This window comes from Ylistrum balloti, unplaced genomic scaffold (genome assembly GCF_031769215.1).
Source record: "Ylistrum balloti isolate Yb309-2 unplaced genomic scaffold, AGI_CSIRO_Ybal_v1 Utg369672, whole genome shotgun sequence".
NCBI lineage: Eukaryota > Metazoa > Mollusca > Bivalvia > Pectinida > Pectinidae > Ylistrum > Ylistrum balloti.
Window position 1 is genome coordinate 408,579 of NW_026781917.1, and position 144,179 is coordinate 552,757.

The 144,179-nt window shown below is 35.7% G+C and overlaps 9 protein-coding genes across 11 annotated transcripts in view; 5 read left to right on the plus strand and 4 right to left on the minus strand.

The window, feature by feature from the left end:
- Positions 1 to 4,502: 4,502 nt before the first annotated feature.
- LOC132562290 (GATA zinc finger domain-containing protein 14-like) lies at positions 4,503 to 7,807 on the minus strand. The gene is made up of 2 exons (XM_060227034.1): positions 7,707 to 7,807; positions 4,503 to 6,399 (listed from the first exon to the last, which is right to left on the minus strand). The coding sequence occupies exons 1-2, from the start codon at positions 7,805 to 7,807 to the stop codon at positions 4,503 to 4,505; spliced, it is 1,998 nt and encodes a 665-aa protein (XP_060083017.1).
- A 10,988-nt stretch (positions 7,808 to 18,795) lies between these two features.
- LOC132562997 (glycine receptor subunit alpha-2-like) lies at positions 18,796 to 33,554 on the plus strand. Its single transcript, XM_060227765.1, has 8 exons — positions 18,796 to 18,899; positions 27,346 to 27,416; positions 28,463 to 28,530; positions 28,936 to 29,165; positions 29,616 to 29,698; positions 30,296 to 30,436; positions 31,266 to 31,723; positions 32,099 to 33,554. The coding sequence occupies exons 1-8, from the start codon at positions 18,796 to 18,798 to the stop codon at positions 32,318 to 32,320; spliced, it is 1,377 nt and encodes a 458-aa protein (XP_060083748.1). The 3' UTR covers positions 32,321 to 33,554.
- A 10,314-nt stretch (positions 33,555 to 43,868) lies between these two features.
- LOC132562299 (uncharacterized) lies at positions 43,869 to 52,409 on the minus strand. Its single transcript, XM_060227044.1, has 7 exons — positions 52,294 to 52,409; positions 51,223 to 51,409; positions 50,113 to 50,396; positions 48,944 to 49,151; positions 48,525 to 48,605; positions 47,069 to 47,188; positions 43,869 to 44,906 (listed from the first exon to the last, which is right to left on the minus strand). Exons 1-7 carry the CDS (start codon positions 52,407 to 52,409, stop codon positions 44,118 to 44,120), a joined length of 1,785 nt encoding a protein of 594 aa, XP_060083027.1. The 3' UTR covers positions 43,869 to 44,117.
- Positions 52,410 to 54,881: 2,472 nt separating this feature from the next.
- LOC132562906 (heat shock 70 kDa protein 12A-like) lies at positions 54,882 to 64,424 on the plus strand. The gene is made up of 5 exons (XM_060227688.1): positions 54,882 to 54,895; positions 57,289 to 57,629; positions 57,897 to 58,118; positions 58,862 to 59,006; positions 63,291 to 64,424. The coding sequence occupies exons 2-5, from the start codon at positions 57,306 to 57,308 to the stop codon at positions 64,349 to 64,351; spliced, it is 1,752 nt and encodes a 583-aa protein (XP_060083671.1). The 5' UTR covers positions 54,882 to 54,895; positions 57,289 to 57,305; the 3' UTR covers positions 64,352 to 64,424.
- Positions 64,425 to 75,790: 11,366 nt separating this feature from the next.
- LOC132563050 (heat shock 70 kDa protein 12B-like) lies at positions 75,791 to 83,942 on the plus strand. The gene is made up of 5 exons (XM_060227813.1): positions 75,791 to 75,835; positions 80,814 to 81,157; positions 81,539 to 81,760; positions 81,952 to 82,108; positions 82,590 to 83,942. Exons 1-5 carry the CDS (start codon positions 75,826 to 75,828, stop codon positions 83,642 to 83,644), a joined length of 1,788 nt encoding a protein of 595 aa, XP_060083796.1. The 5' UTR covers positions 75,791 to 75,825; the 3' UTR covers positions 83,645 to 83,942.
- Positions 83,943 to 87,662: 3,720 nt separating this feature from the next.
- Positions 87,663 to 93,432, minus strand: LOC132562623 (heat shock 70 kDa protein 12A-like). Of its 3 annotated transcripts, none has more exons than XM_060227378.1 (5): positions 93,378 to 93,432; positions 91,093 to 91,419; positions 89,990 to 90,214; positions 89,510 to 89,666; positions 87,663 to 89,179 (listed from the first exon to the last, which is right to left on the minus strand). In XM_060227378.1, exons 2-5 carry the CDS (start codon positions 91,414 to 91,416, stop codon positions 88,125 to 88,127), a joined length of 1,761 nt encoding a protein of 586 aa, XP_060083361.1. In that variant the 5' UTR covers positions 91,417 to 91,419; positions 93,378 to 93,432; the 3' UTR covers positions 87,663 to 88,124. The 3 variants fall into 3 exon arrangements, with proteins under 3 accessions (XP_060083361.1, XP_060083373.1, XP_060083366.1); XM_060227390.1 differs by lacking the exon at positions 93,378 to 93,432 and adding an exon at positions 92,371 to 92,389; XM_060227383.1 differs by lacking the exon at positions 93,378 to 93,432 and adding an exon at positions 92,120 to 92,174.
- Positions 92,699 to 101,717, plus strand: LOC132562644 (uncharacterized). The gene is made up of 10 exons (XM_060227401.1): positions 92,699 to 92,896; positions 93,605 to 93,665; positions 94,770 to 94,964; positions 96,404 to 96,598; positions 97,459 to 97,583; positions 98,377 to 98,529; positions 99,258 to 99,471; positions 99,681 to 99,788; positions 100,270 to 100,383; positions 101,019 to 101,717. The coding sequence occupies exons 2-10, from the start codon at positions 93,651 to 93,653 to the stop codon at positions 101,301 to 101,303; spliced, it is 1,404 nt and encodes a 467-aa protein (XP_060083384.1). The 5' UTR covers positions 92,699 to 92,896; positions 93,605 to 93,650; the 3' UTR covers positions 101,304 to 101,717.
- A 13,520-nt stretch (positions 101,718 to 115,237) lies between these two features.
- Positions 115,238 to 123,071, plus strand: LOC132562320 (uncharacterized). The gene is made up of 8 exons (XM_060227062.1): positions 115,238 to 115,285; positions 117,568 to 118,217; positions 118,431 to 118,610; positions 119,413 to 119,693; positions 119,976 to 120,195; positions 120,335 to 121,357; positions 121,790 to 121,912; positions 122,650 to 123,071. The coding sequence occupies exons 2-8, from the start codon at positions 117,570 to 117,572 to the stop codon at positions 122,965 to 122,967; spliced, it is 2,793 nt and encodes a 930-aa protein (XP_060083045.1). The 5' UTR covers positions 115,238 to 115,285; positions 117,568 to 117,569; the 3' UTR covers positions 122,968 to 123,071.
- A 16,245-nt stretch (positions 123,072 to 139,316) lies between these two features.
- Positions 139,317 to 144,179, minus strand: part of LOC132562897 (uncharacterized) — a 12,526-nt gene continuing 7,663 nt past the window's right edge. The window contains exons 8-13 of the mRNA XM_060227676.1: positions 143,948 to 144,073; positions 143,582 to 143,758; positions 143,142 to 143,199; positions 142,619 to 142,879; positions 141,719 to 142,438; positions 139,317 to 141,063 (exon numbers count right to left, since the gene is read on the minus strand). Of these exons, the coding sequence (XP_060083659.1) occupies positions 140,795 to 141,063; positions 141,719 to 142,438; positions 142,619 to 142,879; positions 143,142 to 143,199; positions 143,582 to 143,758; positions 143,948 to 144,073 (1,611 nt within the window). The 3' untranslated portion in view covers positions 139,317 to 140,794. The remainder of the gene's footprint in view (positions 141,064 to 141,718; positions 142,439 to 142,618; positions 142,880 to 143,141; positions 143,200 to 143,581; positions 143,759 to 143,947; positions 144,074 to 144,179) is intronic.

Consider the following 144,179-nt stretch of genomic DNA (forward strand, 5'->3'; position numbering starts at 1 on the left):
ACATTTGATCTTCTGCTAGGGCTAACATTAGATCTACTACTAGGGCTAACATTGGATCTACTACTAGGGCTAACATTGGATCTTCTACTAGGGCAAACATTAGATCTACTATTAGGGCTAACATTGGATTTACTACTAGGGCTAACATTGGATCTACTACAAGGGCTAACATTGGATCTTCTACTAGGGCTAACATTGGATCTTCTACTAGGGCTAACATTAGATCTACTACTAGGGCTAACATTGGATCTTCTACTAGGGCTAACATTAAATCTACTACTAGGGCTAACATTAGGGCAAACATTAGATCTACTATTAGGGCTAACATTGGATTTACTACTAGGGCTAACATCTACTACTAGGGCTAACATTAGATCTACTACTAGGGCTAACATTGGATCTTCTACTAGGGCTAACATTAAATCTACTACTAGGGCTAACATTAAATCTACTACTAGGGCTAACATTAGATCTACTACTAGGGCTAACATTGGATCTTCTACTAGGGCTAACATTAGATCTACTATTAGGGCTAACATTGGATCTTCTACTAGGGCTAGCATTAGATCTACTACTAGGGCTAACATTGGATCTTCTACTGGGGCTAACATTAGATCTACTACTATGGCTTACATTGGATCTTCTACTAGGGCTAACATTGGATCTTCTACTAGGTCTAACATTGGATTCTCTACTAGAGCTTACATTGGATCTACTATTAGGGCTAACACTGGATCTACTACAAGGGCTAACATTGGATCTAGGCTGACATTGGATCTGCTACTAGGACTTACATTAGATCTACTATTAGGGCTAACATTGGATCTACTACTAGGGCTTACATTGGATCTACTACTAGGGATAACATTGGATCTTCTACTGGGGCTAACATTGGATCTACTACTAGGGGCTAACATTGGATTTACTACTAGGGGCTAACATTGGATCTACTACCAGGGCTAACATTGGATCTTCTACTATCATTAGAACTTGGAACGTTGTTCTAAACATAGTTATTTCAATAGACTCTTGAAACAGGAATCCAACTGAATTATAAAATTCGAAATATTTTCATTGGCCATAAATGCGCACATAAAAGAAACTACTGTTATAATAATTATCTACTGCAAATCAAATCCGTGGCTTACGTTGTATCGTGTCTGTCGACTTCTCAAATTAGGCAGCAATTTGCGGCAGTGCATTGAAACTCTGGTGATGATATGATGTCATGTTCCGCGCGTGCATGGTCTTCAAATTTTCAGAAATTTAAGTCAGATATTTATTTTTACCTTTGACCTTAATTGCCTATCAGTCAGCAAGGGGTAAACAAAACTTACAGAGAAAGAGATGTACATTATATGATCAAATTTCTGTATTAATTCTTACTTAATTACCTTGTGATAAATATTAATTCGGAACATTAAATTCAAGTAAAGATGATTTATCCAATAATTATATTTGATGTTTCTCTTAATCAATTAAAAAAAAACGGTTTTCATCTTCGATGAATATTTTCGCAGATTCGTTCAGACCATTTAAGCTGATCAACGCTTTACTGGTATAGACATGTACTAACATAGTATATATAGTTCATACGAATGTAGACGGCAGTAAGTGGTTCTTATTTTCTCTCCAAAAATCTTAGATGAAAAGCTTTCCCAAATAATAATCATATTTTTCGTGTGACTGAATTTTCATGGTTTAAAAAACACTATTTCGTGGATAGACATAGCTAATCAGATCTACCTATTCTTATTTCAATAGTTTAGTTTGTGGACATATGTGACAACTACTACTGGCTGATTCTGCATGCTAATTCGCTAGTTGAAAACGATAGTGATAGTAAAAGTCTCGTCATCTTCAAATGAGTCACAATGCAATATTTTTTTTTCATTTTTAAGAAATATTGAAAAAAAAAGATTGATATATGTTCCTTACTTTATGTAAACATTTCGCCTCTTACTTGTTCTGTGTTTTTTCTTTTACTTTCACCTGTCGCCTCCTTGCTTTCTTTCTTAGGTTTCATAAATTAAGCCCGTAGTATCAATGACGAATCATCCTAGAAGGACGACATAGTTGTATGTTACATCGTCAAACAACTGAATGATCCTAGATGGACGAAACAGCTGTATGATGTAGCATCACTGACGGATCCTAGATGGACGAAACAGCTGTATGATACAGCATCACTGACGGATCCTAGATGGACGAAACAGCTGCATGATACAGCATCGCTGACGAATTATAGATGTACAAAACAGCTGTATGATACAGCATCACTGACGAATTATAGATGTACAAAACAGCTGTATGATACAGCATCACTGACGAATTATAGAAGGATAAAACAGCTGTACGATACAGCATCACTGACGGATCCTAGATGGACGAAACAGCTCTATGATACAGCATCACTGACGGACCCTAGATGGACGAAACAGCTGTATGATACAGCATCACTGACGAATTATAGAAGGACGAAACAGCTGTATGATACAGCATCACTGACGGATCCTAGATGGACGAAACAGCTGTATGATACAGCATCACTGACGGACCGTATATGGACGAAACAGCTGTATAATGTAGCATCACTGACGGACCCTAGATGGACGAAACAGCTGTATGATGTAGCATCACTGACGGACCCTAGATGGACGAAACAGCTGTATGATGTAGCATCACTGACGGATCCTAGATGGACGAAACAGCTGTATGATACAGCATCACTGACGGGTCCTAGATGGACGAAACAGCTGCATGATACAGTATCACTGACGGACCCTAGATGGACGAAACAGCTGTATGATACAGCATCACTGACGGACCCTAGAAGGACGAAACAGCTGTATGATAATTTATTTCATATCTTGTTCTACTGTCTGTTATAATTCTATTTTTTATCAAAGGCGTGTCCTTTGTACAGTATTTACATGAAACCAAGGTAACGTAGAGTTTTATTCATTCTATGAACTTCTAAACTGAATTATAGCACTAAGCTATATCCTCAAACATATATCTTACTGTTTATAATCACCAAGAGCAGGCAGGAACAGAGATGCCCACACTCCATATACAAGGATAAGATAGCTCAGGAAATTGGAAGGAAATCGTAAACTACGACTCAAACAACTGTTTCACAACTGTAATTGCTACTAAAGTTTATTTCAAGGGTAAAGTCTGACCAGATTTAACAACCTGTGGGAGCCGATATGCTTTTTGGAAACTAATGTATTTCAGGGTAGACTTTTCACCATTCCAATTAATCGCACCCAATTACCACCGCTACGGTTTGGCTTAAGGTGTATGGCTGGGATAGGGTAAAACAGCACTCGCTCAACTGATGTTATAGACATTATCTTGTATTTAACATACATGCTGCATGCTGGTCTGTTCTCTATAGCAGCGACCGACCTGGGGAGAAACCACGATGTTCCCTTTGAACGAAGTAATAACACAAGACAGATGCTATATCTACATAATATTAGTTGAAAGTCTAACTAATTGTTCATAATACACTACCCCATATAAATCCACTGCAGCCATTTTCTCTTATCCCAGGAAAATTCATTCCAAACGTCTTTTTTATAGGTATATCATACGTTCCTTGGTGGCTTTTATTAAGTCCTATGAAAGAGAGGTAAAGACTCGGTGATACAAACGGCGATAGTCTTTATCATGTGCTCAAGTGCAAGGGCCAAAACATATCCATTTACTAAAAAATAAGATGTGAATTTTTCTTTATATCATATGCCAGAGGAGGTGTCCCAGCTAATAGAGTGTGGCCTGTGAAATCTAGCTAATGACGAGTGATTGACAATATGTTACAATTAAGCAACGCTAAATGTCGAAGGTCAAAGTATTTGTGACCGGAACAAAGACATCACAAGTAGCTGATCAGAGACGGAATTTCGTTTCATGGACAAATTATATGGTAGGGTTGTGGAACATTTCGCTGTAACCTTGTGCACTCAGCACAACACACTGTTACTTGGATTTATTATAGTCCAGAGAAATAACGGTGTTTATATACTTTAAGGTTTATTCAATATAGCTAACTGTTAAATCAAACGTTTCCTTTTCTTCTAAGTCGCTTGTCGTTTCACGATCAAACAATTATTGTCTCATCATTAAGACATGCATTGCCTTCTTTTACTGCCTCGTGCTGCACCTGTTTCGTCCTGTAAAGTAATTGTCACGAATATAATTGCCCACATCACGTCCAACTTTGCCCTTGCCGCTGTCACGCCTCACTTTGTCCTTGTCGCGCACAGTGCGGTCCTTATCAGGTCCAATGTTGTTAATGTCACATCTGAAATTGTCCGTGTCATGTACGTCACGTACAGTGTACATGTAGCCACTGCCACGGTCTGTGTTGCCTTTATGACGTCTAGTTTTGCTACTATCACGCCTGTTTTGCTACGCCATGGTCTGTATAGCATTTGTGAGGTCTTGTTTAGCCACTGTCACGTTCTGTGTTGCCGTTGTGATGTCCTGTTTTGTTAAATGTCACGGTCTGTGTTGCCGTTGTGATGTCCTGTTTTGTTACTGTCAAGGTATGTGTTGCCGTTGTGATGTCCTGTTTTGTTACTGTCACGGTATGTGTTGCCATTGTGATGTCCTGTTTTGCCACTGTCACGGTCTGTGTTGCCGTTGTGATGTCCTGTTTTGTTACTGTCGCGGTATGTGTTGCTGTTGTAATGTCCTGTTTTGCCACTGTCACGGTCTGTGTTGCCGTTGTGATGTCCTGTTTTGTTACTGTCACGGTATGTGTTGCCGTTGTGATATCCTGTTTTGTTACTGTCACGGTCGGTGTTGCCGTTGTGATGTCCTGTTTTGCCACTGTCACGGTCTGTGTTGCCGTTGTGATGTCCTGTTTTGTTACTGTCACGGTATGTGTTGCCGTTGTGATGTCCTGTTTTGTTACTGTCACGGTCGGTGTTGCCGTTGTGATGTCCTGTTTTGTTACTGTCACGGTATGTGTTGCCGTTTTGATGTCCTGTTTTGTTACTGATACGGTCGGTGTTGCCGTTGTGATGTCCTGTTTTGTTACTGTCACGGTCGGTGTTGCCGTTGTGATGTCCTGTTTTGTTACTGTCACGGTCGGTGTTGCCGTTGTGATGTCCTGTTTTGTTACTGTCACGGTATGTGTTGCCGTTGTGATGTCCTGTTTTGTTACTGTCACGGTATGTGTTGCCGTTGTGATGTCCTGTTTTGTTACTGTCACGGTCGGTGTTGCCGTTGTGATGTCCTGTTTTGTTACTGTCACGGTCGGTGTTGCCGTTGTGATGTCCTGTTTTGCCACTGTCACGGTCTGTGTTGCCGTTGTGATGTCCTGTTTTGTTACTGTCACGGTATGTGTTGCCGTTGTGATGTCCTGTTTTGTTACTGTCACGGTATGTGTTGCCATTGTGATGTCCTGTTTTGTTACTGTCGCGGTATGTGTTGCTGTTGTAATGTCCTGTTTTGCCACTGTCACGGTCTGTGTTGCCGTTGTGATGTCCTGTTTTGTTACTGTCACGGTATGTGTTGCCGTTGTGATATCCTGTTTTGTTACTGTCACGGTCGGTGTTGCCGTTGTGATGTCCTGTTTTGCCACTGTCACGGTATGTGTTGCCTTTCTGACGTCTTATTTTGCCACTGTCGTGATGATCTGTGTTGCCGTTGTGATGTCCTGTTTTGTTACTGTCACGGTCGGTGTTGCCGTTGTGATGTCCTGTTTTGTTACTGTCACGGTCGGTGTTGCCGTTGTGATGTCCTGTTTTGTTACTGTCACGGTCTGTGTTGCCGTTTTGATGTCCTGTTTTGTTACTGTCACGGTCGGTGTTGCCGTTGTGATGTCCTGTTTTGTTACTGTCACGGTCGGTGTTGCCGTTGTGATGTCCTGTTTTGTTACTGTCACGGTCTGTGTTGCCGTTTTGATGTCCTGTTTTGTTACTGACACGGTCGGTGTTGCCGTTGTGATGTCCTGTTTTGTTACTGTCACGGTCGGTGTTGCCGTTGTGATGTCCTGTTTTGTTACTTTCACGGTCGGTGTTGCCGTTGTGATTTCCTGTTTTGTTACTGTCACGGTATGTGTTGCCGTTGTGATGTCCTGTTTTGTTACTGTCACGGTATGTGTTGCCGTTGTGATGTCCTGTTTTGTTACTGTCACGGTCGGTGTTGCCGTTGTGATGTCCTGTTTTGTTACTGTCACGGTCGGTGTTGCCGTTGTGATGTCCTGTTTTGCCACTGTCACGGTCTGTGTTGCCGTTGTGATGTCCTGTTTTGTTACTGTCACGGTATGTGTTGCCGTTGTGATGTCCTGTTTTGTTACTGTCACGGTCGGTGTTGCCGTTGTGATGTCCTGTTTTGTTACTGTCACGGTATGTGTTGCCGTTGTGATGTCCTGTTTTGTTACTGTCACAGTATGTGTTGCCGTTGTGATGTCCTGTTTTGTTACTGTCACGGTCTGTGTTGCCGTTGTGATGTCCTGTTTTGTTACTGTCACGGTCGGTGTTGCCGTTGTGATGTCCTGTTTTGCCACTGTCACGGTCTGTGTTGCCGTTGTGATGTCCTGTTTTGTTACTGTCACGGTATGTGTTGCCGTTGTGATGTCCTGTTTTGTTACTGTCACGGTATGTGTTGCCATTGTGATGTCCTGTTTTGTTACTGTCACGGTCTGTGTTGCCGTTGTGATGTTCTGTTTTGTTACTGTCACGGTCGTGTTGCCGTTGTGATGTCCTGTTTTGTTACTGTCACGGTCTGTGTTGCCGTTGTGATGTCCTGTTTTGTTACTGTCACGGTCTGTGTTGCCGTTGAGACGTCTTAGTTTGCCACTGTCGCGATGATCTGTGTTGGATTTCGCGAATGGAGATCTACACGTGGGAGACTATATGGCTCCTCAGCAAGGAGAGAGATGTTGTCAGGAGAAATGCAGACCGTCGTTGACATTGCAAAGACGTTTTCTGGTTTTATCGTCTGATGAAAATTCAGAAGTTATTTTTCAAGCGGAGTTCGCTTGTATTTACTGAACTTCATGCGGGAGGTCCGTCGTATTTCATCTAGATCTATTGGAGGGGTACACATGATGCATCTTGGTCTAAGCTTAAAAATCAAAACAAACAAACAATCAAAACAAAACACTAACTGAACGGAGAAAGATTGAACCATACATCTCGATCTTTCACACAGGCTTGTCCGATGTTCTACTAACTGAGCTACCGTAGAATTTCCAAGACGTGTTTACTAATACGGGTATCTGTGAGCACGAACCTTCGTTGTATGTAGAATAATCATTATTTCTGTATTACATGCACCATGGCCTTTAAAATGGCGTTACATAAGCATTGCAATGTCTGTTTACTTCAAACATGATGCGAAAAACAAACCCCGGACTAACTGTTGTTGTTACGTTTTCTTTGATTTTTTTCAACATACATTATCTTCATATCTAATAGATTTTACGATATTTTAAAACGCTTTCCATTTGAATTTTATTTCTCATAAAATTGCCGAGGAAAAAGCAAAGCTCAAGGCGATCAAGGTGTGTGGTGTTCGGCCGCTGAGAAAAGGCACGGTCTACAAGCCGGTAGTGCATATAGCCCCTGCATCGGCTATTAGCAAATACCTAATTTACAAACATAAGTCACAGATAAAAGAGGAGAAGAAATAAGTGAATAGATCATTTGTCTTATTAGATAAAGAAACGAAGCGTTTCTTCTTACCAAAGGGATGAGAGACGCTCCCACCAGGTGGCATAGTGATCGACTACGCAAGTTACTTCAGCCGTTAAACATTGTGTACGTCTGATCCAGTTCGTACGCATCTGCGCATGTGCTTTTGGAAGAGTACAAAGCTATTTTTGTAGTTTCGTAGTTTTTGATGTTCAAAAACGAACTTGCTAACCCGTTCTTATATGATTTAGAACAATAGTTTTCAACATCATGTGATGAAAGGATTTCGTTTACATTTACTGAGAGCAGGTAACGATACAATAATGAATGATTTATATTACTTAGGAAGAATTTTATGACATACGAATAGCAAATAGATTACTGGTATAATCAATTTTATTTTCGTAAAATGTTTCATCTTTTCGATGTAATAACTTACGCTAAAGTAATTTGTAATGTATTCTTAACAGGATATATGTACCATGTATCATTATTTTTTTCCGAGTCTTTCAGTACATGACATCCTACAAATACGAAGAACAAATATGTCGCGGATTTTAAACATCATGGTATTGTTTTCACACTGTTTGGACTTTTAATACCAGACAAATTTTCTTTTTAAATCGGAATTATGCCTGTAAGTAAAACTCAAATCATTACTATAGAATATCTTTGAAGTCATAGGATTTTAACGTATTATCAAATTTTTGATAAAAATTTCGCAATGGTGAATTTGCCAATAAATTGTTATTGCTACACAAACAATATTCAGAAACAGCGATTGGCGCTATTCTAATTAAACACATTATTTTCAACTGGAAAATCTCTAAAATAATTTTATCGCCAAATGAAGAAGTTTTATGTAAAAGGGTAATATTTCATATATTGGTAGTGATTCCTGTAGTATCTATATTTTGTATTGTAGTTTATATATATACATATGTACTGGTTATGTACATGTGTGTATTATTTATCATCGCGAACACATCGTTAGTGTCACGTTTTACCTGTGCGCGTAACGTTTATACATATTGGCGAGCGCGTCCCTTTGTGTTGTGTATATGTATGTACTGGTGTACGTGATTAGTGTTCACTGACCGACTGGACAAAAGACATTTGACGGACTTTGACGGAGTTGTTTGCTTGGTTGAAAGTTTCTCCTGGGTATGCGTCTTTTGTCTTTTACTATATCGGGGTACATTTGAATCCGAGCTTGCGGGTTAGACGGATGTTCAAATGTCAGGTTCCTCGGGTTTTGCCTTTATGGTAAGTTTTCTCTAACTTTATTTCTTTCTAGTTAAAGTATTTCTTCTAATATATTCTCCCTGTGAGTGATGAGTGTTTGTATGAACAATATAATTGTTGCAATATTGTTTTAACGTTAACTGAACGTTCAGGGTAATATTTGGAATCAACGATGTATATGTATTATAATTTTCGTAAATCCTATACTTTATGCATGTATAAGCGTAATGCATCTCTTGCTTGAAATATTCTGTAAATTGAATAAGAGGTTATCTTTTATTTGTAGTTCTGCTATAACTGACGATGAGGTGATATTTTGGAGTGTTTGATTATATTTTATTGTATGTTTCAGAATGTCTATGTTACATCGATCAATCGATTAAACATTGAACGAACCCAGCGGTTTTGTTTATTTGGCACAACAAAACCCGCTATATTTACAGTAACCCCACTTTTTTCAGTGCCTTCACGAATTGTTTTATTAAAAAACCATCTCATTGGGTGGAAAAAGGTAAACGTTTTAAAACTACATGTGCGAACTTTTGTTGAATGGTTCCATGCACGTAGTTTCCATCAAACAAAGGCCTGCGATGAGAAGGGCAACTCTTCCGTATTGGACTGCCTTATAAACCCAATTTTAACTTACAAATCTTCAATTGAGACTCTTTTCCTATCAGTACATACAAGCTTTTTTATACATGTTTTCAAAATCAGAAATACACTGCCAGATGTCAGGTACTTAAGCTCACCCCTGTTGTTCGTTATGTACAGAATATCCGGCACATTTTGAAATTTAAATGAATACAGAATATAGAAATGGTATGAACATTGGTCATTATGAGTTGGCTCAATCAATGAAGAATATCAATTATTGACAAATCGATAGCCGGGCAGTCACCTAATGTGTAATGGTGATCCTGGTGCTGAATGTTCATTGCCTTCTGGGAAAGTTATGGTCCTTCATCAATAAAGTTAAAGAAATTTTATATGATCCCCGCGACAACATCAGGATACTTATACCACCCTGAATCTTGCCAGAGATACTGTTGAATACCAACTTGACAGCTCATGCCTCGGGCTATCGTCGTAAGAGCGGGTTTTATGGTAACTGTGGGACCTCTGCTAGTTCTATTTGGAGAACACAAAGGAAATCGTTAGGGCGACAAGGGACCACTTAGCACCAGGGAGGAAGAAGGTTCAAACAGGCGTTAGATCACAAAAAAGATGGTCAGCGGAGAGGTCAAACATAATTGAATATATAGTTGTTCGACAAAAGGATGAACTCAGCAGCAAGGGTCAAACAAAGGGAGATAACAGGAACAGGGGGTAGGGAAAACGAATGCAGACGCTACAGAATCAGGTCAGGGGTTAAAAAGGAGAGATATTGAAGATAGTGACGGGAACAAAAAGAGAGATAACAGGTACAAAATAGGGATCAATCAAATGGTAGATAGAAGAAGCAGGAGAGATATTAAGCATACGGATGTAACAGGAATGTGAGAAAGGCCAAAGAGATATAAAAAGAAACAAGACAATGGTAAAACAATAAGATGTTAACCGGTACTGGAGCGAAGGCAAACAAAATGGACTCCGGAAACAGAAGGTGGGTCAATAAAAAAGGGACATATTATCAGAGAAAAGTCATGAATCAAACAAAATGAAGGTAACAGAATATGGGAGAGAGATAAAAAGGGGAGATATTTACAGAGAAATAACAGTTATCAAACAAATGGTAGAAAGAAGGATCGAGATACAGGAAGGGGGCCAAGAGAGAGAGAGAGAGGGGGGTTATCAAAGAGGGAATGTAACAACAGAGGTGTGGTCAATATTTACACAGAAGGGAGATAACAACAGGAGAAGGAGAGAGGTTAACAAAATGGGAGATAACAACAAGAGCAATAAATAGGTTAACAAAAAAGGGAGATAACAACAGGAGTAGTAAAGAGGTTAACATAACAGAGAGATAACAACAGGAGTAGTAAAGAGGTTAACAAAAAAGAGAGATAACAACAGGAGTAGTAAAGAGGTTAACAAAAAAGAGAGATAACAACAGGAGTAGTAAAGAGGTTAACAAAAAAGAGAGATAACAACAGGAGTAGTAAAGAGGTTAACAAAAAAGAGAGATAACAACAGGAGTAGTAAAGAGGTTAACAAAAAAGAGAGATAACAACAGGAGTAGTAAAGAGGTTAACAAAAAAGGGAGATAACAACAGGAGTAGTAAAGAGGTTAACAAAAAAGAGAGATAACAACAGGAGTAGTAAAGAGGTTAACAAAAAAGAGAGATAACAACAGGAGTAGTAAAGAGGTTAACAAAAAAGGGAGATAACAACAGGAGTAGTAAAGAGGTTAACAAAAAAGGGAGATAACAACAGGAGTAGTAAAGAGGTTAACAAAAAAGGGAGATAACAACAGGAGTAGTAAAGAGGTTAACAAAAAAGAGTGATAACAACAGGAGTAGTAAAGAGGTTAACAAAAAAAGGAGATAACAACAGGAGTAGTAAAGAGGTTAACAAAAAAGGGAGATAACAAGAGCAGTAAAGAGGTTAACAAAAAGGGAGATAACAACAGGAGTAGTAAAGAGTTTAACAAAAGGGAGATAACAACAGGAGTAGTATAGAGGTTAACAAAAAAGGGAGATAACAACAGGAGTAGTAGAGAGGTTAACAAGAAAGAGAGATAACAACAAGAGTAGTAGAGAGGTTAACAAGAAAGGGAGATAACAACAAGAGAAGGAGAGAGGCTAACAAAAAAGGATGATAACAACAGGAGTTGTAGAGAGGTTAACAAGAAAGGGAGATAACAACAAAAGTAGGATATATCCGAAAAAAGAGAGAGATAATATATAAAATGGCAGAGGGAAAATATGAAAAGGAAAAGATAACAAAATAACATAAATCTCGTTTATCAAGGGTAGAAATGTGCTCGTAACCACCATAAACGATGTAGATGTGATATATACTGTAATATGATGTAGTTATTCCTTAGGATCAGGCCTCCACAAAAGAACATGCGGTTTTGAGAGGGTAATTACCGTTTCGATATATAGGAAGTCGAGCATTCGTTTAATACCTCAATACAAGAAAGATAGGTTTGTACTTTGGTATTATACACACACACAAAGTGAAGGTCCTAAGGATTAAAGAAAAAGGAAAAGGGAAGAAACCAACTTTTCTTGATTCAATAAGAATGCGGAAATTGTATATTTTGATTAGTGAAATTCTCTCCAGGTGGGAACAAAAAACATACTGTTTTCATGTATATGAACCTAGTACGTTTCATTATACTTTATCAGGATGTCTGTTTCTTTGTATAAATATTTCCAGGTCTTAATGCGGAAAACTGTGAATTTACTACCATTGGTTGATAGAAATATTAAGGTATCTCCGAATGTATTGATACCTAATACATCTTACATTGTATACCAACACACATGTTCAATTGGTGTTATCTATCCTTATTTTCACCTGCTATATCACAAGGAATACGATAAATTAGACTTAACAACAAGGAAAAAACCAGACTATGATACTATTGTCCTTTTTCGTCTTAAATCTTAAGATTTGATGTCAAACATCTACACTGTAGGCTAAAGAATAAAATATCGGCAAAGATTCGTGTGAATAAGATGTTTATCAACCAAAGAAACTTATAAGTCATTGACCATGTTCTGTGTCATTGATACGTGAAATCGTGCTTGTGTGAGACGATGTGTTGTTATTGATGTGAGACGATGTGTTATTGATGTGAGACGATGTGTTGTTATTGATATGAGACGATTTGTGTTATCGATGTGAGACGATGTGTTGTTATTGATGTGAGACGATGTGTTGCCATTGATATGAAACGATTTGTGTTATCGATGTGAGACGATGTGTTGTTATTGATGTGAGACGATGTGTTGTTATTGATGTGAGCCGATGTGTTGTTATTGATGTGAGACTATGTGTTGATATTGGTGTGAGACGATGTGTTGTTATTTATGTGAGATTATGTGTTGTCATCGATGTGAGACGATGTGTTGATATTGTTGTGAGACGATGTGTTGTTATTATTGTGAGGCTATATGTTTTTGAGGTCAGACGATGTGTTGTTATTGATGTGAGACTATGTGTTGCTATTGATGTGAGACGATGTGTTGTTATTGATGTGAGACGATGTGTTGTTCTTGGCGTGAGACGATGTGCTGTTATTGATGTGAGACGATGTGTTGTCTATGATGTGAGACGATGTGTTGTTATTGATGTGAGACGATGTGTTGTTCTTGGCGTGAGACGATGTGCTGTTATTGATGTGAGACGATGTGTTGTCTATGATGTGAGACGATGTGTTGTTATTGATGTGAAACGACGTGTTGTCTATGATGTGAGACGATGTGTTGTTATTGATGTGAGATGATGTGTTGTTATTGATGTGAAACGATGTGTTGTCTATGAGGTGACACTATGTGTTGTTCTTGGTATGAGACGATGTGCTGTCATTGATTTTATATGATGTGTTGTTATTGATGTGAGAGGATGTGTAGTTACTAAGTTGAGACGATGTGTTGTTATTGATGTAAGACGATGTGTTGTTCTTGGCGTGAGACGATGTGTTATTGATGTGAGACGATGTGTTGTTATTGGTGTGAGAGATTTGTGTTATTGAAGTGAGAAGATGTGTTGTTATTGATGTGAGACGATGTGTTGTCTATGGTGTGAGACGATGTAATGTTATTGATGTGAGACGATATGTTGTCTATGATGTGAGACGATGTGTTCTTATTGATGTGAGAAGATGTGTTGTTATTGATGTGAGACGATGTGTTGTCTATGATATGAGACGATGTGTTGTTATTGATGTGAGACGATGTGTTGTCTATGATGTGAGACGATGTGTTGTTATTGATGTGAGATGATGTGTTGTTATTGATGTGAAACGACGTGTTGTCTATGATGTGAAACACTTTGTTGTTATTGATGTGAGACTAAGTGTTGCTATTGGCGTGAGACGGTTGGTTGTTATTGATGTGAGACGATGTGTTGTTATTGAGGTGAGATTATGTGTTGTTATTGGTGTGAGACTGTGTGTTGTTATTGATGTGAGACGATGTGTTGTTATTGGTGTGAGACTGTGTTGTCATTGATGTGAGACTATGTGTTGTTATTGGTGTGAGACGATGTGTTGTTATTGAGGTGGGACTATGTGTTGTTATTGATGTGAGGCACTGTGCTGTTATTGATATGAGACGATGTGTTGTTATTGAGGTGAGACTATGTGTTGTTATTGGTGTGAGACAGTGTTGTCATTGATGTGAGACTATGTGTTGTTATTGGTGTTAGACGATGTGTTGTTATTGATGTGAGACTATATGTTGTCTATCATGTGAGACGATGTGTTGTTATTGATGTGAGACGATGTGTTGTCTATAATGTGAGACGATGTGTTGTTATTGATGTGAGATGATGTGTTGTTATTGATGTGAAACGACGTGTTGTCTATGATGTGACACACTTTGTTGTTATTGATGTGAGACTAAGTGTTGTTATTGGCGTGAGACGGTTGGTTGTTATTGATGTGAGACGATGTGTTGTTATTGAGGTGAGATTATGTGTTGTTATTGGTGTGAGACTGTGTGTTGTTATTGATGTGAGACGATGTGTTGTTATTGAGGTGAGACTATGTGTTGTTATTGGTGTGAGACTGTGTTGTCATTGATGTGAGACTATGTGTTGTTATTGGTGTGAGACGATGTGTTGTTATTGAGGTGGGACTATGTGTTGTTATTGATGTGAGGCACTGTGCTGTTATTGATATGAGACGATGTGTTGTTATTGGTGTGAGACTGTGTTGTCATTGATGTGAGACTATGTGTTGTTATTGGTGTTAGACGATGTGTTGTTATTGATGTGAGACGATGTGTTGTTATTGATGTGAGACGATGTGTTATTTATGTGAGACGATGTGTTATTGGTGTGAGACGATGTGGTATTGATGTTTGATGATGTGTTGTTATTGATGTGAGATGATGTTTTGATATTTATGTGAGACGATGTGTTATTGGTGTTTGATGATGTGTTGTTGTTGATGTGAGACGATGTGTTGTTATTGATGTGAGACGATGTGTTGTTATTGATGTGAGACGATGTGTTATTTATGTGAGACGATGTGTTATTGGTGTTTGATGATGTGTTGTTGTTGATGTGAGACGATGTGTTGTTATTGATGTGAGACGATGTGTTGTTATTGATGTGAGACGATGTGTTGTTATTGATGTGAGACGATGTGTTGTTATTAATATGAGAAGGCGTGTTGTTATTGATTTGAAACTATGTGCAGTTATCGATGTGATACTATGTGTTGCTATTAATGTGAGACGATGTGTTGGCAATGATGTAAGACGATGTGCTATATTGGTTTGAGACGATGTGTTGTTATTGATGTGAGACGATGTGTTGGCAATGATGTAAGACGATGTGCTATATTGGTTTGAGACGATGTGTTGTTATTGATGTGAGACGATGTGTTGGCAATGATGTAAGACGATGTGCTGTATTGGTTTGAGACGATGTGTTGTTATTGATGTGAGACGATGTGTTGGCAATGATGTAAGACGATGTGCTGTATTGGTTTGAGACGATGTGTTGTTATTGATGTGAAACGATGTGTTGTCTATGATGTGAGACGATGTGTTGTCTATGATGTGAGACGATGTGTTGTTATTGATGTGATATAAAGCGTTGTTTTATTTATATAATACAAAATGTTTTGCTATCGGTATGAGATAACAGACTATGCTGTTTATTCTAAACGTCATAGAAACAATACAGATATTTCCCAGGCAGAATATCAGCTGTGTTTTTCTTTCGGCGTGAATCTCCGATAAAGATGACAAAGAACAAATAAATCCAGCGATTAATGTTTCTGGTGACGTAATCTAAGCCAAACACTTCAATCTTTTTATCATTTGAAATCACTGAAATATCTTTCTTTCAGCACGCGTGCTCCCTAAGCAACTGCAAAACCGCAACGGCGTGAACTAAATACACATTATACAAATGTTTTTTTTATCCTATCAAACGTTCTTGAAAAGCATAAATATACATGTGAGTAGGATTTAATACGTGTTAGACCTTACCCAGCCCAAATGTATATGGGAGTCACGTCATTACATAGCTGGTATATGTATATACTACCTTAGTACACACCCTGGAGTCTTTTGATGTACATTTTTAATACGAAACTGGGGCTAACCTTCATTTTCTGGGTTTTTTTAACTAAATATATCCTATATTGAAATCAATAGATCTGGAAATTGACCGTGCGTCCCGTCTTTGTATTTCATTTTTTTATCACAATATTGAAACTATATAAGCTCATATTCCGGATGAATGGAAGTTAATTAGGATGCGAATGCCTGTTAATCTGTAAACCAGATTTAACTTCAAAATTGTCTTGATTCCAAAATATTTTCTCTAAAAAACATGTTTATCTATTTTTGTCTCTTATTGAGCTTTGTGAGTAAGCCACACCACCTGTTAAAACATTAAAAAGTATTTTCGCAGTCGTGTGTTGATAAATAAAAATTTAGTGGTTTTTTTTACAACTTTAAATTGTTTCTTTTTAATTTTCTGGCATCTATCATGTGTGATTCTTTGGTGATTAATCTGCCTCTCTCTGAAACAGCCCAAACATTAAGCGTGTCTTCACTGTAGATATATATGCATGTACATGTACATCCATGTAAAACAGGGCCTGGACATGTGCTCATTTTATAATTGGATAGGAGTGCAATATAACAAAATAACTCCGTTCTGTTTGAAATGATCCTGGCAATAATTCTTATTTTGCCTGGAGTGAAAAAAAAATTTTTTTTGAACAGACAAAATGCCTTTCTGATTGCTAGTATTTTATACTCATGTCTAGTCACGTGATTAATCGAAATTTCATTATTTTTGGGTGGTATGTAGAGATCAAAGGAAAGTGTCCGACATTATAACCACCAAAAATTGCGTGTTTCAATCACATCTTTCGCTTTTATTTGTTCACAATTATTTTCCTATGTTTAAGCGATAACAAGATAAAAGTGGTGTTTTGTATTAATAAATTTCAGTGTTGTTTAATTTATAACCATTCTGATATTAAAAAAAATACATCCAATAGCTACACTGAGTTTAAAATATACTCAAGTAAATTAATTCCAACACCTCGAAAAAGTCTTCCGAATGCTAAGAGTTAAAAAAACAACAACTGCTGCAATCGTGATTACATCATCAACAAAATTACTGCAGCAGTAAAGATATAAATTTTACAATTTTAATGTTTGAGATCGCAAATACCTCGAAATTCGTCAATATTTTCACACTTGTTTTAATTCTTGTCCATGTTTTTGCCAGCATTCATCCATATATTTAGCGTTTGTCTATGAATTCTTCCTGGTGTTTAGGTATAATATACAATACGTATCGTTACTTATGCTAATGATGGATAGATATCAATATGGCCGTCTCGGATCCGATCGAACAGTATGAATAATATCCTTTTTCCTTTGACGGATTGCCCGCCAGGAAAAAAACAAATTAAACTCGGCAAGAGCAATGATTAGGTGGTAAATGTCTAAAGCTATGAGCAACAAAACACCCGGACTACAGGCTACATCTTCAGACGGTGTCTTCTTTATTTCTAGAGTAAACTGTGCACAACATCCATCATCGCCGACATTATCGAACCCGCCTTTGTGTGCGGACGGGTCACCGTGATCGGTTTGATTTGCTGGACGGCGTTCTGACCAGTATGCTACCTAATAGGTCGTAAGGGCTAAGCTTGCTGTCGATAATAAGTCATTGCGCTATATCCGAAAGCAACAAAGTCATATTAACATAAGAAAACGACCTTTGGGTTTTACGGATTCCAATAAAAATTCTACCTGCTTTTCTGATAGACAGTCAGTTTCGAATTTATGACAAATATATAACAAAATGATCGATGAAGCTTGTTTTCGACGCAATTTTGTGTTTTAATTTCAAAGTATATGTTCTTTAAGTGTTTATAATTTTATTTTAAATGAACACTGGTCCATACTTTCATTAACTAAGTACAATATTTTAAACAGCCAATATCGATCACGTTTAACAAAATGTGGAGTAGATGTACAAGCGTAACAGTCCCCGTGAATCAGAGATTCATTGAAAATGAGATGAATTGTCAATTTTGTTAGATTTTGGTCTAAATTAAATTTTCCCTGTAATTATTATTACTATAGATAGAACAGTAAACTCTGTGTATACAATTATTACTAGACATGTCCATACAGAAAGGTTTATCGTTTATTGAATACATAAATTCAATTTGCATTATGAGAAAATAAGTTTAAGAAAATATATATATTAAAAAAGTGCTTTCAGAAATTTGGTTTTATCAATACTACAAACATGTACATGTTTGTGAAATAACTTGGATGTAAATTTATTACAGTGCTGCCTATGGGAAGTCGACCGGAATCCTATGTTAACATACCGATGCATTAACAAGATTTGACACTAGCAAACAGTAGCTCTATCACGAATTGAATAAAATGGTATATGATATTTTCCATGCTTGCCTCTCCAAACCCGCTGGCAAGTGTATTTACTGCAAACTATTGTATATATAAACGGCCGAAATCGATCCATCTGGAGCCTCGGTGATGACGTGCTATGGAAAACCGATCAAACGTTTGCAGTTCTCTCCCTTGTTTCAACATCCCGGCTACAGAAAGCCTAAAACACGGTACAAGTTTACGAACAGTGGTTCTATTTTAAGGAGCATGACTATTAGTAGGGTATAGTGCCGGCGCCTTCCACAAGTGACTGTAGCTTCTTTTAAAATTCTTGACAGTATATTTTGAAGAATGTGACTATTTGGTTTTCTTGCAAGAAAATGGAGGTGTTGACCACTATACGTTGGTTGTGGGTCTTGACTCAACTGTTTTTGACCACTGAAGTGTTAGCGACGGAAGGACGCACCAAACGATCAAACAGCATGTGAGTATTAATATCTTAAATGAAACGTTTATATAAATGTATATAACTGGTCAGTCACAGTTTGTTCATTAAGTGTGTGATATATAATATAGTGGGTTTAAAATGTGTAGCAGTGGATTGAAATCTCTTCATATGTTATCAATAGAGGAGGTACAGTAACGATGTGAGTGCTTGTGTGGAGAAACATTTGTCAAATTTCTCGACAGCTGAGTGAGATCTATGAAAAGTTGAACTTCAGTGGTATTACGCTGGGGCTACCTGATGGATAGGCTCCCGCTATGCACGCCTACATACATATCGTCTTTACACCTGTCTTATGTTTAAGTACGGAACTCCATGTTCTAAGATAAGTTAAATATGTCATTTTCGTCAACACACGTCACTTCCGGTCCAGTTGACATTTTCAACAAAGTTATTTGTTTGATCAACATTAAAAGCAAAAAGTCACCATACAATAAAAATGCCTTTGTACCGTTTGTTGGTAACAGTGCACGCTCAGACGCCTTCAAATTAGGCATAAGAATATGCAAATTTACCTGGACACCTGCCAGTACTTAAAGGGTTCCGAGTAGCATTGATACCCAAGAGTACAGTTCATTTGTCTTTAAAAACAAAATAACTTTTGTTTATATTAACTCATTAACCAACGTTTCAGTTTAAATTGTATCAGATTTTTTCTTCATGTCACCGATATTTGGCCTTGATATCGCTTTTGTGTTTGCGGTCACGGGCTTGTTACCATACCTACGCCCACTATAAATAAATACATTTCTTAGTTTACTTTTGTTTGAAGCTGTTGTATTTTTGTAAGCTTAGCTCCACGTGGTGTAGTCAAGTGTAAGGTACCAGAGATATGTCTCTTAAGGTACTGATGTTTATAAAGCATAGCTCCGTTTGATAACTGATACTGATGTTGGTGAGCTAAGCTCGATTTTGCATAGTCTGTATTAGGTGACTTCTGATATAAGGGAGTTCAGTACCGTTTGTATCAGGTAATGATGTGTATGAGTTTAGGTCAGTGTTATGCAGTCTTGTATCAGGTACTGATGATTATGAATTTAGCTCCGTGTGATGTTGTCTTGTATCAGGTACTGATGTTGGTGAGCTTAGCTCACCGAGATGCTGTCTTGTATCAGGTACTGATGTTGGTGAGCTTAGCTCAGTATGATGCTGTCTTGTACCAGGTACTGATGTAAGTGAGCTTAGCTCAGTGTGATGTTGTCTTCTATCAGGTACTGATGTTGGTGAGCTTAGCTCAGTGTGATGCTGTCTTGTATCAGGTACTGATGTTGGTGAGCTTAGCTCAGTATGATGCTGTCTTGTACCAGGTACTGATGTAAGTGAGCTTAGCTCAGTGTGATGTTGTCTTGTATCAGGTACTGATGTTGGTGAGCTTAGCTCACTGTGATGCTGTCTTGTATCAGGTACTGATGTTGGTGAGCTTAGCTCAGTATGATGCTGTCTTGTACCAGGTACTGATGTAAGTGAGCTTAGCTCAGTGTGATGTTGTCTTCTATCAGGTACTGATGTTGGTGAGCTTAGCTCAGTGTGATGCTGTCTTGTACCAGGTACTGATGTTGGTGAGCTTAGCTCAGTGTGATGCTGTCTTGTATCAGGTACTGATGTTGGTGAGCTTAGCTCAGTGTGTTGTAGTCTTGTATCAGGTACTAATGATTATGAATTTAGCTCAGTGTGATGTAATCTTGTATCAGGTACTGATGTTGGTGAGCTTAGCTCACTGTGATGTTGACTTGTATCAGGTACTGATGTTGGTGAGCTTAGCTAGGTGTGATGTTGTCTTGTATCAGGTACTGATGTTGGTGAGCTTAGCTCAGTGTGATGTTGTCTTGTATCAGGTACTGATGTTGGTGTGCTTAGCTCACTGTGATGCTGTCTTGTACCAGGTACTGATGTAAGTGAGCTTAGCTCAGTGTGATGTTGTCTTGTATCAGGTACTGATGTTGGTGAGCTTAGCTCAGTGTGATGTTGTCTTGAGTTAGGTAGCGATGTTGGTGAGTTTAGCTCAGTTTGATGAGTCTTGTATCAGGTACTGATGTTGGTGAGCTTAGCTCAGTGTGATGTTGTCTTATATTAGGTACTGGATGTTGTTGAGTTTAGCTCAGTGTGATGTTGTCTTATATTAGGTACTGATGTTGTTGAGTTTAGCTCAGTGTGATGTTGTCTTATATTAGGTACTGGATGTTGTTGAGTTTAGTTCAGTGTGATGTTGTCTTGTATCAGGTACTGATGTTGGTGAGCTTAGCTCAGTGTGATGTTGTCTTGTATCAGGTACTGATGTTGGTGAGCTTAGCTCAGTGTGATGCTGTCTTGTATCAGGTACTGATGTTGGTGAGCTTAGCTCAGTGTGTTGTTGTCTTATATTAGGTACTGATGTTGGTGAGCTTAGCTCAGTGTGTTGTAGTCTTGTATTAGGTACTGATGTTGGTGAGCTTAGCTCAGTGTGATGCTGTCTTGTATCAGGTACTGATGTTGGTGAGCTTAGCTCAGTGTGTTGTAGTCTTGTATCAGGTACTAATGATTATGAATTTAGCTCAGTGTGATGTAATCTTGTATCAGGTACTGTTGTTGGTGAGCTTAGCTCACTGTGATGCTGTCTTGTATCAGGTACTGATGTTGGTGAGCTTAGCTCCGTGTGATGCTGTCTTGTATCAGGTACTGATGTTGGTGAGCTTAGCTAGGTGTGATGTTGTCTTGTATCAGGTACTGATGTTGGTGAGCTTAGCTCAGTGTGATGTTGTCTTGTATCAGGTACTGATGTTGGTGTGCTTAGCTCACTGTGATGCTGTCTTGTACCAGGTACTGATGTTGGTGAGCTTAGCTCAGTGTGATGCTGTCTAGTATCAGGTACTGATGTTGGTGAGCTTAGCTCCGTGTGATGCTGTCTTGTATCAGGTACTGAGGTACTGATGTTGGTGAGCTTAGCTCAGTGTGATGTTGTCTTGTATCAGGTACTGATGTTGGTGAGCTTAGCTCAGTGTGATGTTGTCTTATATTAGGTACTGATGTTGGTGAGCTTAGCTCACTGTGATGCTGTCTTGTATCAGGTACTGATGTTGGTGAGTTTAGCTCAGTGTGATGTTGTTTTGTATTAGGTACTGATGTTGGTGAGTTTAGCTCAGTGTGTTGTAGTCTTGTATTAGGTACTGATGTTGGTGAGCTTAGCTCAGTATGATGCTGTCTTGTATCAGGTACTGATGTTGGTGAGCTTAGCTCAGTGTGATGTTGTCTTGTATCAGGTACTGATGTTGGTGAGCTTAGCTCAGTGTGATGCTGTCTTGTATCAGGTACTGATGTTGGTGAGCTTAGCTCAGTGTGTTGTAGTCTTGTATCAGGTACTAATGATTATGAATTTAGCTCAGTGTGATGTAATCTTGTATCAGGTACTGATGTTGGTGAGCTTAGCTCAATGTGATGCTGTCTTGTATCAGGTACTGATGTTGGTGAGCTTAGCTCCGTGTAATGCTGTCTTGTATCAGGTACTGATGTTGGTGAGCTTAGCTAGGTGTGATGTTGTCTTGTATCAGGTACTAATGATTATGAATTTAGCTCAGTGTGATGTAATCTTGTATCAGGTTCTGATGTTGGTGAGCTTAGCTCAGTGTGATGTTGTCTTGTATCAGGTACTGATGTTGGTTAGCAGTGTGATGCTGTCTTGTACCAGGTACTGATGTTGGTGAGCTTAGCTCAGTGTGATGCTGTCTAGTATCAGGTACTGATGTTGGTGAGCTTAGCTCCGTGTGATGCTGTCTTGTATCAGGTACTGATGTTGGTGAGCTTAGCTCAGTGTGATGTTGTCTTGTATCAGGTACTGATGTTGGTGAGCTTAGCTCAGTGTGATGCTGTCTTGTATCAGGTACTGATGTTGGTGAGCTTAGCTCAGTATGATGCTGTCTTGTATCAGGTACTGATGTTGGTGAGCTTAGCTCAGTTTGATGATGTCTTGTATCAGGTACTGATGTTGGTGAGCTTAGCTCAGTGTGATGTTGTCTTATATTAGGTACTGATGTTGTTGAGTTTAGCTCAGTGTGATGTTGTCTTATATTAGGTACTGATGTTGTTGAGTTTAGCTCAGTGTGATGTTGTCTTGTATCAGGTACTGATGTTGGTGAGCTTAGCTAGGTGTGATGTTGTCTTGTATCAGGTACTGATAATGGTGAGCTTAGCTCAGTATGATGCTGTCTTGTACCAGGTACTGATGTAAGTGAGCTTAGCTCAGTGTGATGTTGTCTTGTATCAGGTACTGATGTTGGTGAGCTTAGCTCAGTGTGATGCTGTCTTGTATCAGGTACTGATGTTGGTGAGCTTAGCTCAGTGTGTTGTAGTCTTGTATCAGGTACTGTGATTTAGCTCAGTGTGATGTCTTGTATCAGGTACTGATGTTGGTGAGCTTAGCTCAATGTGATGCTGTCTTGTATCAGGTACTGATGTTGGTGAGCTTAGCTCCATGTGATGCTGTCTTGTATCAGGTACTGATGTTGGTGAGCTTAGCTAGGTGTGATGTTGTCTTGTATCAGGTACTGATGTTGGTGAGCTTAGCTCAGTGTGATGTTGTCTTGTATCAGGTACTGATGTTGGTGTGCTTAGCTCACTGTGATGCTGTCTTGTACCAGGTTCTGATGTTGGTGAGCTTAGCTCAGTGTGATGCTGTCTTGTACCAGGTACTGATGTAAGTGAGCTTAGCTCAGTGTGATGTTGTCTTGTATCAGGTACTGATGTTGGTGAGCTTAGCTCCGTGTGATGCTGTCTTGTATCAGGTACTGATGTTGGTGAGCTTAGCTAGGTGTGATGTTGTCTTGTATCAGGTACTGATGTTGGTGAGCTTAGCTCCGTGTGATGCTGTCTTGTACCAGGTACTGATGTAAGTGAGCTTAGCTCAGTGTGTTGTAGTCTTGTATTAGGTACTGATGTTGGTGAGCTTAGCTCAGTGTGATGTTGTCTTGTATTAGGTACTGATGTTGGTGAGTTTAGCTCAATGTGATGCTGTCTTGAATCAGGTACTGATGTTGGTGAGCTTAGCTAAGTGTGATGCTGTCTTGTACCAGGTACTGATGTTGGTGAGCTTAGCTCAGTGTGTTGTAGTCTTGTATCAGGTACTAATTATTATGAATTTAGCTCAGTGTGATGTAATCTTGTATCAGGTACTGATGTTGGTGAGTTTAGCTCACTGTGATGCTGTCTAGTATCAGGTACTGATGTTGGTGAGCTTAGCTAAGTGTGATGCTGTCTTGTACCAGGTACTGATGTTGGTGAGCTTAGCTCAGTGTGTTGTAGTCTTGTATCAGGTACTAATTATTATGAATTTAGCTCAGTGTGATGTAATCTTGTATCAGGTACTGATGTTGGTGAGTTTAGCTCACTGTGATGTTGTCTTGTATCAGGTACTGATGTTGGTGAGCTTAGCTCAGTTTGATGATGTCTTGTATCAGGTACTGATGTTGGTGAGCTTAGCTCAGTGTGATGTTGTCTTATATTAGGTACTGATGTTGTTGAGTTTAGCTCCGTGTGATGTTGTCTTGTATCAGGTACTGATGTTGGTGAGCTTAGCTCAGTGTGATGTTGTCTTGTATCAGGTACTGATGTTGGTGAGCTTAGCTCAGTGTGTTGTAGTCTTGTATTAGGTACTGATGTTGGTGAGTTTAGCTCAATGTGATGTTGTCTTGTATTAGGTACTGATGTTGGTGAGCTTAGCTCAGTGTGATGTTGTCTGGTATCAGGTACTGATGTTGGTGAGTTTAGCTCAGTGTGATGCTGTCTTGTACCAGGTACTGATGTTGGTGAGCTTAGCTTAGTGTGATGCTGTCTTGTATTAAGTACTGATGTTGGTGAGTTTAGCTCAGTGTGACGTTGTCTTGTATAAAAACTGATGTTGGTGAATTTAGCTCAGGGTGTTGTAGTCTTGTATTAGGTACTGATGTTGGTGAGCTTAGCTCAGTGTGATGTTGTCTTGTATCAGGTACTGATGTTGGTGAGTTTAACTCAGTGTGTTGTTGTCTTGTATAAAAACTGATGTTGGTGAATTTAGCTCAGTGTGTTGTAGTCTTGTATTAGGTACTGATGTTGGTGAGCTTAGCTCACTGTGATGCTGTCTTGTACCAGGTACTGATGTTGGTGAGCTTAGATCAGTGTGATGTTGTCTTGTATTAAGAACTGATGTTGGTGAGTTTAGCTCAGTGTGTTGTAGTCTTGTATTAGGTACTGATGTTGGTGAGCTTAGCTCAGAAGGTTGTAGTCTTGTATTAGGTACTGATGTTGGTGAACTTAGCTCAGTGTGATGCTGTCTTGTACCGGGTACTGATGTTGGTGAGCTTAGCTCATTGTGATGCTGTCTTGTATCAGGTACTGATGTTGGTGAGCTTAGCTCAGTGTGATGCTGTCTTGTACCAGGTTCTGATGTTGGTGAGCTTAGATCAGTGTGATGCTGTCTTGTACCTACCAGGTACTGATGTTGGTGAGCTTAGCTCAGTGTGATGCTGTCTTGTACCTACCCGGTACTGATGTTGGCGAGCTTAGCTCAGTGTGATGTAATTTTGATGTTTGAAGTATTAGGTAACTGACTTTAATGTTGGGCGTAAGTAAGATATTTTTGGAGAAATATAATTTATTTCCTTAGTCATGTTTGGTTTATTGTTTCAACCTGACCAAATATTACCATATTCTATTTTAGTCTGTCGTCTTTGTTTTTATTGACGTTGTTTCCTGAGCAAGAGTTCACAATTCTATTATCTTTCTCTTAACCCTTCTTATATTATTTAACTGCAAAATCATGCCATGCTAAAGAGCCAGATATGATTTTTGAGTCATTGAACTTGACTGTAAACATACACGTACCTGTAGGCCTCTCGTTTTGTGAAGATCTATAGAAACAATATAAGGAGGCACGTCTGAAAAAGATGATAATAAATTCAATTATTTGATAAACCTTCAGCATCGAACTTCTTCCTTGTGTTACGCTAAGTGAATACAACAGTTGTAATATTTGTTACAAAACAACACAACAAAGCTGATACAGTGCCTCCTAGGATAAAAGAGATCAAGGTCGGAGACTTTGAATTACCTAAGTTCTGTGCGTGTTTCAAAACCTTTCGTGACGTTTGGTCTTATCAAGCTTAAAATTATACAAAGTAAAATGTTATGCTAAATTATTTTCTAAACATGAAGGAACTTGTTTTCAATATTAAAACTCTTTTGAAAGAAATGATAGCTTGTGTTTCCCATTTGATAAATGGCCAAAAATGATAAGACTTATTCGACAGACTTCCTGAAATATCACATTTATTATATCAAAGATGAAATCACCACGCTGTCGCTTTTAACTTGTAATCATCTAAACAACCAGTAAAAGTAATATAGACGCGATAGGATACATGTTTATTAGAGAATACACAAGCATAGCTGAAATCTGTTGTGTGGCTAAAAACACGAGCGATAAAATCATAAATAAATGTTATCGATACAGAAACACACAAATGTTGATGTTAATGATATTCTGTCACAATATGTGGGTGTTATTCAACTCCTTAGGTATAATTTAATCATTTCAAATTTTGTATAAACATGCTTTGATTTTGACCGGAAGAGCGCTTCACGTACTCGTGGAAATTAAAACGCGCAATAAGTAGCTCCTGTGATTGTTTTTGTAATAATTTGATTTTGATATGGATTTCTATAAATTCATTTCTCAGAAGAAAATAAACCCATTAATAATAAGATATGATTTTTAATTAATTAGAATATTTCCACATGTTTCTAAAGTAGTCGATTTTACATGCAGATGCCTTGATTTGTGGCATTTCGCTACAGGTCCTATCACTATGCCTAAATTGATATTGTAAACAAAACGCACGTGGATTCAGAACATATCAATTCATCGTCGGAGTTTTTATTGTGGTAGAAACAGGTCGCACAAACTTGTGGTAGTATTTTAATGGTATTTCTTTCATTTTGCTTGTATTTTTTAAAACGCCAAACAACATGAGTTTTAAAGCTTTTGAAAATAGGTAAGCCGAATGAAAGAGATATATAAGTGAAAATGCGTAGGAATAGGTACAAGTTACTTGTGTGTTAAAAGTACAGACTATGTTTAAAGGTCACATTGTACACTATCATAGTTGTATTGTATTGAAACTGAATATATTGTCATCGCAATCGCCTTCACAAATAAATCTTACATGTTTTTTTTTGAGTGTGTGCCTGGTTTTGTTTTTGTTTTATTTTGTTGGTTATTATCTAGTTGATTTTGAAGTAGTATACTTACAGTATTATTATCGTATCATATTATCTTCTTATACTTTAAGAAAAAAAGTAAAGCGTCAGTAATTCTAATCCCTCAGATAAAACAGCAGCTACAAAGGAGTAGATACCAGGATGTTCGGTATCAGAGATAGATGTAACCCTCATGTTGACCTCCATTTATTTTATATTTCAGGAAGACCGAGATAGTGGACCAGATATCATCTTCCCGGAACTATGTTTACCGGCCCAACCAAAACGTCAAAGGTCAGAATTGTAATTCCTCACACACACATATACACACATACACACACACACACACACACACACACACACACACACACACACACACACACACACACACACACACACACACACACACACACACACACATATATATATATATATATATACACGTACACACACACACACACACGTACATACACACACACACACACACACACACACACACACACACACACACACACACACACACACACACACATATATATATATATACACACGTACACACACACACACACACGTACATACACACACACACACACACACACATACACACACGCACACACACATACACACCATTACAAAGTGCTAGCCCTAATGAATCATACATTTCATTTTGAAATACATGTATGAACAAAAATCGCTGTTAACTAAAACACAAATCAGAGGAAATGGTTTCGTTTACTGTATGAACACGACTCTTTCCGTGGTAATATTTCAACTACAAGACATATGGATTTGGATACTACAATTAACCCATATTAAGAGAGAATTTTATTCTCGGATCAATTATTCAGATTTATTTACCGTACTTTTTTTAAAAAAAAAAAAGGTTGCGACGACTCAGTCAGAATGTTAAGCTTTGGCTTACCTTATTTCAGGTGTGTAGACCGACTTGTGGTGGTTTTTGTTTCTAATGAACATGAACAACGGATCGAATAGTGTAAATGTAACACAGGTCTTTTAATTCAATGTCTTCGCTAGGATTCAAACCCGGGACCTCTAGCTTACTAGCCTGACGCTCACCAGACCGAGCTAGAGTTTTCTCTAGCCGAATGGTGTATTGCGGCTAGTATTTACCAGGGTTACACTAACATGGTAGTGCCTTTGGACCAGATATATTCTCCTTGTGACGGGTTGAATTAAACATTAAACAAACTTTAATCTAATTTACAAATGTTGTTATTTAAAACCTTGTAAATTTCAGTCGCTGATAGGAAAATCACGAAAAAATCGTCAATTTTGATTTATTGATCTGTTTAATTATTATATTTTATTATATATTTTAGACGAACCAGTCGTAATTGAGTGTGATCTTCACATCAATAGTATCGATTCCGTGACGGAAGTTGAGATGGTAGGTATTGACACATCATTGACAATATCATAGTTTGGCTCTGTTTCCTTTGATTCATGTATTAGATGATGTTCTGGCTATTCTATTTTTCCTTAAATGAAATATCCACTCAAATATTGTAAATCAATCTCAATATCCTGAATGAATTTCGAATTTTCTTCAGAAGTGTTGAAAGTTTGTTATCAACTTCAAATACGATATTTTCCGTGTTTTCCTGGTAAGAATAGATTCCATATTCCTGAAACAGAAATTTTCCACTTGGCGTCAATGAAAAGTCCTTAACAATACAGCCGTGCGATGCAGTTTAACCATTGCAAAGGGATGAATTGTTATAGAAAGGATGTAATTATACGTGAGAGTTTTGTACATTCGTTACAACGAAATAACCGGACTTTTCTTTACCAGGAATTCACGGTTGAGGTTATTTTACACCTGACATGGGTAGACCCGCGACTAGTGAAGCCGTTCCTTAATCAGAACGTGGAGTTTGTGGAACTGGATGCGAAAAAAGTGAAAAACTTTTGGGTACCTGATATATTTTTCCCAAACGAAAAGAGGGCAGCTTTCCACGATGTAATGTCAGCAAACAAAATGCTTCGGATCCACAACACCACGCACGTCCATTACACGACCAGGTGGGTTAATATTATGTAATTCCTGGTAAATGTTTCGTATACATCAATAAGATTAGAAATAAATCAACAGAGTCGAAATTGATAGACGTATTTTTTTATATTTATGGTTCTTATGAAGCAGTAATAAAATATAGCATATTGCATGATCTGGTTTCATCAACGAACGACTACAAAGTAATATTCTTTGTCATCTTGATTTGCCCCATCCTGTCTATCCCTATTGTCCTTTACATTCCACTATCTCGCCTGCATCCTTCTCCCCGTGTAAGTTACGCACATGAAATTGTACACGGTTTTCATTGTGAAGTGAGTTATTCGATTGGTCCTAACATTGCCTTTGTTCTTGCAACTTAGCAAGTCTGTGGTACAACACTATAACACGTTCCTATTATGATTAAAGTAGGTACTATTACGTTAACATTGTTGATAATGCATCCAATGGCTGTTTAGATTGTCGTTGACGCTGAGCTGTCCAATGAATCTTCGTAAATATCCGTTTGATCAGCAAACCTGTTCCGTGAAAATGGAAAGCTGTGAGTATTTCATTTATATTTGTTTATTTTTAAACGACATGAGCAGTGTTTCACTGGTCTGAAGAACAAAGCTGAAAGTATTATTTTATTTTACAAGATTTTGGAATGTTTGTGCAACTCATGAAATTATTGGACAATTGTTTTCTTCTAAAGACTGAAACATCACACTAGCTTCAATAATTGGTCTTAGAACTTCGGTCAGTAATATGAAACCTGTTAAATGATTTTTTAACGTGAAATTGTGGTACCTTCACAAACTGAAACTTGTTTGACCATAATTAAGTTGTTAGGTTGTAGTGTATTTCATATTTGAATACATCTTTGAATGGTAGAAAGTCTCTATCTACTCAATGACCACTATCGCGATTATACATTTTTTTTTCAAAATTTAAACTATTTGAAAACTCATATATCATTTAATTACCAATATTGGGATTATAACAATTACCAAAATTGAAAATTGTATATGTTTTAATTAAAAGGAACTACATTTATCTTTTATTTTTCATTTCCTTGATATTTTAAATTTGTTTCACTTAACATTTGTATATTGTTTAGTTCACACTTGAAATACTTTCTAGTTGTTTTTCGTCACAGTTGGACTGACAAAGAGCCAGTTGCAGTTGAAGTGGTCAAATAATTCCAGTCCTTTGTTGGTAAAAAAGGGGTTGGAGTTGCCACAGTTCCAGCTAGTAGGTCACAGCTACTACGATCTGGAGACATTCAGCAAGATTAGAGGTACGGATGCTTTTTATTAAATTTATAACAGAACATTCTTATACCTTGATTAGAGATACCATCAGTTCATATTTTACTCATAAGCTACTAAAAAGCTCTTAACTTTCCTAAGAGATACTTTAAAACTCAAGATATGATCAAAGCGTTCGCCATAGTGCTATATCATACCAGCGAGTTGTTGCTAACATGCAACGAGTTCTGTAGTGACGTACTCAAGCTTATTTCTTTCTAACGAGGTAATGTAAAACCCATACAAGCCTTAAGAAATAGGAATTGATTCTGTACATTATTTGAAGATTGTATCAAGCACTTCTTTCGGTCGAGACAATATATCTTTCGTAATGTATTAATGCAGGACAATAACACACATGCCTAGCTGCAAGTCACTTTAAAGTACGTACGTTCTGAAGAAGGCACTATGGAAGCGGTACTTTAGCACGAACAACTTCAGACCTCAGACCTTGTCAACTAGTTATTGTCGTACGATATACACAAGGCTCTGTGATATATATTGCTTTTTAACGGTTAAAGACAAAACACCTTGTCAGTGATGGTTAAATACCAATACCGCTCAATTTATAACCTAAAAGCCATGAATTACTACGAATCGATGTAAAACACAAAAAACTTATTTAAATAGAATAAAAACCATGTCTTATATAAGAAATACAATTGTACTATAAATTTATACATTAACGAACTACTTGATGAACTAGGTGATTTTCCAACGAAATATATTATCTTACATGTGCGCTTAAAATAATATATATATATTGAGTTATTAACTTTTTACATGGCAATCTAACGATAGCTTTATTACATTTTAAAGGAAACTACAGTTCTTTGAGGGCAGACTTTTTTATGGTGAGAAATATCAACTATTACGTAATACAGATGTACATTCCAAGCCTTCTCATTGTGATGCTGTCATGGGTTTCTTTCTGGTTGAACGTAAATTCCGTGCCAGGACGAGTAAACCTTGGAGTATTGTCAGTCCTGACCATCTCCACCCAGAGTTCCAGTGTTAACCGCGCACTGCCTCGAGTGTCCTACACCAAGGCCATAGACATTTGGATGGCTGCTTGTCTTGTCTTTGTGGTAGCGGCTTTGGTCGAGTTTGCCATTGCAAACGTTCTCAGTCGGAGGGGATCAGGAAAGGGGATGATGTTTATTAAAAAGATAATTAAATTAGCACGGGACAGGAAGCGAGGTGCTGAGAACTCGAACGGGGGAGTAAAACCAGAAGGATCAGGCGTCCGACATCGGGAAAATCACAAAGAGAAAGATGTAAGTTTTGGGAACACTAGATTTAGAATAAGGAAAACCAGTGCAAGGGAAGTAACTCGTAATAATATTTGAGCATGGTATACCGCCATTTTTTGGAAATCGTTATTAATTTAGTAATGTTCTGCAGATGCTTTTTTAGAAAGGTATTTAATATCTTTAAAACATTGCCGGATAAAAGTACGCAGGCTGAGTTTTGATGTAAGAGGAATATCAGGAAAACGCCTAATAATCGGGCTTCAAACGATAGCACAACACTGCATTGTCGAAAATATCATGTATGAAAAATAGCTAGACAACGTGTTTTATATATCAAGTTATGTATATATATATAACGTTTTGGTACGGTATTAATGGTTTTTTATGTATTTTTTTTAGACGGTGGTCGGTATTGATGGGTCCGTTAGGGTCTCTAACTGCCAGCATTTAACAGTTGAGGACGATGACACCATTAAGCGCAAGTCCCCGAAGAGAACTGGGGTCATGTATGCGTTTTACCTGGACGTTGCGTCTCGCATCATGTTTCCTTTGTCATTCGGGATCTTCAACATCGTTTACTGGATCTACTACCTTAACGTCATGAATGATTTTGAGAGTTAAATTAGCAAAGGACAACATGAAACTTATACTTCAAGTACAGGACAAGCAGCTCTTCGGACAATGTTATTTATAGTTACCATACGAGGAATAGTATACACAACAATAAATATTCTATCTAGATTCAACTCCAAAAAGGTTGAATAAAGAACATTTCAAAGACAACAAGAAATACCAACATGTGAACATAATACTAATTTAAACTCAAATTGAATAAACAAAGGGCAAAATAAGAATAAACAAAAGATGTATACGGATAGTCCCGAAAGACTACAAAGAGAAAAAGACCAGGCGTTCCGGAAAATTAAACGTAAAAGTGACGACAGTCGCCATGTAAATTTTGGTGAATTAATGTAATTTGAGATCCGTTCTCAAATGAGAACAAGGTATACAACAGAACACACAAACATAGATAAACACTGTATATAGATATCTTTAAAATGTTCAAAATATTGAAATGACACGATAATGTGGTTTGGGTACAAAATAGCCGCTCACACAAACTAACATGTCGGGACACAAGAACGAACAGTACTAATTGATATTTAACAATCTCGAAAAATATCTTGAACGATTTGCCATTCATCTGCATTGATGACAATAAATATTTTTTCATTAACATGAAACCAGTTTCGTACGTAGAAGTAAAACATCATTATATGTAAATAGTATCAATACACATCATTCAATTTTTTCGATATTTAACCCGACTTTTGATTGGTTATTGAACATTTTTTTAGCATAAACGTGACCATAACAGTCAACTTAATTTGAATGCCACTGGTGTCTCACATTCTGAGCGTGGTAATCAAGATATCTGAAGTTATGAACAATGATGGGACTAGATGATGGTTTTTTTGTTTGTTTTCGTGTAATAGGGACAATTCTACTGTGTTTAGAAATTCGCTACGCTATATTGTGACTATAGCGTCAAAAATTGAGCTTTACTGGCGCCGCGTAGTAGACGTAATCAAACGAATACAACAGAATTATCCTCTAATTTTAAAATGAAGACGTGGATAAATTGAAACAAATTGCATTACCGCAGAAAAAATTGATGAATTCTGAAATATAATTGGAACATAGATGTGTATTAAGCTTTGATTAGTTTATAGAACGGGTAAAATTGTAACCTGGTGTATCAAACTCATCTCGTTTCATTTCGTTTTGATGTTTCCTGAGTTTTTGATGTTGTTTTGTATGTAAATAAATTGTTATTTCATGATCCATGTGTGTACTCTCCTGAACTCCTTTAGTTAAATTGTTGACAAAGTATTTTCTTTAACGTGTAGTTACTAAATTATACAAAAGTGCATTGAATTGGTAATCATAATTTTATCTTTAAATGCATACATCATATCTTTTTTCTAAATCCGCCTTAAAATGATAATTTTCTAATTCGTTACAATAGATTGTTTTTACAGCAGTTATATGTAATTAATGTTCATAATAAAAAGTTCTGTTGTTTACTAACTTATCTTCCCTTTTCGCTATACAAGAGTTATCTGCCCATAGCTGTGGATTGACGGGTTTAAAGATGATCACCGCCGACATTGCTCTCAAATGTCTGTTTCTTTTTTTTCTAAAACCGTTTTTAACAATCGAGAATCCAGCTCAACCAGATAATTACTATGTTAGAATTTGCTTGATCTCAATATTTATTTAGAACAGTGACGACGTGTCAAAAAAGAGACTTCGTCAACAAAACATGGAGTGAGCCAATTTGTGGGACAGTTGTGATACGGTGAGGTTGATTCAGTTGTACCGTAAATATCTCGAAGCCTTATTGCATTCGATAGCTAGATATAGCTTTGAAATTAACATATCATCTAGTCAGTCTGACAAATTCGAACGGATAAGAATAAATATCCTAAATGAATGGGATACATTCTTGTTTACTGAAAAAGGAATAATTAAAAGATATTTTACAGGCATTTTCATAATGCTTTCGACCTTTTGCTCTCAAAGCCACTCCAATCCATTGATTGAGAATCTCACTGGAAAGATATAACATATTTTTCACTCGAAAAACTCGAAAGACAACAAAAACATAGCATTATCTAGATCAGAAAGACGTCCTTTCAACTGTACGTTACAGCGTGAGGTGGACCCGCGAAATGGCAAAAAAAAAAAAAAAAAATAATAATAATAATGAAAAATATTCTGCCTGCTCGATTCTAACGACTTCAATTCTCCAGTTGAATATCATCCCACTGGGTTATCAGAAAAAAATATCCCGAATATGTCAGTGCCTAAAACACAAAGACGTACTGGATGGTAGGTTGCTGCAGTGGGAATGCATCCGCCTTTCAACGAGGGTTCATGGGTTCGACTCTCCAAACGGGCGTAAAACAGATAGAAGCCAGCCTAACTACATGGTTTCCTTCTGCAGTAAGAACCTTCGCGTTCTGACGTCTTGGCCTTGATATAAGTTGAAGTAACTCGATCAAAATTAATGCCGAACGAGTAAAGTTCGTATTTTGTAAAGAGTACTAAAACAACAATCTAGGGAAGTGTTAGACAGCTAATACAGAGCGGTGTCATAGGAGAATGGATGTGCTATGCATTTTTCACGTCACGTTTTTAGCTTAATTTTGCGTTCACAATTTCAAACACAGTGAAAGCAGTATTTTTGACACGAGAAATGCTATAATGATGATTTACCACAAAATCATTTTTAATTTGACTCGCCCGAACCGGCTTCTAGTTCTTAGATGTATCCTATTTGTTGTTTTATTAGTTTCAAGCACCATTTTTGAGAGGTCACTTAGTCAGAGTGTGGTACATATAACAAGCCAATGTTGCAGTTCTCAACAGTTACCGCTCAAGGATCATTGACAGAGTGTGGTACATATAACAAGCCAATGTTGCAGTTCTCAACAGTTACCGCTCAAGGATCATTGACAGAGTGTGGTCAACAGTTACCGCTCAAGGATATGTACATTTAACAACAAGCCAGGATGTTGACAGTGTGGTACATATAACAAGCCAATGTTGCAGTTCTCAACAGTTACCGCTCAAGGATCATTGACAGAGTGTGGTACATATAACAAGCCAATGTTGCAGTTCTCAACAGTTATCGCTCAAGGATCATTGACAGAGTGTGGATTTATTTTTCAAATTAAAGGTTTATTTAGATATATAACAAAATTATTAGCAGCAATAGATGCAAATGACATCCAATTTAAAGGTGTATAAAGGTCTGATTTAGACCGCCTACCGGTATTGTATCAAAGTAAGACACCTCCATCTAGTTAGTAGGCACAAAGCATTTATAAGTCATGGGTCTCTTAATGAAGCACTTGTATGACTACAAAATTTGCTTTTTGTTTGATCAAGCGATTGGGTCTCAGTTTTTTTATCAGAAAGATTAGTGTTAGGAAGGTTTTCGGTCATTGCGTTTCGTATGTTTCCTCTCTCGGTCGATATATTCCAGTTTCCTTCAAGATCTATTGCCCTGACGTAACGAATGAAGTTGAGAAGAAAATCAAATGAACGATCTGCGTTCCACTTTTATAATACATACAGACAATAACAAAAACAATTAGAAAGGATCCGTCATGTTTTTTCTTCAGCGCATTTCCGAATTTATTAAGTTGTGACGTGTTCCAGATTTGATATAACAGATAACAATAGTATTTTGTCAATAAACAGCAATATACGACACTAAAAAGCATTACATTTATTTCCCATAAACATATGGCATCATACAGAACAAAACGAATATTTCACGAAGTATACAATGGTGTATCAGTATGATTGAACTGTGTGGAAACATTATTAAGATATGTTATGGATAAACACCTGATACAAAAAAGAAGGAAACATATCATACAAAAACATAGTTCCATTGCCATGGAAAAAGGTAGCAGAGAAATGCAACACAAATTGACACGTGGACATCATCCCATTCAATAATTCTATCATAAATGTTACAATATTTTCCAAAAAAAACAATGTTATGCATTTCAACGATATTTATGCTATATGTCTATATCAATTATATTTTATAGGGGAATAAGCGAGACGAAATGTTAAATTCCTTAAAATTTACAAAATCTGGATCGTTAGGTAATTATATACATGTGACCCTTGTAGTAAAAGTAATGTGGTAACATATACATGTATATATATAAACTTTATTTATCTTACAACAATTGCGAAACAAGTTATGTTAACTTATACTAATCACTCTTGTTGGCCCGGATGTAAGCGCGCGAGGGGTCTTATTGTGGGAGGAAACCGGAATACCCAGGGCAAACCAACGTGGTCGGGCAGGTGACCCCTGACCTTTTCACCTGTGTACATATAAATGTATGTTTCATGTGTTCATTGCAGTGTGTTATTCCCATAAAATCTGAAGGAATGTACTACCTTAAAAGCAGCTTTAATCAACAGTTCCATGTCATATTGATGACATCGCGAAAGTACATGTGCAACCCAACCAAACTGTAGTAGTTCGCATTATAGACCCACCAGATGGCTTTACACAGCCTTGCGGTGATGATGATATTGTATATCTTCCTCATATATGTAAATTGTAAACTGCTATTATTATAGTAGTAAAAAGCATATACATTGATAATGTTATTTGTTCAGTTTCTGAAAGAGGCGAGATAACTCGTGTCATGGAAGTTTCCTACTACCGCAAACACATTTCAATGTGTCTGAAGAAATCAGACATTTGAATATCATATTATGGGGACATCCAGTCTTTTTAGCTCTGACCAGTCAAGGAAATCTCATAAAAACATCCAATGTTAATTCATATATATCCCTTACAGTTTGCATTATTTGAACAAACATTCATTTGATCTTACTATTTTACTATTTTGTTTAATATGCAAAAGAAAAGTATGTTCATGGCGCTCCTTGTTATCAAAACTTGAATGTAGAGTTTTTATGCGACAGTTCATGCAAGCAAACCACAAGATGTGATGTATGTGGGTTATTTTTTACTGTTCAAAACGTAGTTTCATTTTTTATCCCAAAATGCTGCATGAACACATTTAGATCGTATAGATTGCCGTTGTAACGTGCATACTTCCTACCATGATGCAATTCCACGGAATACTCGGGAATTCGACGCTGAGTTACTGCATTCGGTTGCGTTTTTGTGACTGGAGAAGGATTTGTATACGCTGCAGTTGTTGACTGATGGTATGGGTATCTAACATGGGCAGCAGGATTAGACTGAGGGCTACTTGTTTTCCATGGATCTTTTGTTTGTGGAACTTCTTCTTTCTTCCTCGGATTTGGAGATCTTTGTGCTGGAGTCGGATGGTGATTATCCAACCTCGTGTTTGATGAGGAAGGCTGGTATGTTTTGCTGAAGTTGGAACTAGCTGAAGCTGTAGTTTCCTTTCTGGGTACTTCCTTCCTTTTTTCTGTTTTAATCGGTTGTACGACTCCTTTCGTCACTATAGCTCCTTTCTCATGGAGAAGAAGGGGCGGCCACACGTTGTAGGCTACAACAGTTCCCATATTGGTGTACGGCTTGTACAAGTTGGAATCAAACGTTTTGTCAACAGTTGCTCCCTCGCCAATAACAACGGGTGGGTCCTGTATACACATCAGCCAACAAAGTTCAACACAATTCTTGATATAGACAGGGATTGCCATCGCCGTTTTCCCACCTTGTTGGATGACGTGCTCCTGTAGACAAGAAACACACAACATTACAAAGTGCAATAGACGGGACAGTGATAACTAAACAAGTGTTGGGTCACATTTGTACTCTATTCACGACACTTACAGATAAACTGTTGTTAAGATGAAATGGACATATGTTAGAAGGGTAGTCTAGTTTTTCCCTATTGAAAATAATCACCATTTATATTTTTCATTAACTGGAACAAAAACAGTTAAGAAACAAAAAAACATCTCACATGCTTGATGAATGTATCTGTTACATTTTACCAACGACAAAATATATAAATAACACCCTTTAACACAAATTTGATATGAGATGCAGTAGCCCCAAATAATGAATTAATCTGCATCATACATTGAAAACACTAAAGGTGCTAGATACATCTTCGTCGTACAGGTCAAGGGGCCAAAAGCAGCGAACTTTCTCACAGCAATATACTTAATATATCAAGCTATTTAACTTGTAAACATAAGTATTTATATTGTCTAACATACCTCTGATTGTTTTAATGTATCGGTTATATTTATGTTTGTATACAGTTTAACTGCATTGAAAGTTAACATTGGCACATATATTTTAATGGTTACCCAAGAATATAGATGGGCATTTACACTCATACCGAAATGAACTTTGAGCACTATCCGATTGCCTTATAGGTTGTACGAGTATTAAACCAGTAGAAGGTTGCAAATATTGTCATTTCAAATCAAACTTTACATACACAAGTAAAACCATGTGGGGTAAAATATAGTCGTTCAAAGACATCTGCAACAGAAATATGTTTCATAACGAGAAAATCGTAGGGTTTTCTTGTTTTCCAAACTACTGGTAGGTATGAGCTGTTTTGCGTTTCGCTCTTATTTCATCCATTATTTTGTCATAACCTACCGCAATTTTATCTACTGGACCTTTTGTTGATGCTTCCTTTCGGCAATCCTTCAGCTGTTTCATTGTTGATTTAGGAATCTCAAGGGTTATACCGTCTTTCCAAGCTAGTTTTGGCGTTTCCTAAAAAACAATTTTTTTTAATAATGCGTAAAAATGAGGTAAAGATAAGAATGTTTCACTTTATTCAACGTCTCGAAACGACAATGAAAATACACTTCCATATCATGGGATATTTTATAAAAGGAACGTCCCAAACATTTCGCTTTAACACTTGCAACAGTATGAACTAAAGCTGATAACGGGAGGATTAATACAACTCACCGTGAGGTCTGGGTTAAGTAAATCTCTCTGTAGTGACAGCATCTGCTTCTCCGACTGATCAGCACATACCCTGTAGCATTTCTGTAAAATATTTTTATACGGACAGATGTTGAAATATGAAGTTATATATATATACATTTTTAACTCTCAAAGACGTAGTTTAAAAAACTGTCCAGCGCTGCCAGACTTAAAAGATCGGATAGCAAATATCAGTGCAATGGTCATAAATAAGGTGAATTGGAATCATTCTTTCAGAGAGTTACCTTCCTGACTCTAATTTAACCAATTATTAGTAATATATCAGCGGTGGTTGGTTTTCGCGAATGCCCTGATACATGCAGACTTATGGCTTGCAGATGTTTGTAGATTTTCACTATGTATTAAGTTATATATTAAGCTACCTTGAGAACATCTAATAGTATTCGAATGCTGGTCTCTTCATCATGATCCTCACACAACTTTTCCAAGGCATCAGTCCATTCGTTATCATAAAGTTCGTCGTATTTTGCTCCAAGTTTCGTAGGTCTGTTCGGATCGCTAAGGTCAGTGATCGCGGGGTTGTTTTCATTCAGCTTTGTTCCCATCTCCTTACTTAACCTGTGCATATGGAACAGTCATTATTTGGACGAAATTGGACACTTTAATGACAAAAGCTTCTTTATTCTGCTCTTTTTTTGTTATTTCAACTTAAAACTTCACAGGATTTTTTATGGCTAGCTAACACATCATTAAAGCGTGCTTAGTTCGACACAGAATCACAAGCATAGGCAACGTTTTCCGGACAGGCAAATGAAGGGGGAAAATGGAAACAATAAAAGTGATACTATCATACTCGCTTGGCTGGGATCTAAAATGATTAATTTGTTCTTTGACATAGGTCAATTACCTAGTTAGCGCCATGTTTTTTTCCAGCACGGCATCATCTCTCTCTTTTTGAGCTGTCTTCAATTTTCTCTCTAACTCCTGAAGCTTACGCTGGGTTTGTTCATCTTTACGTTCTAACGTATCTAGATCTCTTCGATATTGCTCATTCGTTTGCACCAAGGCGTCGTATAGTTCTTTTTTTATCATATCTGTCCCCGCTGAAAGCGATTCCAAACGATCCTTTCTGGTCTGAAGGATTTTCTCCTGAATTTTCAGAGAGGTATTCAATTTTATAATCATCATTAACAAAAACAATAAAAAGTGATATTCTTATTTACATTTGCAAATATATCGTAGGTATATTTCTTACCTCCTCGTTCATTAGATCGTCTTGGTTGGCCCGTTTCATGAAATCTTTATAAATATGCTGTGCCTTACATACGTCGATATCTTTTAACTCGGATGCCACATGGATGAGTCTCCGAAGGTCGTTCACGTCTCTTAGATCATGTATGGTGTCCTTGGAAGGTTCCACAGCCTGTTTTGTAGTGTCATCCTGCCGCAACTCCATAGTTTCAGTGTTCCATATTCTCGGACTGATTTCAACAAAGATGGAGGTCTATGCTATTATGTCTAATAGAGTTATTGTGATTATGTAGATATAAAAATGAATTTACTTTAGAAAACAGTTGCTGGAATTAAAATGTGTTAACGTAGCACAGTCAAACATTATATTTACATTATGACAAGAACATATTCCAGTAATACTCGTTTGAATTGTAGCTGTTACACCTTCTGTCTCTCTAACACATACCTACAGATATTTTTTAAAGAGTAAATATAATTTAAGGAACAATACCTCTCTCTCTCTCTCTCTCTCTCTCTCTCTCTCTCTCTCTCTCTCTCTCTCTCTCTCTCTCTCTCTCTCTTGTTGTTTGTTGAAGGTTGAAGCATGTGCGAAAGTCTAATACGCTTAATTGGTCATTTGTCTGATGAAATCGACTGTGTTGTCATCGAAACGGCACACCTAAAATCTACTTGTGTAATAAAAATGTTTATTCTAAGGACATAACCAACCGGAAGAGGAATGTTCCAAAATTGGCAGGAACAACGTTTTAATACAGCCTGAGCAGAATTTCCCACAACAACAACCTTTTCGTGTGATTTCCATTCTTTTTATTGTCTATCACTTACCTCGGTGCTGGCCGAGCGGGACGGGTGACGGTTATATTGTGTGTGGTCATGACATTTCCTGAACCGGACATCTGGCCATAGTGCGGACTCGTCATTTTCCAGAAACACCTCTTAAATCAATTTAATATATATTGATATATATATATATCTACATGCATTGTGACCATTGTAATCGAGCTATAACATTATTCAAATTATATTGCTATTAGGATTTCTACTTTCGGTTTGTGTATATGTAGCATTACAAGCACTTCATCACAGATATCATCATGAATGATGCATATTTCACATATACGAGGCGCCATTTTGTAAATATTATGATAAATTACAGTATTTCACTGCTTCTATGCAAACACTATGCAGTATGATAATCAATGTATTACTGATGTCAAGGCATGAATGATATCTTACCTCTAAGCGAACACAAATATAGTACACAGTCCTGTTAATAGACACATTTGTTATGGATTTGTACAGGTCTGTTCTGGTGCTTGCGTCTAGTTCCGCGAAACGCGTATGTAAATTTTCCAGTCAAGGAAGTAATATTTTTTTCAAATTGTTAAGAAACATGTAATGTTGTGCTACGCACAAATGTATATAGATATCGCGTAAACAAACTTTTAAAGGTAATACGGGTTAAACCTGTTTTCCTTTGGTTTTCATGCAAATTTACTATTTTCAATTTCATTGTTGGGTACTATTTCCAGAGAAAGATCTTAGTTCTCTTGTTGAACTTAAGTTCTACCTTTTACGTTCTCTCATTGCCACAAGAGCTACAATAAGATATAAATTATAAATTGAACACTTTAATTCTTAGGATGAACTTAAGAATGATTTATATCATAAACTTCCTTTTTTTATAAATTTGAACACCTCGAGAACAATTAAAGGTAAAACGAGTTGAGCATGTTTCACTTGGACTTTAATGAAGATCTATTGCTATTTTATCCTGTTTAATCAATAAGTTATATTTTCATACAAATTCTAAGTTCACTGGTTTAACTTTGTGTTTGTATCTATAATCTGTACCGCCAGGTCTATAATAAGATATTAAGTAAATATTAAACATTTGAATTCTAATAATAGATCTAAGACTGATATACATAATGTTTTTTTAAATATAAATTTTAACATCTCGAGAATGAGCTTCCGGGCAAATGACCAGAGGTTTACAAAACAGAAGTGATGTATTTGTGCTGTAACCTGTTCATATGTATTTTTCAATGATATGAAATCATATTTTCAAAACTATTTCCATATCTTAATGGTTCATTTACAATGTAAACATTTATTTGTTGTCATCCTCTAAAGTCATCATATAGTATATTTGTTCAGTTTTTGGTGTATACGAAACCAAATATGTCCCAAGAGATAACCTTATATAGACTAAACTTATTATCATTTTTTTTCAATATCAATCAGAGATTTGGAGTAGTGGGTAATGGATTTGTTTTACTCGGCTTCCAGCACTTCTGATCACATGGTTTGACAATGTAGTTAGTTTATATGAGCGCTCATTATACATTTTCATTATGTCTGCAAATGAAATTATCGAAAAGGGGAATGATATAAATAGTCATTTTCTTTTATTTTCTTTGCATATCCAATTTACATAATCATGATACTTATTTAGCTTTTTTCGGACGTGATTTCAATATCAATAACAAATATTTAGTTTTTTTAAAATTCTTTTCTAAATTTGGTATAATTCATACATACATATATATATATATATATATATATATATATATATATATATAAACTTTTCAGTGGTGATGGTATGAGAATTTTACCATCTGGTCACTTAAATGCAGTCCATACACAACAATACTACTAATCTGTAACGTGTAATTTATCTGTCCTTATTGTATGTTGTCCGGCGTATGTATCCTTAATAGTATACTCATTTAGAAGGGGATCCAAATACTTATTTAATCCCTGTACTTAAATCAGAACGGCTACAATAGTGTATCGTCACACCTGTGTAAGCATGTTGATGACTCAGACTGTGATGTCTATGCATGTGTGTCTATTACATGTATGCAATATATAGTGTCAGAAAATAAAAATGGAAAAGGAAAATAAGATAAGCAGGTTATCGGCGTATTTTCCTTCAGTATAGAATGTTTATATTTACACGTTATATGTGTTTATTTTCCTTGATATCTTTTTTACCAATTATGGTAGAAATACAATGAAATTCAAAAATGTTTACAGCTGGTTTAATCTAACATCAGATTTAAAATTACAGTCAAATTGATTGGTTTTAGAATTTCGGATATCGTTGTAATTATCCAGTATGTATGGTTAAAAATTCATGACCTCTTTGTTTTACCAAGTGCTCTGATTGTTAATTCCTTTGGGGAAAGGGCTTATATAATGTTGCAAACACTTGTGCTAAATTCTATTGCTGATTATCACGGCAATGAAATAAAGTTTAATCGGTTTATTTCCGTAGACGATGTTAATGTTAGTGATAGTTTCACAGTCTTTAACTTCCGTCTATAACGAGTAAAACAAGAAATCGACACCAGTAAATCCATAGACATCAACTTTTTACTTTTTTGTAGCATGTTTTGTTTATTAATAAAAACACTCAAAATTATTATTATCAACTATATAATTCTTTTACAATGTGTGGGTCTTTGAAGGTTTTGCAAAAGTTCAACGGAGTTCATCAAACGAAAGGAACTGAATAATTGGTTACTCCCTATCATTTATATATGAATACACCAGTAAGCTCATGTATATAAGAATAAATCACAATGTTACTTCTTCACCGAATATTTACAAATGTTTCTCGATAGAATTATGTAGCAACATGAATAAATCTTGTCTCGTTCATAGAGCATGTTTAATCAGGCGAATGAGGGTCAGAATTCATGCATATGATTCATCCTTTCTTCCGATAGCACGTTTATAGGTTTCATATTCATAATATCTTCCCCCAACATCTACGTAGAATTTGCCTTCGTGTTGTAATAATGTTGGTCGTGCATAAGTAGAAACCGATTCCTGAACGTAGTTTGTCGAAGGCCGTGAATGGTAATCTCTGTCCCTATCATACGTACTCTTGGATTCTACATGATCACGGACATGTGAGTGATGAACGTCCTTGCCATAAGTTGGTGTCTCCGAATAAGACGTACAGTAGTTAGTCTTGTTGTAATTCGAAGAAGGCTCGTGAATCCTCCACGAAGTGTCAGTGTTTTCTTGCTTCTTTATCCTGTCCCTCTCTGCTCTTCCATAAGCGTCCTGGAAAGGGTCATATGCTGTGCGTTCAGTCCAGTGGCCAGTTGCCTCATTGGCGGAATATGTTGTACCGTAACCTTTGATTGGTTTCAGTGCCGCTGAAGCTCCCACGCCGTTCATACCCACATGTGCCTTGCTTTTCTTTTTCTCCACTTTCACCGGCTGAACGATCCCTTTTGCAAGAAGCGGACCGTTCTCGTGCAGAAGCAAAGGTGGCCAGACATTGTAGGATACGACAGTTCCACTGTTGGTGTACGGTTTGTAGATGTTGGTATCGAATTTTTCACCCTCTGTAACATCCTTGCCTATAGCAACGGGTGGATCATGCATGCACATATACCAACATACTTCGATACATTTCTTGACATATACGGGTATTCTTTCTGCAATGCTTCCGATCTTTTCGTAAGCATATTCCTGTTAAACAAATTTAAACATTAATTAATAGAACATAGGATGATATTCATTGAGCAATATATCAAGGTCATAGTAAAGTTCAAACAGTTATGAGTCAAGAGGACAGGACGATATAGCACAGCGGTTGATATACAACATATGTTCATATAAATATACCGTCACAAAATGGAACTAATCCACACAAAGACCTGAATAGTACGTATAGAGTTAGGTTTTCTTTTTAAATGTGTGACTTTGAAATGATCAATTTCGGATTTAAATATAGAACTAATCATACCATATATCGAGGATATGAAATGGTTTCTCGTTAAATGTATCTTCAATGATTACGATTAAATATCGATAGGTTCTGTTTTACCCGGGAAAATATCGATAGGTTCTGTTTTACCCGGGAAAATATCGATATATTCTGTTTTACCCGGGAAAATATCGATATATTCTGTTTTACCCGGGAAAATATCGATATATTCTGTTTTACCCGGGAAAATATCGATATATTCTGTTTTACCCGGGAAAATATCGATATATTCTGTTTTACCCGGGAAAATATCGACATATTCTGTTTTACCCGGGAAAATATCGATATATTCTGTTTTACCCGGGAAAATATCGACATATTCTGTTTTACCCGGGAAAATATCGATATATTCTGTTTTACCCGGGAAAATATCGACATATTCTGTTTTACCCGGGAAAATAGCGATATATTCTGTTTTACCCGGGAAAATATCGATATATTCTGTTTTACCCGGGAAAATGGCGATATATTCTGTTTTACCAGGGAAAATGGCGATATATTCTGTTTTACCCGGGAAAATAGCGATATATTCTGTTTTACCCGGGAAAATATCGATATATTCTGTTTTACCCGGGAAAATAGCGATATATTCTGTTTTACCCGGGAAATTATCGATATATTCTGTTTTACCCGGGAAAATATCGACATATTCTGTTTTACCCGGGAAAATATTTATATATTCTGTTTTACGCGGGAAAATAGCGATATATTCTGTTTTACCAGGGAAAATGGCGATATATTCTGTTTTACCCGGGAAAATATCGATATATTCTGTTTTACCCGGGAAATATGTATATTCAATAATAGTTAATATTCCTTTAAAGACCTTTTTTTTTATAAAAATAGCAAAATATTGATACAAACATCAAACAAATTTTACATGTGGTTACAAGAAGCATATTCTATATAATTGACAGAATGGCATTTTGATGTGACCGTTATTCACAGGAAACTATTGTTTTACAAATGTCATTTTTAATCTATTAAAAAGGTCACTTACAAAACAATTATCAAAACTTGAATTTGAAAGATACACAGGACCCACAGCAAAAAGAAACGCTGTTTCAACTTTCGTTCCATTGCCACTAAACAATGCAATCAGTGAATTTCAATGCAACGCATTGCAACACCATTTTGATTGATTTAAACTCAAATATCATCGTTGAAAAAGATGCAGCAGAGCAAGCAGTGATACCTATCATTTATGTCATTACTGCAGTGATGGAATTAATTTGTACTTTCATTGAAATCAAATAACTAATTCATAATTGCTTTTATTATGTGGCAAAATATGATAAACAACCTGAAACATCGAAAAAAAAATTATCATTGATTTCATCAATACTCGATGTAATCTGAACCTTGTGTCCCGGAAATTCTACTGCTAATGCATTGACTCCATAATGATAATTGAAGATATACCTCATATAAATTTCAGAACGATGGACAGCTCAAGACACAAGGTTTTGTTATCGTTTTAACGATGATCGTCCTCGAATGACTATTGGAATATACCACCATGGTTCATTTAATTCAAATTGAAAACAAATATGACACCGCATTTTCGTGAGTTAAGAAATCATCACCAAGGCCAATTTCAACATTTAGATGTATTTTCATGAAAGTGAAACGAGCGCATCATCGATATCGTGGATTTTCGGAGAAATTAGTAAATTAGTAAAAAAGATTATCTTGTCTTGTATTGAAATGATAAAATTTATCTCAAGAATTTTGCATTCTGTATCAACGTTAAACACATTGAAATCTTACGAATTACTTTTACAGAGCCAAAATAGATTTTTTTTTTATTTCATATGAATTGAAATATTGTTTTTCGAATTAAGTGACATATTTGTATATTGACCTTATAAACATATTCCGCGGCGTCTGACGACATCTGCTTTCGACAATCCTTTAGCTGTTTGCACACTGATTTCGATGTCGTTGGCTTCGCTGCACTAACCCAGGCTCGTTTCGACCTCGCCTTGATATAAACATTGAGATTAATTCTACATAAGTACACACTTGCTTTATCTAGATATCAAAATCAAATTCATTTCATTGGTTTTTTCTTTTTCTTCATTTTAACAAGTCGTTTTACTGTCACCACAGATATATTACATTATCTCAAATGCAGAGATGACATACAGGAAAAGATATTAAGTAGCTTGAAGCAATCTTGTAGAAATGAAAGAAGAAGACTTTTAAATAATAAAGGTGAATTTTTGATGCAATATCTAGCTGTGCTGCTTATTCCAAGAAGGAAGTTCGACAGAGCTGTATAATACGATTTTATTCAATAATTGATGTATAATCAAATTAATGTGGTTATCACATAAGTTTGTATATTATATTTTCCTCATAAGATTAAACCAGACAAATTTAGGCCTTTTCCAAGGTAAATTCCTTAACTGTGCTTCGTATGAAAGTTTACTTTTTTTAAATGGAAGAATGTAATATGAAGTTTTTTTTCAATTTTGATGTAGTACTCACGTGTTTGTCAAGATGAATTTTTTTTATTAAATTCTTTCAAAAATGATAAGTTCGGTTCGAGTTTTAACCCCCACACTACATAACGTTATAGTCTTTCCAGTACAATACATCACCAAAAGGGAAAAAACGACCCATACATCAATCTATTTCAAGTCTATGATAAATGTTCCTTCTCGATATATTTGCATGGAATGGAATGGAATGTACTGTTTTTAAAAAGAAATTGAATAACCATTGCAATATGTCTTCCTTAAAGGATACTATTTCAACACGTTACCTAGGGTTGATGGTTCCCATAATAACACATGGAGTTCACTTTTATAACTGATTCTAAAGTTGTATACTCCAAAGTTTAAATACACTAAAGATATCAAATAAAATGAAGTACTGCGAATACATAGTTATATAAACTTGACAGTTTAACAAATAAACAGTGAAAAAATTTCTTAAAACGTAAAATATATGTGATAGAAATTGAAAGTTGTCTCCCTTGGAAAGGAAACATTAAGCTTATTTTAAATAAAGAACGACCAAAAGAGTATACATCTGCTGTAGTGCTTTGTTAGTTTTATAACAATTTCACTTGATAAATATCAAAGATAATTATAATAATTTTACATGATAAGACATAATCAAATTTTTAACACCGATCTTTTTGTGATTGAGGACGGATTATTGGCATAGTAACGCTAAAAGACTTGTTTGAGCCATCATTATATAGTTCAGAATATACTACATGCCAATTTAATAATTAACGATCTGATCAAAATCAATCTTTGCAATATCTATAAATAGAATGCAAGCATCACATTTGGCACTGAACCTACCGGGTCCGCTGGGTTTACCAAAGCCAACTGAAGCGATTCCATCTGCTTATCTGCCATTTCTACACAGAGGTTGTAACATTTCTGCAAAGAAATAAATTCTGCATTACTATATTTTGTGGTTCGCATCTAAAAATATGAGTCCATGTGTATGCTACTGTTTCGCGTGATATTTCTGTGATATGATAAACATTTACAGTAAAAGGAAAGAAGAAATAAACTGCTCTTTACATTTACTGCAGAAATTTACGAAACACTTGATGTAATATGCTTGTATATCGTCATCACGTGTTGTTTCTGTGAAATTATGTAATGTATTTCAGGAGAGGGCCTAGTAAGTTGCGAGAACTTGTGACAATCCCTTTTGTATGTTTCTACAATAAACTATATTTGAATGAATGATGTAATCACAAACACTGTACCCTAAGGATGTCGTGTAAATTTTGCACACAAGACTTCTCCCTGATATCGTCCTTGCTATTTCCCGTAAGTATCTCCATAGCGTCCGTCCATTCGTTATCATAAATTTCGCTGTATCTTTCCCCAAGTTTCATGGCTCTATTCGGGTCACTGAGGTCTGTGATAGATGGGTTGTTGTCTGTCATTTTAAACCCGATCTCCTTACTTAATCTGTGCTCCAACAGAAAGGTATCATCAAATTATCATCGATGCAAAGGTCTTCATGCTTTGACAATATCTAAACATTACCATTTTCACCAATAGATAAAAACTCGTACCTATCATCTTTACAACTAACAGCTAACTATTATGCATTTGCATCCGGCACCTACTACACTTGTATTTGCTAGCCAAATTAACTGGATTAGTTTTTTTCATCTGGGTAATTAATCGCACTTCATAGATAGTTATCCCTTTCCCTTAGATAATAATAATTTTCCAATCAAACTTGATCACCTATCTGGTTAATCACACATTCATAGTACTTCGCACGAATTTGACAAAAGTATACGAAAACACATCTCTGAAAGCTGAAAACTCAATAATGCAAAGGCATTTTAAGGTGATAGAAATGAAGTTCCTTTTCTTTGTTATGCAAGAACCAACTCCAGATGACTGTCAATCCGTTGCTATGTTCACAGTGCACATTACCATTTGCCGTTTTCATTTGTAACATTCCACGAAATCCAATTATGAAATATACACATCCGGTAATACAACAATACTCTAGAGTGGTGTTTCTTTTCAAATCTGATTTAAAACCTAGTGCATAATTTGTTATTAAAAGATGGATATTTAAATGCCATCTCTAAAATCCATCTACCAACTTGCATATCGATCAATTGTTATTTTTCTTGGTCATTTTCTAACTTTCAACAATTGAAGTCCGTTTGCTAATTACCGATGAGTCTTTAAAAGGATAAAATAGCATTATGATACAGCTGAATTATTAAGATTTAATTCATAATTCACATATTACTGTACATTGTCTTTTGTAATATATGGCATATCGGATATGAATAAGTTCTTCCAGCGAGTAAACCTATCTAAAGTAGAATTATTGTCTATGACAATTATTTTACATTATTCACCAAAGAGATCAAGGAAATCTTTAAAATTATGGTTAACTAACCTTTTCAGGGCGTCATCTTTTTCTGACTGTGCCTTTTTTAGTTCTTCCTCTTTTCTTTTTAAATTATTTTTGTATTGGTCATTCTTTGTCTCCAAACGTTGCATTTCGGTATGCAAACGTTCATTTTCTTTGCATTTGCCTTCCAATTTCTTGTTGGCTTCCTCAAGCTTCTCTTTTTCGTTCAACAGAGCATTAAATTGCTCCTGTAGTTCCTCCCGATCACGTGTGGCAGTCGTAGACGCTTTCAGTTCCATTCGCTCATTCAAAGCATCCAAATATTTTTCCTGTGGCAACAAAAAACACATTTGAACATTAATTGAACTAAAGAGGCATAGTGAAGTTGACGAGATGTTGCGCAGCTAAAGAGAAGTAATGAAGTAGAGGGATGACGAACAATTAAAGAAATATTGCTCACTACATCTCTTGGAGCCTGTTTCAATCAAAGCGATAGCTACTGCTGACTGATATATTTATAAATCTAGTTTTGTACGTAGCATTGGTGACACAACAGATAAAGCATTAAATGACTTTGTGTCCCTTTTGGTATGTCAATTTTGAATACAACGACAGGAAGCAAAAATGTATGCAACATTTTAATTGATTAAAAGCATTATTGTAATTAATTGATAACATTATTTTGATTAGTTGATAGCATTATTTTAATCAATTGATAGCAGAATTATAATTATAATTCAGATGTATTTGGCTCAAGCTCTACATAAGTAATTCAGTATAAAAAAAAAGAAAAATCTGTGCACGTGTTTTGATAATATTGCGCGTGGATTATTGATCGATCCGGGTAACAAACACAAACAAGAACAAAGTACACAAACTAGAACAACAAAAGACGCTTGCATTTGGGAAAAGTCGATGTTTCCATCAGATTGTTATTCAAAATGGCATTTTTCTTTTAAAATTTCTTTTTGTGACGTATCCCGTTTTTTCTATATTTACTGAGATTAGAATATACATGTACCCTAAAACAGTGGATATAAAAAGAAAACAAGAAAACAGAACAAGATAGATTTTAAAACAGAGATTCTTAGTTCTTTAGACAGAAGCTAAAAGTTGAAAGGACGGCGAAATAAAATTAATAGTAAGTTTGTTAACCTCAGATTTAATTTGTTCCTCATTTTCAGTTTTCTTCATAAGCGCTTGATAGAGACTCAGTGCTGCGTTCACATCAATTTTCTGAAGCTCCCCAACAACGTGAAGAAGTTTTCGGAGGTCGGTTGGATCTGCGGCGTCCGTGCTAGGCGTCCGTTCATGCTTGAAAGCTTCTGGTTTCCGTTCTCGTCTTTAATCGACAATGGAAGGATTTTTTTTATTACATGCGTTCGTGCAACATGGCAATATGCACAACATGATGATACCTCAAAGCATTCCTTAAAATCTGTATTTACTATAATATACAATTTATACAAATACATTATTGTTGTACATAGAATTTCGTTGCTTTAATTTTCTTATTTTAACACTGAAATTATGTATTACAATATGCGATGAAAGTGGGAGGAAAAAGTCATGTGGTTGAAGCTCAATCACCCGAAAAATTTCGGCCAACACCGACAAGTCAATCGGCTAGGTGAAGTGAGAAAATAAAAAGTCGTACAAGGTGGAAAATTGGTGACAATATTGGTTTGGCCCACTATCTCACAATATAGGTTACGACACATTTACTTCCTAGTTTATACTCTTCCTTTTTGAATGTATAAAAATGTATGATTTCGTTCTTGTTATCATATAGGTTCATATTCTATGCTCCATCTTCTTGGCTATATTAAAATTATGACTTTGTTTATGTTTTAAATATTTGTTTGTAATAAAGATAAATGTTTGTACAGCATGGTTGACATTGTTGTGACCATGTCTGTCATGTTATTCGTCTTTTAATAAAATGACATTACTGGATATCTTTCTGTCTTTGTTATTATTGATATATAATATACCCCAAAAACATAGCTCATGTCGTGACTCAATTATCGGGATGGGAATTATAACATAAAAGATTTTCTATAGTAAGCAAGAAAATTGATTTTCATCCTAACGTAGGTATAGTGTGAAATAAAAGAAAAAAATTTTAGAAACAAATTTCAAAAATTCCTCAGATAAGCGGTACTTGCCACAACTTCACTATCTGACGATCTTTTACGTCTGACGTGATACATATACAATTCTTACCCTGATGCCGGTCTCTCATGACGAGCTTGGGTCCTGTCCCTAGTTGCTGAGTGTGGTCGTGCACGCCCAGGGTATGCACCAGGTGGAGAAACCTTACTGCTACTTCTGTACGACATTCTGTAGGGAACGCAGGAGAAAGTTTTCAGATTAAATTCTTTAATTCTATCGTAAATAACAGCCCCATTCAATCCTCGGCATTTTTGTGTACGTACAATCTATGATGGCTGTCTTCTGCGATCTCTTTTCCTTATTTAAACTTGACAGCAGATCAAGGCTTTGAATATTAAATAGCACGGATATCTCGCTTGTTATCATTTCGTAAAATATGCTAGGTACCGTGAAAATCCTAAAATCAATATCAATACATGATATATCACGTACAAGGAAGAGTTTTTTATTCGTTGGATATCAACAGCAATTAAAAAAAAAGAAAAAAAGTGGGGTGGGGCAGCGGCATGTAATATCAAACAATGAAGTAAAAAAACTACTATAAATACTTTACCTACTTTAATACTTATATAGAAATTGTTACTTGTTTAAATTTTTTAAATCGGTATTTGGAAATGTGCCAATTCTGTTTGTATTTAAAGACAGTAGAGGTATAGCACGTATAGTTATGTTGACTAGAATTCAAAGTAACGAATACTCACAAACTTTGTATCGACTTAGATATATTGGTAGCCTGAGCACATTAAATAAAAACAATAACAAAATTTTTGCATAAATAAAATATAAACCTCATAATTCAAAATTGAATTGGAAGAATTTATCAGATTGTTATTTATCACTAACAAATGCTAGAAGGATGAAACAGCTGTATGGTGCGAGAGAGACAGAGAGAGAGAGAGAGACAGAGAGAGAGAGAGAGAGAGAGAGAGAGAGAGAGAGAGAGAGAGAGAGAGAGAGAGGGGGAGGGAGAGAGAGAGAGAGAGAGAGAGAGAGAGAGAGAGAGAGAGAGAGAGAGAGAGAGAGAGAGAGAGAGAGAGAGAGAGAGAGAGAGAGACAGACAGACAGAGAGAGAGAGAAGGGGGAGGGGGGAAGGAGAGAGAGAGAGAGAAGGGGGAGGGGGGAGGGAGAGAGAGAGAAAGTGAGAAAAATAGAGAGAGAGAGAGAGAGAGAGAGAGAGAGAGAGAGAGAGAGAGAGAGAGAGAGAGAGAGAGAGAGAGAGAGAGAGAGAGAGAGAGAGAGAAAATTACACGGTAAGTTGATAACTATGAATAAGAAGTGACACGATTTATAGAATTCAAACCTTCCACCCTTTGTATTATGCTGATAAGCACTAATATAAAAATATAAGTTACAGTTGATATTGAACAATAGTATTCTGTCAAAGCTGTCACGTTGTTCGATCTTTATTGTTGAAATTTTGTTTCATTGAGAACAAAATAAGAAATTTTCATGCATGATATTCAGCTACTTTCGTTTTGTGTTTCTTTAACACTACATTCCTCTGCAGGTACATGAACCGGCACGTTTCTTATCTGAACATTTACGCGCCATTCATAACTGTCAACGTTGGCCTATAAATCCGTTTAATTGTCATTTACAACGTACATATATGTATACAACTATATTAATACACTTTTTGACAACAGCTTACCTGGAGTTAATATAAAGCGTCGATGTCGATGTAAATATACATGCACTTGCATGAATGTATGTATTTATCCAGGAGAGTCAATATTAACGGTCTGTTCATGTGTCAATGTTAGTTCTGATAATACCCAAACAAGGAAGGTTTGGATAACACACACACATATATATACAGTGTATATTAGTAACACACTACCGAGCCCAACTCATCGGTGACAGTGCAGCACTACTGTTTAAATCGACAGACTAGAAAGTCACGTGTTAGTTTTAACTTGGTTTGCATTGGCTCCAGGTTTGTTTACTAAACCTTAAAATCTAAGCATATATTTGATGAAAAAAAACCGAAGTCTGAAATTATGCAGTGTTAATATGTTATCAATAGAGCAAAATCATGTGATATGATTCAATTTAAAGACAATTTTCACTTCATATTTGAAGAAATTTCAAATGAAAAATAAAAACAGTATACTGAAGTTGAAATTGAAATCTAAAATCTCTATTACATGGAGATATTTGATACATTAAAAATTCCTATAAATTTTTAAATCATTATGAGGCTTTAAGAAAATCATTTATTTTCAGACGTTTAATGCTTGTCAATATCTACCTTCAACTTTTGCGAAATCACGAACTCCCATTGGTGCCCCATATTGCAATAATTCACCGCTCCCTGTTACCTGATAGGATTCCGCCAGGAGACAACTTTCATTTTCTTTCGGTACATCTAAACTGTGAACTTATTCTGAACATCATTATAGCATAGTACTTACCTCGCGTTGTCGTGGAATAAAATGCTTTTCATTTAAGTCATATCCTTATTTCAAACACGCAAATTACACGTAAACAACCGGAATACCCCTTTGACTAATAATAACCAGCCAATCGAAATGCGTTATACGAATGAGTCGCGGCGAAACTCAAAAACGAGGCCGTGTACACATTGGGAGCGAGAAATTTCCTCCTGTGTTGTGATATGACACCTGTTTATTACTTTAACCTTTTTAGATCGGTAAGTTGTATTCAAAGAGTTAATGTATACTACCTCTAGCAAGAAACTAGACGATGTCAGCTACAAATGTAAAATGATAAAGGTACTGTAGACATTATAACACCTTGTACCACAGCAATTGAGGCACCTTGGGGTTACACTTAAGTACAATACCTTCCAGTAAAATGTTATAACTATTGATGATACTAAAATTGTTCTGTAACGGATTTTAGTATATTTATTTTGTGTACATGCCCCTTCAAATGACATATGTGATAAAGATTATGCAGGATAATTTGAAATGACAATAGATTTTTACACATATGTACGTACACGCGTGTATATGCTAAATGTATGCCCGTTTTATTTTTAAATCCAATATCTAAATATCGGTAAAATTCAGTAAATTCTGTTCAAACCTACCTGTCCTTTGATGGGGTTCTCATTCTACTCAACATTGATTCTGACATGGTGATACAATATCACTTATAAGTGCATGAGATTTTGTTTAACGGGTATACTTTCAGTTTGCATAAGCAGGAAGTAATAACTACAATGTACTATACAACTTGTGTACAAAATATCGTGACGACCTTTGCGATTAGGTTACAAAGACAGATGTCTATTGTAAGACAATGGTTTCGAGGTCACGGCTGCCCAAATGTTCAGGTATTTCCTTAAAATTTAAAAGTTGATGTAAATCTTAATTATGTAAATAGGATTTTTTTTGTTTCGCTACGTTTTTCCAAATTGTTTCGCGAATTATACCTCTGTAATCTTCGGGCAGTCTTTTAACAGTGAATCGCTTGTGGCTTGGCATGTGTGATTTAAAAAAGCAGCATAAAATTATGCGTTTATTTGATTTTAAGGACTCAGTCTTCCCAAACAACCAAAATTTCATTAAAACCGCTTAAATCCTCTATTATTTAACTGTTTTGAAGACTCTGCTTTATACTTAAAGACGAAAATTTCTTGTGTTTATTTTTTTATTTTTAGAAATTCGGAGAGTGGTTGCTGTGCTTAACTTTTCCCAATTGTCCCCCAAATATCCATTTTTTCATATGATCAAGAAACAAAATGAAATATTTATTGTCGGGTCCAGAATATCAAAAAAATGGATCCACCAAATTAAAAGTTACGTATTTTGAACTTGCGGTTTGGGGTGATGATTCATGCAAACTTCTGTTGAATTCTACTAAAGGCGACCAGAGTTATACTCAAAACAAAAACTAGAGCCACGGGAAAATACATTGAAATCGCTGACTCCAATAGCCGAATGACGACATCAACTACTCCGTTACAAAATGTAGAGCTACGTGTGTAAAACATCGTGTCTAGTGCTCAATGCTATGTACATACCATAAATAACGAAAGTTTATAAAACACTGAAGTCAAAGATAAACCTTGGAATTCATCTTATATTGAATTATCTCCTACTTTTTTTTCAAATATGAGTTTCATGATCTTTGATAAACTTGTGTTGAGACTTTATTGGACCCTTTAGTGATTCCGGTGAAAAGAGTGTGGGAATCCATTGAGCTCAATTTTATTATTAATTGATTTTTCTGATTAATGTACAGTATAAGTGATATCACGTAAAACAAATTCAGGCTGAAGGTTTTATCTTTATGAATTCATGGCACCACAGCTTTTTATTTCATTTATTTATTTATGAAGCTTGACGTGTTTCATGCTCGCTAGTTTGCCTGTTGGTTTCGTTGTTGTACACCTTATTCTAATTAGGGAATGTGGCATTACTTACTTGGAATGACCAAGATTTACATGGATGGTGGGCGTAGTCGATAAAGCAGAAGGCGCTTACTCTTTCGGAAGACCTGGTCTTATTCTGTTTGGGTTTTTTTTTCAGCAGTCTCCGTGTAAATTTTTCTCTTGTTCATATATTCCCCTAAATTTAATGAATTTGAGTTTGGATTATGATTATGTTGACGCGTTATTTTTCTTGTTTCTTCATGGTGGGGCTATAAACAGAATATGTGGTATTATTACAATGAATTGATGATATCACCTAGCCATTTTGGTGTTTTGTACTGTTATGTAAACTTCGATCAGATGTAATGTTGACTGCTATACACATGTATGCAATTCAGCACTGTGATTTTAAACTTTTGTATGTGAATATAATGTACAGTATCGTCTACTTTTTTTCTAAAGTTATCCTGGATTTTTTTTTATCGTCCCGGTAGACGTCATTTGAAACACTCAGGTGAATTTTTGGCAATCTTTTGAATCGATTTCCGAGATTGCTGAAAATTGCCGGAAATTTCCAACGAAATGTACGAATTTGCAGACGACGCAAGATTCAAAACAGAAGTTCAACTCACTTATATAATGTAAGCCTTGAATACTAAGAATTAAAACAATGATTTCATTAATATTCCATTGTGTTTCCCCAGAAAATGTAAAATTCAAGATGGCCGCCTTACATCAAGATATTAAAAGACAAAAGTTGATGGTGGCCGCTATCGACTTTGGAACGACCTACTCGGGCTATGCATTTTCCTTTAAAGAAGACTACAGAACCAACGCCCTTCAGATTTCTGTGAACCAGAGCTGGACTGCAGGGTCAAGGAGTCTGGTATCCTTCAAAACTCCGACCTGTATTCTGTTCGACAAAGATCAGAAATTTGAGGCATTCGGATACGAAGCTGAGGACCAATACTCCGAATTAGCTCTAGACGACATTCATGGCGACCATTACTTCTTCCGGCGCTTCAAGATGACACTTATGGAAAGAGTATGTTATTATAAATCAACGACTGTTAAAATACTTAATTTGGAAATAAATTGTGATTTATTGTCACCTGTTATTTTTATCAAGTTTACATATATATATTTGCGAACGTTATAAAGAGGCTGGTACATTAATACAAATTCTAGATGTATCAGTATATATCCAGTGTAGGGATGAGTGAAAATCGTAAAAAAAAAAAAGATAAATTATGTATTTACAGTAGATGACATCTTACCAGGTAAATTAATACCGTGATATTTTTGGTAACAGAATTTGCAAAGAAACACATCTCTGGTGTCGGAAAACGTGACCAAACAGATGTCAGCCAAGACGGTATTCGGCGAGTCGATAAAGTACCTAAAGGACCACTTACTGACCACACTGGACACACGTGGAACGACCGTGGTCAACTCGGACATTCACTGGGTTCTTACTGTCCCTGCCATCTGGAAGGACAACGCTAAACAGTTCATGCGGGAGGCAGCAGACTATGTAGGTTCAGATGTAACTTTTCAGTAATTGACTGTCGATTAATTTCCTGTGCCCATGACACTGCAATAGTTCGTGTCATATACACAAATGTATTAAACACATTATCATTTAGTTTTTATTTAAGCAGTGCTATTTGCTAAAGTTCTTAGATTATGATATAGAATGTTTAATTAGAGTAAATAATTTCACTTTTTTATGAAGAAAACGGCATCATATGAGAATTGTCTGCCTTCTACACTACTAGTTACACTAGACACGGTCAAACGAAGTAACACTTTGACGTCACATTTACCACGTGACTAATCACCTCATTAATTTTAGCACTCATGTTTAGCGAGTACTTTCTACTGCCTAAAAAGAAATCTCATGACACATTTGAGCGGCGTGATCTGGTTGGTAGTGTTATTTAGATTATGATGTAACAAAATTTAACAAAAACCGAAATCGTGACCAAAAGCCTTTAATGAACATTATACATGTTAAAAAAACCCACAAAGATATGAATTTAGCAACATTAACACTATATACTGAGAAAGAGATACAACTTCCAGGAATCCTTAGGGAAAAATAGATTCAAACGAAAACGAGATAAATCGAATTCAAGCGGTCGTCAGTTTGATTTTCTAGCATTCAAATATAAACACGTGACACAGAAAGTATGTTTACTTGCATATTAAATTGTTTTTCATGTAACTATCTTTTTCTATAATCACTTTCAGTTCAAGTTTTTGTTTTCATTGTAGGCCGGTATAAAAGGGGAACAACTCACCATCTGTCTTGAACCGGAAGCAGCATCTTTGTACTGTCAGTATCTACCCATAGACAAGTTAAAAAGCAATGTGTCTTTCAAGGGATCAACGTCAAAATACATGGTTTTGGATTGTGGAGGTATAGTCGGAAGTTATATTCTTTCTTCGTTGATTTAATTAGGGTGATAATATTACGTTACCTTGATGTAATACACCAGCCTTAGGCTTACCTCTATACAAGCCATAGGCTTACCTCAATACAAGCCCTAGACTTACCTCCATACAAGCCTGAGACTAACCTATATACAAGCCCTAGGTTCACCTCTATACAAGCCCTAGGCTAACCTCTATACAAGCCCTAGCCTAGCCTCATCTCTATACAAGCCCTTGGGTAACCTCCATACAAACCCGCTGCTAACCTCTATACAAGCCCGATGTAACCTCTATACAAGCCCTAGGTTCACTTCTATAAAAGCCCTAGGCTTACCTCTATACAAGCCCTAGGCTAATCTCTATACAAACCCTAGGCTAATCTCCATACAAACCCTAGGCTAACCACTATACAATCCCAAGGCTAACCTCTATACAAGCCTTAGGCTAACCTATATACAAGCCTTAACCTTTATACAAACCCGAGGCTAACCTCTATACAAGCCCTAGGTTCACTTCTATACAAGCCCTAGGCTAACCACTATACAAGCCTGATGTAACCGCTATACAAGCCCTAGACTAACCAATATATAAGTGTTAGGATAATCTCTATACAAGCCTTAGGCTAACCTCTATTCAAGCCCGATGTAACCTCAATACAAGCCCTAGGCTAGCCTTTATACAAGCCCGATGTAACCTCTATACAAGCCCTAGGCTAACCTCTATACAAGCCCGATGTAACCTCTATACAAGCCCTAGGCTAGCCTTTATACAAGCCCGAAGTAACCTCTATACAAGCCCTAGGCTAACCTCTATACAAGCCCGATGTAACCTCTATACAAGCCCTAGGCTAATCTCTATACAGGCCCTAGGCTAGCCTCTATACAAGCCCGATGTAACCTCTATACAAGCCCTAGGCTAACCTCTATACAAGCTCGATGTAACATCTATACAAGCCTTAGGCTAACCACAATATCAGCCTTAGGCTAATCTCTATATAAGCCCTAGGCTAACCTATATTCAAGCCCGAGGATAACCTGTATACAAGCCCTAGGCTAACCTCTATTCAAGCCTGAGGCTAACCTCTATACAAGCCCTAGGCTAATCGTTTTACAAGCCCTAGGCTAACCTCTATACAAGCCAGATGTAACCTCTTTCCAAGCCCTAGGCTAACCTCTATACAAGCCCGATGTAACCTCTATACAAGCCCTAGGCTAATCTCTATATAAGCCCTAGGCTAACCTCTATTCAAGCCCGATGTAACCTCTATACAATCCCTAGGCTAACCTCTATACAAGCCCGATGTAACCTCTATACAAGCCCTAGGCTAACCTCTATACAAGCCCGATGTAACCTCTATACAAGCCCTAGGCTAACCTCTATACAAGCCCGATGTAACCTCTATACAAGCCCTAGGCTAATCTCTATACAGGCCCTAGGCTAGCCTCTATACAAGCCCGATGTAACCTCTATACAAGCCCTAGGCTAACCTCTATACAAGCTCGATGTAACATCTAAAAAAGCCTTAGGCTAACCAAAATATAAGCCTTAGGCTAATCTCTATATAAGCCCTAGGCTAACCTCTATTCAAGCCTGAGGCTAACCTGTATACAAGCCCTAGGCTAATCTTTTTACAAGCCCGAGGATAACCTCTATACAAGCCCGATGTAACCTGTATACAAGCCCTAAGCTAACCTCTATACAACCCCTAGGCTAACCTCTATACAAGCCATAGGCTACCCTCTATACAAGCCCGATGTAACCTCTATACAAGCCCTAGGCTAACCTCTATACAAGCCCGATGTAACCTCTATACAATCCCTAGGCTATCCTTTATACAAGCCCGATGTAACCTCTATACAATCCCTAGGCTAACCTCTATACAAGCCCTAGGCTAACCTCTATACAAGCCCGATGTAACCTCTATACAAGCCCTAGGCTAGCCTCTATACAAGCCCGATGTAACCTCTATACAATCCCTAGGCTAATCTCTATACAAGCTCGATGTAACATCTATACAATCCCTAGGCTAATCTCTATATAAGCCGTAGGCTAACCTCTATTTAAGCCCGATGAAACCTCTATACAATCCCTAGGCTAACCTCTATACAAGCCCGATGTAACCTCTATACAATCCCTAGGCTAGCCTCTATACAAGCCCGATGTAACCTCTATACAAGCCCTAGGCTAATCTCTATACAGGCCCTAGGCTAGCCTCTATACAAGCCCGATGTAACCTCTATACAATCCCTAGGCTAATCTCTATATAAGCCCTAGTCTAGCCTCTATACAAGCCCGATGTAACCTCTATACAAGCCCTAGGCTAACCTCTATACAAGCCCGATGTAACCTCTATACAAGCCCTAGGCTAATCTCTATACAAGCCCTAGGCTAGCCTCTATACAAGCCCGATGTAACCTCTATACAAGCCCTAGGCTAACCTCTATACAAGCCCTAGGCTAACCTCTATACAAGCCCGATGTAACCTCTATACAAGCCCTAGGCTAACCTCTATACAAGCCCGATGTAACCGCTATACAAGCCCTAGGCTAACCTCTATACAAGCCCGATGTAACCGCTATACAAGCCCTAGGCTAACCTCTATACAAGCCCTAGGCTAACCTCTATACAAGCCCGATGTAACCTCTATACAAGCCCTAGGCTAACCTCTATACAAGCCAGATGTAACCGCTATACAAGCCCTAGGCTAACCTCTATACAAGCCCGATGTAGCCTCTATACAAGCCCTAGGCTAACCTCTATACAAGCCCGATGTAACCGCTATACAAGCCCTAGGCTAACCTCTATACAAGCCAGATGTAACCTCTTTCCAAGCCCTAGGCTAACCTCTATACAAACCCGAAGTAACCTCTATACAAGCCCTAGGCTAATCTCTATACAAGCCTTAGGCTAACCTCTATTCAAGCCCGATGAATCCTCTATACAAGCCCTAGGCTAACCTCTATACAAGCCCGATGTTACCTCTATACAAGCCCTAGGCCAATCTCTAAACAAGCCCTAGACTAATCTTTATACAAGACGTAGGCTAATCTCTATACAAGCCCTAGGCTAATCTCTATACAAGCCCTAGGCTAACCTCTATACCTGCTAACGTTGCTAGGTTGGCAGGTTAGATTGCCATGTTTTCTGATTCGAGCAGAAGCATTAGAATCTAATGCTTTTGCATTTTGTAAACTTTATGATAGAATTTGAATATTGTCCTGCCTTTACTTGTTTACAACATCATCGGTATCAAACCTTGGGTGATTTAATTACAGTTTATTTTTACTTCTAACCAACTACCCCCTTCCCTCACCTCCATCACATCCCTCCTCTATCCTGCTCCTCACTTCCCCGTCATCATTATACAATGTTGTTTCTCTACAAAGAGTTGTCGTTGATGACACTCATAGTCAGAAAGATTTTATGATGTTTGGCATTGTTCTCGTCCATTTTATCAAACCAAGAACTGTACAAAAACAAAGAAGACAATTTATCAAAATTCTTAGCTTCTAGATTAAGGAAGAGATAACATATTATTTTCGTTTGCATGAAAAACATTAGAAAAATAAGTTCAAAAATCCTTTGTATCTTCTAAGAAGGCATTAATTTATTTATGAAAAAAGTAATAATGTTTACAAAATAGCAACACGAGTTTATTTGAAATATTTACCTCAGGTCAAATATATCCTGATATGAGTAGTGCGTTGATTGATATCGTAATAAGTTAAACATACGACAATTCAAATGAAACAATAGGCCCACACGGCCTGTATAGTTCACCTGGATTTTAAAGCCCAGCAATGTCATACATACCTATAGGTTGGGTATTTCAAATATTTCCAAATTTAAGCTTCATCAATAACCGCTTTGGTGGAGCGAGACTAATGGGTAAATTCTGATATCATGACTGTCGTTTGATTCCCACTAACAGTTTATTTGGTTATCGGGTTGGTATCTCAACTTTATACAAAAATGTCCCAAAAATAATGTCCTTTGCGATATGCAACACCCAAGGATCTATTCTTACATAACGAATGTGTTTATCTCTTGATGTCAAGCAATTCTAAATATAAGGTCATGGGGTGGGGATTTCAACGGTTTCAAAGATATCACCCAAAAATTAAGCCCAGAGGGATTGGGCGTCGCCTAAGGGTCAATTATTACATCGTGGATGTATTAATGTCTTGATGCCTAGCTTTGCTATATATGATTAAAGGAAGGGTTTCATCTGTTTCAAAGATATAACAAGGAAACTTACGTTTGATTGCAGGAGGAACTGTCGACATCACAGTACATGAGAAACAGTTGGACGGCTCATTGAAGGAGGTTCACGAGGCAAGCGGTGGTCCATGGGGCGGCAAATATGTAGACGAAAAGTTCACCGAGATGCTGGTCAATCTCGTCGGAAAAGAAGTGATGGAGGCGTTTGCAGAGGAGAACAAGGCTGACGTGTTGGATCTATATAGGGAAATTGAAACTAAGAAACAAACTATCAAACCGGAAATGACGGGGAAAGTAACAGTGAAGATTCCAGTATCGCTTAGTGAAACATATAAACGACTAGCAAAAGAGAATATTAAAAAAGTAATAGAATCCTCTAAGTATGACGGTAGAATGACATGGACTGGCGATAAACTCCGAATGGAAGCCGATCTATTTCAGGAGCTATTTATGGACAGTAAGAATAAGTTGCTATCACATTTAGACAACATGTTTCAATTAAAAGATGTGTCGGATGTCAAAACTATTGTGATGGTAGGAGGATTTTCAGAATGCGAAATTCTTCAACAAGCAATGATTAAAAAGTTCGGTCAATCTCGCAAACTTGTCATACCGGAAGACGCTGGACTAGCGGTGCTAAAAGGGGCCGTTTTATTTGGACACAAGCCACAGACAATTACACAAAGAAAAGCCAGATATACATACGGTATCAATATATCACCAGCGTATGACGAAAGAACACATTCACCAGCACGGCGCGTGACTATTGACGGTGTTGATAGGGTCAAGGACGTATTTAAGAAATACATTGAGAAATGTCAACCCCTTGGAGTTGGAGAAGCAGTCACTGGTAGACACGTGACAATAAAAAGAAACCAGCGGGAGATGTTGCTGAAGGTGTACGCTTCCGATGATCTTGATCCAATGTATGTGACGGACCGGAACTGTGAATTCTTGGGAAAGATTGTGGTGGAACTTCCGGAGTCCAAGGAACGCTTAACTGTGGAAGTGAGTATGATTTTCGGGGAGACGGAATTGATGGTAGAAGCAAGGGAACAGTCTGCAGGACAGATAGCCAAGACTCACCGGGCATATTTTGACTTCTTGTGAATCATATTATTTCTTAAAAATCTATTTTCGAACTTAATAAAATTATCATAAGTAGCATGAAATGCTATGTATCTAGCACAAAATGAATGTTATTTGTTCAAAATTTGTGTATTTTTTAAATAGATGTTTTACTACACAATAAAAAATACATTACATGGCAAAACCGACTGATAATGTTTGTTTTTATTGACTGTAAATAGATGAAATTGTGATGATTAAGACTCACTTGGCTTATGCAACCGTTAGATTGGAATTGCAGCAAAGAAAGCTGTTAACCATTTTCACCCACTAATTTGGATTTCTGAGTAAATCTAGATTATCAGTCATCCGTGACTGGCATGCATGCTTGTGGATGATTATGACTGCACTTGAATTTCGTTTTATGATTAAAGCTATCTATTTGTTTTCAATTTTCCCTCTTTGCATCAAAAATATTAATTTTTATCAAGAAATTTTAAAAATGTGCACATGTCGAGCTTGTCGTCTTTATTTAGATAACTGGCGTAATGTATTCACATTTATTTCGGACTATTTTCAACCTCGCGTAGAACTTTTCAATTGGCCGATCGACAACGCAAAGATAAGCACGCCTACCGAAAATAAAGGGAGGTTACTCTTACCATCTCCGACAAACAAAGTGTCGTCAGCATTCAACGTCATTCCCAATGATATCGGACTTAATTATACTTCTAACGTGTCGTTGAAGAAAAAAACTAAAAGCAAACGGTTTCGAGTCTGGGTCATACTTTCAACGAGCGTCCTTCCAAACAAGAGACGATGATACAGTTGAAATTAGTGGCCATGTTTTCCCCAGTCAGCGGAAAAATTTGGGGATATACCCGTTTTCAGTCGAATATTTATGAGGTTTTCCTTTTCAAATAAGGTTAACATGGCAAATCACTGCATTTATTCACATATTTTATTGCATAAATTGTATATACAAATGGATTGGGCACAAGTTTACAAACTTATATAAAGCCCGTTCCAAGATAAATAACAGACACATATAAATGCAAAAGATGACCTATTCGAAATTTACAAGATACAATTATAGAGACAGAGAGAGAGAGAGAGGGGGGGGGGAGAAAGAGAGAGAGGGGGGAGAAAGAGAGAGAGAGAGAGAGAGTACATCTACAAATGTAGTGAAAAAGGAACAATAGCGATATGGTCTAACCCAACCCAGGTGACAATCACATTCTTTATACTATTCCACTCTTCCTAGCGTTCAACTTGTCAATGTCTATCAAAAACCGTGCCACCGATGTCCTTCTCCTTGGTCCATGCTGATCCTTCTGGAAATAACATATCTCAACCGATTGTCACCCGAGTTGGGAAGGAACGATTATAATTTACTATAGAGTATAATTTAAAACCGGTTTGTATTTATAATAAATCTTTGGGTGGATTGGCATATAGTTTCGTTTTCCTGGTTAGTCAGCTCGGAGTTTCCAAATAATAGAAGGTGGAGGTCTAGTGGAATGAAATCATTAAGCTCACGATAAAGTTGTAGGCGTTGGTAGGCATAATTATTACATACAAAAAAGAAGTGATGAGCATCTTCGATATAGTGTCCACATTGACAGTGTTTATAATTAATTAAGTTAGCATGAAACAAGTCATTATTTAAAGTACTGGATCTGTTACGTAATCTGGCATGCAGGATGTTAGTTTTTCTATCACCAATAAGAAAATAGGGCGGAATTCGAATGTCTGTGTTTTTACGGAGAGAGTGTTTAAAGACCGAATATGTTTCACTTTGTCGGATATCGTGATCTAACTGATTCCAAAGATGAATAGTAGAGGGAAAGAAAGAAGATTTTGTGAGTTGTAGACGGTAGTTTGGTATGGAGTAATTATTGGCATTTCGAAGGTTATAGGGTGAATTTTCTGAGACTAAGGGGGGAAGAAGAGTGGATAAATAATCAGGTGTTAAGTTATTTTTGATTTTATAAAAAAGCTGCAATTTCCTTCTAGAGCGTCTAAAGCAAAGTGGTTCTAACCCACATTCAGAATATAAGGAATCTCTGCTCGTATAAGATGGTAACCCCGTAATCACACGAGCAGCCTCTAATTGAAGTTTTTCTAATTTGTCTGCGTCACCGAGAGTACATCCATCCCATACCTCACAGCAATATTCTAATAGTGGAATAATATAAGAATTATATATTCTATACAATGTTTGTCTACCTAGAATAAATTTAAGTTTTCGCAAGATACTAATCTGCTTAGATACTTTTTTACAAATGTCCTCAATATGACTTGTCCATTTACAATTCTGGTCAAATGTTACCCCCAAATGCTTATGATTATCTACAAAATTCACACTAACATTATCAAATTTTATATCTATCGCGTAGTCTAATTCGGAATTATGGATAAGTAATGCTTCTGTTTTAGTTGGATTAAACTTTACTAGCCACTTTCTCGCCCAATTTTGAATTTGTTCTAAATCATCATTTATTACAGTTTCAACGTTGTAAGGGGATGGGTTCGAGTATAATAAAGAAGTGTCATCGGCAAATAATTTTGAGAAACTCTGAAGATTATCGGTTAAATCATTAATATATAAAATAAATAATAGGGGACCAAGTACTGAGCCTTGTGGAACACCCGCATTAGAAGATTTAATAGAGGATTTAGAGTTACCCACGCAAACTTGCTGTTTTCTTTCACTTATATAATTAACAAGCCAATTTAAAAGTTTACCCCGAATACCATAATTTGCTAGTTTCACTTCCAGACCCCTGTGCCACACACGATCAAACGCTTTCGATATATCGCAAAAAACTAAACATGTAGGTTGCATTTTTTCTAGATTTTCGCATAAAGTATGATAAATTTCGATAAGTTGATGTACTGTCGAGTGACCAGGTTGAAAACCAGATTGGAACTTGTATATCAGTGAATTTTCTAGTAAATAGTTATTAAGGTATTTTACAACTAATCTTTCAAAAACTTTACCAACAGTGCTTAATAATGAAATTGGCCTGTAATTAGCAAAATTGTGTTTGTCCCCTTTTTTGAATAATGGTATCACTAATGCATGTTTCCACATTTTAGGAAAAACCCCAGTTTCCAGAGAGGATCTAAAGATGAGAGATAGTGGGAAAGCTACTGATACTGCTGTATTTTTTAACATATTATGACTGATTGTGTCTATACCAACAGCTTTATTCACATTTAAAGATTTAAGTATGTCAATTACGTCCCTCAATTCAAAATGTATATCTGATATTGTCGAGTCTGTCCGTAATTCTACCGTCGGAGATTCTATATTAATGTCGTCTATAGTAGAAATGGAAACAAAGTAATCATTTAAAATATTAGCTTTGCCATCATCGGTCATTTCAATGTTGCCATGAGTATTTCTAATAGGGGGTATAATGTTTGATTCGTCTGAAGATTTAACTAATTTACGTACAATTTTCCAAAAATTTCTAGGATTTGAATTCGAGTATCGATCTAAAATTCCATTTATATCAGCATAAAAAAATTCTTTTGTTCGTTTCTTCAAGTTATTCACATGATTACGTTGTTTCCGAAAGTTAGATAAGTTGTTGTTGGAGCGGTTTGATTTATACAATTTCAACAGTCTATTCCTTTTCCAAATTTCACGTCTTAAATTTGAGTCAAACCAGGGTTTGTCATTAGGTCTAACGGTCACCGTCCGAGTCGGTATACATTCCCTAGCTATGTCTAGGTATCGCGTTGTAAAAATTTCACACATATCGTCAGGAGAGTTAGCAGTCGCAAATAAGTCTACCCAGTCCGTATCGTTTAATTTATTATTAAATAAGTTATAATTTGCGTCATTGTAGCATCTTATAGTTCTTTCATAAGTCTTCCTAATACTAGTCCTAACTGTCAATTCAACCGTTGTCGCGCTATGGTCAGAGATGTCACTGTCTATATCTATTACGTCGGTGTAGCTAAAACTGCACGTGTCAGACAGAATAATCGGGTCAAGTAAGGTCGAGCTTGTACGTCCTACACGTGTCGGTCTTTGAACGATATTCGATAGATTAAAGGAGTCAAGGATATCAACAAATACATGATTATTATTAATAGTTAAGAGGTCAACGTTGATATCACCAACGATTACTACGTGTGAAGTTTCATTAAAAGCCGTTTCAATTGAGTGTCGGAAGTAATACCAGAAGGAACGATCACAATTAGGAGGTCTATACACAGTACAAAGAAGATATTTTTGCTCTGAAAACTGGAGTTCTGTCCAAATAATTTCACCCACCCGGAATTCCAAATCAGCTCTATGACGGGTGCACAAGAGCCTGGAAGCGTAAACAGCTATCCCCCCACCCGGAGACCCACGATCTTTACGGTATACATCATAATCACTAAGGAGTATATCAGCGTCTACGGTGGAGTTATCAAGGTGAGTCTCGGTGACACAGACAATATCATAATCTAATGCTATATTTTCTAGAAATGATAATTTGTTTTTCAGACTTCGAATATTTAGATGAAAGATAGAAATGTCGGTTTTCTCGATAGGGCCGGGGTTAGGATGGACATCGTTACATGACAGGATGAGAAGTTGTAAAATTAATAGAAAGCAAGAGTTGTTAGTAATGGCAGACAGAGTAGCGTGAATGGCTAATAATAAAGAAGTAATGATACTCATTAAGCTAGACCTACATCTTGTAAACAGTTTACTGATAGAAATAAAAATGAAAAAATGTAATGTAGTATTTATACCGTGTATCCGTTGGTAGAAGCAACCAATAGCTACTCTATACTGCATTAAATCATTACCCATCATCATCAAAAATTACATAAACAATAGAGTAGACAATAGAGTAGCCATCAGGTCCATCTACCAAGGTTTTATAGCCAATACACCCAGTAGTAATTCTTACAAGGAAAAGAAAAGAACAGAAAAGATACAAGATAGAAAATAAAGGAAAATGACGTAAAAAATCGTAAAGAGAAAACATGGTTTTCACAAGAGTATATCTGTGTATGGCACGTTGCGTGATGGAGAACTTAGATAATTACATTTAGATAAACACTTTCAGATATAACATCATAACAATATGTACAGGACAAGTAAAGGACCTAACATAAATTGAAACACACCAATCTTTTTAATATATCATTAAAAAAAAAAAAAAAAAAAAAAATTGTAATATACCATTAGGCACAGACGGAAATTTGTAATATATCGTTAGACACAGACTTAATATTGTACAATATCATTAGACACATAACAAATCTGCAGTATGCCATTAGTCACATACCATTTTGTAATATCTCGTAGTACGCAGCAAAATGTATTTTCGTTAGTCTATACCAGATTTGTAATATTCCAATAGATAAATATCAAATTCAAATTGATAATATCATTAGACACATACCATTTTTTTTAATATATCATTAGACAATATTTTAATATATCATTAGACATGTAGCAAAATTGCATTATGCCATTAGTTATATATTATTTGTAATATATCATTAGACATATTTGTAATATATCATTAGACATATGCAAGTATTTGTACTGTATCTTTAGACACATACCAATATTTGTAATATATCATTAGACATTTACCCAAATTTGTATCTTATCTTAAGACACATACCAATATTTGAAATATCTCGTTAGATATACCATTAATTGTAATGTATCATCAGACACAGACCAATATTTGTAATATATCATCAGTCACAGACCAATAATCTGTAATATATCATCAGACACAGACCAATATTTGTAATATATCATCAGACACAGGCCAATATTTGTAATATACCATCAGACACAGACCAATAATTGTAATATATCATCAGACACAGACCAATAATTGTAATATATCATCAGACAAATATCACATTTGCCATGTGCAATTAGTCGCATACTCATACTAAATTTGTAATATCTTATTAGGACATATATCTAATTTATAATATATCACTTGACACATACCAGAATGTGCAATAAATCGTTAGGCAAATATCAAAACTTGTAAGTTTTCCCTTGACACATATCAAATTAGTTTTATTCCTATAGTCGTATATCAAGACTTGTTATAATGCTGATAGTCACACATCAACTTTGTAATATATCACCAAGGCCATAGCAAGTGTGTAGTATTTCATTTGACATATACAAAGGTTTTTTTTTTTTATATATATCATTAGACACAAACCACATTATTAGAATTAAATATTAAGAGCCATTTAAATTCAGACGGAAATTTGTAATACATTTTTTGACACATATCAACTTTGCCATATGCCACTTGTCACATACGAAGTTTGCTATATATCATAATACATACCAAATGTGTACTATTTCTGTGTCTTTAGACACAGACGAAAATTTATATTGTATCATTAGACACATATCAAATCTGTTATATGCCATTTTTCACATACCATGTTTGTAGTATACCATAATACATGTCAATTGTGTTCTATTCCATCAGACTTCAATCATTTGTAATATTTCTTTAGACATTTATAAATTTTATAACATATCATTAGACACATACCAAAAATTGTAATACATTGTATATCATTAAACACATACCAAAAATTGTAATACATTGTATATCATTAAACACATACCAAAAATTGTAATACATTGTATATCATTAAACACATACCAAAAATTGTAATACATTGTATATCATTAGACACATACCAAAATCTGTAATATATCATTACACACACCAAAAATTGTAATATATCATTAGACACATATCAAAAATTGTTTTATGCCTTTAGTCACACATCAAATTTTTAATATATCTTGTGTATTATTTCATTACACATAAAATATTACCGTAATTTAAATTTGTAATATGTCATTAGACATATCACCAATTTTTTCAATATGATATCATGAAACAAATCCTAAAATTTGTTATATACATGCATCATTGGACACAGACGAAACTTAGAATATATCATTAGACACATCTCAAATTTGTCAGATGCCATATATCACATACCATATTTGTAATATATATAATGCATACCAATTGTGTTCTATTCCGTTAGACTCAAATCATTTGTAATATTTCTTTAGACATATATCAAATTTATAACATATCATTAGACATATACCAAAATTGTGATATATCATTAGACACATACAATTTTTTTAATATATCATGAGACGCATAACAAACTTGTAATATGTGATATTAAAAATTTTCATAAGATACAACCTCTATGTTATCATAGACATATATACATGACCATTTTTAGGAAAAAACACGGAATCTATTATACGGAGCTTGGGTGATGTTTCAACTCTAGTGCTCTTACACATTCTGCAGATTTTATAATGATTTTGTCGGAGAATTCACTCGTTTTATAAAAGATTCTGCCGTCCATAGTCCACAGGGCATAAATGTGTTTTTCTTTGCGTAGCTTGTTGAGACGGCTTACAAGTCCTGATCGGTGTCCTGTGAGACTCTCCGTAATGAAGATGTTGTTGTCTAGGTTTTTACACTGTTTTTTGTTTTGGAAGATTTTGTGTCGGTCTGTGTAGCGAACAAAGCGCGCAATAACAGTCGTCGTACCATTTTTGACCTTACCCAGAACATGGGACCTGGAAATGTCCTCCCGATTTATGTTTACCTTGATAGCACGAGCAATGTTTATTACTGCCTCATGTGTATCAAAAGCAGAAAGATCCCCGTGGGGTACTGGGACGTTGTGGAATTTAAGCGCAGTGCGCCTGGAGTACTGTTGTTGTTCTTCCAACTCTGAGCGAAGATCATTCATTTCCGTTTTCAGATCCTTTAATTCTGATGCTTGCTTTTCAATTGTTTGTAAGAGGGGTGACACTTTTTCCCTGACGTTTTTAGTGACGATACTGTCGAGTTGGCTATCATTATTAATGGCGGTACTCACAGCACTCTGTATCATAGGTTGGATTGTCTGAGTGAGTGAGTTTTCTATTAAACTAGCCACCATTGTTGCTATGGTAGGAGCAAGCATCTGGGCAAATTCTTGCAGAAATTCAGGTGAAATTTGGGATTCAAGTTTATTGCCAGCCATGTTTGAATTACCGGTTACGTGAGAACCCGGTGTTCCTAAATCAGGGCGTTTGTTCTCGATAATGTCCGGAGACACTGGACTAGACATTTGTTTCCGTTTATCAGTAGCAGCTCCACAAATAGGGGTTGTGAAAACTAGAGCCTGTTCTTTGGTAATATGGAACCCTGTATCAGTTTTAGACGAGCACGCCATACTATATATACTGTTCACTATACGTATTTTATATAAGTAATGTTTCTATATGTGGCTATATATAGCTAAGATGGCTGTCCTTTGTTCGGTCACTATGAATCACAAAAATCGCCAAACTGACCTGATATCCTAAATATGGTGCAAAAATATAGGGTACAGTTTGTAATTGAATGTCCGTGTACACTTACTTGGAGTCTGGAGCTTAGAAAAATGTCGAGAAATATAAGAATTACATCAAAATGTCCCCACCACACAAGCACCGGTCAGTACACTCAGGCCATCAACTCGCCATGTTAAATCGAGTCGATTTCAGTATCTTTTGGTATACTGTGACGTCACTGGTCACTTATTGGGTTTTCAGATTTTTACTCAACTGTTTCCGTGAAATCGATAATTTTGCCATTTTAACAATGTCGCTTTTATGGTTCATCTTTGAAAATTTTTATTTCTTGTAAAGTGGTCACAGTAACCTATATTTTCATATATATAAAAAAAGATTTTTTGCTGAAGATACCCTTTAAACACCACACAATGTTGAATCTGTTTATGTTTTTTTCCTCTTTACATTTTTGCTAATAATTAAAAAGATAAAAGAAAAAACAAAACAAAGTTCAAGTGGTGTGATTGTTTTCTATGGAGCAGAATTAATGAAATAAAAATAAAAACAGTCGCCATGCAGGGTTAGCTCAGTTGGTAGAGCATAGGCTCCACGACCAGAAGGGTGCAGAGGGCCGGGTGGGTTTGAATCCCGGCAGCAGCAATTTCTTTCACCTCTGTTTCAAGTGGGAAGGAAGTGGTAAACCCCAAAGAAACAAACAAAACAAGTTTGCTTTTACAGTAATATAAAGTCTTTATAAAATGGCCACCAAGATACATCACTGATATAATGGTTACTTTCTAAACTGGCATTAAATTCTTAAATTTTTGTTTTTGTTTTATTTATATCATGTTAATGGTTTTTTTTTCATCAAGAATATTAATACCTTATTGGAAGACTTTAAGATTTTATTTCAACTGTTTAACCATAACAGTAAACATTCATTTTATCACAGACCATTCACAAAGTAAAACTTTGTAAAAGAGTAGAAACATGTCCAGATAATTTCATTTCCCTTCAGTCAATAAATATCCGAAAATGGTCAGTCCGAAATCAAGCTTGTTTATAAATACACACATTAACATGCGGCTTATTAGCACATGAGAGAGGATTATAAAACTTATGCTAGCAAAATTTTGAGTGAAAAACAAATACTGATGTTCATTGTAATATTGTACACGTGAGTCTGTGAATATTTACGCACTTTTGAGCAGACATAAATAAAAAATGCTTTCCTTTAGAAGGACACCACAGGATCTCCTCGTTAAGTTGATACTTAGGCCGTCCGCACAATCGGAGCCAAGACTTGCACTTCTCATGCTTCATCTGAGATTTGGGAAACGGTATGAACACAACACCTCCCTATAATCGCTCGGGGTAGCGAAATCGGTGTTGCAAGTTCCCCAGCAGCAAAGTATCACCATTGTCGGAGAATGTCGGAGTAGCGAAATGTAAACAAAGAGGCGAATACTACCCGCGATCTGATTGGCTAAACCGCGCTGTCAATCAAAAGCTGTCGATCGGCCAATTTCACCCAGTGTAAATTCGCTTTCAGTTCATAAAAATATATGTCTGTGTAAATTGTGCATACTCAACCGACCTTTTGTTTTACTATAATTACAAAAGGACGAAACGGGTGACAGATAAAATTCGATAAAGGTTTCCCCTTTCTGTATTCTAGACAGCAGGTAAAGTGAATGTTGTCTAAGATATACAAGCGGAGATAACCAGTGACAGACAGGTCCAATACTGTATAGCATAAAAATAAATACCTGCAAGCTTGTCACCGAAATGTCCATAGTCACAATGACAGATTGTCTCATTTAGACTAGCATTATTTAGTTTTAATGCTTAACATTCGTTGTTCGATTTTTTTAATCCCTCGAACGAATTCACATTATCAACCACGACAGTCGCAAGACAGACAATACTTGTGGCCTATACTGGATTGGCTCCACATTTTGATTATATTAAGACATCTTCACCAGAGGCGCTTTCACGGCTACATAGAACCTAGAACTTATTATAAGATTGACAAAGACGACAAAGGATATATACTGTATCAGATATAGTGTTTAAACGCGACGACCTGGACAAACACCAAAAGGTGATCGATTGATTCCTGAAGAATTCAGTTAAGTGTTAGTTTTAAAGATATTAATACATCATAAGAGGCACAGACGAAAATCAGTAAATATATAATTTCAGCGGCCAATATATTTCAAATCATTCTAACACACACACGTATAATGATACTTTAATTTGCCTGTGCAAACTTGATTTTTTTTGACGGAAGAATATTACTGTAATCTCATTGAATGGATATTTTGCACTTTTTGGCAAATTTCAACCTATAAGCGATACCGAAACTCAGTCAGTGTCTGGTGATAGATTTTATGAAAAATATTGAATAAATACATAGAGTTTGTACTGCAATCACTAAGACTTTTTGCTGGTATTGGAATCCCATTGCCTGGTTGGCCTTATTTCTCGTCGATTTCAAAATGAAAGTACAGATTATTTAGCGCTGTTCGGCTAATAAGAAGCACACATGTTGTGGTCCAGTCATAGACGAGCGAATATTTGCAGATCGATCTAGTTATGTCTATTAAAAAATCTGCAAATTGTTTGTTTATAGCGAATGAATTGAGGCGAACAATTTCTGTATGAACAATGTACTGTAATCTTTCAATGCACTGTAGGCTTTATTTTAGACCTTCGTGTACAAAGGGTCATAGTTCATTCGACAAAAGTGGTCTATTCCTTACCTTCTTATACACCGCCAATTCTAGTACGATCCACACTGGTCATTTGTCTGACGAAGATGACCATGTAGTCACCGAAACGTCACACTCTAATCTTCTACTAGTTGTGTTGTAAGAACTTCTATTCTATTAACATTACCAAAAATGTTTTGAAATATTTTGCAGATGAACCTGATCAATAAGATATACGACCCGACCATCAACTCACCTGTTACATCACAGATAAACAATATCAGAACACTAGTCTCGCCCTTTTTTCATGTAAACGGAAGCGGAAAGTTAAGCATAAAAACAACAATACCACGCGATCTGTAAATTTCTCCGGTCAAGGTACATGGTACACATATGTATATATTTTGTGTGTTGTGTGTGTGCATAGCGAGTCCATGCTAACAGGTTAGTACAGAGTAAATATTTCTATTATGCACTCATTTTATTCTTGAAAGCATGTCTAATTTTTATAAATAGTTGTTATATCGCTTCATTTTCGTCTCCAATTTGGCATTTGGTTTTCCCCAGTATAGATTTGAGAAAATGAAAGTAACCTCCCACCCCCCCATAAAAAAACATAACTAAAAAACTAACTATTCTGTGTAATATCGACAAAATGAAACGACACGATCGATCTTAGTCGCGTCATTGACGGAAGTATATTTGAAACAAAGAATACAACATTTTTTTCTCATTATTTACTTGGATTTATTATTTCTGCGAATTCCGGTTAGTACGCCTGATTGACAATATAGTTTTAACAGCACAAAGAATAGTCTATTTCTAAAAGATTGTATACCACCGTTTATCATAACTATAGCTTTACTTCAAAAGACACTTATATAACAACATATTGAATTTGACAGTAAAATTAATTAATGGATGTTGAATGGAAAACTTGACAACACGTTTAGTTGTTTGAAACATCGATTCTTAAATGGTAATTAAAAAAAAAATATTTGCATGAAACAACAAAAGAGATCATGAAATTCCATTTTTTTTCAAATACACCAGCATAGTCTATGTATGCATTGTATAGTCTAGGTTTGTATCTTATAGTCTATGTATTGTATAGTTTATGTATTACATAGTCTCTGTATTGTATAGACTATGTATTGTAAAGTCTATGTATTGTAAAGTCTATGTATTGTATAGTTTATGTATTACATAGTCTCTGTATTGTATAGTCTATGTATTGTAAAGTCTATGTATTGCAAAGTTTATGTATTGTACAGTATATGTATTGTATCAGACAGTGTCTGTATGTATTATACAGTATATATATTGTATCAGACAGTCTCTGTATGTATTGTACAGTATATGTATTGTATTAGACAGTGTCTGTATGTATTATACAGTATATGTATTGTATCAGACAGTCTCTGTATGTATTATACAGTATATGTATTGTATAAGACAGTGTCTGTAAGTATTGTGCAGTATATGTATTGTATCAGACAGTATCTGTATGTATTGTACAGTATATGTATTGTCTTAGACAGAGTCTGTATGTATTATACTGTATATGTATTGTATTAGACAGTCTCTGTACGTATTGTACAGTATATATATTGTATCAGACAGTGTCTGTATGTATTATACAGTATATGTATTGTATCAGACAGTCTCTGTATGTATTATACTGTATATGTATTGTATTAGACAGTCTCTGTACGTATTGTACAGTATATGTATTGTATTAGACAGTCTCTGTATGTATTGTACAGTATATGTATTGTATTAGACAGTCTCTGTATGTATTGTACAGTATATGTATTGTATTAGACAGTCTCTGTATGTATTGTGCAGTATATGTATTGTATCAGACAGTCTCTGTATGTATTGTACAGTATATATATTGTATCAGACATTCTCTGTATGTATTGTACAGTATATATATTGTATCAGACAGTGTCTGTATGTATTGTACAGTATATGTATTGTATTAGACAGTGTCGGTATGTATTAAACAGTATATGCATTGTACAGTATATGTATTGTATCAGACAGTGTCTGTATGTATTATACAGTATATGTATTGTATTAGACAGTCTCTGTATGTATTGTACAGTATATGTATTGTACAGTATATGTATTGTACAGTATATATATTGTATCAGACAGTCTCTGTATGTATTGTACAGTATATGTATTATACAGTATATATATTGTATTAGACAGTGTCTCTATGTATTGTACAGTATATGTATTGTACAGTATATGTATTGTATCAGACAGTGTCTGTATGTATTGTACAGTATATGTATTATACAGTATATGTATTGTATCAGACAGTCTCTGTATGTATTGTACAGTATATGTATTATACAGTATATGCATTGTATTAGACAGTCTCTGTATGTATTGTACAGTATATGTATTATACAGTATATGTATTGTATCAGACAATCTCTGGATGTATTGTACAGTATAGGTATTGTATCAGACAGTGTCTGTATGTATTATACAGTATATGTATTGTATCAGACAGTCTCTGTATGTATTGTACAGTATATATATTGTATCAGACAGTCTCTGTATGTATTATGCAGTATATGTATTGTATTAGACAGTCTCTGTATGTATTGTACAGTATATATATTGTATCAGACAGTCTCTGTATGTATTATACAGTATATGTATTATACAGTATATGTATTGTATCAGACAGTCTCCGTATGTATTGTACAGTATATGTATTGTACAGTATATGCATTGTATTAGACAGTGTCTGTACGTATTATACAGTATATGTATGGTATTAGACAGTCTGTATGTATTATACAGTATATGTATTGTATCAGACATTTTCTGTATGTATTGTACAGTCTCTGTAGGTATTGTACAGTATATGTATTGTATTGTTCAGTCTCTGTATGTATTATACAGTATATGTATTGTATCAGACAGTGTCTGTATGTATTGTACAGTATATGTATTGTACAGTATATGTATTGTATCAGACAGTGTCTGTATGTATTATACAGTATATGCATTGTACAGTATATGCATTGTATTAGACAGTGTCTGTACGTATTATACAGTATATGTATGGTATTAGACAGTCTCTGTATATATTATACAGTATATGTATTGTATCAGACACTCTCTGTATGTATTGTACAGTATATATATTGTATCAGACAGTGTCTGTATGTATTATACAGTATATGTATTGTATCAGACAGTCTCTGTATGTATTATACTGTATATGTATTGTATCAGACACTCTCTGTATGTATTGTACAGTATATATATTGTATCAGACAGTGTCTGTATGTATTATACAGTATATGTATTGTATTAGACAGTCTCTGTATGTATTGTACAGTATATGTATTGTATCAGACACTCTCTGTATGTATTGTACAGTATATATATTGTATCAGACAGTGTCTGTATGTATTATACAGTATATGCATTGTACAGTATATGCATTGTATTAGACAGTGTCTGTACGTATTATACAGTATATGTATGGTATTAGACAGTCTCTGTATGTATTATACAGTATATGTATTGTATCAGACAGTCTCTGTATGTATTGAATTGAATTGAATTGTATCAGACAGTCTCTGTATGTATTGTACAGTATATGTATTGTATCAGACAGTCTCTGTATGTATTGTACTGTATATGTATTATACAGTATATGTATTTTATTAGACAGTCTCTGTATGTATTGTACAGTATATGTATTGTATCAAACAGTGTCTGTATGTATTATATAGTATATGTATTGTATCAGACAGTCTCTGTATCTATTGTACAGTATATGTATTGTATCAGACACTCTCTGTATGTATTATACAGTATATGTATTGTATAAGACAGTGTCTGTACGTATTGTACAGTATATGTATTGTATCGGACAGTCTCTGTATGTATTGTACAGTATATGTATTGTATTAGACAGTGTCTGTATGTATTATACAGTATATGTATTTTATCAGACAGTGTCTGTACGCATTATACAGTATATGTATTGTATCAGACAGTGTCTGTACGTATTGTACAGTATAGGTATTGTATCAGACAGTGTCTGTATGTATTGTACAGTATATGTATTGTATTAGACAGTCTCTGTATGCATTGTACAGTATATGTATTGTATTAGACAGTCTCTGTATGTATTGTACAGTATATGTATTGTACAGTATATGCATTGTATTAGACAGTGTCTGTACGTATTATACAATATATGTATGGTATTAGACAGTCTGTATGTATTATACAGTATATGTATTGTATCAGACATTGTCTGTATGTATTGTACAGTATATGCATTGTATTGTTCAGTCTCTGTATGTATTATACAGTATATGTATTGTATTGAACAGTATATAATATTGTATCAGACAGTGTCTGTATGTATTGTACAGTATATGTATTGTATTAGACAGTGTCTGTATGTATTAAACAGTATATGCATTGTACAGTATATGTATTGTATTAGACATTCTCTGTATGTATTGTACAGTATATATATTTTATTAGACAGTGTCTGTATGTATTGTACAGTATATGTATTGTATTAGACAGTGTCTGTCTGTATTAAACAGTATATGCATTGTACAGTATATGTATTGTATCAGACAGTCTCTGTATGTATTATACATACTCTTGATCAACAATGAGACCCAAAGTGAGGTGTGATATTAAAAAAAGAAGAGTGTTTAGAAGTAGATCTAAGATACTAAATTATCCTATGTTATATCATCGCGTGCAGTCATGTTTACAGTAAGTAGGGCCCAGCTACAAGCCTATGTATACAGTGGCTATGTCTGATACAAGTCTATGCATACAGTGGCTATGTCTGAGGGGAGGTTATTTTCAAGTGGCGAATCCAGAACATCACATGGACATCTATAATTCGATATGTTATCATTGTATTGGACATTAACATTATGTTTACATGCTGAAATTTACTTCAAGTCACATTTAATAACATGTACATTGACTAGTCGACAAAATCTGGCAGTCCGGAAAACTCGTAATCCGAACAATATTGGCTGGGAACGAATTTCTTCGGTTCAAACCTTATGGCACACATACACGTTTTTTCCTTGATTAGGGAATGTAAATGGCATATACACAGCATAAAGTTTAAATATTATATCCATTATAATAAGAGATCCGGTTAGATTTTTAATGGACTGGTGTACAGTTACATTGACATTATTTTGACACACATACAGTAACAGAAGTCTGTACGTGGTATATGTTAAATTGAGAAGGTTGTCAAGGTTTCCGGATTAAATGTGATATACACTGTTATTCTCCATTGCTTACAGATGACAAAGAAACGGTAATTATTTGACACACTACTATTATGTATAAAACAATACATTAACCTTGATACTCTTGTCCTTGTGCTTTTAAGTTCCGAACATGGCCTATTCTAAAACTTCAAGTGACCGCAGGGATCGGAGACCTGATTTAGTTGTAGCGTTTGATTTCGGAACAACGTATTCCGGATATGCCTACGCCTTTCGGCGTCAATTTGAGTCTAACAACTTGAACGTGACGTTGAATCCTCCGTGGACGACCACCTCAGATAACCTACTTTCAAAGAAGACACCGACATCACTTTTGCTCAATCCTCTAGGGGAATTCTACGCCTTCGGGACGAAAGCAGATAACAAATTTGCGGAGTTAGCATGCGAGGACCAACATCGGGACTGGTACTACTTTCGGAGATTTAAGATGAAATTGCATTCAAAAAAGGTATACAGATCAACAGAGATTTTCTTCCAGTATGATTTCGACGAAAGAAAACCAAAATATACTAATGTGAATTTAGCATCGTTTTTTTCTGCAAAATAGAAAGTTGCAAGATGTATGAATTTGATAATTTCAAAACCATTAGATCTTTAGAAACATAAAGATACCAAACTACCTTGATGATACGTTTTGTCAAATCTTGATCAATAAGAAAGAAAAAAAAAATGTCTCGATATATAGAAAATCATAAAAGGAGATAAAGTATGGAAGTGATCGACACTATACAACCGATTGTGTAAATTTCTTTCTTTCTTTTTATATTTTTCAAATCGCACATCGTGATCTTGATATTCTGTATTCAGTTAGACACTACTGTGTTAACAGGAGCTGAAGAGAGGTTTGAAGATGAAGGACGAACTTGGAAAACCAATGCTGGCCTCCACTGTTTTTAGCATGGCTATAGGTGCTCTAAAAGAACACTTCCTAAATACTCTGAGGACCAAAGAGGCACAGGATCCAAACTCCCTGGATATCTTGTGGGTCCTGACCGTGCCCGCTATATGGAGGGATTCAGCAAAGCAGTTCATGCGTGAAGCGGCTATGGAGGTAGGACATGCAATGGAAATATATCAAACGTGAAAAGTACGTGATCACTTGTCCGTAATGCTCATTGGTATATATAACAAATTATTGAAGGGCACAGATAATGTTTTGCTTTAGTATTTTGTGACTTTTAAAATAACAGTTTCCGTGCTTTGCAATCAATAATTACAGACTTGAATGTTTTTAACAAATAGGCGGGAATCGATGGGCATAACCTCATTTTAGCGCTGGAACCGGAAGCTGCGTCATTGTTTTGTCAGCTGCTTCCTATTGACAAACTCCATACAAACAAAGAGACTCGTTTCTCAGTGTGTCGTCCGGGCGCCACCTTCATGGTAGTTGATTTGGGAGGTAAGTATATCTATAGCATATTTGAAGGACTTTTACTATAGACCAAAATTATTTTGATAAATACTTTGAAATTATTTTTTCTGGTAAATCCGATATACAACTGGACCAGTATCTAATCATCATTCGAGAGATGAAGGTTGATTAAGTCGTTAATATTATGGGCTCGTTTTATGGTCGTCACAATGATCTACAGAAATACCTTGTGAAATGATAAAATGGCCGTGTTTAATGCTGGTTAGTATGTTTCGTGTTATTTCGTTGTTGTTTATCTTGTTTTCGTTTGACAACGTGACATTACTTACTTATATATATATATAAGATTTACATGGCGGCTGCCGTCGATGAAGTAGAAGACGCTAAGCTTTCCCGAGCACCTGATCAGTGTATATCTTTCTTTTGTTCATATTTTTTATCTCCGTTTCATCGGTTTTGAGTTTGTTCTAAAATTTTACTGGCATTTTGTTGTTTTCGTTTTTTCTAGGAGGGACGGCTGATATCACAGTTCAACGACGGGAGAACGACGGCAGTCTTTGTGAGATGTATGCAGCTACCGGTGGTCCTTGGGGGGGAGTGGGTGTCGATCGACAATTCATGATCTTCATAACGAGACTGATGGGACCAGATGTGATGTCACGATTTTCAAAGGAATGCTCCGAAGACCTTATGGATATGTACAGATGTCTGGAAACCTGTAAGCGAACCATTCGTCCAAACAGTTCTGGATACTTTACAATTAGCATTCCAGAAACTCTCACAGATATTTACAAGGATGCTATGAAAGAAAAATTTGGTACCAGGTTTCCAGAAGAATTTGAAAATAAAATAAAGTTTTCACATGGTAACCTTAAAGTAGACGTTCAGCTATTAAAGGACTGTTTTACCCCTGTCATTGAAGAAATAAAAAATCATGTCAAAAATATTCTGTTACAAGACAATTGCGCAAGCGTCAAAACAGTCTTGATGGTGGGAGGCTTTGCCGAGTCTGAAATGGTTTCCTCTGTTATGGTGAAAGAATTTCCTAACTGTCGAATTGTAATTCCTGTGGAATCTGAGACAGTCGTTCTCTGTGGCGCAGTGATATATGGTCATTCTCCTGGAACTATTTCTACTCGCGTCGTTAGATACACATACGGTGTGAGTTATATGGTTGAGTTCGAACCAAACAAACATCCGGAGGATAAAAAAGTAGAAAAAGAAGGCGAGGCTCCTCAATGTAAAGATTTGTTTGAGATTTTCGTACAAATGGGAACGCCACTTAAAACGGGTGAATCCATATCAAAAGTGTACAGTCCTGCCCGAAAGGATTCGAAAAGAATGGTCATTAAGGTATATGCCTCTAGTAAGAAAGATCCGCAGTTTGTAACAGAGGAAGGTTGTTGGCGGCTTGGGATATTGCTTGTGGACCTGCCTGATTCCAACGATAACTCCGAACTGGATGTTCAAGAACGCATGATTTTCGGGGAGACGGAGCTCAGGGTTGAAGCAGTGGAACCTGTTTCAGGCAAAACATTTTCGACGCGGTTTGACTTCCTCTAACTGTTCACTGAGAGAATGTAGGTGTAACAGGAAGGAGTAACGAAAAAATACAACCGCTTTACTAAAGGGAAATTCCCACAAGCCGAGGCTGGTAAAATGACCAGTACTCTCACCTTTTACATTCGCTATTAATTTTGATTAAGTAAGACCATGATGTAGTGCCCGATCCAGATTGAAATTGTACCTAAATTGGTTTGGCTCGAGGTGTCTTGTATTCTTGTATTGTATGTAACAATTTGCAAACAGGTGATTGGTATATCACTGGATATAGTCGAAAGACAAAATTGTTTTGGATTATTGACGCGTTGTTAACACTTGATTGACACTACATAACGTGTGGTAAAGATACACGATTCAATCATTGTTGACGAGAAATTCTTTCCATAGAAAATTCAAGATGTATCTAATAATCTTTGTAAAATAATGCTATATTTCAGTAGTACACACCCATGGACCTGTTCGTTAATTATGTTGTAAAATACGTAGTTTTATGGGGTTTTTTTTTATTGAAGGGAGTATTACAACTTCTTAAAATAAAGTGCCAGACCATTCCGCCCGAACGTTAAGACAATGTTATTATACAAAGATATTACGAATCTTTCGTTAGACAAAACAAATTGATATTAGCTTGTTAGACTGTGTTTATAGATACTGTTTATCACAGAATGTGGATTTTTTTGTGTAAATATAGTACATAACATTGTGTACAATACAAGGGTATATTTCTCTTGTCCTTCCACACATTCAGTTAGATTTGTATCATAGTACCATAGTACTAGACAGAGACAGAGAAATTAAATTAGAAAAAAAATATGTGTATGTTTGTATTACGACTGGAAAAAAGTTTTTTTTTACTTATATTTGCTTGCAGTAAGCAACGAATGATATAGGCTTTGTAACTACTTTAACATTCGTATTTAAAAAACACTTTATATGTGTCAACATATTTTCCAGGTATCCGAACTAGGTAGAAGATACTTCTGTGAAAATGAACGCAAACAGAGCCATATATGGTGTTAAACTGTGTTATACCTACTGGCCGACAATACCGAGAATCAGCTCTGTCTACAAACATACACACGTGTGTACCGCATAAGATTAAATAACAAGTTCGCTAGGCATGCGCACGCCACACCTTGTACATATGTATACATTACAGGCATTAGTCATCCAATACTGCATTTATACTTATCAAAGTTTTACTTATAAAGGTTAAAAGGTTAGTTTGTTGATTTTTTTAGTAATAAGTACTTGTAATTAGAGGTATTTCGTCCCTATCAGTTGATCATTTCGTCGTAAATGTTTCTTTATTTAACAATGACTAATGGATATTTTTTTAAACTTTGGTGTTGTTTTTTTTTCTGGGCATGCTTTTTCATTTTGTCAAAAAAAGCGTTTTGTTTTTTGTTTTTTCCTTTTTTGTTTTGTTTTGTGTGTTTTTTATGATTTTGTTATTTTGGTTTTCTTATTTGGCGATTTATTTTCTTATAAGTTTCATTACTTGGAGATGGACAACAAAAGCGGAGTTTTAAAATCCTCTATATCTTGTGTATGCAATTGTACTTATTGTTTGTTTATATTATATATAACTCTAAATTTGTATACGAGTACGCCTTTAGTTCAATGTATCAATACATATGTCTATTTAATTTGTATCGTGGCTTCTCATAGACCGTCCATTTGTATATTGGACTAAAAATAATGTGTTATTGCTGGAAATGACGTAGATTTTGTGATATATGTACTTGAAATTTCCTTGATAAATATTTCAAGAATATTGGAACATTTTTATTTGTGTCATTGACTTCCTTTATAAACTCTATCTACTTTTGGTTGTGATTGATTAAAAAACCTGGTAAAAAACAGGCGCATCAACGAGTTAAAAATGCTATATCTTGTAAATTAAAGAAGACAAAACAAAACATGCTCACCATTGTAAGAGTATTTTGGCCTAAGTTTCGTTGGACAAGTAACGTAGTGTACCACAGAAGACTTCCTCAATGAACGATGTGGATCACATGCATTTTGTCACCTATTCTTGATGTGACCGCGTGACAACTTTGACTTCCTTCGATTGTGATGATTTCCAACCAATGTTAATGTGATAAATATGCTTTTTTATTTGCATTTTTCCACGTTTTTTTAAATCTATTTTCGTTGTTGTCATCGTGGTGAGTTGTATATACGTGTAAATGTTACTCGAATATTGTGACATTCAATGTTGAGTTGTGACACGATTCCTTGAGTGTCGATGTTGTAACGTGTGGCACTTAAGTGTTTATATTTGTACTTGGTACGCAGTATGTAATGTCCATCGAAAGCATTGGTGTACCGTATGTTATATTAAATATATATTCCATTTTGTCCCTGGTTTACGTCCCCACCATCAAATCGCCCTACGTCTTATGTCTGTGGTCCGTCCGTGTACAATTTTTGTTCCTTCGTAAGAAGAACTTAATTAATCTTTCTCAAATTCCCTATATAGATTCCTCTGGGTCCCTACATGTGCCCCTTTGATATTTGGGACTTATAGAAGAAACAAAACGGGTTGACAGGCGGCCATATTAGATATAGTAGTTAGAGATTATATTATCGTTTTTTTCTTAAGTGAACTTTTCGACTTTCATATAAATAAGAGCACAACTAGTGCCAGGAAGAGAAAACAAGGAAAAGCTTAAAGAACAATTCAAGTGGGCGCAAATGTCCCTCTGGAATCTCTTGACAAACTCCTGTATAGTTTTGTGTATGTAGAGGAAATTGTGGGCATATGTAACTGGTGAAATAAAAGTCTGTACTCCGATAGTACTCATATGTATAGTTTTGTGCATTTAGGTATTCCTGTGTTACCATTCAAATATATTCCATTCAGGATTTCAGAAAAAAAGCAGGGTAAACAAAAATATTCGAATATGTTGACAAAATCTTGATTCAAATCAAAAATCGATAAAGAGGGGATTATGAATAACTTAAATATCTACATCTAACTCCTAGAAAAGGATCCAACGAGAATAAAACTAGAATTTCTTCTGTCTCCTGTTTCATTGGAGTAAGACCGAAACCAATGTCGGCAATTGATTCAAACTTGTCTTAAAGTATAATATACACTCAACGCAGGTTATCAATTAAAATGATAAAACTGAAATCACGCATAGCTACAATAGCATACAATATATAAAGCAGGTGTATATTTCTATATCAGCTGTACGAGGAGCAACCTGAGACTGGTATTAATGAAAGCAGACGTCCCATAAATATTTTTTCATTGTCTAGTATTTACTTCGTGCACTCTACAAAATCACGCGTATCAAGAGCGCTGTTTTCATTACAACTTCATTTGTTGAGGAGTTCATGAAGTATCTTGTGCACAATTGATCAAAAGTGACCAAGTGTGACCTTTGAACTTTTAACTTTGACCAAAGAGCACCAAATTGCTACATGATCTTCAATCTATTAAGTGATTTATAAAGTATCATGCACCAGAAGTTTTGAAAATCTTTTAAAAAGTTCGACCTTTATTCCTTACTCGTTGCCTGATGACCACAAAGTTCTGATCAGGTGTGACTTCTCAAAAACCACGACAAAAAAATCATTGAAATCTTGTATAGCTCTTCCATGGCCAAAGGAGAACTAAAGGTGTGAGTGATTGATATGTTTTACGGTCCTTGCCACCATAAGCTGGATGGGAGGGGATAAAAGTGGCCAAATTGACTAAAATTTCAAAAACATTTTCCTTAAGGTGTGGATATAGTAGAATCAAATACTTTATTTTTTGATGGAAGGGTATCCAGATGCTTTGTTGATGAGGGTAAGTCTTACGTGTAGGAAAATAAAATTTTGAAGCATACTTATAAAAATGGGTTGATAGTTCATGTTATGTAAGTTTACCTTTGTATTACAGCCACAATATATATACTAAACAAAACATACACAACACGAAGAAAATAGTCAACATAATCATAATCCAAAAAAAAAAAAAAAAAAATTCAAAAATACAAGATTTGTTTTAATTTGTTAACAAGGTGATTTTATGGCATATGTTACTAAGAGAAAAAACATAACTGGATTTGCGTAATTAATCAGGTATATGTATAATTGTTTTATACACTTCTCGGTTCAAATTTGCATTCGGAGGCGCTATAACTCAGAAGGTTCGACAATTGACCTACGTAACCTCAAGTGAACATCCGAGGTGCCTGGTTCGACGCTTCCTATCCGTTGCGGTGTCTCTGTGCTGCTGACGTGGTAATGTCCATGGGCAAGACAATTTACCCAACTGATCAGGACGTCATGCGACGAACCTCGCGTATGGTGTTCATGGTAGTCATCGACTGCTTTAAGGAGATTCCGCTCCAAAATTGAACTGGCTATTCCGCGGGGAATTTAGTAAGTTCACTGGGGCTATTTCATCCAACCAGTAAATAAACTGTTTAATTCAATAGAGTATTTCTTGTTTTGAGCTTGCGCAGAAATTGCAAAAAAATCAATGGTCAAGGAAATCAAAAGTCGCCATAAGAGGTTTCCTATCTTCTTGTGTAGCCTCTACCGCCAGCTCTGTATCACCAAATGTCATTCTAACCTCAATATTTGTGTTTTCGTCTGACCCTGGGGACAACGGTACCACGATCTTTCCTAAGTAATTGCAGGAGGCATCAGTCGTGTATCGTGGGTTTTCCTCATCAGAGATGAATATCTTCACCACGACACTAGTTGAGTCTGCGTAAAGAGGTGTGTATCGTTGCGTTTCAAGCGGTTCTCCGACCATGACCTTTTGATTAACCTCCACGTGCTTTGAGAATGCGTCACTACACTTATCCTGCCCTCTTACAGTGATACGCTTCTGGATAGGGTCGCTGGATGTAAATGGGCGTGTTATTGAAATGCCGTAAGTATATTTCGCTTTCCGGGAGATGATGGTTTGTGGATTATGCCCGAATAACACGGCACCTTTAACGACTGCAAGACCTGCGTCCTCTGGAATGATGATGCGCTTGTCTGGAAAGTTTGACCTAATGGCGTCTTGTATAAGAACACATTCCGAAAAACCCCCGACCATCAGGAAAGTTGAGACGTTCTTACAAGTTTCTTTCTTTAAAAGATCTCGAATGTGCTCCACAATGCTATCGGCTGACAATTTGAAAAGATCTTTTATCAAGTTTGGATCAACTTTAAGTTTGTCTCCTGTCCAAGTCATCTTTCCTTTGAAATTTGTCTGTCTGATAGTGTCTTTGAGGGTAACGCCGAATTCCTCCTCAAACAACTCGCCCAGTTGGTAAGGCATTCTAAGCGTCACCTTGTTGGAACAATCGTTTGTTATTGTTCTTTTCTTCGTTTCAAATTCTCTAAATAACTCTATTTCATCGCCTGTGTGATGTTTTTTGAAATTTTCCATGACACGAGCTCCGACTATCTGCACTAGAAGCTGAAGAAAGGACTCGTCAACCTTAGTCCCGCCCCAGGCTCCTCCGCTTGCTTTGAATATCTCCTCTAATTTATCATCCTCAAGTACTCGTTGCACAGTTACGTCAACAGTACCACCTGTCCATAATAAACAAAGATATGCCGTGTCACGTGTATTAGTTTACATATAACATTGACAGCATGGTATATTTAGGATTCTTTAAGACATTGCAAGTCACCAGCATCTGCTGTAACCGTTCCCAAGAAATCACTACTTTTACGGGGCTGATGAATACCATTATACGGCGTAATCTCAGCTCTTGAAAACATAACAACAGAACTCTTCGTATTTAACTGCCTAAAATTGCAAACAGATGTCTTTGCATATCATGTTTCGAAACTATGTTGAAAGCTTTTATATGTAAGTATTAGGACAAAATACTAACTGTTATTTATAGTTTTACATACCTCCCAGATCCAGTACCACGTATTCTGTCCCTGGCTTAAACATGGTTAGGGATTTGTTCGACCCAGTGTCCAACTTTTCCACCGAAAGTGTTCTGCAGTAAAGAGCAGCAGCTTCCGGTTCTAGTGCGATTGTAAGATTGTGTTCCTTTATGCCAGCCTAAAATATCGGACAATTTTCATAATATAATCTTAAGTCATGATGAGTTTCGTAAATAGTTTACAATTTAATACAAAAGCAAAAAATAAGAAACAAACAAATAATAAAAGATAAAAATATCCTGATATGTCGTGTTTGTAATTGGTTAAAATGATCTGTATATATCCTTTTGTAACACACAGATGAAGGTCGATTGCCAATAATACTTTGATGAAAATTTAAGAAGAAGAAGAAGAAGAAACAGAATCAATATCTTATTTCTAATCGTTTAATGTGTTTTGATGTTTATAATATCCATCGTTGACGTATCAAGCAGAATTTACGTTTTGTGCAGCCTCTCGCATAAACTGCTTGGCGCTGTCGTTCCAGATTGCAGGGACGGTCAGTACCCAGTGTGTCTTATCCGCAATCGATTCATATATTCCTTTCGTCTTTGCATGATCCATCAGGTGATCTTTCAGGTACTTAATACCGTGTGCGAATATGACCGTAGCAGGCATTGCTTTCTCCCCAGTGATATCAGGTATAGTATGATCCCGTCGTAGTTTCTGTTGGGTATGAATACACACATGATAAACATATGAACATCAATATTTATATTCTACCTCTAGTTGGTATTTTGGGAGTCACAATAACGGCATAACGCGTTTGTTGTTCTACGGTTTCCCTTCTTGTATACAAGTTACAGGTGTCCATGTTGTGTCGCCTTTTGTGTAAACAACCGGGGTTGGACGTCAACGGTATGAGGTTAACTGCCTTACCACGCGGATTTTTCTCTGAGTACTTCAGTCTACTCCTACTGGAAGATTTAAATTTAGGCCAATTCTGTACCTTAATCTTAGTTAACAAAATTAATAGAACGATATTCACATACCTTATTTCAAAACTGACGTAAAATGAAATGTCTAGTTTCTGTGTTTATGGTGATATATTCAGGTATGACAGCAAGTTGGGTATAAATCAATGTAAAATGAATGCACAACATGTATCTCGTCGTGATTCGGGCAACAGCGTCAATAAGTTCAGCGTTTCTTTTCTGTTAAGATACGTTCTATTTCTTGTCGAAAGTTGTCGAAATTTGAAAATATTATGAAGATATGGAAAACAAAAAACACAGCATTTTCTTATTTTCAATCACAAATATATTACCTGATATTTTTTTTATCAAAGAAGAGTGACATATACAGAAAGTTGAATGTCCAAAAATTGTCATTGTAATAAGATTCAAATTTTCGAAATTTCACAAATTTTGGTTGATATGCAGTGTTGAGATCGAAATAAATGAAAATTGATCATCTACAAAATTTTCAACAATCTTTCACCTTTTAATGAAAGGGGTTCTCAAATAAAAATGAGCACTTCGCTACATGTACATGACCTACATACATCACAGTAACACTAAATAATTCTACAGGTATCGACCTACCATGTTGTTGTGTAGCGTCATTTTGAAGCGTTTGAAAAAGTACCAATCCTCATGTTTGTCATCCTGGAAGAGATCTGTATATTTGCCTTCTGCCTCATAACCAAATGAATGAAAAGATTTATCGGGTTTTAACAGGACACATGTCGGTGCTTTGAGGGAGAACAGATTCCTGTGTCCCGATATCCATGCCTGGTTCGTGTTAATTTTGCTGTGATTCTGTTGGAAAGAGAAAGCATAACCCGAATAGGTCGTGCCAAAGTCAATCGCAGCCACGAAAATTCTGTCGGGATCAGTGGGTAACGGACGGGCGTATCGTGTTGCCATTCTCTGAAATGAAAGAAATAAAATATCAAAACATTAAGATATATGTGTAGTTGTGAATATATATGTTACATATGTCAGATTTTGTTCTGATTAGATAGGTATCGTCACGGCTTGATCCCGGGATCTGGGACAAGGTTTAATTTCTATTTACTAATTAATGCCTCTCCCCTATGGTCGGGGAGATGGTTTGCTATCCTATTTGAGCAATAGATCTATAGCTATCAGTACCGAGGGAAAAGTTAAAACGACCAGCTATCAAAATGAAAGGTGGTGGTGGTGATGGTGGTGGTGGTGGTGGGGGTTGTTGTTGTTATATCAAATCTGATTATAAACTATATGTATCAGTCCCGGGGGTAGGGGAAATAGTACTGTCAGATTTATACATGTATGAGATCCTGAGAGGAGTAGTCGAGGTTTATGTGGGAATACAAGCTACACTGTCTAACTTCTTGGTCTGTGGAGACACACACTGTACATCTTAACACCTCTGAATCATACGTAAAGAAAACTGACTTTTGTTGATCTAGCAAACAAAGTTCAAAATCATAGAGTCTTACTGATCACTAGGTTCATAACCTGCCAACCTACTCTTTCTTAACATTTTAGTTTTTAAAACCTGAAATGAAAATTCATAGAATGATTGTTTATATGAGGTAAAATACATATAAGTGTGTATTGTGCCAACCTTTATCACAGCATATACCTGTTTTCTTCGTGTTGTATATCTATATCTTCACAGTACATACATTCAAACCGAAAGTACTGACAGAAACACTGTGTAATATATGTGTGTGTACATGTCTGCACACGACACATCCGGTATGTGTGTAGAGAATGTTCTAGTAGCTAAAAGTTAAGATTTACGTTAACAAAACATTTCCTATAGGAAAAGACTAGCAATATTTTAGCGATAAATAACTAATTATTCCGATAAATAAAGAAAGTAATTAGAACCTGTCCTAGAGGTCTGCTAACTAGGACGACACACGTATGATCCACACCAAAATACAGGACTACACAGTAGAATTTACGCAATATATAATTAGATGATGATTCTCATAAAATATTATGACGATTTGTTTAGCTGAGATCTACAGAGATATCATTTGTGTGTGTGTTTGTGTGTGTGTGTGTGTGTGTGTGTGTGTGTGTGTTTTTTTTTTTTTTAATAAATCACGAAATTCTAAGCCGTGTTTGAAATCGAACTCCTTATAGTTCCCCTCTACTTTTGACGATGACCGCTCCCGTACCGGAAGTGGAAAAGGTTTTCGTTGTATGTAGCCGAGATCAGCTAACTCTGAATCCGTTCATCTGCCAAGGAATAATGCACGTATTTTCAACTTAGTATCCGAATCTCAAAACAAGCAACCGGAAGTGGTATAAAAAGTGAAAGTGAAACAGACGGACAGTATTCCCCCAAAACACTGCCACCCATGAAAGAGGGGTCCCCGATGGGGCTGCCACACTTGAAGTTAAACAGGTAAGATTATGATTTATAACCAATGCAATGTATCAATAATTTATTCCAAAATGGTCCGTATTAGTTGTATACAAGCACAAATGGTGATAGGGGTGAATGAACAATTTTTGGATAATATCAAATACCAATAAAAATTAGAACATACTTACTACTTTCGTTTTCAATTGCTTTACTATGACAAACGCTGACCTCGAAACATTGGTGAGTATGAATTTTTGTAAGCATTGACATTTATTTTACGTAGTTTGATAGAATAATTATATAATTAGCCGTCGATGATACAAGACGGCAACGCAAGCTGGATATTGAAAGCTTACTTGGTGTATTTTGTTGCGATATCGAACACCTTCCTGGTTCACCATTATAAAAATGGAAATATCGATTATTGTTTGCTAACATTGATATTGATTCTAGGTAACCTGTCCTTTCGAATATAACGATGACTGTTACCAGAAAATTAGATAAGGCACCTAATACTTACCTTATTATATCAATGTATTAAACCTCGAGTGATCAGGTGAGCATTTCATGGGAGGCCATCGACAGGGTGTCGAGATCATGTAGGCGTGCCAAATCCAGATAAGGTCAGGGTTGTCGGATACACTTTAGAAGCCGTAGTAATGAAAACAAGTGAAAGAATGTCCCAGTCGTTTCCATCTGCTATTATTAAATTTTATACCTGCAATTTACTTGGTAATTCATTTACAGATTGATTAATCTTGTCGCCGTCATCTGATCAACATACATCACGGAAATGGCGGCACCACAGGTACAAATCTTTTATTCATTGATACTTTTATTTCATTTTAACGCCTGGAAATGAAAATTAAGAAAACGATATCAAATGTCAGTTTGTATTTATTTTGTGTTATTTTACTGATACACAAAGCATTCTTGATCGTTAGAACTAGTTTAAATGCTGCATATTGATACATTTCATTGAACAAATAAATGTAAAAGGATCGCGACTGTTGATAAAATTCACATTCAGAATTTGATTTAAAATTTCATCACTATAATTTTATGTGAAAAGTAGAATATCTCATTAAAATATTGATTTATTGCGTTTAGATGTAGAATTTATGTATAGTTTTCACTGTAAAATATGTTAAACATTATTTTTAAAAAATCAGGCTGTTTTGTTAATTTTCATAATTTGAATTAAACACGAACAGATTTAATCGAACGGATATCATTGATTCATCATTAATCGAGTATAAAGTTATCCTATGTGAAAAAAAAAAAATTCGTTTGCTTTCAATTCATAACAGTCAATTAAAAAAATATAAGGAGTGATAAAAATATATTGAATCCTATATTGGACAACGTGAAAAAAAAGCAAAAAATCTAAAAGGCTTTTCCATGATTAGAGTAAATATGGTCGCTGAGATTTATCATGTGCAATCTTCAAATATTTTTTTTTCAAACACCAATTAACAAACTGAAATATTTAGTGTCAGGTGAAGACAATCTGAACAGTAAGTCATTAAGTAGGGGGTCTGTGTTTTCAAATCTGCAATTTGTGGTGACGATTCATGCCACGCTATAGACCGAATCACGCCGTTGACAAAACGTAGTCCACAAGCAAAACTTTCCACAAAACGTCATATTGTGCACTCTATTTTGGCTCCCACGTACATATACATCATTAGATAACAAAGTATTTCAGAACAAAGAGTCTCAGTTATCACGTTAGAATTTGTTTTCCACTGAATTACGTTCTGCTTCCGATCACACATGGCGTTCATACAACTGTGACGAAACAAATACAAGTGAGAAAAGAAGTCAGCTCCCTATCAGTTTGATATATTGTTACATGTAGTATTTCCGATAAACCGTAACATTAACAATTACTTAATTTTTTAACTTTCAGCCTTTAAGCAAAACTTCTTACGATCTTACAATGAAACTCAGACAAGAGTTAAAACCATTTGCTGGAGAATGCATTCCAAGTATGCTTAACAGATATGCGACGTCAGGTGACACAGCAACTTTACAGCAAGCCTTTGAGGAATTTCAAAACCTGGTTCAAAATTTTAAAGAATTATCTGAAAGCTATCCAAAAGAGGTAAGAGAAAACTCCTCTTTATTCAGTTCGTTCCAACACAATTAAACTAGTAAGTACTACGATATTCAATCAACTGCATTAAGGTAAGGGAAAGGTCAAGAACCCAAATAGACATACGTAAAAGAGTCATAGAAAATATTTGGACAGAACTAATCTGTTCAGAAGATATGTATAAGTTTATAATTTGGTATTTGTCACGTCTTTTTCACCAGGTCTTTAACTACTGGTTTGACGTTTGATCACAGTCATTTTATTTACAGTGTCTTTTTTTTTTTGTAAATACGTGGTAAAGCCTGATCTCTAAGTTATGGATATATGAATTGATCTCCACTTGTCTTTATAACAGTTATGTATTGAACGTCACATTCACGGATTGAAATACATAATTTACAGGGATCTTTAATTCTTAGATCAGGCACATTATCTGTAATCAAATAACATAGCACTGCATTGATTGCACGGTTCCTAGACTTGTTTAGTTTAGATTTAAGCGATACTGTAATGTCAGGGTTATTTTCTCCACACTTAGAGAGTTCCAAGAATTGATGACTTCACGATTTCAATCAGTCTGTACAACCCTTTGTATAGATATCTGGAGTGAAACTTGATTGTAGTGTCCTGAAATGATTTGAAAAAAACTCAAAACACACAACTTTGGATTATACATACAGAATTATCTTTGCTTACCCGACTGTTAAACGGTGGACTTGTTATGGTTTTTTCCTCTCAGTTGGCATGGGCAGATAAGCTAAAATTGTTGTCGATTTGTGCGCTGAGGTATTTTTCAGAGTCTGCTTTCTACACCCGTAAGGAAATACCTTCTAGATGAACAGTATATATTCTTGGTTTCTTTGGGACTGACTAATCTTTCCAGGTATTCACATCGAGATTTATTTATTAGCCACCTGTGGGTCCTACCACACACTGATGATCATTTCCATGTGTATTCTGTTGAACAGTGAACAGTGTCACCAACATGTCAGAAATGTGTTTGACATATACAAGAAAGATTGTTGGCCATAGTACACTCCCTTGAGGGACTCAATTAGTATCATTACTTGAAACTCCCTGAATCATTTTGTCTCGGAAAGCTTCACTTCACCCCAGCAATTAAGCACTACCCCGTACTGTTTACATATGCATGGAAGGAACTTAGGAGACGCTTTATCGAATGTTTCACTAACATCTAAGTAAACGGATTGCACTTTATCTAATTTATCAGTTCATATTTTCCGCTTAGTCCAATAGATATGTTATACAAGATTTCACAAAATTACATTGTCGTTTGCTAAAACGTTCATATGTCAAAGCGAGACCATGGCTTTTATTGTTAAAACTTGTTTAATTGTATGCAACTACTTCTGAATTACTTTTTCAGTGATATAACACCTGCTTAGAGATATATCATGATCATGCCGCATATTACGTACTTTTTTCAGCAAGCAGCTAGGATGAATGTCCCAATTCGAGGAATCATCAATTTAAATGACAAAGTGATAATAGAGTACGAAAAAAAGACTGCTTCTTCACTTGTTAAGTTAATGCGAACGTTCCAGGACCTGCCCAAAGAAAAATCCATCAGAGCTGCACAGGAATTACAAAATCTTATACTAGTAAAGCTCAAGCTTGAGCAGGTGAGTTTTTTTATGATGTGTATTGAAATAAGTCACCTGTATGCTATGTTTGCGCGGAGTAAAATTTGTTTCTGATAAAATAATATGTTCTTCATCATACATGCAATGAGCCTTTTGGTCTGGTTTATGATCTACCTTCAGTTGGAAATTATTCAATGGAAGGGTCGGCAAAGATATTGGTTAATTCAGCACCGAAACAAATGAAGAAAAAAGAAGAAAGAAAAGACTGAAATAAAAAGGAAATGAAGGGTGATTGCAACGAAGCGGAGTCGGGTTCATTTCGTTTATTTCGTTTTAACTGATGTGATACCCATTTATGAAAAGGAGTGAACAAAACGACATGAAATGAAAAGGAGACGACATGATGCCATTTCGTCTTTCACTCATTTGTTTTATTAAAACTTCTGTCTACTTTTAGCAATATCCTTGTGCCAAGTCTTCGAAGTCAGCGATCAAAGTAGACTTAAGACATACACGAGGAAATGAGCTCAATTTTAAACACAGGAATATCCGATTTCATGAATTCCATGTTGAATTCTTTAACAGGATTTCACGAATGATCATCAGTAGCAAGGTCTATATGATATACTCATTTGTATTAAGACTGATCTACAAGACACAGTTACCACATGGTCCCGTATTTACTCGAATATCAAATGTATATTGTTGATTTATATTCACCGTATTAGTCAGTGAATCATCGAGGTATCCGAGTATTTTATTTAAGGTAGTTCGAATGTTTGGTGTGAAGTTTGCGCGGGACGAACGATATACTTCGAATTAAAGGATTTATTCGAATTATACGAATTTCAGATAACGATGGTCGACTGTACTATAAAATCCGTACATTCATGTTGCAGTTGAAAATGGGTAGTAAAAAGACAGGAAACAGACCTGTATTTACCCGTGTCAGTTCTAAAGACACGCTGGGAGAACCATCCAGACCTCCCCAACCGGCTACCTCTATGGACACATCTGACAAAAGGTATTACAAACATTGTCAATCAGTTGTTATCAGAGTACAAATCATGCACGTTTTACAGTATTTATGAAAATATACTTGCAGTATAGAAAAGGAAGAATATTTGCAAATTAATTAAAGGAATATTTGGCATAGGGAAAACTTACTGTGCAATTCAAATTGCTTTTTAACTTGTTAGTGTCTTCTCTACAATTTAAATCAATATATTGCCATTAATTGGAGGGTGTTGTGGTATTTGAAAAAAGTGTTTTTTTCTTTTGTTTGGGTAGAGGATTTTGTTAGGGTCACTTGCTTTTGAACAATCAACATTGTTTGTTTGGAAATGGATTTTATAGAAGTTCAAGAACTTGTTTTAGAATTCAATTTGACTTGTACCATAAATGAACGTAACAATGTGTATGTTAAAATAGGTCTTGAAGAGGGATTTCGGAGTAAAAACCGACACTTATCTCGCTGAACACGAACACGTATTTTACTATTATTTATGGCAATTTGACTAAGTGTCTTGGCCAATATCATATCCTCAGCTTTCTGAAAAACATAAACTGGGCGGGTCTGGGATCACTTAATGAGGACGAAAGTGTCTTATAAGGATTGTAAAAAAGCCACAAAAATGAATAACACTTCATTTTGTTTTAAGATTTAGAATAGAATTACAAGAAAGTGATGAAATAAAGTGGTCGTCAGATGTAATTACACGATTTAGATGATGTGCTTCCAATATTATATACCAGTGACAAATAAACCAAACTTTATCCATCATTTTATCAAGATTTGCCTGTTCTATTTGTTTTAGCGAGGGCAAGAAAGCTCCTCTCCCTTTGCCACAATCTATGACCAGTTCCATGCTACAGGGTCGAGAGATGGCACATATGCCTATGATTGAATACCAACAGATGGTCCGGAGGCTGGAAAGCCAACAGAGGGACATAGACGAGATGACAAGCAGGTACAATATGCATGATGTCATTTATAAATTAATTGTACTGATGCCACGATTTTTCCATTGTTGTTCTCCGTTTTGACTTGGACACTTTCCAAAGTTTTATAATAGTGCATTGGTACCGTGGTGTATTGATAGTTTTGACCCAAGTAGTGAAGAAAAGATCTCAAAGATAGATACGGAGAACCGTCTTCTTTAGAATCAGTTTTTTCTCAGAAACGATAAAACACATGTATGTTTTCGTGACTTTTTCAATACGTTTTGTGTTAGTTATTGCATGTGCTCTTGATCAAATATAAGCGTATCGATTTCTTAAACTGTTTTTTAGAATTCGTAAGTTCATTTTGTCTAGTTCGTTTGAGTTTTGGTATACTAGATTAAGTGACAGTGTATGTGTTGTACAGTAACATTCCTGTCTGGTTTACCCGTACTGGTCAGTATACAATGAAAAATTGATTCTTACACAAGACAAGTATTTAATTCCAACAGAATTGTCTAGTATGAGAGATGTCTTGTAGTGTATTTGGTATTTTCTAAAGAAAGGTCAACCATGTCAACGTGTTAGCCATTTGCAAGATACATTTTTCTGTCAGATGTCTCCGACTGTCAAACAAATACTTACTTACTTTGATTTATCAAGATTTACATAGTGATCGTTCTTGATGAAGCAGAAGACGCTTTCCCTTCCGGATCACTTAAACTGATTTTTTTTCTTTGTTGTTTTTACTTCACAGATTAAGTCGCTTTGCCAGTAACCAAGTCACACAGGGAAACCCCAACATCGCAGATCTCAGTGACAAGAACCGCCCAACTAAAATAGGGGAGAAGTTCGGCGAGTTGTACGATTACGAATGGTCTGAAGCGTTCGAATCTTTCAAAGTCTTATTGAAAATAGAAAATGAGGATGACGAAAATCAAATAATAAGCCAACTATTAAGAATTGTACAAGTAAGTCCATGTTCAACTACATATAACATGACAAGAAAATAAACAATGTTATTTAGATGTTGATCTACTTCATGTCCAAATCACATTGACAAGTTGCTCTGATGCGATATTTTGTACAGATATATGATAAATATACTTTGTTTGTGTCGTTTGTTTACACTAGATAAACACATAGACCACTCGATTACTACTCAATGTTTATATTGCAGTCTACTGTGACGTTCTGCACAGACGTGGCCAACGAGCAGCTAGAGCAACTAAAGCGAAGCCTACAACAACCAATACGAGAAGTGTCCTCATCAGCTGGGGGTAAACAGGTTCGTGCACGAGGGTGTCAGTAGCAATAATTACCGTTCATGTTTTCAAAATAAACTACGAGTATATACTTATTAGATATTTATGATATTTTAATGGTAAGAATTAGGGAATGTAGATTTATTTAGCATCAAACTTTCATTTTTGCTTTTCGTAACTGAGAATTTCATGATGAATTAGTATGGAAGCAAAAGCAAAGGGCCCATATCCACTTGCTGTACTAACGACAGTTTCATTTAGCTACAGATATTAATACATTCTTATTAATGAAAAAAATAGATTAAGGGATACAATCATTTTTACTTTGGAAGCGCAAAATCGCCAAATGTAGTGTTTAATCGTTAGAGATTATGAGAAATCAAAATGATGGAAGGTGACTAGTCAATAACGTAAACATATGCTTTTCAAAGGATTGAAAGTGATATAGCAATGTAGAACTGATTTTTCACCTTCCTTGTGATTAAAGCTTGTTTATATTATCAGAGAGATGTCCAAACCGCTAGTATTGAGGTCAAAGGTCTTGATTCAACCGCTGAGAAGTATGCACGCAATTTTCGGAAAGAATGTGCTCTGAAATGTGTTCCAGCTATCACACAAGTAAGTTAACATTAATACAAATACAATTATACTGAGAAAAAAAAAACTCTTCAGAAAATCATATGTTATCAAAATGGTTGTAAATTTTGTCTTAATCTATGTTGTAGTTTTTTTTTCCATAATTCAAAATATAAAGTGCACATATGCAAATTGTTTTGGATGTTTTAGCAAGTAATGTTATGGTCCAAATACTCGTGTTACTTTTGCGGTCAATTTGGATAAAGCTCGACAGAGTTCTAAGCTACAACCTTGTCCAACTATTTTTGCGTTTCACTATTTGCTGAAAACATTAATTTCGTAATAGAACCTTTGGACTTGTTGAGATCAATGAGGATCACGTGACCGAATGTTGTAAGAATCGAACATCGCACAATGTATTCTCCATACATTGAACAGATGGACGCTGAGTGGATATGGTACGACAGCGTTTTCTGATATATTTCATGATTATTAATTGGAAAATTATCTTAACTTTGGAAGCCCCACAAGCTTAACCCTTATGATCATACTTAAACACTGAGCGTCTCTCTCTGGTAAGTGTATATTACTATAGACATATAGATACTTACATTATGAAATACAAAATGTTTAACGACCGTTGATATTGTATATTGCCCAAATTATCTTCGTTACAGTTGTACAAGATCACGCAGATTCATTCACATTTTGAGTGGGCCAGATCAAAATACCCTGATCATATCGACAAGTACATTGAACATTGTGTCGAACTGGTATGGTTGATGAGCGTTCAGGATCCGCCTATGTTCCTGTCCATTGCCGAAGCTGGCGAAAAGGTCCGAACAGACTTGTTCACTTACTACGGTCACAAGGGCAAGGTTGTTAGTACCACTGTTTGGCCGGCGGTCCTCCTGCACAAAGATGGCCCCATAATCAGTAAAGGATATGTTCTGCCACAGTGATACTTTTTTCGTGAAGTCACAATATCAATTTTAAATGCAGCACATTACTTGTGTAACTGCTTACAGTCAGAACATTTGTTCGTGATGATTGCTTCTATTTTAGTACTGAAATAATTATACCCAATGTATATGATAAGCTGGATGTCATGTGTAAGTAAGCTGGTCGATATGCAATGCTGTTAATTTTGTTTCGACCATCCGGGACACATTTGCTTGATAGTTCTTGATTTAATCTCTGTCATGTCGTGTTCCTTTGCATACACTTCTCTTGGTTTTCCATTTACTATCTGATTAAAGAGTTCTCATAACCGAGATAATTGATTTATATGGTGACTGACCTGTCTTGGAAACGTCTTATGTAATCAAAAATCGTTTACCATCATATTTGAAAATAAAACGATGATTTCATTATAATGTGTTTGACCTTTGTGAAATAGGTGTTGGAAGTTACAACTTATTTAAATCGAATGAAATGAATTCACGAATTCGAAATCTATAAGTTGTGGTGATAATTTATACAAAATTTGAAAGATGTACGTTTTGAGTTATGCTTAAGAGAAATACCATAACAACCATAAAATGTTGAAATCTTGACTCTATTTACCGAATCACGCCGTCAACTACGCCGCCAAAAAAGTAGTCCACAGCGAAATATCTTCAAAACGTCATAAGAATCGCCCTTTTATAGTGTACAAGTACAACTATAGGTAAAGTGTATATGGACACTTAAAACGAAGATTTTATGTTGGAATTCAGTTTGTGTTGAATATTGCTTAACTTCCGGTTAAACATCAAAGGAGAGGATAAACGTATCTCTATATATTATTGATAATGTATTTGTTCACCCCACACGCTTTGATGATATCAGGTTTCACAATGTTATTGTTCAACCATTTCCACCATGTAAGGATGAACAGTGTCACAACCATCCATCTCAATATTGTTATAACTACTTATACCATTTACCATTATTTTCACAATAAGGATGACATTTGTTATTATATCACCATTGAAACTGCAGTCGAACCTCTTTGTGTCGAGCTCTATGGGACCAAGGGAAAACTTCGAGATAACTGAGTATTCGATTTAAATGTTCGATTATTTTTTTTTTTTTAATTGTTTTTGTAAAAGTAGGCAGGGACCGACGAAATACGGGAATAACCATACTGTGTGTTTAAATTTTCGATGGTATATGATGACAATACTGAGAAGTGTACCACTTGAGTGAGACTCCCAGTTGGATTATTTCAAACATTGTTATCGCAGAGGGCCATGGTAGAGGCCAAGTATCATTGTGACAGCATACGTATTCACTTTAATAGTGATGTTCCACTCTCTTTAATGTAATGATGTAGAACTACTATAAGTACTAGGAAGAAATTGATAACATTATGTAATCCACAATGCTGTCCAAAATGTTGCCATGGATACATAGACAAAGGACGTCAAAATCCCAAAACGAAACTGAACGCACACAGAAAACTAACCAGAAAAAAATTGAAGCATTATATATATATTCTTTAAAATATTAACGTTCACATATACTGATAGTAGAAATCAGGTTTCGAGAATCTGCATAACTCTGAACAGATACAATTTAATCATTTTGTGAAATTATGACAAATGTTAATTGTGTACTAGTACATGTGTTAATTTGACTTGAAAAAATCGCCTAGTAAGAATATGTAATATGTGACACTATCAAGTAGATCACTCTGTTGTTAAACCGGAAATGGTTATATGAACAGGAAGCAGTATTTTATTGTATATAATGTTGGTTGGAAATTTAAAATATGAAAATAATAATTTTCATGAATTTATTGTTGTTTAATTTAGCTTATAACAGGAATTGAGTGTTAAATATGTACATAGTATATTGCACCAAATATGACCTTTACCTGTCCAGCACTGCATAGCCAAGTAGGGACTTATGTAAACAATGGTAGCCAGAATTCATATAAACAAATGTGATGTGTATATATAAACAGTGCAGTACAGTTAGAGTAACGATGATTGTATAATTATAACGTAAAATATTTCAAGGTCATGAGAAAATAATAGTTTAGATAGTGAATTGTATATAGTTGCTTAGTACAGCATTATGAGTATGTAAGGTAAACATGACCGATTTAGCAGATGTTAGGTTCTGCGTAATTGTTAAGTATTTGATTATTATATATGTAAATAGTGACCAATATGCGGTGGGTCTGAAGACTGGTAGTACCAATTGTCATTCCAGACAATAGCTTCCTGGGATTGGGGAATGGACCAATCAACGGTCGTTGCACTAAATGTGCATCCCCAATCCATCAGCACTTATCCCATACACAATAACAAATGGCGCCAAGATTCTGCATTTTGTGTCCAAATCGGTATCATTTTGACAGAATCTTGATATGGTTGGGTCGCCAGGATCAACCATTGTTCTTGAGGAATTTCCACCTGCGGAGTTGTCCGACTTTTGGCTTCCCCTATAAATACTGGGCAGTTTTCGCTGCTCATTGCACTTGGATCTAGGGACGCCAAAGGGACAACTTCCGGTTGTGGGACTGACTCTACGGAAGCGTGATAGGGAGCGAGCCTTCTTGTGGACTTCACTGTGCTATATAAACAACAAGTAGAAAGGAATTTGGACTTGGCTTTTTCTTCGGGAAACACAACGCGAGCGGGGGCACAGTGGGGTTACAAGAGGTGATTTGGTGCCGTGACCAGGATCCAGTAACAACATCTTAACTGGATTGGCTCTTATAAGGTAGGTGGAACTCTTTTCGCATTTTGTACCTTATCACTGACCTTTGGCAGCATCTTCAATTGTTTACAATTAGGTTATTAATTGTAAGGGAAGTAGGATAGCTTATGACGTCATGGTTAGCTTGTTATTAGATGTAGAAATGAGTAGTATTGCTGAGAGAATGGCTAACCTAGGTACCCCCCAGTTAAATGAAAGGCTCCCCCCTCAGGAAAATCCATCCTCAAGTGCCCCTGGGAGAGGGACTCCTCAAGATGATGGGGAGGTACTCATAAGAAGCATGGCGCAACAGTTCAAAAGTCTTTCGGCGGCTATGACAGCACAGGGTGTGTTTCAAGTAGTAAAGGTTTTTGAAGGTGACCCTTCAAAGTTTAAGGCTTGGATCAAAGAAATCGAAAAATATGCTAAATTGGTAGGGTTGGACAATGGGTCCATACCAAATATAGCTTACCAGACAAGTACGGGGTCAGTAGGTGACTTTATTAAAAGGTACATTGATTCTATGGAAGGAGATGGAATCCTTAGTTGGGAGGATTTAAAGAAGTTATTAAAGCAAAGGTTTGCTGAGATAACAGACTCACAACAGGCCCTGGCCTTGTTGAGAAAAACTAGGCAAAAAGACACTGAAAGTGTGCAAATATTTGCAGAACGACTTCTACAGATAGCTGAAGACGCTTACACTAATGCTCAAGACAATGATAGGGGAATAGTGCAACAGCAATTAGTTAATACCTTTTGCGACGGGTTGGCATATGACTACATTAAAATGAAAGTCATGAGAGAAAACCCCCAGACTTTAGAAGACGCTGTAGGCATAGCAATGAGGGAACAAAACTTAAGAAAACGGTTTGATTTAAGAAAAGATGACAGTGATGTCTTTCATAAAGTAGATTCCCAAAGATTGGAACCAAAAACAGTCTCAAGACATACTGACAACGACCCAAGACAAATTGTCCCTATGGAAATAGACCATTCAAGACAAAGACAATGCTATAGATGTAAAAGAGATAATGTTATGGCAAGGTCACACCCCATTTCTAGAGACAGACCAAGGTTCAGACAGTACAATTCGGATAGACAAAGTTGGTTCAAACATCCAAAGAATCATAAAGACAATAGCCACACCCAAACAAACAGCTCTCAAGCAAAACCACCATTAGTTCCTCCTAAATCTAATCATGTACAGGCTTTAAGACAAGACGTAAGACAAGACAATCACGAAAACAACCGGTTATATACACCCACGTTAGTGTGTTGGCATTGCAATAACGTAGGACATATAAAAAGAAATTGCCCTCGCCTAAGTGGTAGTTACCCAAGAAATACTCAGTTAAAAAACCTCTCCCCATAAGGAAACCGATGGAGAGAGGAAAATTAGGTCAGGTAATCCTGTATCTAAGACAATAAATATATCAGGTAACCCAAGTACAACTGTGATAAAATTAGGTAAACAAAGAGTTAGAGTCTTGATAGATACTGGAGCTGAGGTTTCCCTTATTAATGATAGGATTGTTAAGACTTTTCCAAAGAAGCCAAGATTAAGAAAAGAAAACATGACCCTCCAGACAGTCGGTAGTACACCAATCGAGGTAATAGGTTCTGTTGAACTTCCTTTTCAAATGAGAAACATGACCTTAAGTCACAAGTTTTATGTTGTTAAAGGAATGAATAGGAACTGTATTCTTGGACTAGATTGGTTAAGAAAAAATGGCGTTAGAATGTACTTTGATTTGGCATGCATGCGTATAGGAAAGACATATGTTCCCTTAGAGGAAGATGTACATATTGCTTCTATAATTCGCATCACCAAGAAAACTGTCTTAAGACCACAAACAGCTACCATATGCAATATTAAACTTGTTAGAAGCTTTGAAGTGCCCAAGTCAAGATTACTGAATATTTCTCCTGAAATATCAAGTGAAGAGACACCTTGTATAAATAATGAACCCGGGGTAGTATTACAGGAAAGCATAGCTCAGGTAAAAAATCCCTTTAAGATACCAGTCTTATTAGTTAACAATACCAATAGAACAATGACCTTAAGACGTGGTAGTGTAGTAGGGAAGGCAACAGCTGTAGAAACAAAAGACATAAGTAGTGCAACTGTAACTGACAAAAATGGCAACAGTAAGGAGGATTTTAAAGATGTAAGTGTACCAGAAAAATATAGAGAAGACACTATTAAACTTCTTAAAAGAAATAGAGACCTATTTGCGAAGAAAGACTCAGATTTAGGTCATACTGACACAGTGAAGATGCATATTGACACAGGAAACAACAAACCTATAAGAAATCGTGCATACCGCACCCCACTCAACAAACGCGATGTCATAAATGAAGCCATAGATGAGATGTTAGAGGCTAAAGTAATTGAAAGGTCAAGAAGTCCTTGGTCCTTTGGTCTTGTTGTTGTAGACAAGAAAGATGGCAGCAAAAGGATGTGTGTCGATTTTAGAAGTCTAAATAAGATTGTGACACCCATGTCAGTACCACTTCCTTTGATAGATGACATCTTAAACCTTCTTGGCCAATCAAAGCACTTTACTACCTTAGACTTGAAGAGTGGGTATTGGCAAGTTCAGTTAGACGAGGAAAGTAAACCTAAGACAGCATTTGCTTGCCATAGAGGTCTTTTCCAGTTCAACAGGATGCCCTTTGGTTTAAGTAATGCCCCTGCTGTGTTCCAAGAGTTGATGAACATTGTCTTACAGGAATGTGAGCAGTTTGCTACTGCCTATCTTGATGATGTCTTGATCTATAGTAAGACACCAGAGGATCACCTTAAACATATCCAGATAGTATTTAGGAAGCTAAGAGAACATGGGCTCAAGTTAAAACTTAAGAAATGCAGCTTCTTTCAAACCGAAACTGAATATCTTGGGTTTATTATAACAGATGAAGGAGTAAAACCCGACACTAAGAAAGTAGAAGCTATTCGAACTTTACCATCTCCAACTTGTGTCAGAGAAGTACGAGGATTTATTGGAATGTGTAGCTACTACAGAAGATTTATACCCAATTTTTCCAAGATAGCTGAACCTCTCATAGACTTAACAAAGAAGTATGCAAGATTCAAATGGTCAGAAAAGTGCCAAAATGCTTTCAATTTTCTTAAGGAAAGTCTAACAGTAATACCATTACTGGCTTACCCAGATCCTAGCCAAGACTATATCCTTTATACGGATGCTTCAGATTCTTGCATAGGCGCATGTCTTACGCAGAAGAAAGAGGGTGAAGAAATGCCAATATATTACTTGTCACATAAGCTCAGTCAAACACAAAGAAGGTGGTCTGTAATCGAGAAGGAGGCCTTTGCTGTAGTGTACGCATTACAAAAGCTTGACAATTACTTACATAATAGTAGATTTGTAATAAGGACTGACCATCGACCACTTTGTTACATCTTCTCAGATAAAAAGACTACAAATAAGAAACTGTCTATGTGGGCTCTTAGTGTGGCAGCATATAACTGTAAGGTGGAATATATAGAGGGCAGGTATAATTGTTGTGCAGACTTACTGTCTAGACAACCTTCTGATACCAGTGAAGAAGCTCAAGAAGCTCAAGGTGCTCCAGAAGAAGCACAAGATATCTTAGATGTTGATGATAGAACCTTAGAAGTAGGTGCCCTGAACTCCAATTACTTCCGTCCTAAAGACTACGCCAGTTGTGAAGTAGATCCGCCAGATGACATCATTAAGCCTCATATGGATTTACCAGAAGACATTAACATTAAAGATGCCCAAGAAAATGACACAGACATAAAGAATTTGCGAACAAGACTTAGTAATGGTAAGGCAACAAAGAATGAGGAGGAGCGATACTTGGTAGTAGACAACGTCTTATACTATCTGTCAAACGCAGACTCAGATGACCCAAACTTAAGGCTCTACATACCTAAGGAATTTGAGGAACTTGTGATTAAGCAGCATCATGAGTCTTTAGGTCATATGGCTCTAGATAAAACTTATGACACTATGCGTAAGAAGTACTATTTTCCAATGATGTACAAGAAAGTACACCAGCACATAGAGAAGTGTGTTACATGTCAGACGAGAAGTAGTGCTAATCCCAAGCCCCCTCTACAAGACACTGACATTCCTCCTTACCCTTTCGCAAAAATAGCCATGGACTTGTCAGGTCCCTATCCAGAAACACTTTCGGGGAATAAGTACATAATATCCTTTGTAGATGTGTACTCAGGATGGCCAGAGGCTTTTCCTGTACCTGATAAATCAGCAGCAAATATAGTGCATCTCATTTTAGAAGAAATTTTCCCAAGATATGGCTGTGTCTTAAGCATCGTATCAGACAATGGTTCTGAGAATATTGCAAAATCAGTTAAAGAAACACTAGAAGCCCTAAACATACATCACATTACTACGTCTTATTACTGCCCCCAAGCAAACGGAAAGGTGGAGAGATTTCACCGAACCATGGTAGATATAATGGCTAAAAAGATCAAAGAAAGCACAAATACATGGGATCTTTTCTTGAACCAAACTCTTGCCGCTGTGCGATTTCACACCAGTGAAGTGACAAAGGCATCGCCTTTCTTCCTGTTATATAACCGTGATGTTGTTCTTCCTTTGGACACAATTCTCAAGCCGAGACGAAGATATGTTGGGGAAGACTTACACAAAATCGCACTAGAACAGCAGCACAAGTCCTTTGTATTAGTGCACCGATACTTGAAACAGGCTAAGAAAAAGCAAAAGAAACTTGCTGACAGAAATAGCAAGGATGAGGACTTAAAAGTAGGTGATCCTGTATATGTAAGAAATCATAAAAGAACATCAAAACTTGATAACAAATGGACACCATACTTCAGGATTGTTGAACAAACAGGACCCGTGAGTTTTAAGGTAAGAAACCAACTCACAGGAGAAGTCACTAAGACACATGCAAGACATTTGCGTCTGGCAAATGTTGATGAATGGAGTTTGCCTAAGGATAATATAGGTCGGCCTTTGAGGAAGTCCACCTATGTAGTACCTCCAGAAGATGTAAGTAGCTCTGATGATGAACCAGAGGAGGACCCGCCACTTCAACGGGTCATTAAAAGAAAACGAAAAGAAAGATCAAATTCTGATGACGAGGATGACATTCCTCTAACAGAACTTAGGCAACGTCTTAGGACTCGGAAATTAGCAGAAAAAGCTCAAGTTATTGACTCTGATGATGAAGACATGCCATTGACACAGTTAAGACAATGCAAAAGACAGTATAAACTCCCAGACTATCAGTCAGTTGACATGGACCTGACAGAGGATGACGTAACTGAATCTGAGGACAGTAGTACTAATGAGGAAATGGAAGTTAATGTCATTAAGAAAATAGGAACCCCAAAAATAGAATGTAGAAAGGAAATTGTAGATTTACCTAGAAAACAGAGAAAGTCCCATAAGGAAAAGAATGCCCCAAAAGAAGTTAGATTAGCTAAGACGATAAAACTACTTCAGGCATGCTTAGAGATATAAGGTATTAAAAGCCTCCTAGTAAAATGTCCTTAATCTTTCTTGCAGGAAGTTATGGCAAGAAAGGAGGAAGGCTCAGCATCAAAATGTGGAATTGTAGATACAAATTCATATGGTATAAACGTAGATCAAGAAGCATTGATCTTAGATAATTTATTATTAATATAAATTAAAGATACAAAAATTGCACGTTAGGGTACCAGATGTCACTGAATTAATCTTAAAATACCATAGAATTAACCAGGCAAATCTCCAACCCCGTAAACTCATTGTGAACAGTATAAAACACTTAAGACATGTGTTTAGAATGACAAATAGGACCTATGTTATGTTAATGGCTCAGCTAGATTTAGATTTTAACCTTAAACCTGGATTTTGCAAGGGACTTGCCAATTTACAGAGATCGGCTAGACGAATTAGCTTGAGGAAGAAAACCTTAGGCAAAACTTCATGTAAAAGAAAACATCCTGATTCCCAGCAATAAGTTTCTATCTTTTTGTTTTTTGGAGAACGATGGCTTACAAGGCACCTCCAACTGAATCCCTTACAAGTAGATTCGAAAACTTAAGTCTGAAAAGTAATAAACCAATAGATACACATTATTCACGTAGTTCATTATTAGGTCTAAGATGTCAGCCTTCTTATACCAAGAAACCTGTAGCTATAATCAGGAAACCTCAAACAGTAGTACTCAAGAAACAACCATGCAAAGTAAAAGAATGTATTCAAACAAAATCTCGTAGACGGTCGACTAAATGTAAAAGATGGCCTCAAGTCGATGTAACAAAACAAGAAGAAATAACTAACCCTTTATTGGAGACAATACATGATGTGATGAGACGTTCTCACATTATTTACAACATCATTCTTGTATACATCCGCTTAGCCTTAGCGTCCCAATCATCAGTTAAGATAAGAATGCATGAAGAATTTAGGCACTATGTTAAAATATACCGTCTTACTCACATTGATGAGTTACGTAAGGAAAATCCAAGTGTGACAATTCTCCCTTCAAGAATAAAATATTGGCAAAGGTTTTGTTATGAATTTCGATATGGTGTAGACCAAATCTATTGTGCAAGACAATTGAAGATTGCAGAAGAAGTATTTCAAGATATTGTTAAGAATACCAAACACTTAGACAGTTTATTTTATGTTTAATTGCAGAAAGACGGCCCAGGCCTGACTTACTAAAATGAACAATTCACTCCTTTTCGTCTTACTAATAATAGGTAGTGTTAAAGCAACTCTCATCAGACAAAACGTAGTCTTTGAGAAAATAAATGATGTCACAACTACTAGATCTAAATGGTTAGTCGCATTTGTCTTAGACTTAAATCCGTACCAAGATATCTTAGCCAAATTAAACAACAGTCTTTCTGAAATAAGTAATGATATTTATGTTGAATCTCAAGTGTGGCAGTTACACCCAAAAATTGACCTTAATCTGGCCAATAACTTACTAGTACTTCACCATGAAGTTAAAAATTTAAGACAAACTCAGGAATTCTTACAAGAAGAACTTAGAAATATAAAAACACTACATCAGACTCGAACTAAAAGAGCGTTGATTCCAATTGTAGGTAAGGCACTGTCCTTCCTTTTTGGTACATTAGATGAAGATGATATTGATACAATCAAAACTAATGTTAGGACCTTAAGAAATAATCAGGTACACCTTCAACATGTTGTTAAGGAAAGTTTAACTATCCTTCATACTGCCCAAGGCCAAATAGCAAATAACAGAAAGAATATTAATGAAGTAATAGATACTTTAACTGATCTAGCGAAGTTAGAGATGAATCTTAGTCATTCAGTTCAAGATATTGACAAATACTTACATACGTATACAAAGATAGATAGAGCCTTAAGTGAAGCTAAGGAAATAGTTGGTTTAGCTAGAGATTACTTAAACCACTTGAAGCTTCAAATTAATATGTTGTCTCTTGGACATCTCTCGCCAACTGTTATTGCACCCCCTGACCTAAGGAAATTACTAATTGATGTTAAAAGTAAGCTAAGTATGAATATGCAAATTCCTTTTGACCCTGACGTAGACCTTTGGACATTTTATAAGACTGTGACTTGTACAACCCTGATTGGACAGGACGACTTAATGGTAGTCATTGCCATTCCTTTGATTGATATATCAGATAAATTCACTGTGTATAGAGCACACAGTCTTTTATTACCTTATTTGGAAACAAACCAAACAAATCTTTTGGCCTCTTATAGATTAGAAGCAGAAGCCTTGGCGGTGAATGAAGCCAAGACACAATTTGTTATCTTATCTCTTGATGAAGTTAAGGAATGTGGAGGTAGCGTCAAGAAATACTGCAGATTTCGTAATCCAATATATACTTTAGTGTCAAACGAAATGTGTATAATATATCTTTTTATGGGATGGATTAAAGATATGGATAAGTACTGTACCACAGTGGTGCAAGCTAGAACTTCAACTCCTCAAGCCCAACACTTGTCTGATGGACACTGGGTAGTTGTTTCAGAAAAATCATTGACCTTTCATCTAAAATGTCCTGTTACTTCCTCTTTAGACAGCCTTAGCACGAAAAGTCCCATTGATATTATAAGCTTAAATGAGGGCTGCTCTGCTTCAAATGAGTTCATGACCTTACCATCCTTTCATCATTATGAAAGTACTTTTAACTTGTCTAATGACTTTAACGCCTTAATACATAATTACTTTATGGGATCAATTAAACTATGGAAGCCATTTTCTCAGAAATTTCCAAATATAACTTCAATCAAAATCCCTCCAAAGTTGAAGTCTATAAAAGAAATTCCTATTGATCATTTGATTTCGGAACTAGATAATATGCACAAATTGGTTCCTATGGAATCAGATAATTCTATCCAAACATACCTCATAATTGGAAGTGTAGTCATTGCTTTCTTAGTGATAGGATATTGCTTTCGGCATAAAATAAAAGATAAATGTCAAAATTATAGGAATAGTAGGTATAGTAAAAGGTCAGTTGTTAAGGGAGATTTGGAGTTGAGTTCTTTACCAATGCCTTATTTGCCTCGTCGAGAGCCTGATGTACCACAAGATTTACCAAGGCAATCTAAGGTTACAATGGTACCACGCTTACATCGCCACAGCACTTCTGAAGTAGACTTCCCTAGACCGGATTCGACTTTCGACAGACGACTTGCTGAATTGTGTTTAAAAGAATTGACAATCTTCCCACCTCAACTCAACTTAAATGGGAACCGGGAAGACTTACAGGTGATGTCAGGTGAACCTGACAACGACGACAACGTTGAGGGCGGTGCAAACCCCTCATCACCAGGTGGAGTAGCAGAGGAGGTAAAAACAGTAAAAAATAACCCTCTGGTATCCACCAGGAAGACAGTGATACAGGATCTTTATCCTGATATAAGAAAGGAACTGGACGGGAACTAGTCCCTTTGGCATGTCCTTCGTGACAATAAGGATAATTAAGGATAAAGTCACGTGAATTTAACAAGACTGACTACAACACATGTATACTTCTGTATCTGTTATACTAACTGTGGAAGAACAGAAGATGGGATTCTTATGAACATTTCGTGATTCTTATGAACATTTTAAGACGGGAAATGTGGTGCAAATTTCCAGACGAAATGTGATGGTTTCTAAAGGAACTATATTATTATTATGGGATATCTCCATGAACTGATGTGAGGGTCACAGTGAGATGGCTATTGGGACAAGATTGAGTGACTTTCGAATAATTCGGAACAGATTGAGTGACTTTCGAATAATTCTCAGTATATATATTATTAAGTGACAGTGAATTATAACCGTTGTTAGGGATTTATAAACATATAAATAATTTCTTAATTCAAGTAGATAGTTAAAATAATACTTGCATGTAGCATGCGAAAGATTGGCGTGTGAAAGCTGTAAGAAAGTAAAGGTAAAAGTCCGTATTAAAGAACAGCGCCAAAATTTCGCCTTGATATTGTTAAAAATTGTTGAGAAATATAGTCAGTAGTTTAGTACCGCCTATATTTCTTTTGTGTATGGGACGGATGTGACACTATCAAGTAGATCACTCTGTTGTTAAACCGGAAATGGTTATATGAACAGGAAGCAGTATTTTATTGTATATAATGTTGGTTGGAAATTTAAAATATGAAAATAATAATTTTCATGAATTTATTGTTGTTTAATTTAGCTTATAACAGGAATTGAGTGTTAAATATGTACATAGTATATTGCACCAAATATGACCTTTACCTGTCCAGCACTGCATAGCCAAGTAGGGACTTATGTAAACAATGGTAGCCAGAATTCATATAAACAAATGTGATGTGTATATATAAACAGTGCAGTACAGTTAGAGTAACGATGATTGTATAATTATAACGTAAAATATTTCAAGGTCATGAGAAAATAATAGTTTAGATAGTGAATTGTATATAGTTGCTTAGTACAGCATTATGAGTATGTAAGGTAAACATGACCGATTTAGCAGATGTTAGGTTCTGCGTAATTGTTAAGTATTTGATTATTATATATGTAAATAGTGACCAATATGCGGTGGGTCTGAAGACTGGTAGTACCAATTGTCATTCCAGACAATAGCTTCCTGGGATTGGGGAATGGACCAATCAACGGTCGTTGCACTAAATGTGCATCCCCAATCCATCAGCACTTATCCCATACACAATAACAAATGGCGCCAAGATTCTGCATTTTGTGTCCAAATCGGTATCATTTTGACAGAATCTTGATATGGTTGGGTCGCCAGGATCAACCATTGTTCTTGAGGAATTTCCACCTGCGGAGTTGTCCGACTTTTGGCTTCCCCTATAAATACTGGGCAGTTTTCGCTGCTCATTGCACTTGGATCTAGGGACGCCAAAGGGACAACTTCCGGTTGTGGGACTGACTCTACGGAAGCGTGATAGGGAGCGAGCCTTCTTGTGGACTTCACTGTGCTATATAAACAACAAGTAGAAAGGAATTTGGACTTGGCTTTTTCTTCGGGAAACACAACGCGAGCGGGGGCACAGTGGGGTTACAAATATGTATATTATTGAACAGAAATTTTCATATTTGCATTCCCCATAGCTAATAATGTTATCACCCTTACTAAGATTATATAGGTGCATAGAGTCATAAGACAGGACTTACATACAAACGCAATATTTGAACAGTATTTATCTAATTATATATTTAAACTAAATAAAATAAAATATCTACTTCAAACTTGATTAAACCATTTTCTCTTATTTATATACATATATTATAAACATATCGGGACATATTAAAATGATAAAAAGTAGGTAAAGCCTTATTATTCTGATAAAAACGTTTCTGGTCCGTTACTGGAAAATACATGATATGCATTGTCTGCGTTTAGAACTTGGAAAAGAAAACACGACATACTGACACCAGACACCAGAAAATTTATTGTTATTCGGTCTTTGTCCTGCTAACGGGTATGTTTATATCATATAAATAATTTAAGCAGCTTGTGTAGTTTTCTATCTCGTAAACTCGCCAGTGTTTTAGCTCGTGTACACACTTACAGCTTCTACTTCACTAGTACACACGTGTGTAGTTGACGACTCACTTGTATATCAAGAATGAAATGACCCACATAATCACTCAGCTATGTTATCGACCGACCTACGTAGGGGTTGCCTACATAAATCTTCCTGGTACCTGCCGATGGATTTTGATAGTGTTTCCTCACGAAAGAAAACTACATAAGCTTTACGATCATATCATACCATTGCAGGTAAAAGCCTATTAAATATTTTCCTTGTAATCTTTTATATTAAATCCTAGTATTATTTCTTGTCGTCAAAATTCATTTTCATGTTTGCTATATTAGGGTAACGTAAAACGAAAGTTATCACACAAAATGCAACTTTTTCATTATTTTATTTTATCTGTAATGAGGAAGATTGATTAGTTAATGACCAGGTTCATTTTCGTTTTAAATCGGTACTGAATGTGCGATATTTAACGTTTTAGAATGATTTTTGAGGAAATCTACTTTCGTTTTTCAAAGTTTTTCATGTGTACGGGACAGAACTTGTGTAAACATAATAAGCCTCATTTTGATCCTGTCTGCCCTGGTCTAGCCGATGATTCAGCGTATTGCATGAACGCATAACTTTCTATACTAGAAACATATCAGTTGTTAAATAGAACTATTGTAAAATTGTACAAATGAGAATTTCAAGTCAAACAATACTTCTCTTGCGTATGCATTTTAAATACACATATGCATATAATGCTAATGGCATACCTGGGACCAAATTAATCTGAAGCATTGTTGAATGATTATAGAACAAATTATTTGAAATCCAACTCCTGTAGAAATGGTTAGATTTTGCCAAAATCTGAGACATTGTTGAACAAAGAGGAATCAATTTAGTATAAATGGTGGGTCTCGGGGCACCTGGAGGGGCAGGACCCAATAGGGTAAAAAGAGGAAATTCTTCATAACCCTACTTCTCCTGTGGGAATGATTTAGTTCTCTCCAAATTTAGTCTGCACCATAGTTGGATGAAAGGGAGGCAATTTTGCACAAATGATTGGTCTCACCCACTTGAGGCAGGAATACCAGGGCCCAATTTGGGAAATAGAGCAAAATCGTCAAACTCCTACTCCTTCTATAGCAATAATTAAATTTTGCCGAAATTTGATGTGAAGCATGTTGGATGCAAGAAAATCAATTTTAACTGATAGGTGTCGGTCCCTGGAATTGGAGAGGCGGGGCCAAAAGGTGGAAATGGAGCAAATTCTTTATAATCCCTTTCCTCCTGCAGGAATGATCAGATTTGACCGAAATTTAGCCTGAAACATTGTCGGATGAAAGAGAATCAATTTTGTATAAATGGAAGGTGCCAACCCCCCAAAAGTGGAAATAGAGCAAATTCTTTAAAAACCTGTAAAAATGGAATAAAATGGGTGAAGGGGAACACAGTTTGTACAATGATTGTTTCTCAGTTCCCAGGAGCCTTAGGAGTGGGGCCCGAAATGGGATTTAAAAAAAACTTAATCCTCCTTTAAGAATAAATGGGTATTGACCAAATTTGATCTCAAGTATTCTTTGGTGAAGATTTTGTATAAATGTTGCCTCCCGGCCCCCTAGAGCGGGAGGGACAGGTCCAATCTGGGAAACGCATAATCCTAAGAGTCTTTTTCTGTACAAGTATATTGTCCAAGGTTGGTCTGAAACATTTTTTTATGAATAGTGAATCTGACCTTTGTTTGACCACAATGAATCGAGAAATACACCTATCTATGTTTTCTTATATCAATGCATGTACAGGTGTAAATACACGTATGTACATATATATATGACTGATGTTGTTTAGGTTTCTAAAAATATAACGGGAGTATAGAGTCGTTTTGTTTTAATTTGACCTACGCATGTTCGTATGATCAATACGGACCCAAAACCATTTCGGTTGATTTTGACATTCTTACATGAACAAAGGTGGGTCTTTTTTCCTTATTTTATACTAACGTGAGGATTATGTAATTGTTTTGATTAGCTGAAACTTACTTGCCAAAAATAAACAACGACGTTTTGAATATCTAGCATAAAATTTTGAAATGTCCCTGTTTTTATTTGGTCTTTTATAGCCTTCTTGGGAACCATATGGACATTCCAATTACAACTGTGCAAATGTATAGCTTTTCCGTTTGGTCTATGCTGACCTACAGTTTTAGACGATGCAGTGAAAAAAAAATTCTCGCATCCCACTCCAAAATGACCGGGGTTCGCGTCCTCAATAGGACTACAGCTTCGGTCATTCGGATTTACTCCAGCAATATATAAGCTCCCGTCCGGGTTATTAGGGGGACTATTTTAATATGATGTAACTAATTTTATAATATAACACTTATAGTTATACTATATGCTGGTAAACTTGGGAATTGGATGCAACCCTTCCCTTCTCCTTTTCTTTTGATTTAATCATAGTCCAGAAAACAATTTATACTGATTGGTGAACTGAGTGTTTACAATCCTGTCTTTTATGTTTCTTAATTTCATACCATCAGCAATGGCAAGCAAGGATACAACTAAGAATGGTGCATCTGATACGAAAAGCACACATCCCAAGCCTAAAGAGAGTATTTCACCTACACCTTGCAAGAATGATGGTGCACCTGCGATGAAAGGTGCATATCCCAAGCCTACCGAGAGTGTTTCACCTACACTTGGCAAGAATGATGGTGCACCTGCGATGAAAGGTACATATCCACAGCCTACCGAGAGTGTTTCATCTACATTTGGCAAGAATGCTGGTGCATCTGCCATGAAAAGTACACATGCCCCACCTAAGATTGATACAAAGCAAGATGAATCTAATCTGCAATCGTTAGGTAATAAATCACAACCGTCTAGTCAACCAATAGAAGACATCACTAAAAAGGCACCACTGCAGACAAAGACTGAATTGGAAAAGACTACGACTGACAAAATTGATGAAGAGAAACCTACACATATGGCAAAGTCTTCCGTTTCTGTCACACAAAAATCACAAAACCCTGAAAGTCAAAGCCAACTCCAGCCAAAAGATTTATTCTTGGGTAAAACAGTCACTGGTATTATGGACGCTCTTGGTTTCCTAGACAGCAGTGATGCTTCGAAAGAGTACCAGGAATTGCTTTGTCAACAACAACATTATGAATCACTCATTCCTTCAGAGGTATGTTGCTACAATGCTACTTCGAACACATGACTCTCGTTAAAATATCTCAGTCAGTGCAGAATTAGAAAGCCCTATGTAAATTGCAAGGCAAATACAAATTTCGAAATTCTGTGTCTAAATTTTTTTTTTCATCTTAATGTTAAAGACGAACTTAAATAGTTATTTCATGAATAATTTCAATGATGATAACTATCTTTTTCCTTCTTGCAGAAAAAAGAATTATGGCAGAAAAGCTTAACAGATTTAATGAGAGACTGCGACATTACCAAAGAACACAGTTCAGGACCTTTGTACAATAATCTGAAGGAACTATCTGAAAAACATCCAGAGAAAGGAAAATCAGCAATACAAGAGTACCAATTCAGAAAATCTCTGATTGGAAGTCTTCATGTGAGTTTTGTACTGATATACATATCTGCATGTAATGTTTAAATGCATAAATGTAAACTTTTCCAACTGGGGAGATCGCGGTTGACTCTAGGATGTTTTTTTTTTTTTTTTTTTGGTGTTTGAAATATGTTAATGATTTATATATTATCTTTAAGCGTATTCGTTTTTGTAAAAAGAAATATACATATAACCCCAAAATATCAGTATAATAATGATATAATATTCAGATATATATATATATACCATAGAAATTGTTGTGCTATGAGTTGCTCATACCTTCGCAATCTTTTCAAATCGTGGTTTTACATATACCTGATGCAAAAGGAGGAAAACAATTTTTGGTTTTCGTGAAATGATATATAAAAAATATGTCTTAAGGATTTGATTCCATTCTCCGAAAAAAAATAGGATTTAAAACTCGACAGAGACACCCTTCACAACATTTTTATTTGCTGTCCATGTTGCATACGAATTTGTTTAAGATCTTTGTAATCGAAATATATATTGATGTTAAATTCTGTAGTTTTGCTGAAGTGTGTATCGACTTTTACAGTGTTTTTATATTTATTTGATATGCAAATGATCATATTCTATTAGATAATAATGACTGTCAGCTGACTTTTGATTCTATAGAAATCAACAACTTTTACGTCACTTTTGTACTTTTGTTATTTCTTATTTAATCAATTTTAAAAAATTTTAAAACCATTAAAATCAGAAAACATAAACACGCGAAAAATACATATCAATTATGTATGCTTATATCCTGTGACATATATATTGCACATAACCTGTCTTATAGAAACAAGGGCAAAACGTTACACATAGCGATGCAACGGCACAACCGGCAAATCCAACAAAGGATAAAGGGCAATATGAAAATCTGCAAAATAATTCGAATGAAAACCAGGAGCCAATTCCAAGCGATTCAAACCAGGAACACCGAGGGGAGAACCAAAAAGACCCAGAAAATTTTAGAGTAATAGTTCCTCATGGATACATGTTGGTTAAAATCAAAGAATATGAACAGATGCAATATAATATTTCTAATCAAAGAGAAAGCATAGAGGAGCTAACAAGCAGGTGATCATTTATTTATCTATTTTATTGGTTATCGATTACAAAGGTAAGACATATATTTTGTGATTAGATAATTTAATATTAATGGACAGCTATGTTTCCCTGATTGTGTTGACTGGCAACTTATTTCTTACAACTTTGAATTACAAACATTTTTCTGATTCAAAGCTAAGGAAACAAATTTGAATTATTTTAAAATTAAAATTGAAAATAACGAAAACGGATTATTGTTTGAGAAAAAGGGAGGGGGTATTCAATTCTAATTAAATCATTCATTATATTCAGGTTGAGTGCCATTGCTAGTAACAAGCTTAAAGAAGGTAATCCAAACATAGCGGACTTGAGCGACAAGAATCGACCTACCAAGCTAGGGGAGCTCTTCGCCGCTCTGTATGACAACGAGTGGTCAGATGCTATGGAGGAAATTAATAAAGGCAATGGCGATGAAGACGAGGAGGACGAGGAGACGATGAAATGTATTCAGAGGTTGCTCGATGTTGTCAAGGTTTGTGTTATTTCATCCTGTTCTATCTGGTTTTGAAATTTATATGAACTAAACAGCTGATCATCAACTGCATGTTGTCTTTGCATATTGAAGTGAACAAAAGTATTAGTTCCTTATTTTTCTTTTTTATTCCTTTTAGTTTTCGTATTCATTCTGTCGGAAAGAGGCCGATTTACAGCTACAGAAAATTGCAATGGGAATGAAAGACGCTGTGTGCTTAACACAGAAGGTAAAGCAAGTTGTTACCATTGATCAACAAAGAAAGAAATCAGGCACAGAAAAGGAATCTATAAAAGAAGCTAAACCTGATTCGGTTTCTACACAGAAAGAGATTAATTTGGCTACGGCACCAGTCAGTGGTGGAGTACAAGGAAGCTCTGATGTAGTATCTGGTCAGTCTGGAAAAAATCCTGGATCTACTGGACAACAATCTGGAGAAACCAATGGTCAGTCTGGACAGAAACCTGGAACAGTGAGTGGTCAGTCTGGTCAGAAACCTGGAACAGTGAGTGGTCAGTCTGTACAGAAACCTGGGACAATGAGTGGTCAGTTTGGACAGAAATCTGGAATAGTGAGTAGTCAGTCTGGACAGAAACCTGGAACAGTGAGTGACCAGTCTGGACAGAAACCTGGAACAGTGAGTGGTCAGTCTGGACAGAAACCTGGAACAGTGAGTGGTGAGTCTGGACAGAAACCTGGAACAGTGAGTGGTCAGTCTGGTCAGAAACCTGGAACAACGAGTGGCCAGTCTGGACAGAAACCTGGAACAGTGAGTGGTCAGTCTGTACAGAAACCTGGAACATTGAGTGGTCAGTTTGGACAGAAATCTGGAATAGTGAGTAGTCAGTCTGGACAGAAACCTGGAACAGTGAGTGGTCAGTCTGGACAGAAACCTGGAACAGTGAGTAGTCAGTCTGGACAGAAACCTGGAACAGTGAGTGGTCAGTCTGGTCAGAAACCTGGAACAACGAGTGACCAGTCTGGACAGAAATCTGGAATAGTGAGTGGTCAATCTGGACAGAAACCTGGAACAGCGAGTGGTCAGACTGGACAGAAACCTGGAACAACGAGTGACCAGTCTGGACAGAAATCTGGAGCAGTTGTCAACAAACATACAGGATCAAGTGCAACACAACCTGGTACCCCATCTGTCGAAAACAAGGTACACGTAAATTTTTTTTATAAATCCCTGCAACTGGCACTGCCATTGTCGGAATACGCCTGCTACATATATTTTTGCTGTACTCGGCAGTGACGGAAAGCAGCTGTATTTTAGCACGTGAGGTTATCTGACAAAATTGCTCTCTGAATTTACTTAAATATTACGTCTAGAAATAAAAATGATTGTTGAAATTAGTGATTTTTACATGTTGTAATGAACAAGTTAATTCATGAAAATTCATAAAATCGCTGTTATTTCTAATGAAGTTTGGGGGTGTGTTTGAGTGTTTGTTTGTGTGTATACTTGTCAGATATAACATATATGTATATACAAGGTTCGTTAGGTGTTAGAAATTTTTAACTTTTATAATTACATTTATCTTCAAAAACATGTGACAGATTTGTTTACATTCTTTGATATACTTTTTACCAGAAGGAGGAACCGACAGGAGCCAAAAAGAAGACACCAGAGTCAGAAATGTGGTCACTGGCGTTAAGGCTTGCACGAAACTTCCAGAAGGAAACTGCCGTGACAACTGTAACACAGATTAAACAGGTAAATATCTAACTCTAACTTTGTTTATTGTAAGGTAACTGCTCGTGTTCAAGATAGGAATACAACTACTCAATAAGTAGAGTCTGTCTTTTTACCTGTCTTGAATTTACTTACTCATTTACTATGAAACAAAATATAATGAATTTACATTTGAAAACACTACAAGTCTGATATATCTTTATAAATTAAGGTGATAAGTTAAAGGTTATATAGGTTAAAGGTTATATCTTAATATATAAAGGTTAGACAAGGAGTGGTTGTTATTTATTGTATTCCTTTCACTCTCGTTATGTTTTCAAAACCACAACCGCAATTGTGTGTGACCTGTTTCTAAAAAAATAAGAGATCTATTCCGAGAGTGAATACACGTTTTGTACCAATTTGTGTTTTGTATACGAAATTAGTTGGGGCGTAATGATATGATCTGTAATAAATGGGGTTATTATAATCAAAGCAATAAGGTAAAAGAAATACATATCAGGATTGAATCATTTAAAAAAAAACAGTTATGAACAAGATATTACGCGAGTGCATTTAGCGCCCTTTTGGTCAAAGTTAAAATTCTCAACCAATCAAAAGACCAGAAGATCATAAATGGCGTATATCATATATTTTTTCCAATTGTCAGCATGTATGCATGAGAACGTATCATGGTAGAAATGGCATGATTCCCGTGTTCCGTGCTCTCGTGCAGATTGAATAAAATTGCTGATTGATACATGAAATCTCTGCTTCAGCTTTTTAAGTCCAACTGTTTCTACAAAATGAAGATGGATCCAACGCCCTTATCTACTACCATGGGTACCTACATCGACCGCTGTGTGGAACTGATGTGGTTAATGGCTGTGCAAGATCCTCCAATGGAAATAAAATGGGTTGCAAACGGTGAAAGAAGTGACACTAATTACTTCAAGTACTACCAGAGCAAGGGAAAGATGGTAAAGCAATGCGTCTGGCCGGCGGTCTTCTTGAGCGCTCAGGGCGGTATCGTTAGCAAGGGCTACATCGTTGGAGTGGCACCACCAGAAAAACCACAACAGAAAACAACAAAATAAGGTGTCTGTAGATTTTTGGATGATTTATCTGTGATGAAGTACAAATGAATTATCTATTATGACACAAACAAATCTACACTTGAACGGAATGCTTGAGCTGATAAAAAGATGCTAAGGATGATCTTAGAATGAATATAATTCATTATCAAGGCAAGCGTCAGATTAGAAGACATTTGACACTTACGTATAGATATATCAAACATACATATTCAATGAACGATAGATAAATATATACTTAAGTCAAACTTCCATGTAATGGAATGGCTTTAATCGCATCTCTTTTTTGTAGTTTTTGTTTTCTATCTCGCGGATGTGATTTTCGTTGTGTCAAAGCATTTTTTTAAACGTTATAAATAATGATTTCTTTGCTATTTATCTCTTTATATGTTGTTTAAAAGACACGTTTTACACTCAATTTTACAAAACACAGAACTTAAGATAAAAACTAGGTGTAAGTATTCATACAAATGTATCCGGATAGCATGTTCCATTTTAGCGAACAAATCTCTCGTTATACCAGATAGCTATTTCAATATTACTAGACAGCTTATGTCGTAAAAGCGAAGTTACTATCTTTGTGTAGCGAGATAGCAGTGGTACCAACATGGTACTTTGTCTATTTCATTATCTCTAGATAACTTGTTAAAACGCGATAAATAACGAGATAAGTGATGATATACATCGTCACCAATATACTCCGCTATTTTCTTTTAAGATTTATCTATCGAATGATAAAATCAAAATACCATTTTCATTTATCCTCATATACATCTTTGTGATTCTTAAATGTGGAATTAGTGCAGTTTGACTTCAAACTTAATATCCTTGCCGGTGGTGTAGTATTTTAATATTTAATTTGTTTTCATTTAATGAAGTTTGTTTGTTTGAGATTTATATTTATTTATATCTATAAAAAAGATAATGCAATATTATTATATTTATTTATAATCAGTTACGTTTATCCCGAACATGTAAACGGATTCACGTCGAAAATGCTTTAACCTGAATGATAGATAAAACGATGAAAACCACATGCAAACTGGAATTTGTTGATTTGTGACGAATGTTCATTTTAACTAAACCTTTACGAGGCAGACTTTTGTCAGAAACTCGATAGAATTTTATATGCAATAGCTGTTATTCGAGCTCAATCCGAAACTGAAATTTTTCTCTTATTTTTATCACGCCGATCGCTTTCTGTTTTGTTAGTCCTAGGCATTTCCAGTATATGAAATCAATGGTTCAAAGTTAGAGAGTTTTAAGTGTCGATACAATTTTCTACTGTGAATATACAATATTTTAATGGAAATAGAGAGGGAAAATGTTATTCGGTATTGGATGTAAGTTTTCTTTCCAAACATCACACAACAGACGCAAGTTTCTTTCACTTCAAACTCAGTGAAATGGCTGAAATATGTTACAGCGCGGTCTGATACCTCGAACATTCATCCAATCGTGGTTCTGTTAAAAGGTTTGTGACATTCTGCTAATACATAATAATCATCTTGAGACAGCTGTATAGAATAAAAAGAAAACAATACTAGAGATCTCGTATTGCTGTTACAATCGAGAATAAATAGAGGATTGAGTTTTATCAATTAAATACGCGTTAAATGAAAACCGGAAGGCTTCAGTGCTAACGAATTTTCGGAGGTACGAACTAATCATAAAACCAACTCCGTATATGACTTACTGTTACAATACGATATCGTTGTGCTCCAATTTCATGATATAAAAGTGTTTGAATGTAAAACAACATTACATGTTATATCTCATGTTTTCTGTAGCTTTCTTTACGAACTCGTGATGAATCAATCAAAATCATTATATATCAGAAATCACTTGTTATTCATTGTAAGATGTTGCAACGCTTTCAAAACGAAAATAAGTATATTTGAACATTATTTCAAGTATATCAAATGTTTTCTATTTTTGTATAGTATTCACATAAAAGCAATAAAATGAAATCCAATGAAAATCATGTGCATGCGTTTTCTGTTAAACAAAATGGAAAACATACAGATTATTGAATAAAGAACGTTATTTTTGTCTCTAAAACGTTACTAAAAGAAATTGTATTTCAGTGATTTTCAAATTTTAAAAATGAACTATGTATGTTTTGTCCGTCATAGTGACCAACAATGATGGTATGCTTTGGGATGTGCAGTAATGACGAATTTGCAGCTAACTCCAGCCCCTTGTTGTCGATGGTGCCCTGACCTTTAACAAAAGAATATATCGAAATATCCTGTGTTAAACCCAGCAATATCAGGTCTCTTTGGCTGGCCTAAATTTCCTCTGGAATGCACTTCTGTCTTAATAAGAATTGGAACTGTATATAATGACGTAAGGTACTTACTGGTTATATATATAAAGCTGGACCTGAAACTGACAGCAAAGTTGATATCAAATAAATATAACACCCTCATAAAGATATCATAGAAAAACGTTCTATCCAATTACGGATTTTTTGTAATGTTTGTCTGGAAGAGTTGTCTTTCGTGCGGGAATGTATATCGACTTCCGGTTTCTTCTAAACAATCAGCTGTCAATGGTGAATGACTGTTGTTCAGTGTTTGAGTGTCATAATTACAGTGGAAGAGTAGGTAAAAATGTTTTGATGATTTATTCTACGGTTGTTCTGGGCGATATGGGCAAATGTGAAGAGTTTATGACGAGAGAATCCATCGCCAATAAATATTTTTCGGAAAAAAACCCGAAATATTACTTTAAACCAGAAGTTGATATACCGTCCTGCAAGAACGACAACTCTTACAGGCATACAGTTACGAAATGACGGAATATATATCAGCAGAAATATGTAAAATATCTTTTCTCGTCAAACGCCTGAATTCATAGTTTATAGAACACTTTATAAAATCCCTCTAAGGTAAAGACTATCAATGTATCATGAATTTAAATCTGAACAATATAAGAATTTAATTTCTGGTATCTACGATATTCGCATATACGCATGTACGCCTGAAAATCCTGATTGATTTGACATATTTAATATTGAGAAATGGATGCGAAATTTGCCTAATTGACAGTCGTTAAGTAAATTTTATATCAAACAAATGTAAACTGGAACAATGTCTAAGCACATATGAACCCGAGAAAAAGTGTTCTATGAATGAACAAGACATACTATGTACATAATTAGAGACTGTACAGTTAAATCAAATGATGAAATAATAAAACAGTGCAATACAACTGTTTCGTCCTTCTATGAACCGTCATTTATGCAAACGCTTGAACAGATGAAATCTAGGACCAACAATATTAGTCGAAATAAGATGATAAAACAAAGTTTAGGCGATACTCTAACTATCATTCAATCATTTTCGTTATCAAGACCATTTAAGGTTTTAAACTTCATGGAAGATAATCACTTTAAAATTTCATATGACATATATACTTCTTTTACGTTAGGAAAGTTTTGGTTTTCAAAACAGACAATGCATGAAGGAAATGGTATACATAGAATAGCAATAACGGACATGTACACTATCGAAAACAGATCCAGTCTCTCAAATTGTTCAAATATTTTGACAGCACAGCTTATGCATAAATGCTTCAGTCTATTTGGCCCTATCTTAATGTTAATTATTTCTCAAGTTTCTACAACGCACATCTATAAATCTTGACATGCATGAACAGTTTTAGTAAATTACAAAATATTACAAGTCATATATGATATACTAACGTATCATCGTTTTCGACTGGTCAAGACAGACGCGATTCATCTATCGGCTGATTCAAAAGAATGTGTAAACAGATCAGATTACGCACAATATTACGCTAAATTAGTTTACTTTATTTCAAGCGTGAAACGCAAGGTTTCGATTTCTTAATGATAAACAGGTTGTCACATACACACTATCATAAATCATGTCCTTCGACAACTTGAAAATTCCTGTTATAAGCGATAGGACGCTTCCGAGAAAAGAATCTATTTGAAATAAACAACTCGTTAATTAGCTACGCGATACAATAGAGTGCATATGTATATGTAGACAAATACAAGCGTGTAAAATAGCACTAGCGTTGGGAAAGAAGGTACGTAAACCGCGACATCTATATAATTGGGGTACAAAAGGCTATATGGTACCTGGAGTACAATGAAGTATGAAATACTGTTAATAGTGTATATAATGTTATATTTGCTTAGCTGTCGGTCATATTAATTATATGCAGTATTGAGTTGAGTTGATATACTACCATGAAGTATAATACGATGGATATATATAAACAGCAATAGGGGCTATCAAGGGGAAATTGTTATATGTAAAAAATATTGCGACCAAACCATTTAATCATATGCGTTATGACCCGTTCAATGTAATAATCACATTATATATATTTGCTAATTGTGAATATGACTAGTTACAAGCAGATGCGACGGTAATATAACATAAAGAATATATATTTTTTTTGTTATATGTTTTTAGTTTTGTTTGAAAATATTACGACATTTTGATGTAGAACGTTTCATGTCTTGCAGAACATGTCTGACAGCGATATAAACGAGTATCTTAAAAGTCTCCACACATGTAGAAGCACTTCATCTGGACCATTCATCTGGCCTGAACGCAAATACAAAACAATGAAAAAACACCTGTCAGGGACTCTACACCGTGCGTGAAAATCTGGAGATAGCGTAAGTATTTGAAATACATTCAGAAATCACGACAGTATGATCTAAATTTAATCATTTTTGTATAGAGTGAATGTATCTCGTAAAAGTTGTGATAAAAAAGGGGTATGAAAACTTATAGAGGATAGTAAATACGGTATTCAACATCCATACAGTGGCACAGAAAATGAGTTTGATATAATCTAAAATCATATATCAATTTTTATCAAAAATGTATCTTTGGGGAAAAAGCACTTGTTTCAAACAACTTGGATACGAGATTGGTTGCTAGGCTCCCTCAACACTATCACCATCTGATCGCTTTTAGTCCACGAGACTGCATAAATCATGCGTCACGATATATACAAGGCGTATCAATTTTATTTTTTTACATTTGATCCTCAATATCCCATTGCGACAACATTACAAAAACAATGGGAATACAGTGGTGGCGTCAATAGTTCGGAAATGTCACAATCCGGATGGAAATTGTATTTACCAGTCCGGAAATTCGAATTCTGGTTCCAGAAATGCCTTTCAGGATTTTAAAACTTTTTTTATTAAACTTAGAACAGCACTGCACGGGTTTACCGTCTTATTGAATGATGGATATGGAGGTTAACTATGCGAAAACTATATGCTTTCATAATTAATATTACAGTATTTCATTGCTGTCAAATGTGTTTATAATGCAGAATATTATGTCTACAGCATGTTAACCGACTTACAACTTGTTTCTATAAAAATATGTATAAAATTATAGATGCAACTGGGTATGCTTCTGCCTTTGTTCGCCACAATACGTATAATGTGTGCTTTTATAACACCAACACTACCATGGATCTCAAATTAGGATTATCGACAAGGCGTTTTTGTAATATAATTGCAGATTTATAATGTCTATATATATATATATTATATATAAGATATCGCCACCGCTATCCCGTACCTCAGTGACGAACGCATCAAAATCCATCATGTTCATCAGCGATCTAGCACAACGGTATGCGTGTCTATTCGAGAAAGTATCAATACGAATGTAGAATGTTAAAGTAACTCACATTCAAAAACTGTTTCCGATATCTTTTCGTGAAGGATGTGCTGGCTCATAAACTATACAAAACTTACATTACAAAGCACCCCAAATATGTTAACAAGATCAGTTCGTTATGGCTGCACTTTTTGCTTTTCTCCATGAGAACCAATAGTCCGTGCACAGATTGACAGAAACTGAATTGCCCGTGAAACAATCAAAATTGTGACGATAGGTTTTTCCCAATCATTGTTTATCTTCATTTAACGTATTGTTTTAATAAATTGATGATATCTTATATTGAATCAAATGTCGAGATTTAATTTGATACAATTTCCAATTAGTATTTCCTGATTAGTGAATGGATAGCAATATACTTAGACATCCGCCAGCAATTAGACGTAAATTTTACCTTCACATTTGTTAACTAACGCTTTTGGCAATAAATTAAACTGTAGTTGTAATATGGTGTTATCATTTTTTTAGTTACACAAATGATACGGTTCACAAGGTTGTATTTCGAGCATAATGATTTCAATTTCCCTGTTAAGATTTTCCATTCCTGGATAGCATCATCCCTGCATCCCTAACCTATAGTGTTTACATGTTGCATTTGATTGGAAATCCAAGGATCTTTTCATATTACCATGATTTTCGTGCAAGAAGTTGTCAACTGAAGGACAAACTTGTGAAACAAGGCTTCAAGTGATACAGGTTGATGAAAATTATGGGAAAGTTTTATGGTCGTCATGGTGATCTCATTGAGAATGTTATATTTCTTTGTGCGACATGAGGCTGGGCGTGTTTGATGTTTGCTGGGTTGCTTGTTAGTTCCGTTCACGTGACATTGTTTGCTTGAATTGACTTCACGTGGCGAGTGTCGTCTATGAAGCAGAGGACGCTTACTCTTCCGGAACGTATGACCTTATTCTCATTTTACTTTATATAAGGAGTCTTCGTGTACATATTTCTTTTGTTTATATCTTTCTATAGCTTTCTAGAATTTGAGTTTGGATTATAATTATGTTGAACTGTTTGCATTTTTTTGTTGTTATTGAATACTCGTTACTCTCAAAGAACACTTACTACAAGTGCATATGGACGTTCTTAATTGTAACATGTAGTTTAGAAAGCCTCAATCTTATAGCCATGTACACACACACACACACACACACACACACACACACACACACCTGTGTTATATATATATTATTTATTTTACAAAATTTATCAGCTTTTATCAATGACTCTTGTTGACCCGAATGGAAGCGTGCAGTGGTTTTACTGTGGGAGTTACCAGGAAAACCCATATGGTCGGGCAGGTGACCCCATACCTTTTCACGTCTGTTCCGTGAATCGAACTCCGGACGGCTAGGGGAAAGGCGGTGTATTCGACCACCTTAGTTTTGTTATTGTATTGTATCAGTTACTGGATACTCTAGATATTTTATAACGTTCGCATATGACATGTTAATATGTGGTGTTTGACATTAAAGGTGGGCACTCTTCGGAAATTAATGCATTTAACTGAACTTGGAAATATTCAAAACATAAGCCCACGAAATGTAGAAGAAGCACAGGAGGAATGGAGACAACTCTGTAGCCTAGGATGTCAGGTTAGTTGTATGCATATGTTGTTGTGTCATATGTGGAAAAAAAGTTATTCAGTCGATAAAATACCAAGTACATATCTTCTATTTGTTTACTTAACACCAGCAGTTTACATGTGCGTCTGTCGTAAATGCATTGTCCCAGGGATCAGAATGATTGAAAAAAAGTATTCATGGAGAATAGTGATTTTTCTAACAAATGGAGAGCTAGGTTGTATACAGAAAATTACCTTGTATATCTCATTTTGTTTTCATCAATAATAATAGGTAATACCAGAAAATCAATAGGAACCCGAAAAGAGAAAGAATATTATCACTACCTGAAAGTCATTATCAACACCGCCCACAACAACAACCTCTACATCAGGCTACCTTTCCAGATGCACATTATTTAGACAGCGGATCGCAGCGCTCTATGAAGCCTTCCTTATACTGTGTTATGTATAAATGTTGTGTATTAATCCAAATTCAGATGTGCCGTGTTTACATGCATTGTATTATATTGACTGTTTACATCAAAACCTGTTTATAATTATTTGTCAAAATATGTGTGGATAGTGCTAGGTTGATTTTTTCTAGAAAGCTCGGTTACTAGAATGACTTGTGTGTTTCCGGAAGTTTCTAAATGTAGAAACTCGGTTATTGGAATTACCTGGGTGTTTCCGGAAGTTTCTAGAGACACATGTAAACAAGTTAGGTACCTGCTAGTCTCGAATCATCTAGACAAGAACTTTCTAGAAACCTTTATTGTATATACACATGATGGAACTGAGCCTGAGCAGACTTTTGAAGTATTGACGCCTTGAATGAGCCTACTTTGAGACTTCAGTCTGTGATGTGTGCACTTTTACAGTGATTTAGTGATAGTGCCTTGTGGACTTGCACTTACATAATAAATATCCAGCGACGAAACCATTCTTGGATTATTCTTCGTTAACCCTGTTTTCTGGACAATCTATTGCGAATTTTTCTGGGATGGGAAGTTTCCCCGGAAAGATAAGTTCTGACTTTTGATTAATTAGTAGCTAGCTCTGTACACCATCACAATATTTGTAATTTTACTGCATAGAATGTATTTGTTGATATTAAATTGCTGAATTTTAATCTAGCTGTTGGGTTTTATTCGCTGTATGTTAATTCCGTAAAGTAACAACTGTTAAACTCAGGAAAAGGACATGAAAATGGAAAGCTAGATAAAACTGAGGTGGGAGGTGTTGCTTCAATTTTCAAATATTATATTCCAACTATACAAACCTCTTCAGTAGAAGAGTTCGTTATTTTATATAATTCGTATATTCATCAGAATTGTCAGTATGGTAATGTTAAACATAAGGTTTTCTGCTTCAGGACAGTACACAAGCCAACGTTTTTCTGAATTCCCGATTTCCTGGGGATTATTTATTTCAGTTTTGTTGTCCCTCTTTCTGAACATTGATAACACTGAAACAAATCAATATAATAGATACTAAGCAAGCCTATAATGTCATAAAAATGAAATATGCAGCTGAATAATTTTTGTCCAATTGTCATTATTTCCTTTTCATTTTTTTATGTCAAGCGTAATGGCAGGTGACACATTGAAGATTGGAAATTCTTCTATTGCGGACCTTATTGCCGAACAACACCGCCAATTGTACGTTGATGATTGGACAAATGCACTAGAAGAAATATCTATAAAGTCGAATAGCAGGCTATTTTACACGCTGGAGAGATCCTGCGGGTATATTATAACATGACTTTACCTTCAAAATCATATTTGATAACATTTTATTACATTGTTATTACCATATAAAACGAAACGTATATTGCATAGTGCATATAAGTAATAAGCATCTGTAGTTGTTTCATATGTGTCATCGATGACTGATAATTTTAAATGTCTCTTCTATAGGCTTTGATTTTAACAGAGAGCATATGAGATCACAAAGCAACTTTCGGACCGATCAGCAAGGAGCATGGTAGAAACAAGTAAGTCTAGTCTACTGAATTTTGGTAAAATATTTTCGTGCAGAAATAATGCAAAACAATCGAAAATAGCATATTTGAAATTTGTAATTCAGATTGTAAACCTCTGAGAAAGCAAAATTATTTGTAAAGTGTCTGAAGATTTTATATGAAAGCACATATACTTTACCAAGTCAGTTTTATTATTTACTTCTATTTTTGTATATATCTTAAATTTGTTTTGCTGCCTTAGAAGGGAAAGAGAAAAACGTATAAAGTTAGAAAAACATGTTTTTTTATATACTTCTATCAACACATCAATTATGATATCCCATTTCTATGATGTCACAATAGAGAAGTCATTGTTGATGGCGTCATATCATGTTAATATGTAGGCAACCATGTAAACCTGTTGAGGTAGTAGAACTAATTGTAAAGCGTCTGGAGATTTTATATGAAAGAACTAATAATAACTGTTTCCTGTTTGATTATTTTTTTTAAATATAAATATGGAGGGATGGAATCAGGACCTGCAGGTTTGTTAGTATTTAGAAATTGGTCGATAATGTCCTGTTCAGTTATATCAATAGAGGAGAAGTTACTGTTTGGTGGGGGAGGGTCAGGTGGTAAATCGTCAGCATTCTTGTCTATCACAGAAATAGATGTGAAGTAGTCATTGAAAGTCTCAGCTTTTCTAGAGGATGTATTTTCAGATCACCATTAATAATAAGGGGAGATTCAGTATCACTTTTATTATGTAGATTCATAACTGATTTAGCAATTCGCCACCATTTTCCAGGAGGAATAGTTTTATTAATAAGAGAAGATTGTAATTTAGATAGATATTTATCTTTAGCCTCTCGGATTAAAGTAATGACTTGGTTTCGAATAGATTTGAATTTATTCCATGAGGCTTGGGAGTTATTTTGTTTAGCTTTAGAATGCTGACGATTTCTCTGTCTTATTTTCAGTCTAATTTCATTAGTCATCCATATTTTGTCATTTGGTCTAATAGTAACAGTCTTGTTAGGTACAAATTGGTCAATAGCGGCTAAAATGTTGTTAGAAAGAACATAATTCATTTCATCAATATCACCTACTTATTGAGAATTCCAGTCAACAGAATTAAGAAATTCATTAGCTCCTTCATAATTAGTATTTTGGAAATATAAAAGGGTTTTTTTATATGCAAGTTTCTTAAAAGACTTGAAATTTAAAGTAGCAGTAATTGGCGAGTGGTCACTACATGACGCAGGTAGTACAGAAGTAATGGAAACAAAGTTAACATTATTAGTAATAAGAATATCAAGCGAAGTTGAAGATTGAGGAGTAATCCTGGTAGGTTCAGTAACAGTATTTTGAAGTCCATATTTTAACAAGAGTCTATAAAAATGAGAGTTTGGACAAAGGTTTAGCATATCTTGATTAATATCACCCACCAGAATTACTTCTCTTTGTAAGTCAAGTACATCACTTAAGTTATTTTCAAGCTTTTCCCAATAATTAACAAGAGAATTTGGAGGTCTGTAGATACAACCAATTAAAATAGGATTATTATAAGTGGATACCTCAACCCAGAGTAATTCTAATTCATCAGACTCAAGATCAGTTCTTTGCTTGATATTAAGATTATTCTTAGAAGAGATTATAACACCACCACCATAGTTATTTCTATCTTTTCTGAAAAGATTACCATAATTAACAAGTGATACATCATTGTCAGGAACAGAGTTATTGAGATGAGTTTCACTAATGCATAAGATGTCATAGTCAGAAAATTCTGCATCAAGGAGATGAGTCTTGTTTCTTAAAGAACATACATTTATGTGACAGATAGAAATATTTTGGAAGATAGAGGTACTACAATTATCAGGGCCAGGGTTTGGGTGAATGTCACCACATAACATCAATAAGTTATACGGAGTGGTTATTGCCACGTACGTGTCAATAACCACTCCTTTTGTGCCACGTATTTGATTTTCATTCATATGTATTATTTATCAATAATATTGCAAATACATATTCATTTAAGTAATGGTTCAAATATTTTGGTCGAAAACTGTGGCCAAAGGGAAGTAATAAACCATTCTATCATTTCTCAAAAACAAATAAAAGAAAAGAAATTCAATCAGAAAATATTAATCCAAAAAAAGTTAAGCTTTCTCAAAATAATGGAAATTTATCAGAAGAAAAAAAATCAATGATTGAAAGAGAACAAATGTTGGATGATACAGTGATATTAGCAGCTCAAAACTTAATGTCAGAACAATTTAATATGAAAGGTTTGCAACCAACTATATTTTCTCAGCATCTGGACAATTTCAAAAATGTAACGGATCCTATGGTACAAATTATGTTTGAAGGTAATAAAAGTGCTGGTCATTGGATTACAGTATCTACCGTTAATTGTAATAAAGATGAGGTAAATTTGTATGACAGTCTTGATAAGAAAGTTTCAATGGAAGTTCAAAAACAAATATGCACCATTCTAAAATCAGAAAATTCCCAAATATCTGTTAATCATGTTCCTGTTCAACAACAATGTGGAGGTGTAGACTGTGGATTATTTGCAATAGCATTTTCTGTAGCAATCTGTTTTGGAGAAGATCCTAAAAATATAATATTTGATCAAAACAAAATGCGTTCTCATCTTGTAAACTGTTTAGAATCTGGAGCTTTCACAATGTTTCCAAATACGCCACAGTCAAAATCAACAAGAAATTCAAAATATGGAAAATTTAGAATTCAAATTTATTGTAACTGTAGACGACCATATGATGAAGATGTAGACAATTTGATAGAATGTACAATTTGCAATGAGTGGTACCATAATAAATGCATTAATCGGAAATCTGTGAAAAAAATTCAACAATCCTGATGCTCCATTTTACTGTAGTGAGTTCTGTGAAGCAGATAGAAGACCAGTATAAAATTTTAATAAAAATATAATGAAATCAATAACTAACATTAAATCCAGTTACAAAATTACTTTTTTTAGATAATAAATTAAATAATTCAAATTATAAATTCAATTTTTTTTTTGTCATAAATGAAATTCTAAAACAAACAGAAAATGCATGAAATTTTAGCAAAAACAATTAGATATCTAGCCTTCTGATTATCAGTAAATTATTCAGTAAATATTAAATTTCATTCAAATTTTAGTTTAAAATTTAAAATTTAAATATTGGACTCGGGATAGAACCACGTCCGCGTCGTTGAGTCTGGAAACATTTACATTAATGGCTAAGAGTTCTACATTTTTTCCTTGACTTTTAGCTGGAGGAAACTGTCCTGTCTGGTGTTCATATCACTCTTTATTTAGGGATTATACCTATAAATCCCACTTTATGTGACACAATTATATGAAGAAAAGGAAAAGAAATTTTAAAATCAAATTCAAAATTAATATAAGTAGAATCTACATCCATGTTTTTGAAACAAGTAATAAGCTATTAATTAGCTGCTATTGCTACATATATACTGTAGATGCAAAAAGACAGATTTTACGTGTCACAGTCAAGCAAGTTTGAACTGTGTCAGAGGGGAAATTTTGTACAAAAATTCAGTCAAAGTTACACGACAAAAAATAATCCAGTAATATCCTCCATTGAACATATTTACTATGATAATGATTTCGACAAATATTCCATCAGTCCAACTATATATTAGAGAGAAAATTCTTCATTATACATTGTTGAACTGTGACAAGTAATTTACGTGGCACAAAACCTACAGCTTCAAAAACGATCTTCTATTGCAGAAATCAAGTATTGCCATCGCTATATAAATAAATATCCTCCATTGCACATTAACTTTGATAATGATTACAACAAATATTTCATCAGTCGAAGTATATTGGAGAGAAAATTGTTCATTATACATTGTTGAACTGCGACACGTAATTTACGTGGCACAAAAACCAACAGCTTCAAGCAACAAATACGATCCTCTGTCACAGAAATCAAGTATTGTCATCACTATATAAATACATAACTTGACTCATATGCATCATATTAACATCGTGCATTACATAAAATGTCACAAAACTAGTTAAATTTATCACGAAACATCATTATTTAACTCCAATACAAGTAACGTATATCATACACGGCAGCCATGACAGTTTACCTTGTGCCACTTATTTTTTTTTGACATCGATGTGCGCATGCGTCATTTCTAAAAATACGTGGTAATAGCCGGTACAGTTATTGCCACGTACGTGTCAATAGCGGTTGCCTAAGTTATATACATGTACCGACAATAAAAAAAGAACATTTAAAGAACAAAATGTCAGAGAATCATAAACGACACCGGGATGATTTACCAAGTCACTCGATGCTCCACTGGTACAGGAAGGCTCAATACATTTAGCTATTATCAAAAATCATAAATGCGCTAGAAGTAGAATGGTGTGTGATCAGTGTAGAGCATCGAGTGACATGGATAAGCAGAATGTAAAGATGGTAATGCCGCAGTTGTAAATATCTAACAGGTGATGGACATGTATATCTGTTTATATTCTGAAAACATAGTAGAAACAAGAACAAATGGAAGAAAAACAACATAAGATGAAAACAAATACCAAGATCAGTAGCATCATAGGTCCATGCGGGGGGAGAGCTAGTCATGGTATAATAAAATCATAACATCTAAATGAAGGAATATATTCTATCAAAACATCTAGGTGACTGAGAATATAACCGGAAGTCCTGCATGCTTACCATTAGATAGGCCACGAGCGATTCAAACGGTTTGGGAAGGCATTGAATTCACTAGGAATATTGGTTCGAAAATCTACTGATAGATTCGCTATAAGGGCTACGAGTTTGGGACAAGACACGTGTTTTACATTAACTTGTGTCAAACTATTTACATCACTTAGTGGGATTTTAACAGTGAGGAGCGAGAGATAACAACATAAGAGAAGAAAAGTGAGGTACTGTATGTAGTGGAGGGAATTATTTCTTTGTTCTTAAGTTAGGCCTATGAACAGGTGACGAATCAGAGTAGCAGACTAGTACTGACTATTGAACATGACTGTACGTTCATGTGTGTGTGTGTGGGGGGGGGGGGGGTAAGGTACGTAGGGCATCCATGAGAGAAGTTCGATATACAGTGTACATGTATAGCCATCAGCCAATATGGTATTACATTTATAGTTGAATATGCATATATATATATATATATATATACAGTCTTATGTTACACACAGACGTTGGGAGTTAGCGACAATGTCACATCTATCGACTAATATGAATGGGGGTGGGGGGTTGGGGATTGGTACATGCTTCAGCTTACTAAACATAACACTTGGGGAAGCGACTGTCTATATAAATCGCCGCAAACAGATCTAGAACAAAAACCGGATAGGCTGTAAGGAGATGTGAATGGTGGTAGACATTAAAAAAGTACGCGTACGCATGTTACGCTGAAATAATTAGCCTTATACAGCAACTGCGTAGTGAATCAAACACTAGCACACAGATGACCGTGACTGTCGTATCATACAAAAAAAAATATATATATATACACATATACTTTGTTTTATAAACAAAGAGTTCATGTAAGAAATAAAGTAAACTGAAAATTCAATGTCATTGTTTTTTGTTATCAATGGTAATATGTCTGATATATAGTGTATAAAACCACTGGTACAAGTACACATAGACAATTTACATGTACAATGGAATTCTTGCTTCAGTTAAAACACCAGAACAATTACACTATTATATTATTATACAGTAAATACTTTCGATGCGAATGCTATATTGTAAATTGTTTTCTACAGCCTACCGAAGATGAAAAGTATGACATGGAGTCTATCTTGAGACACGTCCACGTGATCAGAAAAGAGAATGCAGAAGTGTCTATTCCATCCGTTCAAAAGGTATTAATAATCTGAGCTGAAGAACGTCCTAATGGGACGGACACGGGGCTGGTTTCATAATACTTGAAAATTAGCTTAAACAACTGATTAAACTAAAAACATCAAGAAAATACCAACATGGCAACATTATCGTAATTCAAACTCAGATTCCATAAAACTAGGGCAAAATATGAACAAAAAGAAGATTTCACAAGATTCCTGTAAAAAGTACAAAGAGAATAAAAATTGGTGTTTCAGAAGACTAAGCGTCTTCTGCTTCACCGACGACACCTGCCAGGTAAACCTTTGTCATTCCAAGTAAGTCATATCATGTTATCAAATAACGTCCCTTGCTCTTAACTCGTACTGGTTTTTGATCAATTAGCAAATATATTGAAATGCGGTAACAACACAAAAGTCGTAATCGACAAATTAATTTACCATTGATATTCACGTCATTAATTACACACTTTGTGTTTGAAATTCCGTCGTGAAGCAAATCTAATGTCAAATTCAATTATTTGAATAATTCTTTTCAAATAAAAGAAAGTGTTTAAATTTAACTTAAAAACATATAAACTGCGGTGTAGACGACTCTTCCTCGGGTAAGTTTTTTTTTTTACGAAAATCAACAGGTCTTCAACATCACAACACTATGTCACTTGACAATTATACCTAATCAAGACCTCGTGAATTCACTGTAGTACTATTGAGATTCTCGTAAATTGAACGCATATCCCTAGAGAATGCCGATTCATACACAGTACTTTCGATTAAATATCTTGATGTTTCTCAATGTTAACACCTGCTAACAGTAACAATCAATAGGTCACGTACGATTATTACTATTACGGTAGATCTACGGAAAACAGTCCGCGAGATTAGTTATGTTAGTTACTGATATTAACTTGCGTTTCAAAACTTAAAAAGGATTCATAAGGGGAGATAAATCGAACAAATAAAACTTTTTGAAGTACCCACAAAGCGAAGTAATATACACATGTGCAACAATTTGGAATACTTACTTGTTAGGGTTTTTTTTTCTTAAAGTGTTTTGATATAACCTCTATCACCATCTGATAACATTAACCATATCATGAAATAATGTCTAATAGCATCTTATCCATTTCGAGAAAGATTTGTTAAGAAAGTATACCATCCAAGTAAGCATGTCCGCGATTCCCTCTTTTAGAACTGTACATAACAGCATCAAGTTATCAATGCTCTGCTACATTCGATTTAGAACAAAGTATACAGTATTTTTCTAAAATTTATTTCAATTGAAAATGCAAATTATTATTAGGTTGTGACAGAGGTGGCACAATTCTCAAGCCTCTTATTAACTATGTACTGCGTAAAATCAAATAAAGTTCACAATGTGATTTTCCTTATATATCATTTCAGAAAATATAGTATATCTTATTTCTGTTAAAGTAATCTTAAACAAAATTCTGGAATACCTTTTAATCTTCCAGGATGGCAGATTATAATTGTATTTAATCTCGAATACCACAATTTTTCTGTTTTTCTTTTTCTTATCATGTAAATGTAATACATATCTTATTGTAAGAATGCTGCCGAAATATGGAAAATATCTTCAACACGAGATCGCGAATGGTAAACGAACTTGCGGCGCAGTGTGTTTCTCTCACGTGGCTTATGAACATACAGGATCCTCCATTGGTGTTTAAGTGGGCCGGAGAGGAAGACTCTTTCGATTCAAAGTACTATATCGGGTTTACACGTAATGGAACTACAGTTGACTTTACTGCATGGCCAGCACTTTTGATCCAGGAAAATGGCGCAATACTGTCAAAGGGTGTCGTTCAGCCAAAACAGAGGTAGTAAATCTTTAAAATAAGGCTTGCAATTTGATCTATGATAATGATTACCTGATTTGCATCCTTCAACACAAATTGCTACATGAATTAAAACAACAATCAAATGTAGGGATTTTTGCACCATTTTAGACTGTCACTGATAACTGCTGTCGGAATTGCAAATCGATGTGTTTAATCCATACTTTTTGTGTTTATAATCCGTAATCAGCCGTTACACAACATACACAAAGAACATTCCATCACTGAAAAAATGTGTAACACCAGTTGCAACGACAACAAAGCTTTAGTATTGGAGTCTTTGACTCTAAAATAGCGTCATCCTATCATATCAAATTACAACTTCGGTAAAGCGCATCTTAAGATGTGACTCTTTACATCAAAAATAAAACTTTTCAACCAATGGACATACAATTTTAGTGTAATTCAAGGTTAAAGAAGACTTGGTTCCAGTGTGCTATTTGTTACATCATTATATGTCCTAGGGCATATTTGAGTGTTTAAAAATATTATGTGGTTTCGGGAAGTATCATACATTTAAGGTTTGATTAATTAAGTATGGATACTGGTGTACCTTTCGGTACTGCTGTCTTTACCTGGGATACAAAGAAGAACGCATCTGTCACGCTTCGATGCCTGGCCATGTATAAAAAGTGTCACGTTCGAAGTCAGAAGTCACAGTATATATATATATATATATATGTGTGTGTGTGTGTGTGTGTGTGTGTGTGTGTGTGTGTGTGTGAGTGTTTTGTTAAAGGTATTCTTCTAGATATTTCTTAAGGTATGTTTTGGTGACCTTCACAACGAATACCCTACATTTCAGTCTCTGTAATCAGAAACCGATATATTCTAATAAAAGTGTTCTGAATATTAGAATTCCATATTAAAATCACTCTATTCTCTGCGGTAAGTAATAAGATATTCTGGGTAGCATTGGTCAGCAGAATATACTACAAACTCCCGAAACAGCCAATGTCCATCTCCAACGACAGAATCGAACTGACCATGGCCGCTCGTACAATTGTCTCGAAGACAACTGGTATTCCGACACGGCGGTCGGCGATACTTCATCGGGTTATGGTCTTTGCATACGAACATGTTGCCTAGCAACATTCGAACCAGCAACATTTTCTTGGATCCTGTAGTCCTCTGCAGTTTATTATCTAAAACAAATGATACATAGATGTTAATCACAATCACATTAATGCTTTGCATTACAAGTCAGTTTCAAATATATATATCAAAGAAATATTGTTATTCAGAGGTGTGATGAGTAACTATGGCAATAAAGTACATTTAGTGATAAGTAAACAAAAACAAAAGCAGCCTTCATTGGCATAGTGTTCAATAAACATATCGGCCAATACGAACAGTTTGACAGATGGTAAATCAATGAAAATACGTTTACTTTTCTTGAGAAATAATCTTCTTTTTCGTTGTTTACAAATCTGTAAACAGCATATTTTACAGAACTTACATTTCAGAAACGCGCGTTAGCCCATAAGAAAATCCACAACGGAAATGTCATTTTTGCGGTAAACAATCTTTAAGACAACCGTTGTAGTTTTGTTTTAATCTAAACATTGAAGATCATTTCGTATGGTAATTCATTTCACCAACTTTATTATCAATGTGCGATGATCGTAAAATACCATTTCTGTATCGAAGTCCTATCAACATGAGTCTGTTTTAAAACAAGTTAAATCGTATCAAAACGGATCATTATTATACTTTTTTTACTTCGAAGTTTTAACAAAGTCAGTATGTATCCTAAAACATTCTCTCTGGATAGGAGATAACCTAAAGGTAATGTTTTACCTGCGTATTGGTCCGCCTTCGTTGACGTTTCAGCACCGTATATTCCAAGACCAAGCATTGCTTTCTCATTGCTCATCCTGCAGTCTAATCCCTGACGAAGAACTGTCTGAACGACCTCGGATTTCGTGCCGTGGAAGAAGTAGTGTTCGTTTATCTCTGGGAACATATCCTCATAAAGCACAGACCCATCTTTTGGTGTTGTTGCTATTTTGCCTTTGTTTTGTACATGCATGTCCTCGAGTGATTTCAAAACTTTTGATCCCTCTTCTGCCAGCATTCGAAAGTGGTCAAGACGTCTTGTGGCATATTTATTATACACATCAATGTTCTCGATACGCTCTACCTTTTCCACCTTAATTCGTCTGTGACTAAGATTGACGGCATCGCGTCCCTGCCCCACGAGTTTTTCGTCCCAAGTATCCTCGACCAATGCACGGACTGCCTTTCTAGTAGGCTCATCAGCGGGAACTAACGCCCATCGTTTTGTTGATCTACTATTTTTGGAGAGAACTGTCAAAGGGGTATTAGCTTTAAAGTTAGACCAATATGGAGGGCTGATGGGGTTATCGTGTGCCAAATTGTACCAGCTGGAAGGGGAACACCGCAATCTCTTCCTTATTCCAGATATATCCCTTATTGACAACATCCTCGTTAAATCGTTTGCCACCTTTGTCATTTGTGACATCTCTCCCGTTAGTAAAACACCTCTTCCTGATTGATCTAGAAATGTAACATAATACAAATTCTTACCCATCCGATTAAAGTCTTAACATATTGTTAACAATTTAAGCAATACCTTGTTTATTCCGTGTAATATGTGTTATCTCTTTAAGCTATTCTTATAGAAATAACTCGTTATTATTGTTAAAATAGCAGTAAGTCCGACATATAAGAACCTACCAAACTCCATTTTCATGGGCATCTTTGTATGTTTCTCGGCAATCATATACAGCTTCGTCTTGATCCGTATGGAGATACTGGAAGGGATTGGGACATATTTGGAAGACAGAAAGTTAGCTTTTATAGCGCGGGTCAGTTCTTGTGCTAACCTCTTTACCTTCTGGCTGCCACACGCAGACAGGCTTATCGAGCATAACTCTTTGGAGGACTGAGACCTACTAGAAGCTTCTTGTGTCTTCTGTGATGACGTCCCTTTGCTTTCTGTTCACAGCAATATAAACATAAATTGAAATAGATGAGGTTATCGTATCCTAAGGCAAAAAATGGTGCCAATAGAAAAATATTAATTGAATATCAACAACATTAAGCTTCATAGTCAAACGATTTACAATGCCAAATTTCGTCCTGTTCACGGTGATATAAGCATAGATTAGGATAGATGTGCTTGTCACATTCGTAAGGCACAAATTGGCCTTAAATTAAGTTAAGCTTGCGAATAGTTTTCTACACTAAATAATCTTACGTAATTTTTTCGCCAGTTCCTTATAGGCTTTGTCATCGAACGCCACAATCTTCATTTTCTGTAAATATAAAGGACTCCGTGAGACATATTTAGAAAAGAAAATCCCGAACAAAATGGAATGTATTTAGGAAAGCAGGCGCATTGATCACAAGTCATTGACGTTTTTAAAGCATGAGTGTTTCATGATGTAATGAAAAATTATCACTGGAGAATACTTGAAATCATCATGAAAACGTCAAGTTCACAGCAATCAACATTGCTTTACGTAGAATTCAAATTAGGGCCAGAGAAGTTGTTTTACAACACATTTTCAACCAATATTATATCTCTTCCATGAACGGTCGCCCGAGCGTTACCGCAGTCCTAACAACTTCCATATTGATTACACCTAAACAGCATTTCTAGTCTGTATCCAGTAGAAGAAAAATAACTGTACAAACCTTGAACTTATTGTCGGCTGTTTTTAAGAATTTAATGCAGGTATCAATGGTAACAGCAATAGCTACATCGAGAGGGTACTGAAGCATTTTTCCACAACCCATCACAGGTAAGACGATCGTTTCAAACCCAAGGTGTGCACTCTTTTGAAATACTGATTCTATGATAAGAGAAAAGTTCTGAAAGTAAAAAACCATGAACACAATTACTAAATATTTCACTTGTAAAACTACAAATGTACAAAATGTGTTCATTTCAATTGTTCCTTAATTTAAATTTTCTTTATTTCTTGGTTTTTAGATTGTATATTTTTGTCAATTTTGTCAATATGTCGGTATTTGATATTAGACGTTGTTGAGAAGTATCACCTGGTCAGAAGATGAGTCCTGTCGTGGTTTAAGTACAACTGTGGTCAGGTTCTTACAGGGCAACTTGCCACCGTCACATATAATGATTCCTTTGTCATCATACATTTGTTTGGCGACCTCATAATTCTAAAACACAAAAATATTACTGTCATCATACATGCCTTAGAAGTATTATTTTGGGGCCTACAGCGCAAAACATATTACTTTGAAGTAAGATTGTGCTTGCTGAGTT

Coding starts and splice junctions, on each gene's coding strand:
- LOC132562290 (XM_060227034.1), bottom strand. CDS start 7,807: ATGCGTACGAACTGGATCAGACGTACACAATGTTTAACGGCTGAAGTA. Junction 6,400..7,706: donor GAGCGTCTCTCATCCCTTTG/GTAAGAAGAAAC, acceptor ATACTGTGACAG/TAACAAAACAGGACATCACA.
- LOC132562997 (XM_060227765.1), top strand. CDS start 18,796: ATGGAGGTGTTGACCACTATACGTTGGTTGTGGGTCTTGACTCAACTG. Junction 29,699..30,295: donor TTCCGTGAAAATGGAAAGCT/GTGAGTATTTCA, acceptor TTTTCGTCACAG/TTGGACTGACAAAGAGCCAG. Junction 30,437..31,265: donor GACATTCAGCAAGATTAGAG/GTACGGATGCTT, acceptor TACATTTTAAAG/GAAACTACAGTTCTTTGAGG.
- LOC132562299 (XM_060227044.1), bottom strand. CDS start 52,409: ATGTCGTACAGAAGTAGCAGTAAGGTTTCTCCACCTGGTGCATACCCT. Junction 50,397..51,222: donor AGGAACAAATTAAATCTGAG/GTTAACAAACTT, acceptor TTGTTGCCACAG/GAAAAATATTTGGATGCTTT. Junction 48,606..48,943: donor ATTTACACGACATCCTTAGG/GTACAGTGTTTG, acceptor ATTTCTTTGCAG/AAATGTTACAACCTCTGTGT.
- LOC132562906 (XM_060227688.1), top strand. CDS start 57,306: ATGGCCGCCTTACATCAAGATATTAAAAGACAAAAGTTGATGGTGGCC. Junction 57,630..57,896: donor AGATGACACTTATGGAAAGA/GTATGTTATTAT, acceptor TTTTGGTAACAG/AATTTGCAAAGAAACACATC. Junction 59,007..63,290: donor CATGGTTTTGGATTGTGGAG/GTATAGTCGGAA, acceptor GTTTGATTGCAG/GAGGAACTGTCGACATCACA.
- LOC132563050 (XM_060227813.1), top strand. Junction 81,158..81,538: donor TGAAATTGCATTCAAAAAAG/GTATACAGATCA, acceptor CTGTGTTAACAG/GAGCTGAAGAGAGGTTTGAA. Junction 81,761..81,951: donor TGCGTGAAGCGGCTATGGAG/GTAGGACATGCA, acceptor TTTAACAAATAG/GCGGGAATCGATGGGCATAA.
- LOC132562623 (XM_060227378.1), bottom strand. CDS start 91,416: ATGGCAACACGATACGCCCGTCCGTTACCCACTGATCCCGACAGAATT. Junction 90,215..91,092: donor TGACGCTACACAACAACATG/GTAGGTCGATAC, acceptor CATACCCAACAG/AAACTACGACGGGATCATAC. Junction 89,667..89,989: donor TGCGAGAGGCTGCACAAAAC/GTAAATTCTGCT, acceptor CCGATATTTTAG/GCTGGCATAAAGGAACACAA.
- LOC132562644 (XM_060227401.1), top strand. Junction 94,965..96,403: donor CTGAAAGCTATCCAAAAGAG/GTAAGAGAAAAC, acceptor TACTTTTTTCAG/CAAGCAGCTAGGATGAATGT. Junction 98,530..99,257: donor ATAGACGAGATGACAAGCAG/GTACAATATGCA, acceptor TTTACTTCACAG/ATTAAGTCGCTTTGCCAGTA.
- LOC132562320 (XM_060227062.1), top strand. CDS start 117,570: ATGGCAAGCAAGGATACAACTAAGAATGGTGCATCTGATACGAAAAGC. Junction 118,218..118,430: donor AATCACTCATTCCTTCAGAG/GTATGTTGCTAC, acceptor TCCTTCTTGCAG/AAAAAAGAATTATGGCAGAA. Junction 119,694..119,975: donor ATAGAGGAGCTAACAAGCAG/GTGATCATTTAT, acceptor CATTATATTCAG/GTTGAGTGCCATTGCTAGTA.